We start from the raw sequence: 118,858 nt of genomic DNA, 5'->3' as shown, positions 1-118,858 counted from the left end.
CATCCTGAAACAGCCAGGCACCTGTGGGAGTGTCTCTAATCCTCCAGGTTATCCCCCCTTGCTTCCACTGCTTACAGCAGGTAGTTCTTACAGGTTATGTTTAAATAGAGACCTCGTGTTGTCTGAGTTGGGATGTTTTTCGAGGTGCTCAGCGTCAAGGTAGGAAACTTCTCTGCACTAGAATAAAGCCCTCTCGTGGTGAAACGCGGGATAACCTCATCCATCCACCTTAGTACCAGACTCCTCTCACAGGAGAACACGTCTCTGCTCAGTTGCACACAGTGGAGCTTCCTGCAGGCAGAGAACTGACAGGTGCTGCTTTCAAATGTCGGGCTCAGTGGGTTCAATTCCCTTAAAAGTGGAACTGAGGAGGTGGCTGTGCAGGCAGCAGGTCCTGTGGCTGCTTTTTACAGATTTGTGCCTTCTGCTTTATGTTTCTCTTACTCCCTTCACCCCAGGTCTTGTTCCCTCTCAGCACCCTTCATCCCATGCCTGGCTAACTGATGGCAGCACCAGCAATGGCTGAGTTAAAGCTCCCTCTGGTTTAGCTGGGCTCCTCACCATCAGAAGGACAGGGAGGTCTTGGAGCGAGTCCAGAGAAGGGCAACCAGGCTGGGGAAGGGGCTGGAGGGCAAATCCTCTGAGGAGCAGCTGAGGGAGCTGGGGGTGTTAAGCCTGGAGAAGAGGAGGCTGAGGGGAGACCTTCTCCCCACCTCCCCTGCCCTGCCAGGAGGGTGCAGAGAGGTGGGCAATGGTCTCTTCAGCCAGGGGACAGGAGATGGGACAAGGGGCAATGGGCTCAAGCTGCCCCAGGGCAGGGTCAGCTCAGCTGGGAGGGAAAAGTTCTTCCCTGGCAGAATTGTGGGGCTGTGGCACAGGCTGCCCAGGGAGGGGCTGAGTCACCTTCCCTGGGGGTGTTTAACAGAGGGGAGATGAGGTGCTCAGGGATCTGGTTTAGCTTGGGATGGGAATGGTTGGACTTGAGCATAAAGGCCTTCTCCAACCTTGTGACTCTGTAAAACTCTGCTGTAGAGGCAGGGTGTGCCAGAGCAGCGCTGTACCCCTGCGTGTGCATCTCTGTGTCCCTCTGCTGGGGACCTGACAGTTCCTCAGCCAAACTGGACTGGTGGCAGGGCCCTTTCAAAAGAATTTGGAACTCACTGGAAGTTCTTACCCTTTTCCATTTAGTTTCTCAAAATGTGAGAAGGTTGGTGAATAACTGCTCAAGAATTCCTCTTTCGAGTGCTTCCAGACAAACAGGGATAATTTGGCAAACTCTATAAATACTCAGGACATCAAAGTTACTTTGAGAAGTATCAAGAACCCATTTGATTTTCAAACCAACCAATGCAGCTGAGGTATAGTGTGTTGGCTTCAAGTTGCTGAGGAGAGCAAGCAGCACTGCTGAGCAGAATTTATCTCTGTGGCATTTAATTTTGTGGCATCTGGGCAGCACCTACACACCAAACATGCAAGATCTCACAGCTGCCACTTCTGCCCCCCCTGTACTCTTGGACTCCTGGTGCTATTCACTGAGTTTCTCACCTCCCTTGGATTGTATTTAAGCAGAAGAGCAAACTAATTTACCTCCCCCAAAAAAGTGCAGATTCATCCACTTGAGAAGCATCTGAGGTTGAGGTGGAAAGTTGGAATTTACTTTGGGGGTTAAACTGGGGTTCAGCTGTCCACGCTGGGAGCTTTCTGGCTATTCAAGTGCCTATTGAGCAAGTTCCTGGGAGGTGCAGGACGGGCTGTAATCATGGTTAAAAACAACGTTGCCCCTTTGTGTTCCTTCAGAAAAGGGGTTACTCCAGTTCTGGGGTAAAATGCTTTGTTTTCAGGAACAGGAGAGCAACAGAGAGCTGCGGATTCGCGCCTCCTCCTCGAGGCAGCTTTCATGTGCTAGAATCAAAGTCACTTTGCAGCACTGCAGAGGGCAGTAAAAGTGCATGTTTAATTACAGGCACACAAAAGGCATCTGGGAGTCGCTTTACATTCGGTGTAAATGCCAGGAATCTCATTATACTTACTGATTCTGACCTCGGGAGACACCCCTGGCTCCAACAAAACCCCTCCGAGTCTGTCATCTTTCCCTGTTCTTTCCATTTCCAGTTTCACTTGATCTTAAGCCCATTATTGCAGGGAATGGAAGATAATAGTAACTTAACAGCAGACAGAGAACAAAATGGACTTCGGGGGGGAAAGAAAAGTCCTCCTGGCAGAGTACTGGGCTCCTTGCACTCAGAATGCTTCCTCTGGATAGCAGTACGGAGCTGCAACTGCTTGATGAAGATGGGGGGTTTAATTCTGTAAAGAATAGAGAAAACTTGATTTTATTTTTCCTGAGGGCTTAAGATTCCCATGGAAAAATGAGTTTCAGGATTTTATCCTCAGTATTGACTATTTTTCAGAGTATTCCTGACTACTGGACCTGTGTTCACTGGCATCTGTTAAACTGTGCTTGTGCCTCAGACCTACCAAATTGTCAGGGGCTCTCCAAGCTTCACCGTGTGAATTCAAATTGGAGTTGGAGTGTTGGATGTGAATCGGAGCAGCAGGGCATTCCCAGCAACTGGAAAGAGGGAGAGAGTGCTAGAGACAGTAACTGAGAGCCAGTTAGTCTGATCCAGAGACTGCTTGGAGCTGCACATTGTGTGCCAGGAGGTGGCAAAGCTTGAATTAATAGATGGAGAAGAAACCAAATGACATTCTGGTGGTCCCCAGCACTTGGGTACATGTTAAAAATTTTAAAAAATATATACATGTGAAGCCATCCAGGCTTCCCTGGAAGCAGAGTCACCCCTCAGTATCCTTCCTAGAGCCTCTGGAACAACGTATGCCAGAGATCAGATCACGGAGTCACAGGGTTGGAAAAGACCTTTAAGATCATCAAGTCCAACCATTCCCATCCCAAGCTAAACCAGATCCCTGAGCACCTCATCTACCCTTTTTTAAACACACCCAGGGAAGGTGACTCAGCCCTCCAGCCCCTTCCCCAGCCTGGTTGCCCTTCTCTGGACTCGCTCCAGGACCCCAATGTCCTTCTAATGGTGAGAAGCCCAGATGGGTAACAAACCCCCCAGCACTGGCTAACACAATCTTTATGCTGGGCTGGGTATGGCATGAAGTGTAAAGCAGAGAGGTGAGGCTTTACCTGACCCAACCTATTTCTAATGGGATTCTGTAGGATACCTGTCAAGCAGCTTTCTGACTGGGTCAGTCTCTCCTCCCAGTAGTAAATACAGATGTATTATAAGGATTGAAGTATTTTAAATGTAGATATATCTCATATTTTTAAATCTGAATTGCTGATGTGCTTCCAGTGGGTGCCATTATTCCTCCAATTCATGCCATAGATTAAGCAAGACCTAATGCAGCTGCATTATTGGGATCTTAATGAAGAGTGGCTGGAAGGAATGAGAGGTTTTGCAAATCATCATTTGGGCTGGTTGAAGTAGTTGCTCTCAAGCAGGTGGTGAGCTCTTCAGGAAGGGTCTAGGGGTAGGGATGGGCTTCTCATGGTGTGGAGCATTTCTGCATACCAAACTTCTATTAAAAACCCCTAGGGTATCAGTCTGGGGAACCTGGACTTGGATCCTGGCTGTGCCTGCTGGGGAGTATTAGCTTAACAGCTGGACTTGATGATGATCTTACAGGTCTTTTCCAAACTAAATGATTCTGTGATTCTATGGAGTCTTTGTTTCTACATCAGGAAATGGACTAATTTTGGATGATGCTAAGTTGTTCTCTCCAAAAGCCTCCTGAGCAAATCTAGCATGAATTCCCAAGCTATAATTCTTAGAGGTAAAGTGGAACTGGGTAGCATGGTGCAACATACACTTTGTCTTCCAGGACCAGTCTGGTTTAAGTAGAACCACAAGTAGAATTTAGGCTCTTTGCTGGGATTCAGCATACAGGTTTATTCTGGTTGGGTTTGGGTTTGTTTTTATTAATGAATTACTCTAAAAAAGCCATGAAAACCCAAGGTAAGTGTCTAAAATGGGACTGAAGGTGTTGTAAAGATGTGTCACAAATTAAAATGGGTATTGATGGGGGGGGACCCCACATCCCTGTGGGCTGAGTATGTCTGACTACCAACAACAAAGTACCCCCCTTGTGTGAACTCTGTTGTGCACCAGCTCACAGGACACTGCAGCCCAGAGCAGCGTTTCCCTTCCAGAGCCTCCTTGCCCCGAGTGCTGCTTTCCACGAGGACGCAGATGAAGAAGGGATGATCCCTTTAAGTGCTTGATAGGTTAAGTCAGGAAATTCATATCTCACACACCAGGCAAAAATATGCTGGCAACTGCTGGGAAAAATGACAACTGCAGAGTGTGAGTGCTTGTCAAATCAATGAGGCTTTTCTCTCCTTTCGGTGAGAATTTATTTGCAGGGGTTGGGGAGCTGAGAAAATCAGATTCCTGACCTAATGGTCACCCCCATTGGCATCTCATTGTGGCAAACGCTCTCTGCTGCAGTCCATTCAAGTGATTGGCAATGACAGCCTGGATGGATATTGTCAGTTGACAGGGCTGTGCGCGCTCTCTGCCTCAGAGGCGGCGCGAGCCGTCCCTTCCCCAGCGCGCCGTGCCACAAGTGGAGTCCATCAATGGCTGGATGAATGCATGTGCTTCCCCCCTGTCATCTGCAACACAAAATATCCCACCCCCAGCCCTCAAATCGTATGCTAAGTACATTCACACACATGCATTTAACACTCGGAGGGAGCCTGGAGCCAAGCTGAGCAGGTCCCTCCAAACACCCGGGCTGTATGGGGTTTTTTGGGGGTGGTGGGGTGTGGTATTTTTTTGGTAGTCATTAGGAATTTCATGGAAAATGTAAAACTGCCCATTTGATATGGGAAATCTCCATGGAAAATGTGAAATTCCAGTGTTTCCAGCAAGGTTTTGCTGACAGCTCATGCATGGAGAATAGCCTGAAAGACATGCATGCAATTAAGGGATCCATATAGGAGAGAACAACACAGGCAGTGGGGGATGTGGCCTTTGCTAGGGCCAGCTGGTGTCTGCTCCTGGGCTCTCTGAGGGCACCAGACCATTGAGAGAAGTGGGGAGAAAGGGGGTGGGGGGAAGAAAACAGAAGCTTCAGAGAAAGAGAACCAAGTCTGTGTGGGAGAAAATCCTGAAGCTCCTAGGTAACACCTCCCCTCCCCACGTCTCCCCCTCTCTGGGCACCCTTAAGATGCAGTTTCCAGCAGGACAGAAGCGTCTTGTTTTCGCAGAGGGGATGGTAATGATGCAAATACCAAGTGTGCAGAGCTGCTGGGGAGCCCAGCCAGGGAGCCAGGTGCTGAGGATGAAGGGTTCAGGAGGGAGGGCATTTCAATTTCGCTCTGTAATCATGTCAGGCACGTCACACCACGGCTTGTTGGAGGCGCTGGTGGCTCAGGAGCTACTTGTCTCATCGCTTCTCTGCTGTATTTCAGAGTGGTTTAGCCCCAGGAGGAAAAGCCCAGCTACTGGGTTTAGTCTAGAAGAGCAATTTCTCCACATCAGCTTGAAAAACCTTCGTGTGTTACTGAACAAGGAGGGCAGAACTGAGGAGAACTGCAAAATCTCCCTGGCTCCCCTCACCCTTCGCTTCCAACGCAATCCAAGAGTAGCACTGCACATGGGGATTCCTTGCTTTGCCTGTGGCCATTCCCCTGTCCATGGATCTTGTGCTCCTCACTGGTCCTTCTAATCTGCTGCCACTTCTAACCACACCTGTTGTGTGGAGCGGCGCTGAAGAGGCGAGTCCAGCTCAACAGCTGAAGCAAGGCCTAGGGAATGCCCAGTGGAAGAGACCTCAAGGTGATCTTCCTGTCTGAGGCAGGATCAGCTTCACCCATCACATTGCCAGACCTCCTCCTAACCCCAGATGCATCACTGAGGTTCTGAAACCCCTCCAGGGAATCACTTTCAGTCCTTCAGTATCTTCATGATTAAGAAAACTTCACCTAAAGATGCTCTTCTTTCCTGTGGGGCTTTAAACTGACTATTTCCCCTTCAATCCACCATGGGCATGGTGGGAAACAATGTCAGCACCTTTCCATGTGGCTGGACCAAGAGCATCAACTCGCCCAGCAGATGCACTTTGCATGGTGAGCCTGCAGCCCGTTTATTACCTTCCTCCTGCTGCTTTGCCCTTGGAATCTCTGGGCAGAGAATGTTAAACAAGGAAATGTTTCTCTTCATTTCTTGCCAGAGCCATGGTTTAGGGTCTTACAAGTGCAGCAGTTCAGGATGTTACGGCTGGCAATGCTGCTCTGATTTAATGTCCATTTGTGATGCACCAGCCCCTTCCTGGAGGTGAGCCAGCCTTGCGCCTGGAGGAATTCCATGTGGTCTCTCTTCTCCAGCTTGTGGGAGAAGTTTTCCAGCCTGGAAGATTAGGTGCAGTTTTTGCATGGAGATGGGTGCTGCTTTGTTACTGGTGAGACATTTGGGGGCTGTTGTGTTAAGATCCTCCCCCTTGTAAAGGGGAAAACACTCCAGAGATGGATGAAGTTATGTGTGAGCAGTTCAACACTGCGTGGCTGCTGTAAGGAAGGACCTTGTTTTCTCCCCCTCTTCCTCCTCTCCTTTGATCTCCAGCCAACAACATGCTTCTGCTCCTTATTTTGTACCCTCTCTTGCTGTTGTCAGACCCTTTTGTAAGCCAAGTAACTGGTAGGTTCAGCCAGCTGATTTAGCTCAGTAAAGGTCACAAAAAGAGCCAGTCAGTACAAAAACTGAGGAGGACCAGGAAGCTGAGAGTGCACTGGAGATGCACAGAAGATCTCCAGGCTGGGTGGAGCTCTGCCCAAAGGCAAAAGTTCTGTTATGGCAAAAGCAAATTCAACAGCTTGTCATGGGGAGGGAAAATCTTGCTGTTCTTCCTTCTGCTTCCAGCTGTGCTTTCCCTTCCTCTCCCTTGGGCCAGCTCTGGCACACGTTGAAGCAACTGGTAGAGCAAGGAGAAAACCACAGGGGGAACGAAAAAAGAGTTTGCATCTCAAAGGGGTCTGAATCCACACAGCCAAGGGTCAGTGTGAGGGAGGGCTGGGGAGAAGGGGAGAGGTGGCACTCAGGCTGTGCGAGTTGAGGATGCTGCAGTATGGATAAACCCTTAAGAGTCCATCCCCAGGAGGTTGGATGAGTGATGGATGAGTATCCATCATCCCTTTCCTCTGACCAGAGATGTAAGCAGCTGGTTGAGAACATGAAGATGGCATGTAGCCATCTTTGGTGTTTCATGGCCCTTGGTGTGCCTTCCACTGGCAAAGTTACTTAATGGTGGTGTTGAACCCATGAGCATCACAGTTCCTCCAGGCAAGCCACACTCTGTCTTCTTACCCAGCCCTCTGCATCCCCAGCATCCCATTAGCTGGGGAGCTGCTTTGCAGGGGGTTGGACCTGATAAGCTCTTGAGGTCCCTTCCAACCCCTGGGATTCTGGGATTCTATTGCCATGGAATGGAGATCCTCCCCCTCTGCTCTGCCCTGGTCAGGCCCCACCTGGAGTGTTGTGTCCAGTTCTGGGCTCCTTGGTATAAAAAGGACACGGATCTCCTGGAGAGAGTCCAGAGGAGGCTACAGAGATGCTGAAGGGCCTGGAGCATCTCCCCTGTGAGGAAAGGCTGAGTGAGCTGGGGCTGTTCAGCCTGGAGAAAAGAAGACCAAGGGGGGACCTAATTAAAGTCTATAATTATCTGAAGCAGGGGATGCAGGGGAAATGGGCAGCCCCTTTTCAGTGTCTGTGGGGACAGGACAAGGGGCAATGGCTGCAAGTTGGAGCACAGGGAGTTCCACAGCAACATGGGGAAGAACTTTTTCCCAGTGAGGGTGAGGGAGCCCTGGGACAGGCTGCCCAGGGGGTGTGGAGTCTCCTTCTCTGGAGAGATTCCAGCCCCATCTGGACACCGACCTGTGTGCCCTGTCCCAGGGACCCTGCTCTGGCAGGGGGTTGGACCCCATGGGCTCTGGAGGGCCCTTCCAACCCCTACAGCTCTGTGAGTCTGTGATGGCACATCCAGCAAGGACTGTGTGCTGACTTCCCAACCGACCTGTGAAGTCTGCTGCCTCCCTCCTGCCCTGTCCTTGGCACTTTGCATGAAGGTGCTGGGCTGTCCCCAGCAGCCCAGATGTGTCCCCCCCCCTCTGCCTGCTCTCTTGCCTGTCCAGAGCCACTGGAGCAGCAGCACTTTCTGCAGTGCATCCACATCTGCTGGAGCTTGCTTGCTGAAGCAGGTCTAGCTGAAATGCCTCAAAGAATCCTCTCTAGAGCATTAAGATGGAGACAGATTGCTTCTCTCCTGCAAGAAAGGAGAGCAAAGTCTTGCTTGCACCAGCCAGAGCTGGGTTGGAGCGGGAGGCGTTTGTTTCCAGCCACGGCTCGGTCCCTGCGGGCGAGTGAGCAGCAGAGCTCTGCAGTGAGAACTCCCTGGCATGATTTGCATTGCTCTTTAACATGTGTTCAGTAAAACCAGAGCAAACCTGTCCATGGGCACTCCTCACCTTCCTTTAGTTTCTCACCAGATTAAAGGATCCCAGGAGGAGTCTGGTTTTAATGCAGCGCAGGAGTGTCCGTCCCCCCACTCGCTCCAGGGTTTGTATTAGTTTAATGAATTGGTTTAAATTAACATCGAGTTGAATGGGTGCCACTCTTTCATGTAGATGACACCTGAGGCTACTAGATAAACAAGAGATGAGGTGAGAGGACCTTTGAATTCCTCACAGCCCTACAGAAAGCTGTATGAATGAACTGAGGTCTATTTTTGTCTTCATTCTCCTGCCTTTTAAAAGAAAACCATAAGGTGGCTGGAACCGCTCTTAGCAGCAAGACAGGGCCAGGGAGTGGGTGGAGAAGAACTCCAGGAGGTTCTTCTGGGAGTACCTGGGAGTGCCTCATCCCAAAGCTGGGGGAGCTGCCAGCAAGCTGCACATGTGCAGCACATGAATGGCTGAAAAGAGGAAACGCAGGGGAAGGCTGCAGGGCTAAATCCCAATCCCATTTAAAGTCAGTGGCAAAGCTCCACTGACAAAGGTTGGCCCTTGGCCCTGAATTCATTTGTTCAGAGGCTTTGCTTGTGCAATTCTTAATCTGTGCTGATGAGCAATAATTGCTACAGGAAGGGAAAAGCACAGAGGAGGCAACAGCAGCAGCACAAGAGCCATGGAATCCATCCTGACCCTGCCTGGACTCGGCATCTCACCGCACGGTTTCATTCTGTGCGTTGCTGGAGGGGAGCATCCTCCTTGTGCCAATGCCACATCAAAGTGCAGTGTGTGGGGCATGATTTCAGCATCCCAGGGTAGCAGACAGCAGCAGCCTGAGCTGCCTGTGAAATGAGCTGGGCTGTGGGGCTGCAGCCCAACAAAGGCTCGCGTTCCTTTTGAAGGTGTTTGGGGAAAGGTAAAATCTCATCAGTCGTGCAGAGTGATTCAGGGAACTCTCCCTGAACAGCAGAAATGCAGGTGACAGCCACACATGGGCTTCACACACCGGGGCTTCCCCAAGAAGCTGGCTAACAGTGGCCCCAGTCGCAGGTGGGGAAGCTGAAGCACAGGAGTGGCTTGTGCAGCATCACACAGGGGGTCAGAGGCATGAAGGGGACGGCTTCCCTGGCTGCTCTTCTGCCTCACAGTTCATCTGTAAGACAAAAATGACCTCCTGCTTCAGGGGGCCATTCAGACCTCTAACTACTCCAGATGCTTCTTTTTAACACCATCATCTAAATAACGGATTTCAACTTGCACCACAGAGCAAGGATTGGTTTGGGGTTTTCTTTCTGCCAGGTGTAAACGGTGTCATTCTGGGGTGACTGGAGCACTGGGTTTTGTTCCTCGCTGTTCATGTTGCACTGGGGCATTTATACCGACTCTAACTCATACATCTGTTTTCATGAACCCAGTCATCTGGGAAGCATTTCAAATAACATTTCTTTGAAAGATGGTTGAAGAAACTGAAGATGAACCACCAGTTGTCTGTAGTCCTGTTAAATAACATCAGGATATAAGGGGGTTTTTTTAGAGCTCTCTTGAGCTTTAGCCAGTACTGCAACTGAAACTCTTCTTAAAAAAGGAAATCAAGCAAAGATGGTTATGAACACTCAGGGAAGGTTCATACTGTCTCATTTTGCTGCTCTCAGTGGCTCATATCCTTAATTTAAAGGAGATATAAATCTCATGTTTATAAATGAAGAGGCATCTCCCGTGGTTGAGTTCCGCTGATCCTCCGTGGTTCCTCGCCTGTGGTTCTGAAGCACCTCATGCTTGCAGCTGCTGGGGAACGATCCACGAGACAGACCCAGCACAGATCTTCAGTCTGCAAGGCAGCAACCCTGCCAAGGCATGGCAGCAGCCACGTCAGCTGAACTGGCCTGGGCAGCCTGTCCCAGGGCTCCCTTACCCTCACTGGGAAGAAGTTCTTCCCCACATTGGTGTGGAACTCCCTGTGCTCCAACTTGAGCCCATCGCCCCTTGTCCTGTCCCCACAGACCCTGAGAAGAGGCTGCCCATGTCCCCCTGTGTCCCACACTTGAGATATTTATAAACATTACTAAGATTCCCTCTTAACCTTCTTCTCTCCAGGCTGAACAGCCCCAGCTCTCTCAGCCTTTCCTCTTTCAGACCTCTGTCCTGTATGTGGAAAAGCTGGTGAACTCCCATCTTTTCTGAATGCCTGAGACCACATACCTTCCAATCTTAGGCATCTGATGCGTTTTCTTCTGCATATCTTCCCTTCCTCCCTCCAGCCAGACTTAACATCTGGAGTTGGGTTGGGAAGATTACCAAAGTTCAAGGCTTAAAATTGCTCTAAACCAGGCAAGTAAGCAGGCTGACCCTTACTGTTGCCTCTGATAAATACCCCATCTGGTCTTTGCTGCAAAGAGTAGGTAGTTACTTTTGGTCTCCAATGTGATTCCTTGTCCAGCCTGAATTTCCAAACTGGAAGGAAAACATCAGTGTTGCTTTATTTTGCACCAGTGCTCACAGAAAGCAGCAGGGTTAAGCACAGAATAAACCTGCTAGATCAAGAGATGAGGAGGAACATCCAGTGAAGGTTCAACACTTCACCTACAGGTCTCCAAGTTAAGCCCAGCTCAGGTGAGTGAAGTCTTAAAATACCAAATCCCTTCACCTCTTACTCTTTGCAGACAGGTCAATTCACAGAGCTGGGACCTGCCATTTTCACTGGCTTCCAACACAGCGTGGTGATTTCAGCCTGGGAGGAGGCCAATGGCGCTGGGCATAAAGCTCAGCTACTTGGTGCCAGTTGCAGCCTCAGGGCTGGCTGCCTTGGGGAAAAGAGCATGAGAATCACAGAACCCCAGAACAACAGGGGTTGGAAGGGGCCTCTGGAGACCATCTAGTTCAGCCCCCCTGCTAGAGCAGGATCACCTAGAGCAGGTTGCACAGGATCAGGCTGGTTTCAAGTATCACCAGAGCAGGAGACTCCACAACCTCTCTGGGCAGCCTGTCCCAGTGCCCTGTCACCCTCTCTCCTCATTGTCTGACTGCCTTTTGCTCCCACCTTCTCCTGCTTTTGAGCAACAAAACCCAAGGCACTGGCCAAACATAAGCCCTTTTCTTAGATACCTTGTTTTATATCTCATTATCCCAACCTGATGTGGGTTCTTCTTGCTCTTAAGACTGTGTAACCTAGTAAGGTTGACCCACTCTGTTACTGAGGTAATCTTTTCATTATATCCAACAGAACAATTCTGGAGCATCTTCAACAATTCTGCAGCAATTTCAACAATTCCTAGCTATAAACAAAAAAATAACCCCAACCATCCCCAAGAGCCCAGGATGCCAAGGTGTGCTTAGCTTCCATTTGTTCTCCAATGTGTTGCTTCCCTCTTTATGCACCTCTTTCAAACCTTAGCTCATTAATTCATCAAAGGGTCATCCACCTCTCTGTGCAGTCCAGTGGGCAGTGTTGTCTTCAGCCAGGTGACTCCTCCTTTTCAAGGTGATCTGCAATGGCTGGGAAATGCAAATGAAAACGTGAGGACCTGCAGCTCCTGTGGTTCTTTGCACTGAAGTCTGAGTGGGTTTGAGGCTTTTCTTCCTTTGTGTGATTTATCTTCCCTTGGTTCCAGCTGAAGGGTGAAAGCAATGCAATGCCAAACTGTATGCAAAGGAAGCTGGTGTGACTAGAGGTAGATAAGGGTTATGATCCATCTCTAGATAGATCCATACTAAGCACACAGTGCATTAGTATACTACAGAGTCTATGATTATATGATTCTAATTGCTCTATGTCATTTAGTAACAGCATTATCAAAGAATTTTTCTTTTCCATCCATCCTAGCCTGTTTTTCAGTATTTCCCTGGTGTCTTCTAACTCCCCTATTCTCATCACCTCAACAAATGGAAGAGACCAAGTCTGCTACTGTGTTTTTGATGGTTTTAGAGTCAGGGTTAAACTCACAACAGTGTTCATAGTACAAGACTTTGCCCCTTGGCAAGCCCTAGGAGGTGGAAATGTGCCTTGCCTTGGTGACATCTGTGTTGCTAAATAAAGCAGGAGCGAAGAAAGTTGGCACAGCCTGGCTAGATCATAGAGTCATAGAATCCCAGACTGGTCTGGGTTGGAAGGGACCCCAAGGATCACAGAGCTCCAACCCTCTGCCACAGGCAGGGACACCAACCTCCAGGCCTGGAGCTACACAAGGTTGCCCAGGGCCCCAGCCAACCTGGCCTTGAACACCCCCAGGGACGGGGCACCCACCCCCTCTCTGGGCAGCCTGTAGATAGAGTATAGCTGTGGCACCGTGGTCTTCTCTGGGCCCATGGGGGCCTTGTAGGCCGAAGACATCATGCTTTGAGTTTCAAAGTGTCCAGAGCAATGCATCAGCTGTGCTGTATCCCATCGAGATGGTGATTTCACAGTATGACACGGAGAGTGTGTATGTTTGGTGAGCTGACACACAGCATGAGGAGGGGCCAGACATCCTTCAGGATACGAAGTAACCTGGAGAGGGAGCCAGAGCTGACTTTGGACTGCCCATACTGCCTTTTAGGAATGCTCACTACCCCCCAAGGCCATGTCAGGCATTCCCTGGGAAGGTACTTATGGGCACAGGCCATGGCTATAGGACAAAAGGCACTGCCAGTTTAGCAGGGCATAGAGTTTCATTCATCTCTGGAATGAAATCCACCTGATTGATCTTCGTGTGTGCATATATGTATCTATCTATATATCTATCTTCACATCAGGCTCCACATGTTCATGTGTGCTGATGGAGCAGACACGTTTTGTGTTGTGGCTCCGTGTTGTTGTCATCACGTGTAGTATGTAGTACTTTTGATAGGGGCTCATGTTGCACATGGCAAAACTGCTCGTTTCAGCTAGTATGACATCTCTGTGGCCAGTGTGTGTTGACAGAGAAGTTCAGTGGTGGTGGTGGTGGGTTGCTAAATATCTCCAGCCGCTCTAAAAATTGCCAGAGTTGTGGGGAACAGCAGTTCTGCTGCCCATGTCTGAAGAAATTATTGGTAAGCATTCTGCAAGGGAAGAAAAAGGGAGGGGATGGGAAAAGTGAGATAAGGTTTGTCATTTAAACCTACACACGGAATAGCCTCACCTTATATCTTTAAATCTGCATCAATTATAATGCCTTGTTCACTTGCAAATTTCTCTTGAAGATAAAGAATCATGCCTGGTTTGTTTGCCATTCCTAGAGCCAAAGACAAGCTTCACTTACTCCCCTTTTATTTTCAATGACTAAGACTGAAAGAGCTAAATTACATTTCCTCCCTCCTATGGAAACCTGATGAACCAGTGTGAACCCGCACCTGAGAACCCCCGGGAACACGGAGGGTTTGGCCACACAGATCGGACAGTTGGATGCTTAATTGCGTTCTGGGCACAAAGCCTGCTTGAATGTGTGTCTTTTATGAAGTGTGTGGGAGGCCAGCACAAAAATTAGACCCCGTTAAGGTGCCAGAAGGAGAAGAGTGAGAGTGGTGCAAAGGCCTTGCAGTGCTTGTCTCTACTGTGCTGGAGAGCATCAAGCTGCCCGTGCCAGAAACCCTCTGAAAAATGCACCCTGAGTGTCAGCCTGGAGCTCATAAGCAAGATGTGAAGATCTGTGGGTGCTGGTAGAGACCCGAATGATCAGTTATTTATGGGGCTGACAAATAAAGTTGGTGCCAGGAGCAAATCCAGAACTGGAGGGAAAGAGAGCCTCAGAGGACGTCCATGGCCAGAGCAGCAGGAATAGCTGAGCTGTGCTGGGAGCACCTACATCCTGCAAGGGAGATGTTGCTTCACTAGAAAGGTTCAGCCAGAGATGGGGGTGAAAACAGGATTTTGGTCAAGAAAGGGAAGTGGGAAGAACAAGAACCCAGTGGCGTAATGGGATGAGTCTGGAAAGGGAGAATTTTCTTAGACATAAGGGTCATGATTTTCCAAAGTTTTACAAGATTAACTTAGCAGTGTGGCATTCACTCCAGATCTGCATTTGAATTTTCCCAGGCTTTGTCAAGTTGATGATTTGGAGCCCTTTTCTGGATGGGGGCCTCTTTGCATGAGTTGCTATGGATGATGAAATCATACTTGCTTGTAGTGGAGTAAAGCCTGGAAGGACTCCCTTGAAAGGAAAGCAGCTACTTACATAGAATGACAGAATCATAGACTGGTCTGGGTTGGAAGGGACCCCAAGGATCACAGAGCTCCAACCCCCTGCCACAGGCAGGGACACCAACCTCCAGGCCTGGAGCTACACAAGGTTGCCCAGGGCCCCAGCCAACCTGGCCTTGAACACCCCCAGGGACGGGGCACCCACCCCCTCTCTGGGCAGCCCCTTCCAGCCCCTCACCACTCCCTCAGGAAAAAAAATCCCCTTAATATCTAATTTAAACCTCTCCCCTTTAGCTTTAATCCATCCCCCTTGTCCTGCCATTGTCTACCCTGTTGAAAAGCTGATTTCCCTCATCCCCTCTCCGGCCATCTTGGTCGCTCAGTGAAGGCCGCACACAAACATGGGCGGCCTGCATCAGTCGTGACAAGGCACAGGGCCCTATGAACACAGCAGTTTAATATTTTGAGTACTGAGACATTTGCAATCACCTCCTCATTTTATTCTGTCGTTGTGACCCAACTGCAGCACAACACGCCAGCGCAGTCAGCGTCCGATACACCTTACAGGGTTCGCTTAGGGTTTGTAACTCGGGCCTGGCCTCGGCCTCTCAATCAGAACGCGAGGGAAACGCGTTGAGTGATCCCATTAATATAAATAGCACGAAAGTTAAAAGCAGGGCAGGGCGAAAGGACTTTTGATACACTGGCTGCCGCGGCCCTGGAGTCAGCAGGTGGCATTGTAGAACAATCAGAAATCACCAAACCCGCGGCGCTTCCCGCCCGCAGCCCCAGGCCCCAGCCCACGGGGGCAGGAGCATGAAACCCGCCTCTTCAGAACACATGAAAACGCACAATGAGCGGTTGCCAATTAGGGCCGGGGCTATTGTCTGCTAAAGGTCAAGTCTTGGCCTCGCTCAAATCTTTCAACGCCGGCTCCAGCGAGATTGGAGTTTGATGCATTTTGTGCAGTAAAGTTGCTTGGCCCTGCGCAGGGCAGAGCCAGCCTTTCCTCTCCCCTTCCCCCGTATTCCCCAGGCTTGGATATACGTGCTGGGAAACCTCGGGCAGGGAGGAACCTGGCCTTTTAATCTCCTACCGCCTCCCTCCCTGTAGGTATTGTGGAGGAACCGAGTTGTTGGCAGGGCAGTAGAAAAGGAGGTGGTTTGGCAACGTGGGCAAGGGGAGGGTGTATGGGACTGGGTTTGTTTTACTGTCTCCCAAGAGATTTTCTTTATGACTTTGGTGGTACATGTTTTTACAGCTTACTACTTTTAGTATCTGTCACTTGAAAAGAATAGATGGTCTAGATACAAGGGGAAAAAAAAACCCCATGCAAGCAGCAACACGTAACCAACAACGAGAAAACTTTCCCATGAAATACCCCGGTAATAGAGATGTGGCAGGGTGCTCAGTGAATTGCTGGTTAAGGAAAGGCTGAGGACCTTCTGGCCAGCTTCTGGATCCAGAGGCTGAAGATGAGAACCTTCGAGTTTCCTCGGGTCTGATGCCAGACCATCCCTCAGTCCAATGACCATGCCAAGACACTGTGCCTTCCAGCAGCCACAGCTGGCCAGGTGCTCTTCCCAGACACTGAACCAGGAATTAAGAGGTCCGTGTTTGCCTACGGCCCCAGTGCTGCAACTGCTGCTACACAGCAGAATATTGCCCAGCAGGGTTCTGGGTGATGCAAAGGTGGGGTTCTGGGTGGCACAGCGACAGGGTTCTGGGTGATGTAAGGGCTTTGACCTGCACAAAGGCAGAGATTAATTCCCCCCACACACACACACTTTTCGGTGTACGATGAGCTACTTATGTTGCTCCCTCTGCTCTTCCATGTGGGGCGGGTGTTTATTAAATTGGATGGTAACCTTTCTTCCCTGGCCACTGTCACTAGTGACTGTGGTGTCCCCAGGGTCTCTGGGCTACAGTGTCCCCTTGGGAGTGCAAGCTTAACTTTTAAACCCCTGCATAAGGAAGGGCTGACCTGTTGTTTCCACTGGCAGAACAATTGGTATGACCTCAGGGTGGCCCTGGAGAGGACCTCAACCTCCCTTTAACTGCTGGTGACAACAGCCACAGCTGGCACTGGGCACTGACCCCATACTTGTGTGGTCACCAATGCACTATGGGACTTTGTGAGGGTGTTTTCCAGTGGGCATTGGCATGGAGCTGGATCTCAGCCCAAATTCCTGGTTAAACCCACAGTTTTAGCGTGTTAATCCCCAAGTCTGAACTACCTGTGCTCTGTGTGTGTGGTCTTGAAAATTTACCAGTCTACTAAGAAAAAAAAAACCCAACAAAAATGATAATATTTGCCCATTTGTTGCCATGGTGATGAAGGAGTGTGGGACAAAAGCAAAATATTCCAGTTGCCCCAGGGCCTGTGAACAAGCAGAATTGGAAAGAGTTGGTGAGAATGTGCTGTTAATTGTAGCCAGAAACACAGTAGTCAGCCGCCACCACAGCCACCATCAAACCCTCTTTGGTGTTCAGCCATAGCAAAAGGACATCCTCTGAGAGCTGGGTGACAGCTGGACTTCCATCGTACCAGGCTGGATTTGGCCCATAAATCAAGCAAACTGAAAATCTGGCCTTGCCCCCTCGAGGTATTCCTTCTTTCCTGCTCCTAACATTATGGATAACCTGGAATGGGCAGATCTGGAAGGAAGTGTTATCTTGGTGCTGCCAGGGCTTGCAGGGGAGCTGGAGGGCAAAGGCTGTGCTGCTGACTCCCAGAGATAACAGGTGAAATGCAACAGTCCCCCAGCTTCTGTCTGCCCTGTGTGTGTCCCCCCAAATTAAACCCCTTCCCCCATGCATTTTTGGCAATAAGGAGGCACATGCTGCTTCCTGGGTATGGACTATGGGCTCAGAAATGAATTGGAATTGTTGGTTCTCATTCTGTAGGTGTACAACAGTTGGCATGAAACGCGTCTGCGTCTTCTGGAAATCCCTCTTCGGTGATGTGGAAGTGGCAGGTTTAACTTAAACCATGGCTGCTCCTAGCTAGCTTAAAAATCAAATAACATAAAAATAGAACCACCCAAATCAGTCATGGTGTCTTGGCCCTGTTTGTCACCTACACAATACAGATGGGGATGTGAGGCCCACTGGCAGAGCTACGTAGGCCGTGAGCTTTCCAGAGGCTGTCGGATCCATGTGTACCTGGCTCTTCTGAAAAAGTGTTTTCCCTGTCCCAACCTATGCTCTTCTCTTTGCAAGAACCCTTGTGACGATGATGCAACCTGCACATCGAGTCCATAATCATGAAAACCCTGGTACGTGCAGTAGGCAGCAGCAAGGGTGCCTAAGCACAGTGGTTTTTTGAGGCAGAATTATACAGCTTTTGCTACTTAAAATGGATTTTTCAAGAAGTGAAAGGGCAGCAGGTTAAAAAATGTGCCCAAATGAAATGCTGTCTTGTTGATGTAGCTTTAAATACAAAGCTGGTCAATATAAAGATCACAGGATCTGGCTTATGGTTGTCAGAGATGGAAAAATACTTATCAGATAAATCTCTGCCTAGGCAGATATAGTCCCTCCTAACAGAGGACTGGCTCTCATCTTTCATTGTTCTTTCTTCCATTAACCTGATCTTTGATCTCAGTTCCTGTTAGAAATAACTGTAAACAGTGGTGATGTTCTAGGCCATTAACCAGATGTAGAACACAGCCAGGTCCCTGCCACTAACAGCCCAGCAGAAAAGAGACACAATACAAGGGTAACACTTAATAATAATAATAATAATAATAATAATAATAATAATAATAATAATGAAAGAAGGCACAGCATTTTCATTTCCTGCAGGATCTGTCTGTCATGTCTGAAGTAAATCAGGCTGCTGGAAATGGGGTTCACAACACTGACTTCAGAATCATCCAGCCCAAGTACTCGGCCAAGCTGATGTTTTAATTTAACAAATACAGGTGTCCAGTTCACCTACATTAAGTTGGTATCCATTCCACCAGCAAGTTCTTGACAGAAAAGATACCTGAATGACAGAAATTGATCCTATGACAGGGTGTCGTGGTGATTTATACTCGATCTCTGCATGGTTTGAATCCTTAAAGCCTCCACCCCCATCCAGGTGATGTGCTGGGAAGCTCCTGGACCATGACAGGACTGCCCTCGCAGGTGGAGCTGCCCTGGAAGTCCTTCCCTGAAAAGATGAGGCTGAGCCCAGGCTGATGGTGTTCAGATAAAACCAAAAGGTGCATCTTGTCATTCGTAAAGCCTTCTGCTGGCCTGATAAATAAGCCCATAGAGCTAGTATTCTCCATACAGGAACCAACATCAGAGAAAAGCCAACGGTTTTACTTCAAGGTTTTCTATTTTAGTGATTTTGCACAGCATGACAGGCAACTGATAAAGGGAAGATGTGTGGAGCCATCAGGTTACAGACTTAAACTGCACATTTTAGCCACTCAGTATGTACAGGCTTTTGCTGAAGCATTATTTAGTCCCGTGCACAATCCCAAGTATTTATAAGTTGAATGTAAAGTCTATCACTGGGAAAATGACACAGAGAAGGAGATCTGCTTTAAATGTGTGCTTGAGTACTGCTGGAGAGCTTTTATCAAGAACAGACTGTAGCACTTCCTATTGTTTTATATTCTGTCCTTTCAGAGGCTTGAGAGTGATGTCATAACAGGGGGAAACTTGTCATGGACACACATTAAAACCTGAACACAAGGAGAAGCCCTTTGATGACAGATATTTGGATACACAGACGGGTAATTCAATAAGGGGAGAAAATGCTGAATTAAAGACATTTTTGGAGTGACTGAGATGCACGCCTCAGAAACTCTACCTCGGTTCACAGAGGCACATGCTGAACTGCAATCAAATGACTATGTCCAGCTCTGCAGTTTCAATCATTCCTCCCGTTTATAGGGGTCTTTTTGTCTTGAATTAGGCAAAACGTGAGCCCAACAGGAAATTAAGCAACCAAGCAAAATCAGGAAATTCACTCAAGTGGCTTAGCCAGTGGAATGCCACTGCTATCTTCAAACTCAGACTCCAAAGAGGAGAGGTTGAACTGCAGTCAGATTGATTTTCAAAGTGGCTAATGTGCTTTTAATTTATACAAGGTTTGGTAACGAGGAAAAATCCAGGCAGAGCCTTATATTGCTGTTGTGAAGTTGGGTTTTGATATTTTTTTCCAGAGAAAGCCTCATCTTGCAGACAGACAGACACAGAATGAGTTTTAAAATGCACCACTCGTATAAAAAACAATTGAAATGGCTATCTCTGTGTCAGAGTTCAAGATGCTCCTTATAAACAAAGAACCTGCTGGCGTTAAGACATTAAAAATGAACTGAAAGGGGAAACATACACCCAAAGATTGTACTTCTTCCTCAAAAAGCTTATTTGATGATAGCTCTCTGGGGGGAGGAAATTCTTTTAGCTGTTTACTGATGTCCCTGCATTTGGGATCTTCAGTTCTGCATGCAGAACATTTTCACTGATATTTTTGGAGAGTAAGCTACAATTTTTGATTCACAAAAAAACCACCTAACTCCTCAAAACACTTTCTTGCTTGCAGATTCCCAAAATTATTTAGAGTACCTGGATCCTGTAGAGATGGTCCAGGTCCCTGCTGAACTGGGCACTGCACCAGCACCGGGTCAGTAATAGAGTCCCTGCCTAAAGAATTGCCCCAGGGAGGATGAGGAGAGAAGGAGGCAGGAATAGGAGTTCAGGGAAAAGAGAATGTGTGTGGTGATCAGCCTGGTGAGTGGCATCTTTGGTGCACCTCTGGCAGGCTTTGACAAGCTTCTGTAGGTCACAGAGCAAAGGCAGAGCTTGTGAGGGGACATGACAGGAGATACTGAACTGGGCACTGGGGAGGCCGCACCTCGAGTGCTGGGTCCAGTTCTGGGCTCCTCACCATCAGAAGGACATGGAGGTCCTGGAGCGAGTCCAGAGAAGGGCAACCAGGCTGGGGAAGGGGCTGGAGGGCAAATCCTCTGAGGAGCAGCTGAGGGAGCTGGGGGTGTTCAGCCTGGAGAAGAGGAGGCTGAGGGGAGACCTTCTCCCCACCTCCCCTGCCCTGCCAGGAGGGTGCAGAGAGGTGGGCGATGGTCTCTGCAGCCAGGGGACAGGAGATGGGACAAGGGGCAATGGGCTCAAGCTGCCCCAGGGCAGGGTCAGCTCAGATGGGAGGGAAAAGTTCTTCCCTGGCAGAGTTGTGGGGCTGTGGCACAGGCTGCCCAGGGAGGGGCTGAGTCACCTTCCCTGGGTGTGTTTAACAGAGGGGAGATGAGGTGCTCAGGGATCTGGTTTAGTTTAGGATGGGAATGGTTGGACTTGATGATCTTAAAGGTCTTTTCCAACCTTGTGATTCTGTGATTCTGTGAATGCAATCACCTTGCAGATACCTAGAGGGAGTTTCTCTGAGGCCTGACAAGAGCCTGGCACAGATGCCCATCGGTTCCCTGGCTGATCTGTACTATGGGTTCTGGTGGCCTCACTGTGTTAGATACACCACAGTCCCGTGGGTATCTGTAACTGTGCCTGTAAATACACACTGTTGTTTACTTAGCAATGCACTGCACCTGCCACTGATTCAAACTAACCATGAGATGCTTCACTAGCTTCAGGAAGAAACCATGGAGCCTCTGTGGGTGCTAAGTCTGGGGCTGGAGGGTCTCACTGCTTCTTCCTGAACCCCACACCTGTTTCGTAGTCTTCCTGCTTGGTTCTTTCTCCCTGGGAGTACAGCTTTGTGCACGGCCTTCAAAACACTTCTGAAGGTCCCATGTCAGTATAAAAATAACAGCTATAATCAAATCTTCTGTCTTTAGCAAACAGTTTCAGTGATGAGGGAGGATCTACTGCTCCCCCACTTTGTTCTTCCCAACACAGGGACAGCTCTGTGTGTCACCTGTGCCTCTCCACGTGTATCTGTACCCACTGCAATACACTTAAAACCAGTTGGGACAACTTCAGTTGGATTTGGTAAAGGTTTAGAAGCCTTCTGGAGGTTGCACAAAATTTAGGGGAGCCAACTGAGTAGAAGACACCCTACAAGTGATCCCACTGAAAAGAAAGCTACTTCATCAGTGGTGAGGTTCTGGAACAGGCTGCCCAAAGAGGTGGTGGATGCCCCATCCTGGGGGTGTTCAAGGCCAGGTTGGATGGGGCCCTCCAGGCCTGGAGGTTGGTGGAGGGGAGTTGAAGCTCTGTGGTCATTGGGGTCCCTTCCAACCAGTCTATGATTCTATGATTCTATAATTCTGTGATCAGCTCCTGTGGTCTTAGACAACAGAGAATACGGAGAGAAAAAACTTGGGAGGCTTTGCAGCTACCCCAACTGCAGAAAAGGTTCAGTCAGGACTTGTATCTCAGTCAGTCAGCCTTGAACCATATCCAAAAGACACCAAGTTTCATTGAAATGGACTTTTAAAATTTATTAGCTCAAATATTATCTCTCCCTTCTTCAGATGTCTCCTAGCTTGAAACACAGAACAGTTTTAAGTGGGTGTTTTGAAGTGATGCGGATTCAACAGATGGACCTACTCAGTGGATGAGCAACTGGCTGGCTGGGTGGGTGCACTCCAAGAGGCATGGTCAACAGCTCACTGCCCAAGTGGACACCAGTGATGAGTGGAGCTCCTCAGGGGTCAGCACTGGGACCAGCATGTTCAGCGTCTCTGTTGGTGATATGGACAGTAGGATCAAGTGCACCCTCAGCAAGTTTGCTGAGGACAACAAGCTGTGTGGTGTGGTTGACACCCTGGAGGGAAGGGATGCCACCCAGAGGGACCTGGACAGGCTGTAGGGGAGGGCCATGGGAAGCCCTCTTTCCATAGGACTGATGGATGACTCTTGCTTCCCCGCAAGGGAACAAGAGGGGGTCAGAAGACATTGACTGGGGGTCAGAAGGACATTCCCTCCCAGTCAGGGAAGCAGGGACATGAAGATTTATTTGTCCTCTTTTTATACCCTTCCCCTACAGCCAATGGCCTGCTTGACCTCCTGGATCATTCAGGCCATCATAAAAGCCTCAGGCAACAGTGGTCACTCCTGTTTTCTGCTTGTGAAACACAGGTTAGTCTCCCGAGAACTAAAATGCTTTAGTTTAATTGAAACTGTTTGATTTAACATATGAGTAAATGTAAAGGCTGAAGCAAGCAGGGGCCACACCAGGCAGTCTTTAGTGTCTGGGGGGGTCGAGGCAGAAGCTGCCTCTGCTTTAATGAAAGGTACACAGAGGTGGAAAAGGCTCTGATGGGCTTTGGCTGGAAAGACAGGGAGGAACAAAAACAAACCCAGTGGAAAGCACAAAGGAGAAGGCTGGTGTGGCTAAAGGACGTGGCTACACAGCCATTGCAGCAGCAGCCTGAATGGATGTGAATGAGAGGAGACTGTGTTAATCAAGGAGAAAAGTGAGAGAAAATCAGAAGTTCTACTTGACTCACAATGGGCTGGATCTGTCAGGTGTCTGGGATGGGGCTTCTGAGACAGGCTGCAATTTCAGTGTGAGAGGAGTAGGCAGGTCTGGGAACGTGAGTCGCAACACGTCACTTGGATTGTCTTCTGCAGGGGAAATGATCTGTAACTGGGAGATGTAAAAGCAAAGCCTTCCCTGCAAGAACATACCCAGCAGGTAGCATGCACCAAGCTCTGCAAAGAATCCGTGTTTAACATCCTGGGCATGGATCACTCTGCTGAAAATCCATCCTTACATCCCCACGTTGAGGTGATGATTAAAAAGGCTCCTTCTTTATCTAACCAAAGTCAATTTAGAAATGTGATGAAGCGAAATACAGATATTACTGGTTTGCAATCACTCTGTTTTCCAGTAAAATTTCATGGTTTGAAAGATCTTCGTTTCCTGGAAACTGGCAGAAGATACTAGGGTCTGACATAATGCCACTGCCCATCTTCTACCACTCCTCAGCAGATTTGGAGGTAGAATAAAAGAAAATAGTATCACTGAGGGTATAAACAAGACAGTGAGGAAGTGCTTATCCAGCGTGTTTCCTCAGGAAAATGAATTTATTTCTTGCTCCCTCAGACTTCTGGATTAGTAGTAACAGAAAAGTACCGGAAAAGTGCTACTATCACCATTAAACAAAACAAGAAATAAAAACCCCAACCCAAAACAAAGCTAAACAAACCCAACTAAAAATAAAACAAAAGCCCCACAACTCATAAAAACTGAGAAGGACACGAAATGGCTTGAGCAGAATTGAGAAGGACACAGAAATTCCGTATTAAAGCTGGTGAAACCCAACAACTGATATGCTGTGCAGAGCACGCTTTAAGTACCAGTGCTTATTAATCCAATTTATTTGCTAGTGATCTGTCTTCCCCATGCCCTGTATTAGAAATCACTAGAGGAGTTTGCAAGAGCCCCTTGCAAGCCCCATCCTGGCTGAAAAAACACAAACCCCAGCAGCCCTCCTGGCTGCACTGGGATGCAGGTACCTGATGTGCCTTCACCAGCCCTGGCTTTTTTCAAGGGAAGACAAGCTGGGGAGCAGTGCTGGGCTGAGAAAAGGCTTGCTCAGGAGATGAATAAGCCATTTGGTAACGCAGGCAAGTGTAGGGAAGGTCTAGGAAGGAAGTGCTGTATACTGCAAAAAGAACAAGGAGCTTGGAAACGTACGTAGGAAGGACTAGAAACTTGAGTAGGCAGAAGATGCTTTGGCTGAACTCTTAGCAATTTAGAGTTCTCGTGAGTGGGACTGTTCCTAGGGGATGGCAGTGAAAAGCAGAACAATGCTGGAATGGCTCAGCACTTGGAGCTCGATTTGCCCCTTTCTGCCTAATTCCTACCCTGAAAAATGAAGTATATCCTGGCCAGATGGCTCAATTTAAGAAGAGGCAGGCGACTGTGTAGCTGGAATAGCAGGTAATGGAGGTGAAAGGAAACATCAGCTGCGTACAGGGGGCACGGGATGGAGTCACCCTTCCATGAAATCCAATAAAACCTGATCTGGTCATGATTAACTCAACATTTTCAAAATCCTTTTAAGAGTTCACAAAGAACATAATGTCTAGCCAACTTGCAGTGGTGTACGAGGGACCCCTGACTCTAATATCCCAGGATGTCAGCCCTCTGCTTGTTTCAGGTTTTGATGCTGAACACTGCTTTGCTTCTCAATTCCAGCTTATTTATGCAGCATGCTTAATGCTTCGCCTCATGTCAACAAGCCCTTGAACATAAGTAAAGTACACTACACAGATAACTCATCTGTTTGAGCAGTCTGAGCAAGGTTTACGCTGAAACCACTAACTGAAACATCTAATTAGTGGCAGAACTTCCTCTTGTGCCCAGGACCTGTATGCACAGCCGTGAAACTGCTAAACACAGAGAATGGAGAAGTGTGAAAAGCATCTCTGACAAGGCTCAGCCGTGTCCAACCATCCCCTCAAAACACACAGGGCATCACAGGACCCCTTGGTACCCCCCCCTCAACACCTAGGCAGCATCTCCTGTACCTGCTCTATGTCAGACTCCAAAGCCAGTCCAGTTTCTCTGTTCAGCCCCTTGCGTGGGGACTCCCAGGGCTGGGAGATGGAATGCACATTGCCCCCTGGCTCCTGAGGGCGAGTGCAAAGTGACGCTGAGGAAAATGGGATCAGTGAAGGATTTTGCTGGATCTGGAGTCTTTCTGACAGGCCTTCATAAATTTGTCTTTAAAGCAGAGGCCCCTTTTCCGCTATACCCATTTTATGGGGAAACAGGCAAATGACTAACAGTGACTGCTACAAGCAGAGAAAACACCATTATTTGGGGTGAACTTACTCTCAACAACAGCCGTTGTTCTGTAAAAATGTGACAGAGCCCTGGGACAGGCTGCCCAGGGGGTGTGGAGTCTCCTTCTCTGGAGAGATTCCAGCCCCGTCTGGACACTGACCTGTGTGCCCTGTCCCAGGGACCCTGCTCTGGCAGGGGCTTGGACCCCATGGGCTCTGGAGGGCCCTTCCAACCCCTACAGCTCTGTGAGTCTGTGATTCTCTCATCTGTCTTGCTTCTACAACTCATCCTAAGAGGCTGTTACCACTGTATGTAGTAAATACACTAACGTTTAGTCTACTAACGCTGTGCTAGGTAAAAGGTGATGAGTGTACCCAGCAAAATCCCTTTCAACCACTTTGAAGCAGCGCTGGAAACGCTCATCTGAACCCCACGAGCAGCAGTGCCTGTTATGGAGTTATGGAGTGTCTGAACTATTTTCTGCAGTTTATTTCTTGAGCTGCATCAAATAGCTGCTGGGGTCCTTACCTACCAACAGTATGGAAATAACGACAACAAAAAAAGAACTGAGTTGCAGAGTCTCTTCTGTTTCCCTTCTTCATCTTAGGTGGTAATTTGCCTAGTCTGGCAACAGCTAAATACTGACATGTGTAGCATGAAGGTCTAGCTGTTGTTTCTGCATGAGGGGCAAAGCCAGCATTCTGAATAAGAAGGGAAAACTATTCCCCTTCCTGAATAACTGGATCTCAGAGCTAGCTGTTGAGATGGGATGTAAGAGGAACTGCTAATCCTTTATGGAAAACTGGGATCAAGGTGGACCAAACTGAACATAACATCCATAGACGTAGTGGGGACTTCCATATGCTTACTCTAGCAGTTGAGGTGCAGAAAACAGCCTCCAGAAGGGTACCTTAGAGCAACCATGCCCGTTCCCCTGGGTGTAAACTTCCTCCTGAGGCTTGTCCCAGTCGCACCTACTTCAGCACGTGTGTTACTGTGAAGGCAGCTTTCTGTCTCTCTCTAGTTTGGCTTCTCTCTTTTCTCTTTCTTTCAATTTAGAAACCTGTCTACGCTGATGTCTCTGTGTTTTGGTGGAAACAGATGGCCCTTCCTGGAGACACGCAGCCGAGTGAACAGACACCGACCACTTTAACACGTGGCAGCGCGTTTGTAATTAGATATTTAGAGTGCCAGACAATTAGTATCGAGCCTTGTCAGGAGGGGAATCGAGGGCTGTGTTTACCAAGGTCTGAATTGTAAACTGGAACCCTGCCAGAGCTTTACTCTTGGGGTATGAAGTAAAGGAAGACTATGGTTGAATACTGAATGACGTTGATTAAAGCTGCCACCTGCCCTGCCTCAGATACAGTCACTCACTTCTACTGCCCATCCTCAGCCCTTAGATTTGGTGACCACTGTATGTGATGTGCCCATGTGGTAAGTTTTGGGATGCAACCAGCAGATCACAGGAGGTACTACCTCTGTGACAACACTATTTAGGGCTCGGCTTCCTACCTGGTTTTGGACTATAGGCAGGTAAAAGCAGCTCCACCCCAAAAGAAGAGAGCATCACATACTGCCACAAAGAAAACAAAAGCTGATAAATCAAGGGGAAAATCGTGGGGGAGCATTACACCAGAAAAGAAAGAAGACTTAAGAGCCATCTAATCCCTAAGATAAATTAATTACTGCAAAGTTTTCACCCTAAGTTGGACATCCCCTGCCTGTGGACGTTGAGAGCAGAAGCACTGACTGCTGGGGGCCTGTGGCTGTAGCTCCTTTCATGTGCCACCCCCACCCCATGGCTGGAAGCAAGGAGTTGCAATGGAGAGGCAGTTGAGCTTCAGAAACACAGAGTTGCCCCTGGCTTTACCTTTCCTTGCAGCAGAAATAGTGCAGGAGGGGGCAGGAAAGTTCCGTGGCTGAGGGGAGAGAAACATCACTGTTTCAGAGCTAGGAAAATGGTTGAACTTGTAGGTGAGGGAAAACTGGTTTTATGTCAAAATCTCACCCCTGAGCTGCTGAACCCTGGTGGGATACTTAAGATACAATGGTTGTGAAAGATAAAATTGTATTATGACTTCATTCAAGAAAAAAACCCCACCCACCAACAACCTAAATTCTAAGTTTGGATAAGGATTTAGCAATGAAATGCTTCAGGGATAAGTTGTTTTCAGTGGGGAATTCTGTGTACAGAACTGATTACAGGATGGAGACAAATCCCTGCCAAAGATACGGGCAGGATCGTGAAAGCAGATGAACTACAATTTCCCATGCTCTAGAATTCACAATAAGGCCAGGAGCAAAATGAGCACAACCAGAAAGCATTTCAAGAGCCAGGACTGGGCTATGGGAGAGAGCTGTGTACTTTCCTCCGCGTACCTTTAATCACTTGCAAGATCTTTCTAAAGAAAGGTAGGTGTTGCTCTTACAGAGAACCAGTAGGCTAATTTCAATATTCATTGTATCATTTGGGAAAGGTATCTTGGAAAACTATCTGAAAAGACTTCAGCTTAAGGTTTATTAAAACACAATAAGCACATAAAGTTTCCAAGAAACTGAGTACCGTGGGGGTTTTATAGGGTCTAAAAGATGAGAGGACAGTGATGAAAAGCAAACAGCACCACCTGGTACTGCTGTCTGAAGTAAAACTGGGTTGAAGTTAGTGGTCTCTACAGGTTAAAATCTGAAAGCCTGGAAAACAAGCAAGATGAAGTATGGGTGTATCAGCAACGCAGTTTTGATTTGGAACGTTCACTCAGCTGGCTGTTGCAGTCCTGACTTGTAATTCACTAAGAACCTTACAGAATGGTAAGGTAAAGTCAGCTAAAAAACTCCTGGGTCAAGGGAAAGGTGAGGGAGAAATCCCAACTCCATGTGCAAAGACAGAAGAACAGGTTGCAGGAGGCCAAAACAACAGATGCTTGTTAAAGGGAGGCAAACTGCTTGCCAATAGTTACTGTTAATAAAAAAAAATACCTGTGCCTTGGTGATGTTAGGCCTGTAGGCAACAGTAAATCAGGGTTCTGTTTCTCATGATGTTACCAATTATGCACCCACATGAAGCAGTCTCTGCCCTGACAAGCGTACAGGGTAATTGTTGTCCAAACACATCCCACTTCCCCCCCTTCGGTTGACTCATAACTACTTTAGAGTAACTCCCACAGGAGCGGTTTATCGCCGAGTAAAGCCCAGACGTTGTGTTTCTGCCCGGCCTCCATTTTGAGAGGTGAGAGAAGATGGCACCAGGCCGGGCCGAGGCGGGACCCCCGCGGGAGGCGAGGCGGAGGCGCTTCCAGCGGGCCCGCCTGGCAGCTGCCCGCCGAGGGATGCAGGCAGCAGGCAAGCAGAGGGCAGTGTAACCACGGGGAACCCGGCAAGCACCAGCTACGGCAGGAGCCCGTTAGGACAGACTACAGCGATGGTTTCTGAGGGAAGCCCTGGGCACCACCCCAGCCCCCTCTGGGACCGCCACAGGCGCCGGGACCCCCGCCCTTCTGCGGACAGGCACTGCCAGGCTGAGTGCGGCCACCGGGCTCGGACAGGCCCTGCGAGAGGTCGCCCACGACTTGACAAGCCCCAAACGCAGCAGGGCCGGCTTGACCGGCACGCTCGGGCCCCGCTCCGGGCGCGGCACAATCCCCCCCGCCGCCCCTGCCCGGCCCTGACAGCCCTCAGACCCACGGCCTGTTCCCGCCCTCCTGAGAACCCCCCCGGCGCAGCTGTGCGCATGCCCAGCGGCGCGACCCGCGCATGCGCAGCCAGCCCAGCCAAGCACCGCCGCGCTCTGCTCGCTACGCCGCACGCGCACCCACCTCCTTCTTGCGGCTCCATCCGGGGACGCGATGACGTAATGGCCCCGCCGGGCATGAAGCGCTGTTCCAAGCCCACCTAGCGCTCCCCCCCCCCGCCCGCGCGCTCCCTGGCTAGCCAATGAGAGGAGCGCACCGCGCTGCCGCAATGCCTCCTGGGGGCTGTAGTCCGGCAACGTCTTCCCCGTCCTCTCTGGCACCACAGCTGTGCTTTCCCTGCGGGAGCGGACCCGCCCCCCGCACCTTGTGGGCCGGGCCCAGCGCGTCGCGCCGCCCTGTGGCAGAGCGGGTCAAAGTTCGGCGGGCGGGCGGCTCAGCCAATGAGAGGGGGCGGTGGCCGGGAGTGGGCGGAGCCAGCTGTGTTTTGTTCAATTGCCATTGAGAAGCCCGGTCCATACGCGGAGGGGAGGCGGCCCGGGCGGGCGCAGGTACCGGTGGCCGGCGCTGCGGTGAAGGGAGAGCCGGGGCGGGGGGGCCGCGCGGTTGGCCGCGGGGCAGCGCCCGCCGGCGGAGGGCGAGCTCGGCCGGCAGGTAACAGCCGCTGCGGCGGCTTGGAGGCAGCGCCAGGCGGAGGGCAGGAGGCCGGGCCCGGATCCCTTTGCGGAGCCCGGGCGGCTGCGGGGACCGGGCGGGGGGGAGCCCCGCGGGGCGGGGGTGTCACCCCCAGGCTGCCTTTCCTGGCGGCTGCCCGGCCCCTGCCGCTCCGCGCCTGCGGGCCGCTCCTCTCTTCAGCGATGCGAAGCGGCGGATAAAGCGGTGTCGGTGTTAGCGGCGCTCGGCCCGGGGGCCGCGCTTCTCCGGCGCGGCGGCAGCTGCGGGCCCTTCGCCCCGCCGGTAGCCGCAGCCGTGGCAGCCGAAATGGGGGGGTAAACCTCCCCTCCCCACCTCGGCCCCAAAACAACCAGCCCACCCCCCAAGCCCCGAGTCATCAGCGCTAACAGCTGCCGCTCGGGAGGGGAACCGGGCTGGCCGTGCCGCCTCTCCCCCCCCCCACCACCCCCGACGCGCAGCGGGGCCGCTCCGGCCGCCCCAAGCGGGGAGGGGTCGCGGAGGTTCCCCGTCCTCCGCGGGGCTCGGCAGGGCCTTTGTGCCGCCGGCGCGCAGGACGCGCGGGCGCCGAGCCGGGCTCGGCGGCGGCTCCAGGGGAGGGTTACGTCAGGAGGTGCGTGTCTCCCGACGGCACCTTCCCTTCCCTTCCACAGCCATTCCCGGGCGAGGAGGGGGGATGGTTTGCCTCTTCCTCCTCCCGCAGCGGTGGAAAGTTGATTCCTAATTTCGGGCTCGAAGGCGTAATGAGCGGGTAAGCGAACCAGCGCTTTGTGCGGGTGGTAAGGGCAGTGGCGTGGCTTTGTCCTGCTTCCGTGGGGCTGGCAAACGTCTCCTTGCCCGCACCGGGGCTGCTGACTCGTGGGATTCTGGATGCTGTGTGAGGAAGATGGCCTGTAGCTCCTCCTGAGAGACACGCAGCCTGGCCGCTGCGGATGGACCTCTGCCTTGGCCTTGCCTCAGGTCTCCCAGCTCTCTGGTGGGGGTCTGAAAGTTGAGAGGCGCGTTCCCTGCAGGTCATGGCTGTGCCCATCCAGGATCCTGTCAGGAGGCAGCTGCTGCAGGACAGGCGCTGTGCCGTGGCACAGCAACTTCCAGGTTGCCGGGGTGAGCCTGGCCAGAGGAGGCTCTGGCTCTAAACCTGCACGCCGAATTCTAGGCCTGGGGATGAGCTGAGCCAGCTGGTCAAGTCTATTTTCTGGTTCACTGTGCTTACATTAAAATTAGCTCCTGAGAAGAGTTCTTGCAGCCTTTGCTGTTACGCTGCCTCCCGTTCAGATGCTGCTAGGAAGTATTTTCACCCGAGCCGTTCTTGGCAGGGGAGCAGCGAGGTTTGTGTGCCTTGTGGCAAGCTGAAATGCTGCTGGATGTGTCCGAGTTGGGAATAGTCCGTTTGCTTCGAGTCAGGCATGTGAAACCTGGAGCACGATGTCTGCTGGACAGCAAAAACTTTCCCAGTGTGAGTTGATCTGGCTTGAATTTGAGATGCAGGGTACACAACCGAGCCCAAAGAGCTTCTAACTTTAGTTGTGGTGCTTCTGAAAACGCCAGGAAGAGCTGTACTCAGAGGCTTGGTCAGTATGTGTAGGGAGCTAAAATGAATATCCCAAGTGATTCTACAGAAGCTGGTGGAACTCCTAACTAGCAAATGGGTTTACTACTCATTTATTTTGAATTTCTGGAAAATACTCCTCTTAATACATCTGTTATTATTCATCTCTTTTTCTGGTCAGTAACAGCATTTTCTTCATCACATGGAACTACATGCTGCCTGTTAGCTGTAAACTTAAAATACAGATCTGCAAGGTCATCACCCTGATGATAAAACCTTTCAGGGTGTCCCATGCTGTGGTAATCTGGCTGCCCTCTAGCAGCTTCTCCCTGCCAGTGTGTAACCCGTAGTTATTGTCTCTCTAACTTGAGAATTTAAGTTGATGAATTAACTTCAAAGGTCCATTTTAAACTTGGCGTGGTGAAGCTTCACTGCTTCCCCTTAAGAGCTGTTTTTCTGCAGGGCACTGTGATTCAGAAGGCTGAAAGAGGAAACATTACTGGTGTTTGCAGCCACTGTGTTAAACTTTAGGGGTTTAGTAGGTAGCAAAATACTACATTGATCAAAACGTGGTGGGCAGATAAACTGAGAGCTGACTGATACTGAGGTGGCAGAAGCTTAGTGCATGGATTGCTTTCGTTAAAAAGGATCCACAACAAACCAGGAAGGGTTTATCCTTTCCTATAGGAATTCCTTGTGAGTCTGGTAGCCATTACTGCAGCACTCTGAGCTCTTTCTCCCTTTCCTTTCCCTGTTCTTTCTCCCCCTTCCTCTGTTGCCTCCCCCCAATCTACATTCCTTTGTGTTAGCAGTGATGATGGCAGTTCTAGTCACCTCCTGTGGTTTGATAGATTATTCCCTTTGGAAACATGGTGTACTTAAAACTTTCCAAACAGGATTCTTTCCTTGTTCCTACACCTTTTTTTTTTTAATGCAGGTTTTGAGTTTTGGTCTAAGAATTTGTCCTTTCTGGTTGTGCCTAGAGTTTTCTTAAATAGTAGCATGAAGTCTTATTAAACTTTTAATGGGAAATATTAGTATTTATATGATGATTTAATGTTCTTTGTGTATTTTGAAGATCATAATATAAACAGAAGCTTTGTCTTTTGGCAACAGTGCATTTCCCTCCCTTCTGCAAGCTCCCAGGCTTTGTGCTTTTAGAGGAAACTTTGCTTGCTTTAAACTTGCCTTTTTTAGAAAATAAACTAGTTGGACTCTTTATACATTGCCCCATTTTTGAGATACTGATGTGTGAATAGGACCTTGTCTTTAAACAATTTGCATAGACCTTAAATGTTGAAATATGCATAGGGTGGGACATGGAAGAGATTCCTGTGCATTGCACAAGGAGCTGTAACTTTTATTCTGGGTATTATAAGTACATAAGCTTGGTGGGGACACACACACACAGTGAAACTATGCTCAGAAATCTGTGAAGGGCTTTATGAGCACTCCTGAAGGAAGGGTTAATGAGCAGAGGGTAGCCCTGTTCATTAATTCTGGGGAAAAAATTCCTGGCTAGGAAAACAGCTATTTGAACTGGGTGTACTGGAGTGACTGATGCTTCCTTGCTGGCTAAGTTGTTTTAATCTATTGACTGTATATACCTGAGAGGTGTAGCATTTAGGTTCTCAACCTGGTTTTGGCATGTCATGAAATTTGTGTGGTTAATGAGATCCTAGCTGACAGTGAAGGATGCCAATCCAGTGATGAAAGAGAATCTGTATTTAAAAAAACCTGGCTTTGTTGGTTTGTCTTAACTGTAAAAATACTCTGCTAGGGGTGTTGAGACAATCACATTTTCAGAAAATGCTTATTTAAAGTATTTTTTCCCCCTCAAAAGCTGTTAAAAAGGATTTATTTTAAACTTCTTTCTAGTCTGCCTTAATTTCTTTTCTGTGATGACCCAACTGGGTGTTGCAGTAGTGTTGAGGATGAGAAACCCTGAACACTGAAGGTAACTGTCAGCTCTCTAATATTGCCATTTCTGCATGGCTTTGTGATGCTGTTTTGGTTTTTCTGTGGAGACAGCTTGGGAAATAATGTCGTCATCAAGCTGGCAAGAAACTCCATCACCTGAGTTCCAGTGCTTTGTAGTGGGTAGAAGTAGCTTCTGCAGGCTGTGTTTCTGCTCATTTTTAGGCTGAGGGGAGGAAGTAGGCAGGGTTGTTACTAAATGCATTATCTGGGTTATGGCTCTCTGTTTACTGACAGCAGGGTGGGTTTGGTTTAAGCAAGCAGTTGAATATCATGCTTGAAAAAAAACCCATGTTTCAATTAGGAAACTGAGTTACAAACCCCAAACTAATAGAATTGGCTTTGCACTGTTTGAGCACACAGGCCATGGCTTTGTTTTGCTCCTTACCAGGAAGATCAAGGCTTCTGATTACCTCCTCACTGCTCTGCATTTCGTGTGACAACACTGGGTTGAGTTCCTGTGAAAACTGAACTCACAGTCTAGGTAAGGACAGGGAGGAGTGTTTTCAGTGGTACATCAAACTGCAGGGTCTCTCTGGAGAGAACTTGGGGAAATAATGTCATCAAGCTGGCAAGAAACTCTCCTCACCTGAGTTCTTAAGGTGCAGTTGCTCTTCAAGGTGTGTGAGTCTGCACAGGCAGAGCTAAGAGTGTGAAACTGAAGTGTTTCCCCTGGACCTGTCATTAGGCTCAGTCTGCAGAGCCCCACATGTCGCTGTGGGAAAGGCCTTTGGGATGGAAGGGAGCTGTGTGGGCATTTGCTGAGCTTGAAAACTGGAACCCAGCTGGTGCAGGAAAGAGTTGGAGACATAGCTGCAGCACCACTCTCAGCACCTTTGCTTGTGTGCTGTAGCCTGAGGTCTGTGGTGCTGGAGGACAGGCTCTGAATTCCCTTTTTCTTTTCCTGAGGAATACTGTTTTTTCCCTCCCCAGCATCCCCCTCACCCAGCCAGCCTTGGCAGCTGGCCTTTTGTTTTATTTGCTAATGCACTTTAGTCTTCTGGGCTCCTGAAAGATCACATTTATAAGTTGGCAGTTTCTATACTGGAGTTAAGGTGGGTTAACTTGGAAAAAACCAAGAAAAACCCTTTACTGTCCTAGAGAGACCTCATAGAACAAGGCTGTGGTTTCTCTTCACTGTCGCCTCCCCTTGAGCCATCAATGGGAATAATAGGAACTTCTGTTGGTGTTATATTAACTTTAGGTCTCTAATTTGCATCTCAAATAACACTGAGAACAGCATTAATGCCTTTGAGGGGTTTGGGAGGGTTTTTAATTTGTAGGGTAAATGTGTTTTTTAACCTAATTGGGCAGTTAAACATGCAGCAATAATAATTATCACTCTTTTGCTTGTTGATGTCAATGGCACTAAATCATTCCTTCACTCCTGTGAACATGTGTTATGCTTCACCTCTTTAATTGGTGCTTTAGGTTTTGGTGGGGTAAAGTATTCCTCCATTTCATATGGCTACTGCTGGATGTTGTGTCATGGCTTTCTCTGTTCTACCCTCCAGAGCTTGCTTATGGGGGGAAAAACCCCTCTTATTTTAGAGGGACTAAAGCTTTGCCTCCTGCTGCTTTCCCAGTACTTTGTCTTCCTCCATGGTTCCTGGTTCTCCCTTGGTTGTAGGGGATGAGAGCTCATCCCATTTAAGGATGCAAGTGACTCAAAGCTGTGTGATGTTAGGATCTGACAAACCCTGTTGCTCTATCAACTTCCAGAATCTGATGATAAAACAAAGGCTCGAGTTGGGAGCCTGAGTTAGGAACTGACACCAAGTTGTGGACATGTGCTGGAGGCTGGATGGGTCTGGATCCCTGGGCTTCTGGCTCTTGCAGCTCAGCATTTCTTAGTCAGCACATAAAGGGCCACTGAGGTGCTGGGTAGCTGTCCTATTGAGTATGAACCAACTCTTCTCATCACAGACTAATGCTCTGGAGAGTGTGATGTTTTCCTCAAGTGATGGTCTCTATCTGGCTACCTCGTATGGCTGTGAAGTTTTCTGATGAGCTGACAGAATTAAAATTCTAGTTTTTTGTTTTTTCTTTTTTTTTTCAAAAAAGAACCTTTTTGCTCAATTATCCCAGTCTCATAGTAGTGACAACTAATTATTCATGATGTCCTACTTGGAAGGAAGTGTAGTGGTGTGTAAGACTATTGCTGTGCCCCAGAGTGTAGTTTGATGTGGTGTTTAAGTGAGGAACAGAGGAGTAATGAAAATAGCATTCAATAGCTGGCTACTTGAATGGCTAAAATAAGGTATGTATTTCTGATAATGGGAAAGGGGAAAAGAGCAGGCACCTAGGAGCTCATCTTCTCACTTCTTATGGAGTGATTGAATGGGATAACAAATCTGAAACTCGATGAGTTTGAGAAGTGCACGTAACTTGAAGGCTGAAGTGAGGTGCTGTTGCCTGCTGCCAGGGGCTACCAGAGCTGAAGATGCAATAGCAGAGCTGCTGGTTAGGGGAGAGAGTGGAATATGTGTGTGGCCAAGTCTGCTTGCTTGCTTCTTGGGACATGAGGGAGTCCACTTGGGCTTGGCTGTGCATGTGCTTGTCTACCTTGTCCTCTTCCATTAGTGCTCCATCCTGACCAGGCCTGTCTGGTTCAGGATTTGGGTAAGGAATTGCTGAACTCCTAGAGGGTCAGATGGACTGTTGCTGCTCTTTTCATGTCCCACAAATCGGCAGGATGGCGTTTAAAGCACACAGGTACCTGGAGGGACACTGAATCTGTTACAAAAAGGATGGTATTTTGGCTTTGCAGCTTCATAGGTGTCCTGTTTGTCTCCAGCTCTTAGAGTTAACTGTTCCCCAGTTAAATGACTCATGATTTTGCAGTTTACATGTGAATGTCACATCTCAGGCACAGAGCTCCTCTGAGTGGCTGTAAGTCAGCTTCACCTCCCCATATGTAAAATCAGGTTATGATTTGGAGCATTTGATTTGCACCCAGTGTCTTCCATAGGCACGAAGTCCTATCCAAGCCTCGGGCTGTGGATGCAGTTAAAGGTGCATGCATATGCTTGTGGGATGGTGCTCTGTGACACCACATCAATGAAAGCCATTACATCACTCTCCTTGGTTGTTAGAAGGCTAAGCACACGTCTTTCCCAGTTAATTGCCTTCTGATTTCGATTGTTCAGGGTACAAGGGGATACTGCAGGATTGCTGAAATCTGCATACTGCCATGGGAGGTGATTTGAGTTACTTTCTTCATGCAGAAATAAATAGAGGCAGGTGTGACTTTTGCTGTGTAGGAAAATAACCTGAGCATACAAATCTTGGGGTTGGAATTTGAAAAGCCAGAGGAGTCACTTCTCATTCAAACTAAACATGGGCTGTAGGGGGATAAGCAGAGACATGACAGTGGCTTGAAACTCAGGTAGTAGGTTGGCTTTTTCTAAAAGAAAAAGCTGGAAAAGGTGTAGGCTGGTTGTGTGAGTCCCCTGCCCAAATGGCACATCTAGTGTGATTGATAAAGGGAGCTTTGGCAGCTCTGTTTTTCCCTCAGTCCAGCTCTTTACTGTGCTCAGCATTAAAACCTGTTGTGAATATGGAACTGGATGTCTTCAGTGCAGGTCGGGCTTACTGCCTGGTTCCCTGGGCAGGAGGGACAGCCATTCTTCCCCCTGTAGTAAGTAATCTTTTAAAAATATTTGAACTGTTCTTTGTTGTGTTCCTGTTTCCTTGTGCTGTGCCCTCCACCCTGCAGCCTTGTGATACTTTTGGCCTTAATATCAAACCAGTGTATTCAGCTCTTCCCAAGAGGTCATGTTTTTTCAGCTCTAATCATCCTTCTCTCAAGTTAGTTCACGTTGGTGTTTGAGAGTGGTGCTTAAAGCCCAACTTTGTAGTTCAGCTGAGGCTTTCCTACCCTGAGCTGAGTGAAAAGGCTGTTTCATGTGCCCTGGAGCTGAAATTCCCATTTATGCCTCCCCATACCTGTGACTTTCTTCCAACAGCTTAACACTTGTTTCAAGGTCAGCTTGTTGACCCAACCTAGCTCACAGCTTCTGAGGAACTCACCTTCCTGTTTGTTCAGCTAGTCCTGCCTGAGTGTGTACCCTTCAGACCTGAGTTGTGCCCTGTTTCTTTCAGAGCAGCTTTCCTGTTTGTCTGAGTTTGTGTCTTGCAGCTCATCCTGCCCTTCTCCTACCTGTAACGAGCCTCTTCTGCCAGCAACAGATGATGGGGAGTAAAAAAATCAATGACCTGAGCTGGGTTCCCACATTCCCATGTGCCCCTGATATCTCTGCCTATTGTTACTGGCCAAGTATGGCATTCCCTGCACAGCCTGTGCTTGCCAGCAGCAGAAGCCATTAAACCAAGGTGTGTGACCTCAGGAGGTTCTCCCTTGTCCCTGAACCCTGTTACTCTGATGTCAAAGGGAACATGGTGGGTGCTACTCACCTCTGTATTGCCTTTTAGTGCCCACAGAAGGTTCCCTGCCCTGGGATTCTGCTGGAATGTGAGGAAGTGGAGACTGGTCACAGGAGTCTTGATGTCTTTCTGCAGCCAGGCATGAAGGCAAGCCTAGCTTCAGAAACCCATCCCTCAAACTCTGTTAAAGTACATAGACATCAAATACATCACCTAACAGCCTGAATCTGGTACCTTGCAAATAATTCCAGGTGTTGCAGAGTGTCTCTGGAGCAATCTCTAGTTAGGGTTGTTTAAAGGTCGTCTTCTTCAAGTCACCTTCCCTGAGTGTGTTTAAAAAAGGGTAGATGAGGTACTTAGGGATCTGGTTTAGCTTGGGATGGGAATGGTTGGACTTCATGATCTTAAGGTCTTGTTCAGCCTTGTGATTCTGTGATTCATTCTTGAAATGAAGTTTCTATTGCATTGCAAGCTAATTATTGAAGTGAGTTTTTTTGTTGTCTTGGAGTGAGCTTTTTTTAGGGTACCTTACTTGGCTTTGTATTTGGAAGGCTGTTGACATCTCCATGGGTGCAACTTTCTCCCACAAGTCTCAGTTCTCATGTTTCCCCTGCTGATCTGGGTTCACACAAGGAGTCTTGCTCTCTGCAGAAGTGGGTTTCTCTGAGCCCTGTCTCTGTTGGGATTGTTTAGTGCAGTTCTGTAAACACTCTTCATTGTTGTTTCTTTCCCCATGAACTTTCAAGCTGCTTTCCAGTGATTTCCTCAGTCTGGCTCTGATCATTGCCTTGTTTATAATTCCTGCACATGTAGCAGTTTATTCTCATCACCCTGATATATTTGAGTGTTGTTAAAACGTTTGATGCAGTTGGTTATAATCTGGAGTAACTTCTAACCATTCTTTCCCCTGTGTGCTCTAAGGAGACCCACACCTATACTGTTAAAAACATGCCTCAGTCTTAAATTGAACAGACATTCAGAAATCTGATAATCTTTAAAGACACTGAATTTTTTAACTCAGACTACTTCAGTGACTACTTTTAACCCACAGTATGTTGCCAGAATAGTAAGGCAGTGAGTGTCTCCTGGTGTTGAGAAGTTAATGTGGATGATTACATGTGTTGAATGTGCTGTAGGGGTTTAATACTTGTTTGTATTTTGATACACAACAAGATGAAGCATATTTGCTTATTTTTAATGCTATGAAGAGGGGCCTCTTAGCATCACACAAATACAGGTTATGTTGTAAAACAAAATTGCTATATTTCTTTCTCAAACTATTAAGCTATAAGTAGCTTCATCCTGACATCACAAAACTTAAATTCTTGCTGTGGACCAAGTAGGACTGAGAAGAATCCCCTGTGTTACCCTTGGAGAGGTGATGGCTGGCATGGGCTGGGAGTGTGGGTGAAGTGAGGATCACTGCTGTGCTCACCTCTACAGTGAGGTGTAGCTCTAGTCCTCTCCTCAGGTTAGATGTTTGGGGTGGGACTGACTTGTTTAGCTCTTACACCTTCAGCTGAATTAACTGTTCTAAGCTCCTTGATGCTTGACAGAAACCAGGATTTTTGTTGTTAGGATGCTTTTATCAGGTGTGGTCAGATGCATGCCTGTGAGGGATGCTGCTGGGCAAACCTGGCTGTGGAAGCTGCAGCTGAGGGTGGCATGAGGGAAACAAAGTGCAGAAAGGCTCTTTCAGGGTGGGTTAATACTTGGTTGTGGGAAGTTTTTCTGTATTGTGTGATGCTCAAGTTTTAGTAATATAGTAAGTTGCAAAATACCATCTATCTTTGAGACTAAACTTTATCATCCTGTTAAACACAGAGTTTGAAACTGGTTGGTGGGAACTTTCCCTTCACCCTTTTCTCAGTGGAGCACAAAAATCTGAGATGATCAACTAAAACCTAACTTGTTTAAGTCCTGAACTTGTTATTGAACTGTTAAACTTGAGCCAACCTGAAGTGAATGTGCTTTGCACCTGCAGAAAAGCCTGTGGCTCTCAAAAGCTTGTTTGTGACTTCAGGACTTCTTGGGTCCAGGTGCTCAGCCAGTGACTTCCCCCTGCTGCAGGGGTTTGATGTTTCAGATCTTCAGCAGAAAAGATGCTGCTGCTTTATGCTGACCTTTGCATAAGTGAAGGTGCCAGGAACCTAGATGTCGTTTTGGAGGGTGGTTTTAAAGCATACTCTTTATCAGCACTGTGAGATGGTTTGCACGACTGGGAGCTCTCAGATGAAGAGGTGAAAGGAGACGCCTCTGTCTGTCTTACTGCTGACTTTATCAGATATAAATCTTTACTGTTTTGTCCTTCAACTTGGTTACCAGAAGCTGATCTTGTCAGGATGCAGTCATCTGTGAACACAGTCACCCAAGTGGGAGGACACAGATTTCCCTTCCAAGCACGCATGGTTCTGTCCTCTCTTGCTCTGTTGTTGTCTGCAGGTGTTACATGCTTGACTTGCTAGTCAAGTGACTTACCTGCCACCATGTAAAGCTGCTGAATTTCTGTCCTGATCACTGAAGATGAAAGCTAAAGGCTCTTTTCACTTCTTACCTGGCACTTTTGGGGTCAAACAAAATGGCATCGTTGTTCCTTTACCTTCAGTGTGTCCCATAATACTTGTGTACCCGTCAGTACCTTGTGTCCACCTGCTTGCTGTCCAGGAACATGGTTTCATGTTAGGGCTTCACAGCCTGTGCTCTATGATTGGACTTTGTGGAGTCCTAGTGGCTTCTGTGGATCTGCTTGGGCAAGTGAATCTCTCCAGACCTGGCTTAGAGAGGTGATGGCCCATTAAACATCTGATTGTGGGGAGTATTTTCACACACTGAAAATATGGATCAGAGGGCTGGAGCAGCTCCCCTACGGAGAGAGGCTGAGGGAGCTGGGCTGGGTCAGCCTGGAGAAGAGAAGGCTGTGGGGGGACCTCACTGCAGCCTCCCAGTCCCTGAAGGGAGCAGAGGAACAGGAGGGGAATCAGCTTGTTAAAGGGCAGAGACTGGCAGGACAAGGGGGCAATAGTTACCTTGATTTTGGAATGCTGTAGTGAACTAGAAAGGTTTTAGCTAGCTGTGTAGCTCAGCTGAACTAATGCTTGTTGAGGTACCATAAGTCTGGCAAGAGGGACATCCCAGGTGATGCTTGAAGCAAAGCATGAATCACATGCTGAAAGCACAATAGTGACCTACATACTGCTTTTCTTTGTGTTTCATTCTGCTACTTTAATGGACTTTGTTTGTGGTCTGCTCCTGCCTGGTGCATTTATGGACTGTTCCTGAGGGTTCACGTGTAGTAGGGCAGTGTTTGTGTAGTGCAGCTTTTCTTGGAGACTTCATGGAAGAAGTATTTAAGGGTCTTTCCATTTGAAAATTCATGGGATGCACAAAACAAGTTGGAAACCCACAAATGATGTTGACATGAGCTACAGTTTAGCAAAGTATGGAGCAACAGCAACAAATCCTTCAAACTAGCATTCAGTTTTGGTAGTGTAATACCTGAGACCTCTACCTCTATACAGTGAAGTGAGTTCTCACTCTTAAAACTCTGGTGTTCAGGCTTTGCTCTAAATTCCTCATGTAACTAGATGGGTGTTGCAAAACTTCAGGTCATCCAGTGTGTTGCTTTCTGAGGTGGTGTCTCCTGCCAGATGAATTCAAGTTTCTTGAGCGACAAATTGCAGATGGTCAGCCCTGATTGAGAACAAGAGAGGGAGCTTGGCTGGCTGTTAACAGGCTGTTATCTCCTATCTATTCAGTACATTTCTGGGCTCTTTCAGGATAGATAATGTAGCAGAAAGCCTCAGTGCCTGTGTGAGCCTGCATGGGACTTCACTCTTGCATAGCACTTCCTGTAACTTGCCCCTTTTCTTAGACTTTTGGGTTTTATATGAAAAATATATAAACTGTGTATTTGTCCCAAGCTGCTAAAATAAGGATCCTCACCTGCATGTGCTCATTCCCTACAGTTACACAATCATCTGGAGCGTTAGAATTTTCACAGAATCCCAGCCTGGTCTGGGTTGGAAGGGACCCCAAGGGTCACAGAGCTCCAAACCCCTGCCCCATGCAGGGACACCAACCTCCAGGCCTGGAGCTACACAAGGTTGTCCAGGCAAAGACTGGAACTTCATACCCCACTAAATTCCCTGTAGTAATCTGTCATGAGGGGGGAATATTGCTCAAAGTATGAATTAGGACAGGCTCAGGGAGAGTCTTATTTGGTGTTCCTGTGAGCACTGAGATGTATGGATATTTACAGAGCACTGTGAAGCACTTGAGTCCTAAATTTAGCAGCATCTGCAGTTCACCAGCTGTGCTACTTACTGAAAAATATTTAGACTACTACAAGCTTCTTGGGTTTGATTTCCATAGTTTTCTGCAAGTTAATGTTGGGGAGACTTCCCTGTGTGCAGGTTGTGTACCTCATCAGATCCCTGAAATGCTGCAGAGTAGCATCCAAAGGCAAGTGGCGTTCACCTGGCCTGAGGCCTCCAGTGAGACATTTCACACTTGGGACCCTACAGACCTACAGCTCAGGCTCTTGATTTTAAACAAGCCAACCAAGTGTCTCCCTGGAGCCAAATGGGAGGAGGCTTGTTAGCTCAGTGGGTTTTGGGAGCTGGATGTATGGAAGAGATTTGTATAATCCCTCTGTTGTAAGCCCACAGGGTGTAGTGATGGAACAGTACTTCAGTGCTGATAATACTCCAGTCTATCATGAGAGAGCAGCCTGTGCATGGAGCAATAGCCACTGTCACTGATGTACAAGTTAAGGCTGGCTCAGTGCTACCTGTGTTTCCAGGCCTCATTACTTTTAAAGCATCTCCATGTGCCTGTTTGACCCTTCCCATTTTTAAGGGCAAATACTAGGAGAAAACAGGTGATACTACTGTTTATTTTTTCCTTAACTCTTCTTCTCTAATTGGTGGGGTGAAGCAAATACTTTTCTAGGAGGTTCAGTTAATCTTCATTTATGTGTGTTGATTTTTCTCCAGCCTTAGAGTAAAATAAAACCTGGTGTGTCTTCAAACACTAATATTCTCTGTAAATTATTTATAATGAGTCTAAATTTTGTATCTTACTCAGTCTTTGTATACTAAACAAATACTTCTGTTAGTTTTAAACAGAATATTTATAAAAACAGCATGTGAAGGTGCAAATAACTGGTGTAGGACCTGAGTTCCAAGCTTTCAGTAATATTATAGGCTGGAAGTTATAGGAATGGTCTTCAGCAGTGATTGCCCACTAGGTTTTGATCAGACCTGCTTAAGCAGGCAGTAATTCTTAGTTTGGGGCAGCATGTTACTGAAGTAATGACTGTAGTACACTTAGTTCATAATTACAGCAGAAGCAAAGGGTTGGAGTTTGTGTATAAAAGCTTTGGCAGACCAGGCTTCTTGTTCCAAGTCCAAATCATGCTTTGTAAGGAGATGGCTGGTCAGGCACTGGTGCTGGTGGCTAATTCAAATGGAACTCCAAACATTGATGTAAATATCCTGCAGCAAAATTAATGAAACCCTTGCCTGTCATTGAAATAGGGCTAGATTATTTTAGGAACAAGAATGTAAGTAACAAAAGCATCTTGGAACAGGATCAGACTCAAGGCACAGTTAGTTTGCTTCCCTTTAAAGATGCAGGAGGACTTGTCTGGGATGTGAATGTTAAGTTTTGTCTTTCAGACCTTGGGAAGACAGGTTTAACCCTTGGCAGAGTGATGAGACTTCTTATGCACACAAACTGGTAATACTAAATGCTTTAACCTCTGGCTGGGTTTTCTCTGGTGATACGTTCCCTGCTTTAATTAGGTATGACCTGGAAAAAGTCTCTTGAGCTTGCTTGCTTCAGTGCTTCTGTTGCTTTGAGAAATATACTTCCTAAACTGTGGCAAAGGCTTCATGCCTCCTGTCTCTCCACCCTTCCTCTGCCTTTGTGGAAGGAGACTTTCTTCTTGGTTTTAAAACAAGCTACTTGTTAGTAGCCTGTAGTGAAGGGTGTTGTGCTACAGGCTACAGTTCATGTAACAGAGTAAAATCTTCCCTTTCTAATTCAACTCTTATTAAGCAATTTTAGGTCTTGATTTTCTAGGCATTTCTCAGCCAAGCTGGATGAATTCTGCATCTGAAGAGTGAGAAATCTGTGTGCCCAAGTGTTACCTCTAACCTCTCTCTTCAGCACATCATCTGGCCATGAGTCTTGCAAACTGGAAACCACCATCTTAAGCCAGGACCTTCTCTTCAGCTTCCTTCTGGTGCTTCTGCTTGCAGGCTTTCTCCACTTCAGATGCCTTTGAACCAGGTCTGGGGTTTGAGTCAGAAAGCTCAAGTGCTACTTGTTCCGTTTGTGCTCAGGGGATTTTCCAAAATGGGCTGCATTTTGTGAAGTAAACCAGCTGTGTGTGATGTGATGGTGGAGGCTGTGCTTCCTCCTCATAGGAGCTCTTGCATCTGAAGCGTGGGAGATGGAGTAGAACTGTGTGTGGGATGCAGCCCTTATTTTAGTAACAGTTTCTATTTGGTCTCAGTGACCAGTCAGTGACAGGATGATGATGTTTTAGGGTCAAAACGGCAAAATTCAGGGCTCCATAGTGATTTTCCATATCTGAGGCAAGAGGACCTAATATTTATTCTTGTTGTTTGAGTCAGTAACAACCCAAACCCTGTGTTTTCAACCTTAGAATGGTGACCTGTAGTCCTGCCTTGGATGTGAAGTGAGGTATGTTCTTCAGTTTGAGCACTTGATATTGCTTGTGCTTGCTGAGCCAGTGGAGTATCTGAGAAACTTTACTCCACTGGCTATGGATGAATATAAAGAGTGCCTTCTAGGGTATTTTTCTTGCCCCTTTCTGCACTTCTGTGCTGGACTTGAGACAACTGTAATCCAGGCTGAACACTTGATAGTACTGAGGCTTCCTTCTGTTAAAAACTGGCTTATAAAAGCAGTGTGTGGAGAAAGCTGAGAGATTCTTTAGCTCAAGAAATATCTAAAGAATCTCTGAATTGCACATCTTGGTACCAACTTTGGCTTAATTTTGAGTTCTAGCATTTAGAGAGGTCTGTCTTATTTTGTCTAACATGTGAACTCTTGATACTCAGAGGGCTGGAGCAGCTCCCCTATGGAGAGAGGCTGGGGGAGCTGGGCTGGGTCAGCCTGGAGAAGAGAAGGCTGTGGGGGGACCTCACTGCAGCCTCCCAGTCCCTGAAGGGAGCAGAGGAACAGGAGGGGAATCAGCTTGTTAAAGGGCAGAGACTGGCAGGACAAAGGGGATGGAGTGAAGCTGAAGGTGGGAAGGGTTAGATGAGATATTAGGGAGAAGCTCTTTCTAGAGAGAGTGGTGAGGGGCTGGGAGGGGCTGCCCAGAGAGGGGGTGATCCTTGGGGTCCCTTCCAACCCAGACCAGTCTATGGTTCTATGGTACTTCAGGGAAAGATGCTCCTATTTAAACAGCTTTGTAGATGGCTGTGAAACAGTTTCTACAGAATACAAACTAAGGTTATAAACTTTACTCTTTGTCCCTCTTGGTCAGAAATACATGTTCTATTATGCTATTTTAACACTTTTTTTTAGAGAATCTTAAAGGGATGCTAGTTAATTAAGAGGGGATCCCTGAAGCATAACATGTTAGAAACTGAGGTGTCCCCTTCTAGTACCTGTTCCCCAAAACACTGATGGATAATTATGTAGCTGCACAAAACTTACTAATTCAAGGTCTGAATTTTTTTAGACTTGATGTGGAATTTTGGAAGGCTGTGGAATAACCACTCTGCAGATTAATGGTAAAAAGGATAGAGTCCAAGTAATTCTCTTGTAATGCCTGTTATCCAGAACCTGGCTAGGCTAAAAGTTTATTAATAGACTTGTGTTACAAGGAATGCTTAGCCTCCCTGTGAACTTCTTAGCACTACAGTATATAACGTGTGGTTCTGGTAGCAGAAGGTTCTCTTTTTCACTTGGAAGTTGGAATTCTGCACTGTGAGAAGTTAGATGTTGCATAGCTGCTTTCAGATGGCATGAAGTATTAGTTCAATAGCATCTAAAATGTTGGTGTTCCAACTTGATTCTTGCTTGAAGCAGAACTAGGACAGGACAGACAATGATGCTCAGGTAACTTGATCAATTTTCTTTCAGTTTTGAGGTGTTTCTTGGATGCTGCAGAAAGTGCCAGGAGGCAACAACACCAAAATCTGGAGTCTAGCAGCAAAACCATCTAGATGTGGAGTTAGTACTGCTGGGGTGATTAGCTGCTTTGGCTTGCTGAAGCAGAGATAATATTTTAAAGGACCTACTTATCCCAATTGGAATTTTGACTCCAGCTAATCCTTTTCTTCTGCTGGGAGCTGGTTAAGTCGTGTCTTTATGGGATTGTTGATAATAAAGAGTTCCAAACAGTAGCAAATACTGTGAGGGAACAGCCTTCTGTGTTCTCACCAGGTAATTTTAGTCCCAGAGGCAGGAAAAAAAATGCAGTTGCAATTATCAAGCAACACCTCCACTTGTGTTAGGGGGAATCATTTAAAATCTTGTGATCTTTTCTTAATCCAAGATGGAACTTCCAGAGAGAGTGGAGAAGTTGTTAGAAGGGTTTCAAACAAATGTAAATTTTTCCCAGTGAGATGAGCTGTTGCTGGAACATTCTGTCCTGCAGGATGTAGAGGAGGAGGAGGAGTGGGTTGGAAATGAGTCTGGTTGCCTTACTCTTACAGCCAAGAAGAGATGTTGTTTTTGAATTGGCTTTATGTGCTTCATCAGGGCTCATCACTTTGAAAGTAGGTTGTCAAGCTGGATGAGCCTCTGACATCCTTTAATTGACTGGGGGGGGCTGGGTAATACATATTTTTAGTTGTCTTCCCAAAAAAAGATCAGAGTGACGTCACTGAGAAGATGGAGAATTCGTGACATGAGCACTTCTTTTCTTTCCACCCTTAATTCTTGGCAGAGACTTTACAAGTCATTACTACTTGTGGCTGAACTTTAAAGAAATAAACCCTCTTCTCTTTAGTAGTACTATAAAGATAGAATAATGAACCTCTCCTTTTGCAGACTTCAGGATGCATCGAAGAGCAGAACTTGAAATCAGAGAGAATGGGGATACTGAGTCCATCACAGCTCATTCTCTGTGAAGAGTGTTAGCTTTGGCTTGCACTTGGAGTTTGGCTTGTCTATTTCATTTACTTCCTCCTTATTAGTCTACCTTTCAGCAATAGAAATAGCTTTTCTTTCCCCCCACACCCCCACTCCCCACCTCTACCCCCCAGCTTAAGGAGATTGTAGAAAGATTAAGTCTCCTTCATAGACACTGACTAGCATCTTGTTACCTGTATTTATCTTGGATGGCTCAGCTTTCTCCCTCTCCTACCTAATTGGGCTCCATAAAGGATGGGGTGCTGAGGGAAAGATGGCCAGTCTTGTAGGGCTTGATCCAGTTTGGAGCTCCAAGAGCTGTTATCACCTCAAGGCTTGGAGGGTCTTAGTGTTTCAACTTGCACACCTAGCTCAGCTGCTGCCTGTAGAGACTTGGTGATGGCAGAGCTGTGTATCTCTGGGTTAGGCTTACAGGCTGTGAGGAGAGCAGGGCATGTACTCAGAGTGGGAGTCAGAACTTGATTGTGCCACAGTCTGTGCTGTGAGGCAGCTGAAGAAATGCATCTTCAGCAGGATGCACTGGCCCTAGCAAGGATGGTCAGATGGCTCCTATCACTGCAGACCCAGGTAGTTTGGAGTGCCAGGCAGTGTGAGAGGGGTTCAGCCTGGTAAGCATGAAGGGCATGGTAAGAGACACTAAGTTAACTGCCTCTAACCAGCTCTGGGAAGAGAGTGGCAGAAAAACTCTGTAAAATCAACTGCACAGTATCCATGTGGGTACATCAAATGCAGACCACAGCAAGAGATCTTAAAACAAACCCCCCACAAAATGTGACAATACCATGAGTTTTCTGTAGTGTAAGGAACGTCCTTCTAGGAGCTATTGAGGGCCAAAAGCTTGTAAGGCTTAAATATATACTGATGGCATTTTGAAATGAGGTGAAACTAGAATGACTCTTAGGAGTCTACTGCCTCCTCACAACCAGTATTAATCAGCAAAGATTGAGAGAAGCATCTTGTGATGGAGTATAAACAGTTCAGCCAGAGTGAACCAGGACTCTTGTTGCTTTGAGGCTGCAGGGGTGACTTTGGATCACTTCTTGCTGGTCAGTCTGACTTTTCAAAGGAGTGTGATTTGGAAAAGGAAAGTAGGAGCAGATCATGTTCAAGCCTTGCTTTTGAAGGAGACATCTAATTCCTAATTATAGAGGAGTCTGCCAGGCTCAGTGTAGGAAATACTGATGTCAGTTGGCTGCCTTGTGTGTATCTCTTACTTTTGAGGCTGTAGTGAAGATAAGCACCTTGATAACCAGCATCCCAGTGTGCTCACACAAGCATTTGTGTCCAGTTCATGGCAAACCAGTCTGGAGAACTGATCCAGCTGGAAAACAACCTTTCTCAGAAACAAAAGGAAGTGCTTTGATTTTATCCAACTATAAAAATTCCTTGATCTGGTTCTCTCTGTAGCAGCAAAAACACTTGTGCTGGCATTCTGCCATGGGCAACAAATAGCCAGGGAGGAAAATATGTTGGCAGTGGTGATGGCAGCTGAGGTACATCAAACTGCAACCTAGAATGGCTTTTGTTGGTAGGAGCATTATGATGGTAACGTTTTTTGCACTTAAACATTCATTATACCATTGGTAGCAGGAAGGGCTGCCCAGTAGGAAGAGGTTTGTAGTGTAGAACAGTACTGATGTCCACAGTGTACACCTGGCCTTGCTTTGGGCTAGCCTTAGTCCAGGGTGGTGTGCTGAGCAATTGATGGTGCCTGCACTGCACCTTCAGGCTCTGCTGGTGTGGATCACTGCTGGGTGAGAAAGGAAGGAATTCACTTTCAGTCCTGATCTGAACTAAAACTCCTTTTCTGAGGGCTTGTGGTTGGTATTGAGAAAGGGAATTTGCTGTAGAAACTGGATGCTGGTACATGAAGGCTTGTCTGGTTAACACCACTCTTTCACCCCTGTACCATTTAACCCTTAAATACAAAGCTTTAAAAAAAGCTTTCCAAGTGTAGTGTCTCATTTACAGTGTTGTTGGGAAGTGAATTCCTAAAAGGAGAAACTTTTTCTGGCCTTTCCACTTCACTTGTGTTTCAGAACTACTTGGGCTGCACGGGCAGAAGGGGCCAGAACTGGAGTTGTACTGGAGGATTCCCTTTCAGTAGGTGGTAGGATTTAAAAACGTGGATAACTGTACAGTTGGGGTTCATTCTGAAAGCATCATGCTTCTGAGATTCCCTCTGCCTCCCCGTTAGCCTTTCATGCCACTGTGTTGGTTCATTAGCTGTAGACTAATATCCTTCTGTCTCCTTCCTCTAGCTTGTATTGTGCTGACTTGAAATTTCAAGTGAAACATCTGAAGATTAGAAGAACTAAGATCAAAACCTTGTTCCTCCCCTGTCCTTGGTAGTTTGATTGGATTTGCTTTTCTCTGAGGAGGGGGGGGGAACCCCACCATGCCAATTCTTACATGGCCCTTCCAAACAGGGAAGTTACTAAGCACCTGCTGAACTTTTCAGCTGGCTCTTAGTAGGAGCTTCTTGGTTGCAGAAATCTTAATCCTTAAAATGAATCTGAAAGTCTTTGTGGGAGTTACTAAGCTTCTTGGCTTTGGTATATTCTCAGTCTGTGTATGGCCATTTTCTGACCCCCAGTCAGCCTTTCTTTTAACTTTTAGTCTGGATTTCCTGATAATAGTTTAAACTCCACCAGGTTTGAAAGGGCCCTTGCAGTGTTTGATCATGCTAATCTAAATACTGCTCTGTTTATGTACTTGCCCTTAAACTTGCAGAGCATTTCATGAACCACACTTTGCTTTGGCAGATGCTTACACTGAAAGGGGTTTATGCAACTTCTACCAGTGAATGTATGAACCTCACTATCTTTTCATATTTGATTTGGTGGAATTTCAGAACATCTTGCAGGAAAACACCCAACACTTAGTGAAAACAGACCAGTGGAATCTCCACATACCTGGGTAGCATTATTTATGCCTGAGGAACACTTAAACATCCTATCTTCCAGCAAATAAAAGTAGATATGAGAATGAGGTCAAAAGTTGGGTGGAGATGATGATGGTGGGACAGTCCTCAAGCTAAGGGAGTCATGTAGCAGACTTCTGTGAAGTTAAAATATTGTATGGTTGGCATATGAAAATCATACTTGAGGATGTACTCAAAGGTGGCAGGTTTAAAAGACTCTAACATTGGCATTAGTACTGTTACATCTTAGTTTTGCCTGGGTTTAACTTGGTTTTGTTTCTTACAATTGCTTTTATTTCTTTATACTACTGGTTATTTAAGCAGCTGGTAAGTGACAGTGAGAGAGGCAATATTCTGTGGAAACAATCTTAAATTATTGCCTGTTTGTTTTCTATGGTAAACTTTTTTAAACCTAGTAAATAGAAGTGAACTTCTGGTCCTGGCAGCATCAGGGTTCCTTCCCCAAAGCTCACGTTGCTTTGGCTGAATTTGGAAGTGCTTGTGTGTGGATCTCTTCCTCTAATTCCATAAGCAGTCATGAAACACAAACTGTAAACAAGGGTTCATGCCTGTCACTAATGGATCAGAGCAGCCCTGCTGAGAAGGGCCTGGGTGTCAGGGGGATGAGAAACTGAACATGAGCAGCAGTGGCTCTGGCAGCTGGGAAGGGCGATGGGATCCTGGGCTCCATCAGCAAAGGGGTGGCAGCAGGGACAGGGAGGGGATTGTCCCTCTCTGCTCTGCCCTGGGGAGGCCCCAGCTGGAGTCCTGTGTCCAGAGCTGGGGCCCCAGCACAAGGAAGATGTGGGGCTGTTGGAGAGGGGTCAGAGGAGCCACGGAGATGATCAGAGGGCCGGAGCAGCTCCCCTATGGAGAGAGGCTGAGGGAGCTGGGCTGGGTCAGCCTGGAGAAGAGAAGGCTGTGGGGGGACCTCACTGCAGCCTTCCAGTCCCTGAAGGGAGCAAAGGAACAGGAGGGGAATCAGCTTGTTCAAAGGGCAGAGACTGGCAGGACAAGGGGGATGGAGTGAAGCTGAAGGAAGGAAGGGTTAAATTAGAAATTAGGGGGAAGTTTTTTCCAGAGAGTGGAGAGGGGCTGGAACAGGCTGCCCAGAGAGGGGGTGGGTGCCCCATCCCTGGGGGTGTTCAAGGCCAGGTTGGCTGGGGCCCTGGGCAACCTTGTGTAGCTCCAGGCCTGGAGGTTGGTGTCCCTGCCTGTGGCAGGGGGTTGGAGCTCTGTGATCCTTGGGGTCCTTTCCACCCCATGCCATTCTATGATCATCAGCATGAGTTGAGTAAAGGTGTTTTGAACACAGGGCAAAGCTATGGGAAGGAATTCCAAGTAATGCTCAGGTAGACTTGGTTTTGAGAACTGGAAGTGAATTTGAGAACTGTGAGTCTGAGAGATTTGATAATAGAAGAAGGAGAATGAAGAAGCTGAAGTCCTGTGGATTTGCTCTGGTTTTTGAGAACTGGAAGAATGAGGCAGAGTTGAGGAAAGTGTGTGGTGCTCCGTTTGCTCTGGTGAAAATAACCAGTGAATAAGGACTTTTGGAAACCAGTGAGGAATGATATTGCAGCAATTAAGGGTTACTGATGCTGAGGGAAGAGAGGGGGAAGAGGAAATTGAGTAGAGGATCTTCAGGCTATAAAGAGGCAGCTGGTGAACCTAGTGCTTCTGATGTAGATGGCTGCTCACAGAATAGACACCTGAGCTTTAGACAATGATGCTTTTACATGTGTGGTAGTCTGTCCTGAAAGCTGAAGATCTGGTGTTTGCTGACAGGTAGCAATTAGATCCCCTTTTTAAAAGACTAAGACACAGGGAGTATGCTGAAGGTAGCTGAGGGTTTGCAAAGAGGATGTAGCACTTGAGCTCCTCAGCATTCCACCCTTCTGTTCAAAGAAGGGTTTAGTGATGAAATGAGATGGTAGAATGGCTTAAAATGGGAAGTAGTGCTAAGCGCACAGAACAGTGTGCTAAGTACCTGCCTGCTTCATGTGCTGTTCTGGTCCAGCTGGCTGAGCCTCCAGTGCTAGTTTAAAAGGAGGAAAGCTTAAATCTTTCCTTCTGCCTTGAGTAAACATCCTAGGTACAATCAGTTTAATAGTAGGAAATGGCCAAAAATACCCTGGTCTTTGCTGTATGAATCTCACCTCCCTCCTGGAGCTGTACTCAGTGAAATTCCAGGAGTAGTCTTTCACAAACAGACATGTAACCTGAAATCCAGGCACCAGCACTGGTCAGAGTCCTACTCTTGCATGAGTAACAGTCCTGTTATGACAGCACTATGATGTACACAAGAATTCTGACTCTTCCTTTTCTCTGCCCCAGTTTTCCAGGAACTCAGACATGATACACTGACAGCACTTGGAAATACACCTTGTGACACAAAGATGGAAGCATAAACCTCAAGACTTCTAAACCAAACCAGAAATGGCTCATGAGTATTGAAACAAGAGACTGAAGAGCAGCCAACGCTTCCCTGTGAGCAGCAGCAAAGGAGCAACTACCATGGTAACACTAATAACAGAGAAGCTGCAGAACCAGAGCTTGGATGATCTGGCATGTAAGACGTACAGTATCAATCTGGTAAGGACCTACCAAAGTGACCTGGAGTAAGTGTGGAATGCCTGGGAAATTAGAAGTAACTCAAACCTATGGAATGAGTTGAAGAATGTAGGTGAGCCAGAATTCACCTAGTCAAATTAGGTCTGGTTTGAGAGTTGTAAGGGGGAAAACTAAAATGCAGCGTATGGTCCTTCTTGAAATGATGCTTTCTTAATCTAATGATCTTCTAACCTTACAGATTCCTTTTAAAGAATTAGAAAAGGAACCCTTGGAAAAGTTTTGCTATCTCCATTAAAAAAACCAACAACCCACAAGTACTGGTACTGGCTGAAGTTGTTTTCATTTAGTACTGTTATCAAGCACTTGACCATATTTACTTACAAAAATCAATGACCACTGTGTAGGCAACTCAGCACTGGGCAGGGGGAGACAGGTCATCAGGTAACCACAGTTGGACTGAATGTCTGGTTACTGACTACCAGACTGCTGCTGATGCTTTATTGCTGTGTCAGGTGCCTGGTGCTCTGGTTTTTTGGTCTCTATTGGGTTATTTTCTGCAGGTTTGTTCTGTGGGTCCATGGTATGGTTCAAGCATGCTATTCAACACTAAGTAATCTGTTCTTTTCACATCTCAGTTGTGAAATGAGATTATTTTGCATTATTCATTGTGGAGTAGTCTCCCATCAATTTTCGGTGCCTTCCTGAGACCCCTGAGCCTGTATTCTCCATGTGATGCACTAGCTGTGTTTCACTGACCTTAACTGCAATGACAGTTCTGTGGGTTGAGCTTCAAGGTGCAAGTGGGACACCAGGAAAAAATTTGAGTGTTCAACTCCAGTTCTGTTGTGTTTTTTAATACTAATAATGCAAACATTGAGTCTGAATCATGTTTAGTTGTTTTAATGGTAAGATATTTCCCCTCTGTCATTTGTTCAGTAGCTGAACTGCTGCTTTATTTCACAAGCCCAAACCAGGCAAAGCATATCCTGTGTGGTGGAATTTGTACAGTTCTCATAATGTGAAGTGCTTGACCCTTCGTACAATACTTTGTCCAGTAAGGATGTTTTAACAGCAAACATCAATCAAATTATTTATTTTGAATGCTAACAGGTCTGTTTTGAATTCTTCTAATAGCTTATTTAAGATAAAGGCAGGGAAAACAGATGCTATTCTTGAAAGGCAGATACAAGTAATTGGAAGGACATTAACTCTGTTAGGAGTGACTCAGCTTGATGAAGCACTTGGGATCTGCTGTATTCTTGAACTGGTGAGCTCATCACTTGTGACAAGGATGGCCTGTCACCAGTAGCTGTGCTTGCCTCCAAACTTGTGGTTGCATTTTGCAGTTTCTAGTTTGAGACACTGAGTTTTGCATACATCTGGAAGCTGAGTGGTCCTTTCACTGGTGGCCACTGTAGGCTGCAGATCAGAGGCTTGGAAAAGCAGGGAAGGAAGCATTAGTGCTCTGGCACTGTGTAGAGATTGTACAGGAGTGTTGTCATGCTGTAGATTAGTTGGGTTTTATTCTGGTTCTCATCTGTGTGCAATAAAGCATAAAAAAAAAGACTGGATTAGAGATGCTATGTGATGTCTCATCAGTGGTTTCATCCTTAGGTGTCTCCTGTGCCTTTCCTCCTTTAATCTGTCAAGTAGTTGTTTTTATAAATGCTTTCCTGCTTGCAGGAAAGGGATTCTGAGGCCAGGAACAGGTTCTGCTTGTACACAGTGACAATGGAAATCATCAAATGAGGTGTGGAATAAGAGTGAATAAGTGTGAATAAGAGTGTGCAGCTAGGTTATCTCCACTAAAAAGGATTCATGGGGGTCAATGATGGCTTCTTGATTGAAATGGGAACCTAAGATTAAAAAGTACACTTCTTCCACTAATCAAACTATTGCTAAATTTTAATAAGGGGTCTTGAACTGCTGATGGGGGTCTTGAATAGGCTCAAGTATGTAGGACTTTTGGGCAAGAGGTTCAGCTCAATCCTGTAGTTTCTTCTAGTAGCAACAGCAATTTAGAGCAGTTGTGAAATGGTCTTGACTGCACCTTTTGCTGGGACAGAGTTCTGTGGGACTGTGTGTAGTGAATCATCTTGAGCAGATTGAGGATGAAGACTAACCTTTTCTGCCTGGGCTGATGTGAACCCTCATCAGCTTCATGATGCCTTTCACTGTGCATCTGCTAATAAATAAAATAGTTGTGGAAGGAAACTCTGTGATAAGCCTCACAAATTAGGGTTATAAAAGAAAACAGACCTCTACCAAAGCTCTTTACCATCTAGCTAGCCACACTGAGCATAAGGACAGCATGTATAGGGCATAGTATGCCTTTCTCTCTAGACTGTGTGGTGGGTTGAGCCTGGTTGGAGTCCAGGTGCACCCCAAAGCCTCCTCAACTGGGGAGAGAAAATACAGTAAAAAGCTGATGGGCTCAGATAAGGGCAAGGAAAGATCATTCACCTGTTGCCTGAGTGGGTTGTAAAATACTGGCTGGAGCTTCTTTTTCCTGCTCTGTTAAATGACATGCTGGTTTTCCAGGCTGGTGCAATTCATTTAGCCAGGGCATGATCAGTTCCATTTACAGTCTTATGCTGCACCTGCCTTCAAACAAAGCCCAAACCCCAATCTGAATGATGTAGTTCCCTGCTGTAGGAACAGGAAGGGTTGTCCCAGGGGTTTATTTCAAATGGGCACTGGAGCTCACCAAGTAGGACAGGATCCCTGGTCGGTTGACTCTACTGCACAACAGATGTTGTGTGAGTGTGTTATGGCTTTCATCAGTCAACAGCAGCATTAAGTCAAATAGTTGGTCTTTTTCCTTGAACATAAATTTATTGCATCTGAAGAGGTTTTCTGTGTGCTCTGGCAGAGGTGGTGCTGTGTTGTACTTGTGTAGAAGCTGATACTGGTTTGTGACTTGTGTGATGCAAGGCTTTGAGTTGGGTTATTAAGAAGGAAACATCAGTGTCTCCAGACAGGCATTTGTGGAATGAAGAAACTCTACTATAACCCCTTCTTCTGCACATGTGGGTCTTCATTGCTTTTATTTTTCATGAAGCTGACTCGTGCCAATACTTAGAATTGGACCAACTCCCTTGGGTGGAAAGCTGCTAGCTCAGGAGACTTGAGGGCTAAGTTGTCTTACTTCAGTTTCAGAGACAAGGTTGAATGTTTCTCCTTACTGCTTCCTATCTAGTCATGCTTGGAGGATATTTGGTAGAGATGGAGGTGTGGTATGGCCCATTCAGACAATGAAAGTCACAGCTCTGTGGTGATGGTTAAAATAGTACTTGAATAATAAACACCAGCTTTCCTGTGGCCTGGGAAGAATGCTGATAAATTAGAAGAACTCAAATACACATGGGAACTGGAGGAAGGGACTTGAAATGGAAGAAATGAATTTAAAAATTAAGATCAAGTCATTCTGAGAATAATGAAGGGGACAGCTATGAAGTTCTTAGTGGATTGGGCTGTGTGTAGAAGTAGAATTTTTTGTTACAGTTGGGTTTTTGCTAGCAAAGAACACTTTAAATTACTGATGGAAATTATAATTCATCTTCCATTTACTCAGCTCAAGACTAGGTGTGTTTTTAACTGAAGATCTTTAAGCAAGAGCAGCTGCTAAGGCTCAATAAGCCAATCAGAACTTGCAGTGCTGTCCTGAATGTCATACCACACAGTTCCTTTCCTCTGGAGCATCATCTCTTCAAAGGCACAAAAGAGCTTCTACTTTGGAAGCATTTAAATTGAAGCAAACAATTCCAATCTTGGGTGAAACTTGTAGTTTGTCTATGTCTTAAACTGTGCTTTTATTTTTCCTGGGAAGTTCCCAAGGAATTAGGTCTTGGTTTGCCTTTTTAGTGTGTATTTAAAAACAAGGTAGTTGGAAGATGGATGTACATGACCACCCCTTGAGTTTCCTCTTCAGGGAAATGACCTTGCTGATAATTTGGCCTTATTCTAAGGAAGATTTCCATCACACAGAGGGTAGCAGACTTCCCTGTCAAGGTTATTCAGCAATTGCAATCACTTCTTGAACATAATCATAAAAAGAAAGAGCTCTTGGTTAAGGAAGCTTCAGGTGGGTGATAGCACAGAGGGCATGAATGGGGGAGGATGGAGCACAGCCAACCCAGGAGAGCTGATAAACTGGTTCAGTGCCCTGGTGCACTAATATACAGTGGGACTTGTGCCATGTGCTGTATAGATAAAAAGATCTTCCCTCCTATAAAAGATTTACAGCCTGATAGTCTACTCCAGTTTGTACTTCTAGACATTGTTAAAACACACTACTTGATAGTATTTCCAAGTGGTTTTAGTTTCAGTTACACAACTTCATGTATCATAAAGGTGACTATTTGCCCTGTAGTAACCCTTATTTCAGCTTTTACTGGAGATAGTGCAGCCTTGTCTGTGTGTGTTGTCACCTGTGACACTTGGAGTGAGGGGGTTTGGTCTGAATCTCCAAAGTATTAGTACTTTCCTTTGTAACTTAACAAGATGCTGTATAAATGGGGGGTTGACCAAGCTGTAGCTGTAATATGTGATACAGAGCTGGCCACTGACTTCACTAGAGGCTGATCTCATCCCACACACATCTGTGAAGCAGCTCGGGCACTTGTGAAGAGGATGGATGGTGTTCAAGGTGCATGTGGCTGAAACTGTAAAAACCTCACTATCAATCTAAGAAATGGCACATGGGATTGTTCTTGGGGTTCTTGGGGATCAGAAGACTGGAGCACCTCTTCTGTGAAAACAGGCTGGGAGAGTTGGGCTTGTTCAGCTTGGAGAAGGCTCCAGGGAGACCTTAGAGCAGCCTTCCAGTGCCTAAAGGGGCTAGATAAATATTCAGGAAGAAATCCTTCCCTGTGAGGGTGGGGAGGCCCTGGATCCCTGGCAGGGTTCAAGGCCAGCTTGGATGGGGCTTTGGGCACCCTGGGCTAGTGGAGGGAGTCCCTGCCCACACCAAGGGTGTGGGATGGAACAGGCTTTGATGTCCCTTCCAACCCAAACTATTCTATGATTGTGTGATTCTGTTCCTTCTAAGCATCAAAGATCTTAGCCTGTGCAAATAGTCTCTTAACCATCCCTAACTGTTATGGTTAAGTCATTCTTACTGCCATTTTCCATGTGTTTCAGGATACAGTAGCTTTAAGATGTTTTGGTACAGAGTTCTGTTCCAAAAACTTGCTGTCTGATGGTGGAATAGCTTGGCATTTGCTTTCATTAGGGAAAAATAGAGAAGAATTTGCTGAAAAAAATGTGTCTAAGTCTTTAATTTGTTTTTCTCCATCAGGGACAGCTGAAATGTAACTCTTACTGTTATCTCAATGTGCTTTTGTGTTCTATATGATACTGTAGTAGCTGTTTAAATGATTGATCCTGGCTTTTTTAATGTATACACAGTGTAACTGGCAACTGCAGTTATGACAAGCTAACCAGTAAAAGTGACTGCTGCTCCTGCTGTCAAGTTGCAGACTTCAGATGGTTTGAGTAGGACTAATTAACTGCAAATCTGATGGAGATTCAAACTGGGGGTTCTGCTGTTGACTTAAAGTAGCCTTCTTTTAAAAGGAAGTTATTTTCATCTGGAGATGTATTTATGTGAAGTACAAATCTAATGGCTTGTCTCATATGCAGACACTGATAAAAAATAAGATTAAGCAGCTGATTGCTGTCCTACCCTTTCATCTGTCCCTTGATTTTCTACCTCTAGAACAATAACACCAGGGGACTGTTGCCACAGCTTAGCATCTGCATCTGATGTGTGTGGGGGCTCAAGGATGAAAAGTTGTCACTAGCACTCTGTGCTGCTGCACAGAAAGAAAGAAAAGCTTTGTGGCCCAAGGAAGTTTGTTTAAAAGTTGGCTTTGTATCTGGGAAGGAAGTGTGTGTACAATGTTATCATCTTTGGCTGTACACAAAAAGCAATGTTCACATCAAGTGCGTTGCACTCTCCTAAAGCAATCTTCCTCTCCTTCCTGAGGTGGTGATGGGGAAGTTAATAATGAACCCTGGGCTCCCATGGAGCCTCAAGCCATTTATTTATAACTCCTTCCTAGGAGGGTGGGTAGCAAGCTCTATTGTCTGAGCAATCTAGAGCCTTTAGAATGCCTCTGTAGTGATATTTCTCTAACAATAGAAAACATTCTGGATAGAAACTTCTCTTAGTGTGTAGATGCTGCTTATTGATGAAGCTTAAGCATCAGTTCTGAAGCCCTTCACACCCAAACCTTGTTTCCAAGCATGGCTTGCACACTGTTTCTGAGTAGTCTCCCCTCCCAAATAAGCTGTGATTTCAAAGACTCAGCCTGCAAACAATTCTTTCTGGATAGTAAGGATTTTGTAACAACTCCTGTACTTTTAAGAAATAAGAAAGTGTTTTGCTCCATGGTTGCTAAGAAAATGTAAAGTAACAGCATAGCCTGATTGTCACAAGTTAAGAGCTTGTATATTTAATTTAGATCAAGCTATTCCTGTCTCTTAGTTTAAGTTGAGGCCTTTTAGCCTTAATCTATTGAAAATGGAAACCCAGTTGTCAGAGTATAATTTTCTCTCTCCTGAAATGAGAAGCAGATCAAAGCTTTTTCATTAAGGGTGAGTTATTGCTCTTAATTTTGCAGCTTATTCACAGGGGCTGGTGTTGCAACTCTGGAAACAGTTTTTGGTACTTAACAATAAATTAGGAAACAAGGATTTCTTTATAACTATCAGCTGTTCAGGGGTTTCTCCAAAACCCCAGCTATCCTTTTAAAGATGTTAAATGCACTCTTAGGGAAACTGAAACCTGCACTCGGTTTCCTTGAGGTGTGTGCTGGCTCTTTCACACAGTTAAAACTTCTTTTTCTGGTTGATTTCAGTACTCATCTGAGAAGCTGAACAAAAGTGGCAGCTTGTTCCCTTTCGAAATCAACGGTAAGTTCTTCAGAAGCCTTAGCTGTGTTTTACTGAGGTAATTGGTATAGCAAGCAGCCTTTCTTTTGTAAATAAGGTGAGGGGGATGGAGCATGCTGTTGTAGAGCCTGCTGGTTTAAGCTGGTCTCTGAACAATACTGGGAATAGCTGGTTGTTAGTTTTGTACCTTGTGATCTGCTTTGCATAGTAAAAGCCCTTGTAACACCATTTTTTTAATTGGGTGGGTATCTGCCCTGGTGCACAGAAGCACAGCAGTGCTGTCTCTCATGCTAAACATCTCGGCTTCCCCAGCTAACAGATATTTTGCATCTTTACATACCCCCTTATATGCTTTTGCCACGTAGAATATCCAGCATGATGCAAAACATAAGCTGAAGTTCAGTACTTTTGCTGCCCCTCCTCCCCCTGGGTTTTACTATAGTTGAAGCTGTATCTGGGAGAAATAAAAATGCTACTTATCCCTATGTAAACTTTGTAGTGATTTAAGGGATGGACTTGAAATTTGGCATGTCCTGTCATGCCTTTAGTCAAGGAGGATTTTTTATTTGCTCACTGGGATTCCCCAGAAAATGTGGCTCTTGGTTTGTGTGAGGTTTTTGGTGTGAAATGATATTTTATCTTAAATGTCGTTACCATGTAAGCAATTAAAACACATGTGTAACTCCTGACTTTATTTTATCCCAGCAAAATTTAAGCTCCCTGCCTGGGAGAAGGCTGGTTTTTAAAAATTAGGCCAGCCCAAGCTAGCAAATTGTCCTACAGTAGATGCTTGGAGTTTCAAACATTATCTGGATCCCATTGTGTTGGCTATTTTACTTGCATTGAATTATGGATGGTCCCTGCCTTGAAGAGCTTACATGCTTAAGGCAAAGCACAGTATGTGGTTGTACCCATCTGAAAGAATGGAGGAGGAAGGACAGAGGAATTCTAATAAAACATGTTGTTTGAATAGGCCAGCTGTCTGCACAGTTAAATGATTTTGAGACAATAGGGTGTTCTTTAAATAAGATCCAAATAAACAGGATAATCCATGACATACTTTGGGCATGGAACATGTACAGCTATTTGGGTTTGCAACTTTTAAAGCCATTCAGCAAATCTTTTATCTGTTGATTGCTCTGAAACTTAGTTTAGATAGCCAACTGTAAGAATGTACAAGTACTTAATGTTTAGGCTGTATCTACATTCTGAAAATAGGCGTAGGGGGAAAACCTTAGTACTTAAAATATTCTTCCTTTAAGGCTGGGGTAAGTGAAACTTACTTGGCTAATTGGTTTAAATTAGCAAATTTCCTACCCAAGCATGAAGCACTGTGAACTGGCCAACAGTTTTGCTGCTTTTCAATTTGCAAATCCCAAGTCTGCTGTAGTTCTTATTACACTTCATTGTATAATGTGGAGGAACAGCTGTAAAATGTGCAGAATGTTCTCAAAGAAACCCTTTACAAAAGAGAGAGGGGGGCTTTGCTGGCAGACTGCTTTTAACCCAGCACTGCCACTTCAGATGAGGAGTTGTGCACTAGGGGTTACGTCTGCATTCACAGTCAAACTTGCAGGAGGTTCTTAAGGGATACTCTATGCATTGAATTCAGATATTTTTTTCCCCCTCTTAACACTGAGTTTCTGTGCTCATATTCAATCTGCAGTCTGATTTAACTTTCTACTGTTTCTAATTTCAAGTAGAGCTTTTCACACCACAGGATGTGAACGCCCATCTCTGCAAATTTTCTTTAGTAAGAGATTCTTACTAGAAAAGTGTAACATCCCAGTGAAGGACAGCAGTCTGTGAAGAGATTATCCTGCTCTTTCCCTTAGAACCCACAAGGGAATATGTGTGTTCACATTTCTTGTTAATCCATTTTGCTTGTAGCTTGTGGTGTTCAGTTACAGGTTTTGATTGTGGTATATGGTATGTGTTAAGCAGGTAAGGAAGCAGTCTCTGTTCCCCAAGAAACACAGTGCTGTAATCTTTGTGTACAGGAAGAAGCATGAACAAAGTACATACTGGAATGCTGGATTGGCTCCTGCAATACTTTGATCTCCCTGGGTTTTTTAATGTTCTACTTTAGTTAAAATGAATATAGAACTCTAGTGTGAAATCTTGATTAAGCACTAGGTATTTGTGGCTCATCTATCTAAGCTTGACTTTGGTTCATGGTTTTACATTAAGGTATGTCTCAAAGAAACTGTCTTTTTCTTTTGCATCTTTCACCTGTGTCTGTCTCTCTTTGTTTTCAGAAGACAGTCCCTGGAAAGCTTTAAATGGGGGTTGCCCAATCCAGACTGACACGACGAGGAATTCCGCTTACCACTTCCCGGTGTGCCCGTTCAGCCCCGGCACTGCCAGCAATGGCAGCCTGCAGTGGCAGCAGGACTCTTGCAGTACCTCCGTGTCAGGATGGATAAGTGAAACAAACCTGAACGAAAACTCGGGTCAACCCTTGGCACCACCCACCAAGCGCCACTGCAGGTCCCTCTCCGAGCCAGACGAGCTGGCTCGCTGTCGGTCGCCCTGGAAGCCTGGCAGCTCCAAGGTTTGGACTCCGGTGTCAAAGAGGCGGTGTAACAGCGGGGGCAGCGCTACGTTGCAACGCTGCAACAGCCACGGGAGCGCAACCTTACAGAGAAGCACAAGTATCAGCCTGCCACAAAACATACTGTCCCTAAATAACGTCTTCACTATCACCAGCTTCAACACGTCGCCAGTACCCAGACCTTCCTCTGCCAGCAGCGGGTTTGTGGACAGCAGCGAGGGCAGCACGAGCTCGAGTACCCGCTGGAATTCCGGAGGCCCTTGTGACTTTAACCCAAGGCGCCGCCTCTCCCTGTCCCAGGAGCACATCACGGAGACGGGGAACCTCTTGCCTTCAGCCAACAGCACTCCCACCTCCACACCCGAGCTCAGCCGGCGGCAGGGCCTGTTGAGGTGCCGCTCTCAGCCCTGCGTTCTGAACGAGAAGAAGAGCCGGCTGAAGCGCAGACGGGAGGAGGACGTGCGATGGAACAGGCCCTCCTTGGACTTTTTTAAAATGACACGGGTGAGATTTTACTTTCCTCAAGTGTGTGAAGGGGCAACTCTTGCAGAAAAAGGCCATTTCTAGGCTCGTAGCTGTTGGGGATTTGCTTGTGGTGTTGTACTGATGCGTTCCGTCTTCAGCAGCGTAGCAGGCTGCTTGTGCTTGCCGGTTCCATATCCTATAGCAACTCACTCTTTGCTCCCATGGCCCAGTTCATAGAGTCCCAGACTGGTCTGGGTTGGGAGGGACCCCAAGGATCACAGAGCTACAACCCTCCTGCCACAGGCAGGGACACCAACCTCCAGGCCTGGAGCTACACAAGGTTGCCCAGGGCCCCAGCCAACCTGGCCTTGAACACCCCCAGGGATGGGGCACCCACCCCCTCTCTGGGCAGCCTGTTCCAGCCCCTCACCACTCTCTCTGGAAAAGAGTTTCCTCTAATATCTAGTTTAAACCTTGCTTCCTTTAGCTTTAATCCATCCCCCTTGTCCTGCCAGTTCCTGAAATCCAGTCTACTTGTCAGAGTACAAACATCCATGAAAAGATGCTTGAAGCTGAAACCAAAGTAGAATGACTTCTAGAACGCAGGGATGTCATGGGCAAGGTGGGGTAAACAGGGTAGTGAAAAAGTTATACCACTGTGTTCCCTGAGAACAATGTGTGACTGTCTCTAAGTCATCCTGATGTCCATCTGTTGGAGCCTTCCCTTAGAGATGGAGGAATTGCATAAAGCTAGCAAGAGCACAGAAACCCCTGTATAAATTAATTCACTGAAATGGCTAATAAGCAGTTAAAAAACCAAAGTGTTATACAGCAATTTTAATACATACAATGCAGATGCTGAAGCTTGACAGAGAATGGTCTTACTCTGGCTATTAAGAATTATTCTTTCCTCCTCACATGAGGGTAAAAGGGCTGACTTTAAAAACTAGCAAACTTCAGGTTTTGCCTCTGTTTTGCATGTAATGCAAACTCATGCACATAGCTCACTTCTCAAAGCTGCTCTGTCCACAGAGGCAACTGCTATGGTTCAAAACATGAAGATTCTCACTTATTTTCTGAAGGTGTAAAATTGGGTCTTGTGTTTATGGTCAGAGAGCGTTTCATGCTTCTAAGAACATATAACCCTACTGCCTTCAGTAGGTACTGGACTTGGAGGCTTGTGTGAGTAGATCTGTTAAGAGGAGTGGGGAGGAGACAGTTTGCAGAAGTAGCAGTAAAAATGTAAGGGAAGGAAGTAGTTCTGCACCAGTGTCCCTGCATTTGATGCACTGAGCAAAAGAAACACTGAACAGGAGAGATGCTGGCTAAAATTTTCAGTATGTGGTACCAGGACACTAGTAGGCTTCACATGGGAACTGAGCTGTCTACTGTGGGATATTCACCAAGTTAACTACTTCATGTCCACTTTGCTTAGCTGAAGTCTGTATGATGTCATCTGTCCTCTTATGCCTTTGTCAGACAATGTACTTCTAGCTTAAAGGACTTTATTCTTTAAAAATACAGCTTTTTTGATGAATCCATGGGGTGGGTAATTGGGTGGCAAGCCATACAGAGCAACCTGCTTCCTGACAAGGTTGGTAACTGATGCTGTTCTAGATAGAACTCAGAACAGTGTCTAGCCCTGGTTAAGATGCAAGTTTACTAGTTAGCTAATCAGATCTTACCTGTTTCTTTGTGTTAAGCACTGCTGAGATTAGTTGGCTAATCTACTCCAGAAGTATTAGTGGATTTGGCCTTCAAGTGCCAGTGTGGTCTAACTTAGGCTTCTTAATTTGAAAGAAATGTAAAATTTAAGAGCTGCTCCTCTCTTGTCTAGACTTGCTGCTGGCATTTTTCAAGCTCTGGAGGTGAGATGCAGTATTTCAAACTAGCAGAATTACTCCTGTTGATCAAGTGTTACATCTTCTAAATCATCTGTAGAATAGTGTCTTTGGAGCAGACCTGATATAGCCAGCCCATATTTAGATTTGCCACTGAAATGAAGAGTTTGAGACTAATATTCAGCCAGTCTTGACCACTTTTTCCCTATTAGACCTATTTTGAAATGATGTTTTCTTGATAAGCAGAGTAGCTTATGTAACCAAGTTCACTTCCCAGTGTCAAGGCTGACAGTTGGGCTTCTTTCAGCTGGTTCAGTGGAATCTTCCTCTAAAGATACAACTGTGTATTTAATGAAAGGCACAAAGTATAGCTTGCAAATACATCAGCTTTCAAACATGCCAAACTCTAATGAAAACATCTGTTTAAACACTTAAGCACTGAAAACATTTGAAGAAGAAAAATTGAATGAAGTTTTCAAGAAAGGTTGGGGGTTTTGAGAGTGGCAGCTTGCTTACCCAGTCTGGTGTTGGAAGCCTTAGGTTTCTTTGTGGCCTACCTTCTCCCCATGGCCCAAATTCTGGTGGATATATATGCTTTCAAACTTGATATTGTAGTCTTAAGCATTTCTCTCTAAACTTAAACCAAGTTACTGCTGTGCAAAATATAAGCTAATCCTACAGAAGACTTGTTTTGAAGGAGGTGTGAGCCTGTGGAGTACTTATTATCTTCTTGGAACACCTGAATGTTTGATTTAGTTTTTCTTGGACTTTAAAGTCTTGGATCAGTAAAATACTTGGACAGCTTTGATCCTGAAGGGTAAATTGAGCTTAAGTTGTCTGCCTTAAGATTATTGACTTTGTTTTAGGTCACTGAGATGTAGTAGCCTTTCTGATCTATATGGCCAGGAAAGCTTCTCACAGAAGGTAGTATCTGAGTCAAAGACTTGCAAGCTCTGCCCAACAGAGGACTGGTATCACTTAAGTGTGAGGATAAGCAGAAGGACTAGTTGATAGTTGATTCCCACAGCAGTTTAAAAAAGAAACACAAGGTAGGGATGAGTGGTGGGGGTAGATATGTCTCCTGGAAGGGTGTGATGAGGAGGCAGTATTTAATGAAGGGCAGAGCACATCAAGAGTAGTGACTGAACTTACATCAGATGGCTGCTACTTTTCCTGCAGAGGCTTTTAGTAACTCCTGATCTCTCATGGAATCTTGGTTTTATTGCTCTTTGAGGTCGCTGGAATGTTCAGTATGTGGCCAGGTAAAGGAATTAGCCACACTGTGACCTCTAAGCTTAAGCACAATAAGCTCTTAAACCTTCTCCTTGATTCTCTGAGGTTTTTTCTCTAGAAGACTTCCAGGTATGCCCTGTTGAGTGTAGTTACAGTAGACTTGTTCACTCTAATTATGCTGCAACCAAGTGGATTAATGTTCCTAAGCTGCACAAGCAGTGCTGCTTTCTAAGAATGGGCACAGAAAGGACAGCATCCTACATGTGAGTAGTGAAGTAGCTGCTCCCTTGGGTTAGGATTTCTCCCAGGCTGCTGTTGCAGCATGTGTGAGACAGGTGATGTCAAGTCCCTTTCAGTGCTAGCAGGATAGCCTCTGAGTCAATCCTGGACTGCCTAAAGTAGGTTAAGCACTGGCTCATGAAGTTCATTCAGATTGTGTTCTCTGAATAGTAAGCATGTTGCTTTAAATAGTTTGAGATGCTTATGTAAAGCTTGTCTCTTATAGCCTCCTGTCAAAATGGGAACAAACAGGTTATTTGGGGTAGATGTATTTTCTGCTGGAGGGTACAGTGAAGTCAGCAAAGGCTGTCCCTGCCTGGCACACTGTACTTGGGTGCTGTGATTTGGGGAAGATATGTAGTACAATTGCAAGTCTTGATGGCTTAAACTCTTTTGGTACTCTTGCAGGAGGCTGTAATGCAGCATCTCTTTGTGTGTAGGTCTGATTCATTGATGTGCACTGCTGCTTCTCAGATAAAATAGATAGTCAATGTCCTTGTACTGTATGGGGGTATCTTCTGCAGCAGGGCATGCTGTTGGCTTCTGGAGTATGGTTTGTGGAAAATACTACACTGAGCTGTATGTAGTAAAGGATTGGACAGGGATTGATTTGGCCCAAGACAATGGTAGCAAGTCTAAATATGCAACATTAATTAGTCTATAGTTTCCCTTTTCTTAATATTAAGGACAAAAAAAAGATGTGAAAGAAGCAATTGAACCAGTTTCACTTTTTAAACTGTAATACCTATTTCTGAGGGAGCCTTTAAATTCCCATCTGAAAAACAAAGGTAATCATGACCTACCTTTGCTTTGAAGAGCAGTTCTGGGGGGCCCTTTTTCCTTCCTTCCCACGGTAGTAATTTCTTCAAGTGATCATAAACCAAGGGAGCAGAAGGTAATGATTTGTGTTTCAGAAAGCATGAAGTAATTGAAGCAGAGTGGTCAGTAGCCTTGATCAGAGGAAGCTGAGTATCAAAGCTGTCCAGCAAAGTAGTTCAGTGGTTTAAATCCACATTGTGTCACTTTAGGTATAAACTAATTTCTAGCTGAAGAGAGATAGTTAGCAATGGACTTCAAAAAATGTGCACCCATCTACAGTGCACCCACATGCAGGAGGGAAAGGACTTCTTCTGTGTTTCCAAAGTGTAAGTGTTTCTTCAAGGGCAGCCTTGGAGGATGTGTCTGAAGGGAAATGGATCCAGTGAGATACTTGTAGATTTTCTAAGACCCAGCAGAGTGAAAATAAAGTACTGCTACACCTGCATTTCACTGTTCAAAACCCTTCAATCTGCAGGAGGCTGGACAAGCTGTTCTACACTCGTTTGCAAGGAATAAATCTAAGTTAGAGGATTACTGTGGAAGACCTCTTTGGAGAGGAACTGGGATGTGGAAGGTTGGAACAGCTTCCTCTGTTCGCTCCCCTGTGGGGAGACTTTCTGAGCAGGCTCCAGTGCTGGCCAGTGGCACGGGTGGAACAGCACAGATACTCTTGGACTCTTTGCACCTGCCTCTGGAGAACAGCTGTCTGGTGAACCTCCCAAGTATTTTCGACTTGGATAGTGGGTTAAATTGCTCAGATCTGAAGAAGCCAATATGCATCTACTCTGTAGTCATTATTTTGCCTCCCATATCCACAGATGAAATGAAAAACAACCTACAGTAGTTGGAGTTGAACTTTGGGGGGGTGACTATTTACCCTTCTCTTACTACCCCTCTTGAAAAAACAGTTGTTGAAATTATGGTGAGGAAAGAGGCTTTAAGTCATCCTGTCTAACTCTGCTGATGCATGATTGCTTTCCACTAGATATATATATCTTAGAGAATTTGGTCCACTGTAGCCTTTTAAATGCCTCCAGGGATGTGGTTTCTGTAGCAGATAAAGACCCTTTTGTGGGAAGCAAAGGCAGGTTGCTTAAGCTATAAAACTCATTCAAACTCAAGATAGTGACATGTATTTTAGGATCTCTTTCCTTTGGTCCTGATAATAGATGGGATTTTTTTTTTTACAGAAATAAAACTTAAAGCTTCCTGGTCCTGTGGTTAATGAAAACATAGGAGCTTTCTTAGTCTCTATTTGGAAGGAGCTTCTGCAGGAGTGGGAGGAGGGTTAGCTGATATTTAATATGGTACCTAGAGACTTGGAGTCTGTGTCCAGCTATTCCTTTCTAGTTTGTGAAAACATTAGGAATGGTTGTGCCTTTTACCTGAATGTTTTTAAAGGGATTACCCATGAGCTGTAGCTTTTGCTCTAAGAAATCATAGTCAAGGATTCAGAGCTTTGAGGACTTGAGTAGGACCAGCTAAAGTATTCAGCTAGATCTCCTTTTCCAGTCAAACACTTAGGTTATTCTTTTCACAAATAGTTAGGTGGCTTAATAATTTAAAGCTCTTCAAAGTACTCTGGTAAAATAGGTTAATCAAAATGAATATTTTCTAGAAAGTGCTGAACCTTTTCAGTCATCTTTTCATTTGCTCTTTTCTGAAGTGTTACAGAGATGCTGCTTCCTATGTTGAAATGATATTTAAAATAAATCAGCTGCTGTTTACAAAACACAAAGTATTCTTTAACCTGTATTGCATCAGAACAGGAAGGCTGTGTTCCTGTGAGCTGCAGTGAAGATGTGCAGAGCTAAGAAAGGGACTGAACTCCCAGCACAGCAAGACCAGCCACAAACCAACACGACTTTACTCTGTTATAAATGAGTAAGGGGGAGCTTACCCAGGGAGATGACTACTTCAAATGGTGTTTTCCTTCTCAACCAACACTCCCCATGTGGAAGAACGAGCAGCAACTTGACACAGAAGGTCCAGTGCTGCTTTCTGACTGACTCTGAGCAGTCTCCTCTGCTAGCTCAGTGCTTCACTCGGGCTGTGACACGTTGTGTCTGTTGAGCTGGCAGTTGGTTCCTGTATTTGAATTCCTGAAGCACAAACATACCTGCACTCCTCAGCATTCTTCTAAATGTCTTAATTGTGTGTTAGCATCTAGTGCTTGTCTCTTGCTGTGTCCATTGCTGGAGCAGGAGCTTGTTTAAATAGCAATATTTAAACTTTCTATAGAGCATACATTTGTGGTATAACACTTGAAGTTTAGAGACAACTTTTTAACCTTGTGAGAAATCTGTGTCTTTCCACCAGGCTTGATGTTACTATGTGACAATGTTAGGATGAGATTTTGTCATTTCAGGCAGAGTTGGGTGGCTCTTCCCTACTCCTGAACCTAAATAGATGAACTGCACAGCTGTTGTGTGAAAGCCATGTAGGAAGTCTCTACGTTCCTTCTATTTCAGGAGTGACTTTGTTCCCATCAGTGGGAAGGCTGATCTGTAATGATGCAGTTCTCATGAACACTGTGGTGTTGGAAAGCCAGGGTTTGTTTTCCTGTAAGCAAGGTTACTCCAATCCCTTCACAGGTGGTTTTTAATGTTAAATGCTTGGAAAGCCTTGTGCTGTGCTCTAGTAGGGGTGTCATGGTTAATGACAATAAGCAATAGAAGGCTTCTGACTTAATGAGTTTAGACACTTTGCCAGGTGAAATCAGAATTACCCTTGTACAAAAAAAACCAAGTCCTTCACCAAAAGGTGTGTAGCAGCACTGCCTAAAGGCAGCCTGTGTGCCATGACTGATGTCAGTGTTGGGGAGCAAACGCTGCTGGGAGCTGCTACTACTGATGGGGAGATGCTGGAGGCTTAAGAGTGGGTTTTAGCTCTCAAGTGGGTTCTGAATTCTCATGAGAGTGGGGAAGGATTGGGTTCTGAAAGTGAAGGAAAATACTTATACCATTCTTCCAGGGGGAGGCCAACCTTTCCAAACCTTGGATTATAAGGAAGGCAGGACCCATTGTAACTTAATTTGACAATGAATCTTGTAAGGCTTAGGATGGCTCTATGGTGTGTAGCTGCTGAGTTGATTTGCCTGAGCTTTTCATGTAAAGCTTGGAGTCTTTATCCAAGAGCATGTAAGTAATGTGTAACTGCTCAAAATGGGGGGGGAAATGCTGTGGGTTTCATTAACTTTCCTTTTGAATGGCCTGTTTGGACCTTTGTGCTTGTGACTGGTATAGCTGATGGTGTCAGCTGTTCCTGGCTGAAGAGGTAGTTTAAAAATGCAGTTATTAAAAAAGGATGTAGGAGACTTTGTGTAGTGGTAGGCTGGGCTTGGTGAATTTGGATCCTCTTGGCTTGATGGTACATGCTGAGTCCAACAAATTAACTGGGAAGGATGTCTGGTTTTCAAGGTTTTGCAGCATTTGTGTGTTTTCCTTTTAAAAACAGGAGACTTTTCACTAAGTACAAATCTCTGATAGCAATCAATGTTTCTTACCAGCTTCCTTAACCTTACAGTTCAGGTGGCTATACAGATGCAGCTGAAAGAAGTGCATGCTTATGTAAAAATGAGATGTTGAAACTACACTACTTGTTAACTTCTTCCAAATTCTTTCATCTGGGTTAGGATTGAGATCATGGAACAGGGCAAGGAGAGGAGTCTCCAAGTGCTCATTGGGAACTTGAATTAATTTTTCCCAAAAAGTTACATAAAGAAAATCTGTTTAACAGTGTTCAGCTGTGCCTCTTCCTTGCTCTGAATTAGGAATTCATCACTTGCTTTAGTTGTCTTCTGTTTATCTGTCTTGTTTTGTAGATGTGCTAAACTCATTCTTTTCATATCCATTGTGTCATTTGAAGTGTGGATTCTCCAAACACTTGGAATTCTCAAGTAAATGCCAACATGGCAGGCACTGGTGATAACAGGTTATCTTCTCTAAAGCTGGGACTTCCTGAGATGATCCTGTAGCATGTTAGTGTGGTGCAGTTCTTCAGCCTGCTTGGAAATGAGGGGGGGTTGGTTATAGAAACCACTGCAGTATTTGTTTTTCCCCTTCCTCACTCCCCTCCCCACCCCTGTGGTTTGGGTTTTGTATGAGGAGGACTCAAAGGAAGGGAAGCTGAATTCCTCTTCCTTGTTTTCATCTCTTAAATACAATGGTGATTTGTTCATACAAACAGGCATTATATTTGGGGAATGATGTTTTGTCTCAAAGCAAGTGAGTCATCTTCTGTGATTCCAGCCACCAGGCTTCAGAATATGACACTCCTGAAGACCTTTCCATATGAGGAGACAACAACAGATTTATGGGGCTGCTAATGAATGATAATTAGTGCCCTGCTAAGCTGGGCATCTGACAGGTATTTTGCCTTTTTGTGGGGTGACTTTGGGTGATGGTTTTTTGTACCCAGTTTGTGACTGGCTCTAACCTATGAAGCCTTAAATGCCAGCTCTTTGTATCGTGGTAGGAAATATGACTTGCTGCCCCAGGGTTGCTTGTGGGGGTTGGTTTTGTTCTTAGTTTTTGTGGGTTTGTTCCAGGGCAGCAGGAGTTAAAGTTCAATCTGTTAGAAAATAACCATTGTTACAGCTTGGGAGACAAGTGATATATTTTGCTTGTATTTGTGTGCACGTGAGACTGGCTTTGTGTTTGATTTAGATGAGCAGAAGTATCCTTGGTATAGTAAAGAATACTTTCACCTTGAAGCAGAGTTAGGGTCATCTTAGTTATTTTCCAGCTAATGAGCTTCATGAAGCCTTATCTTAGTTCAGAACTATTACAAATAATCACTTTGGGCTACAAGTTTCCAGTTGGCAGTTTGAGGCTGCTTCTGAGTAGCCTGGGGTGCTTAATCATCAGGGCTCAGGCTTTCTGGGAGAGCCTTGCCTAGAGCAATTAGTGGCTCTAATGAACCTGAGTGCTGCTCAGAGTCCATGCTGTGTCAGTGCATCCGCTGTTGGTCGCATGTAGCTCTGCAGTTGGTATGAAACTAGTAAAATTCCCTGGTAGTCTTGTGTTACTGATGATGATTTCACACCAAAGCTGTTAATTTGGGTATATTTTTTCCAAGAACCAGCCCTTTTGAGACAGAAGACCCCTGAAAATTGGTGTCTTAGAGCAGGAGAGCTTTTCCTAAGAGCTCCAGGGTGCGTCTGAGGCTTGTTGCATCCTCTGGCTTATGGGAGCAAGTGTTGATATGAATGACTGATCCTTTGTGCAGGATGAGCAGATGCTGGCCCACTGTCTTCAGCCTCTGAATTTGAACTTGCTCTTCACTGTTTCTAATCCTGCTTTAAAAACCAGGGCCAGCTACCTGAGACATTTCTATGGACACACGAAAATACCTGAGGATGCATCTGCAGCTTGCCAAGTTTCTTAAGCTAATAAGTCTCAGACTTGATGCTTTTACCTCCTCCTGCCATGAGCAATCTACATAACTAAGAAAAAGCTGGGGGGTTAGGAGTGAGGGGTGTGCCATGCAGGAAATAGCAGCTCATCTGGGGCTGTATTTCAGATACCTCAGTTGGGATAATCCAGATTTTGGATAATTCCCTCCTTTCTTATGAGAAAAACCTTTGACCTAGAGCTGTAATTGCTAATTAATGAAGTCCATAACTTGTTAGAAACTGCTTTTTTAGGTTGAGCAATATTACAGGGGAACATTTTTCTCCAGTCTTGGACCTGAAACGATCTTGCTGTGGAGAACAGATTTAAGCATTCTGAACTGAAACATAACCAATAACTGCCTTCCAAACCAGAGTCGTACAGGTCATAAAGCCTGTTAAGAATTGGCCTTGTGGCTTTGTCTAACCACAGCAGAGCCTTTTCTTGATGCAGTTATTTTTCCAAGACAGATTACTGTTTTTCTTACCTTGAACATTGTTGCCTTGAAGGGTTTAGTCTGATAGCTTGACACATGGTTTGGAGAGGCTCTAGTCTTTGCTGCTGTTACTGCTGCATTTGGATGCTGTTCAGCTTGGCTGTGCTTTCTAAAAATAAGAAAAAAATGTAGGTATTGGAACTTGAAAAGCTCCTTCAGTAACAAGCCTTGAGACAGCAAATCTTCCTCTTGGCTTGTAAGGGTTTCTTCTAGGGTGAACCTTACGTGGTGCAGACCTAAAGCGTGGAGCTGCTCTACAAGTGGACGCTGTTGTCAGCTGGCAGTTCAGCAGCCTTACAAAATAGATGTCTGTGTTTATTGGGAACTGGCAAGCCAGCATGATGTCTCCTGACTAATTCCACATGGTCTTTAAAACATTTTTTTTTTTCCTCCCAAGCATTGCCAGCTTCTTTCCCTGTTACTGGAGCTGTGTGTGTGCCTGCATATGCTTATGTTTTATAAGGAAGTTATGGGCTATTTGCTGCTCTAGGCTCTCTTTCCTTTGGAGGCAGGTCAAGAGAAGGGAATGTTGGAAACAGGAGTAATTCTTACTCTATGGGATCAGGGCATGTGCTGAATTAAGTAGTTTACACAGCTTGCTACTCTTCAGGTTTTGCTTCTTGTGTATTACTGGTCTGCACGTCCCTTCTGGCTTTGCTCTGAGTTATCTCTGCCTTGCTCTGCTGCGTTCTGTTTAGGGATTTTTCAAGTTCTTTGGTCTGGTGTCAAGATCCTGTTTAGATTCCCTTTGGAGAGTAACTGTCCCAGAAAACCAGCTGTGCCTCCTGGTGTTGAGCATCCCTAAATCCTGCTTTGTATTCATCATGGCAGCAAGAAATATCCTGTACTTCCTACCAGAAGGATCCATGCAGTTGAGTTCTCTTTGACCCTCCTATGTGGTGGCAACCAACAAATGGTGTTAATCTGTAGCTCCTGTGTAAATCCACTGAGCTGGTCTTGAGCCACTGTAGAATTATGCAAATCACCAGAATGTTCCCTGACTATTTAGGCTTGGGATCTAGGGACCCTGATGCTTGCTGGATGGCTCAGCTGTAGCATGTTTGAGGGCCAGGCCTGAGAACACTGAGCATCTGTGGAGCCATGGGAACTCCCTCAACATCCCCACCCACAATTCCCTCACAGCCATTACTCCTGTATCATAGGAGTCATCTTTCCTGTATCCAGACTGGCTCAGATGTGGTCATTTATTGAAACAGAGCTTGTTATGGCTTGTGGCTGTGTCTTTTTAGGTAAACCTATTTCCACAGTGGCTCTGGTTCTGAAGCTTTAATGTTGCCACGTTAAACTGTCATCCAGTTAGTGTGGTTCTGGCTTGTTCTGTCGTGCTGCATAGTCTGGAAAATGTGAAGATCTCTGGGGGATCCACAATCTGAGCATCACAAATGAGATGCTTGGTGCAGTCAGCAACCAGATGATGGTGGCAGAAGGGTAGAAACTTCCCGAAAACTCTCTTCCCAAACAGAATGTGGGGAAATATCTCATTATTTTACCACTGTCAGCAGTATGACAATCTAGAAGTTTATGCCTTAAAGCTATGGGTTAAAACCAGCATACTTTTGTACTCCAGGAGAGATTGCTGGCATTTGAAGGGGGAAGGAAGGGATCTGCCTTCTGCAGCCCTTTTAGTTTATGCTCCAGGTCTATAAATAGCTCTCAGTACTTGTCTCTTCCATTATTATTTCCCCAAGCAGCACTGTTTGTAAAACTGAAGTTCTTGAGACAGCCTTTGGTTTTCTGTGTCTCTTTAAGCATAAATAGTGTTTCTTCTTTAGGCACAAGTGTGATGATACATGGTAGATCTTCTAGCTTGGGGGCTTCTTGTGCACCTGTGAAATAACATTGACTCAGACTCCTGTTCTCCTGAGCAGTAAAAAAGCAGTACAAAGCAAAAATCAGTGAACTACCACGTTTGCTCCAACTAGTAGTGGCAAACTGGAGGTGTTTCTCTGTCCTTGTCAGAGCACCACAGGAACTTGTGGGAGTAGCAGGAGATTTGAACTGGCACTACTACATATACAGCATGTTGTCTGCAGACCATAATGAGTGACAGGTTTGGGATGCTTTGAGTTTATCCTCTGTTTATTTTTGAAAAGGGCCTTTTTTTACTTTATCTTATGGGAAATATTGCAAGTATTACTGCTTGGCTGCTCTAACTGTTACCACACTCAGTACTTTTCCTCCTCTGTTGTGATAAAGTCCTTCCCATCTCAACAAACAGACTTCATGTGCTGCTTTCCATGGGGGATCACTTGATCTCAGTCACTTTGGAGTGCAGGTCAGGTCTAGTGTTGTGATGATGATACAGTGTGTAATGCATATTAGGAGTCTTACCTTTAAGTTACAGCAGAAACAATTCAAACCTTCAAGTTCATGCTTGGAAGGTGTGAATTCAAGGATGAAGGAGATGAAGTGGAATGGCTTTTAGTAAACAGTCATATTCATACTAATCTCTAGGCTGTAAGAGCAAACCTCATTGGAACTGTTAAACTATGGATGCTGTCATTAACTCCCTCTGCATTAGAGCTCCTTCCCTTCCTGCACATCAATTCCATATCACATTTAAATACTTGTTTCACACCACCTTGGGTTTTTTCTCCACCTGAAAAGACTCTGCATGTAGAGTAAGGCATAGGGTGACAGGGTTCTTTCCAGCAAGTAAGGTAGAGAACTTGATTACCACTAACTTGTTGAAAAGTGGTGTTTTTAAAAAAATTAGTCCATAGGGGCTCTTTTTACTTCAGTTTAAACTGAAGCCTGGAAACTGATAAGCAAGGTACTCTGGACTGTTTCTCATAGTTGAATGTATATGATTAACTACTGGTGATGCCTTCTCTCCACTTGCATTCTCTGGTTTTAATATGCATTTTGTATCCTTTAGGAACTTGTTGATCAACCAAACACACTAATTCCTACTTCATTTAACTTTTCTCCTCTGCTCTACTGTGTACAGTTGAAGAGAACTTGGGACAATTTTATCTCAAGAAATCCTGCCTAGGAGTGTCTCTAAGGCTGGTAGATGTAGGCTCCTTGTTAGTTTGCTGTATTTAAGATACAGCACTTAAAATACTTTTTGTCCTACTCTGCTTTCACTCTTCACTGAACAACTCGTGTTCAAAATGGTTTTTGTGATCTATTTAAATGTATTCTGAGATTTCTGATAAGCTTGCTCTTGTGTAACAGTCCCCACCCCAGGAGTTTCTCTTCTGCAACCTTAACCTTGGACTTAATACTGTAAAAATATCAAAAACTTCAGAAAGTAAGAGCTGTCAGATGTATAGCCAAGCTTAAGTCTGTTGAAAGAGATGAGACAGGTTTCCAGGCTTCACCTCACTGCAGAAGGCAAGGCAATAAAGCAGAAATGGATGTTTTGTTTAAGGTGAGCATGGGAGCACCAGCTAACTGGTTAAAACCAGGGCTTTACCTGAGGCTGTGTTTTGTTGTTAATAAACCAAACCCATGGTTGGATTATATTTAAGAACTGATGCAAAAAATAAGGTGCTGAGAGCAATCACTGAACTTTCTCATGGCTGATTGTATCACTTGTCCTGATGGGAGTGTGTTCTCTTGAGCTTTTCCTTTCCAATTGATCTCTCCACACACACAGAATCATTATTGCTGATTGTCCTTTTCCCTCTGCAGGTGAACGTGGCTCTGCAGCAGCCTTTCTGTGAACCTCTCCTACCTCTGACTCTCTCTTTGGTTTTGCTGTGGTCTGTAGATGAGGTAGATGAGGTCCTTAGGGATCTGGTTTAGCTTAGGATGGGAATGGTTGGACTCGATGATCTCCAAAGGTCTCTTCCAACCTTGGGATTCTGTCTCCTTTCACAGCTGTGCTGTGTTGGTGACTGGAGACACTTGTTGTTCTTGTCCTGCTCTGACCCTTCCAACTGACAGATTCCTCATGATGCAGTCTGGTGTGCCCCTGTGCTTCTCTATATGTGCCCATGACACTATTTCAATCAAGCTTTCCCTTCTCTGCCTGATGCCACTCAAGTTCATGCTGTACTCCTTTGGGGGAGGTGTGTGTGTCCCTTAACCTCTCTTCAGATGCACTCTCTGTAGACAGCCACCTCCATCTTCCTGCAGTTCTGTGCTGATTATGCCTCACTGGTGTATGAGGTTCTCTGTACTGCTGCAGTGTGTCTGGCAGAGCCACTGTGTGATGCTCTGCTTGGCCACTGAGTGTGAAAGCTGAGAGCAGCTTTGTGCACCACACTGGTACTGAAGAAGCCATAACTCTTAGAACTATCTGATCATGGTGACCACTGGATGGATGTTAAGGAGAATATTTAAGAAACAATTTTTCTATGTCCTTTTCTAGAGGAGGCAAACGAGGTTCAGTACTTAGTTTAACTCCTGTAGGAAGCCCAAGTTTGTTGCTATTAGGATTTCTAATACAGACTATATCCTGACTGTTTATGCCAGGCCCTACATCCCAGCATGCTTTTGAAGAACTAACCCTTCTCCTTCTGGGATAAGGTGTAACTTGTAAGAGCAGTTGTGTCATGCTGTTGTTATGGGCCCCCTTGGACTGAAGTCTGGTTGTTTAGCTGCCTTGCCTGTCTTGCTTGTGGGAAAGTGTTTTAATCTGCTTTAATTGTGTCAACAAGGATAAGCAAAATATGTTAAGAGTTGCAATTAATTGCTGAGTGGTGTGTGTGTGATCTCTTCAGCTCTGAGGTGCTGAAGATGTGCCAGGGCTGAGGCTTTTCTCTGGAACCCTGTTCTGCTTTAGGCCTGTTTCTTTGGACAGCAGAAATGGGCATGTGCAGAACACACTAAACCTGCTCCATGGGGGATGAGAAACTGAACATGAGCAGCAGTGGCTCTGGCAGCTGGGAAGGGCGATGGGATCCTGGGCTCCATCAGCAGAAGGGTGGCAGCAGGGACAGGGAGGGGATTGTCCCTCTCTGCTCTGCCCTGTGAGGCCCCAGCTGGAGTCCTGTGTCCAGAGCTGGGGCCCCAGGACAAGGAAGATGTGGGACTGTTGGAGAGGGGTCAGAGGAGCCACGGAGATGCTCAGAGGGCTGGAGCAGCTCCCCTATGGAGAGAGGCTGAGGGAGCTGGGCTGGGTCAGCCTGGAGAAGAGAAGGCTGTGGGGGGACCTCACTGCAGCCTCCCAGTCCCCGAAGGGAGCGGAGGAACAGGAGGGGAATCTGCTTGTTAAAGGGCAGAGACTGGCAGGACAAGGGGGATGGAGGGAAGGGTTAAATTAGATATTAGGGGGAAGTTTTATAGAGAGTGGTGAGGGGCTGGAACAGGCTGCCCAGAGAGGGGGTGGGTGCCCCATCCCTGAGGGTGTTCTCGGCCAGGTTGGCTGGGGCCCTGGGCAACCTTGTGTAGCTCCAGGGCTGGAGGTTGGTGTCCCTGCCTGTGGCAGGGGGGTTGGAGCTCTGTGATCCTTGGGGTCCCTTCCAACCCAGACCAGTCTGGGATTCTATGATTCTACTAGTAATTCAGTTATAGTTCAGAGGCTGTTTAAACTTTTTCAGGTCTCCACCCAAGAAGCTTCCTGTGAGATCAGTACTGACACAGAAAATAAGGAGGTCCTAGATTTTAGCTGGATTAGTGTAGAAAACTCATCTGTTGTGGGGGTTTTGATGTTCAGAAAGACTTTTAATTCGGGGTGGTATATAAACATATTAGAGAATAACATCCTGCAAACTTGAATCTGTGAGAATGTTGTAAGTAATTGCTGTGAATCTCTGGTGAAACAACATCAGCCTACAACAACTGTGGCCACATTTCTGATATGAAATGAGTTTTTGCTGCTAAAATTACATGGGTGAAGACATGTATGTGGGGAAGGGAGTTTCCATTTTAAAATGAGAATGGTTTAAGCTTGCAAAAAGCAAGGGGAATCTTTTTGTCAGGTTCTTAGAAGAATTACCTTTGAACAGGCAGTATCAAGAAGACTTCAAAGGCTGGGGGCTTTTTTTTCTGTGGTAGAAGGGAGGGGGTGGCAGGAATGAGACCCAACACTAGTGTGCAGACCATTGGGGAAGGTGTTGAATGTTTCTGGAATCCATGAATGGGTTTCCCAGTGATTGAGTGGTCAGATGAATGAAGTTCTTACTGTGCCTCTTAAAGCAAAGGATTAAATCACTTCTGTTAAATTAAGTAAGTTCTTTACGGCAGAAATCAGTAAGGTCACTTCTAGGGAAGTCTTGTCTGAAAGAAAATAGAGGAATTAATGAGAGTAAAAATTCTTTTCAAATCTTGCCTGTGTCTTTCTGCCTGGATGCTGGGAGTTGTCCACCTCTGTGCAAGCAGATACCAAAAAATGAGGTGCTTCAGCTTTTCTTTGGGTCGTGGAGTCTTTGGTGTTCTTGGCTATTGAATAATTCTCTAATTTTATTCTTTTTCTATGTATGTGTGGGAGAAAGAACTATCTTCAGATTGGCTACTCAGAGATCATGAGTTGGAGTGAAAAATACTGCTTGTCCTGGTCAGGCCCCACCTGGAGTGTTGTGTCCAGTGCTGGGCTCCCTGGGATAAAACAGACAGGGATCTCCTGGAGAGAGTCCAGAGGAGGGACAGAGATGCTGAAGGGCCTGGAGCATCTCCCCTGTGAGGAAAGGCTGAGTGAGCTGGGGCTGTTCAGCCTGGAGAGAAGCAGCCTGAGAGGGGATCTGATCAATGGGTATCAATAGCTGAAGGGTGGGACACAGGGGGACATGGGCAGCCTCTGCTCAGTGTCTGTGGGGACAGGACAAGGGGCGATGGGCTCAAGTTGGAGCACAGGGAGTTCCCCACCAATGTGGGGAAGAACTTCTTCCCAGTGAGGGTGAGGGAGCCCTGGGACAGGCTGCCCAGGGGGTGTGGAGTCTCCATCTCTGGAGAGATTCCAGCCCCGTCTGGACACCGACCTGTGTGCCCTGTCCCAGGGACCCTGCTCTGGCAGGGGGTTGGACCCCATGGGCTCTGGAGGTCCCTTCCAGCCCCTACAGCTCTGTGATTGCATTTGGGCAACACACCCTGAAGTTAAGGCTCCCAGGTGATGGTCTGGTACCAGGAGGTGTTGCAGCTGTTGTTTCTAGGTGACTGGCTGTTGTCATGGTTACAGCTCCTGTGCTGGGGCAGGTCTTGGAGATCACACCGTTGATCCTGAGGTTGCTTTGCCACGTGAACACCTCTGCTACATCTGCATCTGACTTGCCTGGAAATCCTTTGATCAGGCATCACCTGTCTACTTTAAATATGCAATTAAATAGTTCAAGTAAATATTTGCATTATCTAGCAAATAAGATGGTGCCTTGGAGATTAGGTCTGGTGTGATAATGAAGTGATGGAGAACAAAACACAGCTCCTAACAGGAGGTTCTCACTCTGAAGTGCAGTAGAAGGCAGTCTGAGATGGAATGTACCTTGGAGTGCAAGGAATCAACAGGATGAGTTGTAGCTGTGTCTTTCTATATTAAGCTTAAGTTATTCTCAGTATTTAAGATGGAACTGTTTCTGCTTTCTCCAACTAAGTGGCCAACACTGGGGTTCTGGGTGCTGATACCACCAGTATTAATGTGTCAGGCTTGTAAAACTCAACCAGCCTGAGTGAGTACTCAAGTGCTCAAATCCTCTATAGGAATTGATCTCAACTAAAAATTTAAATTAATAATATATTAAATGTAACTACAGAATTTTAGCCCTAATTTTCTTGCCAGTTCACTTAAGTTTTTTGATCCCAAAGCCTTTCTTCTGGGTCCTTTAAAGAGTGGTGGGGAAAGCATAAATACAGAACACTTCAGAAACTGGGGAAGGAGAGAGGGACAATTTAACTGCTTGAGCACAGTTGTTTGTCCTCAGACATTGTTTCCAGCTGCATGAACGCCAGTGAACTCATCTGAACTGGCCTTGAGTTTAATTGCATTGTGCTTAATTCAAGGTGTACAGGGCAATTTGAAGGGTATCTTCAGTCTGTCAATGTTTTCTCCTGTATGAGGGAAAGAGCCCCTGGTTTTAATTTGAAAACAGCACTAACGTTCTTCCACGTGAACTATTCTCCAGTATCACCAAAGGAGACTTGTTCTTTAAAAAATGCTTTTCCCATCATACCATCAGCTTGACAACTCAGTATCTCAAGTGGACAAGTTGTAGGAAGGCCCCCCACACAGATGAAGGAGTTGAGTCGTGCCTATGTACCAGTTACCAAGAGAAGAAGAGTGAGTTCTGAAGGACAGTGTCTGTTGTAGAATAACTGAATGCAGACACTCCTAATGATGTTTTTGTTTGGCCACTGATCAATTCTTCCTCTGTAGTTGCAAACCCTTAGTAATGCCCATTTTTAGAGAAAAATGGGGGAGCATGTCTTAATACACTGGGGATTGCAAATAAAGGGCCTCTTTGCTCTCATTCTACTGATGGGAGCATCCCTAACACAAAGGTGAGTCTGTGCTCATGATGGAAAAGGAGAAAATATTGACCTGTGGTGTGGAGGCTTGTTGAAAATTAACTTCTCTCAGTGTTTGCAGTATCCCAGTGCTCCAGGTATCTTACATCATTTGCCTTGATCAGAAATACCAGTGTTCAAACTTCATGCACAGGGTTTTTTGGTGCATAACTGCACTTACCAATGAAAAGGATTAGCATTTACTTCAGTTCCAAAGGGACTGGATGCTGCTTGCACAGGATTCCTGAGGGAGCTGGGCTGGGTCAGCCTGGAGAAGAGAAGGCTGTGGGGGGGACCTCATTGCAGCCTTCCAGTCCCTGAAGGGAGCAGAGGAACAGGAGGGGAATCAGCTTGTTAAAGGGCAAAGACTGGCAGGACAAGGGGGATGGAGTGAAGCTGGAGGAGGGAAGGGTTAAATTAGATATTAGGGGGAAGTTCTTTCCAGAGAGAGTGGTGAGGGGCTGGAACAGGCTGCCCAGAGAGGGGGTGGGTGCCCCGTCCCTGGGGGTGTTCAAGGCCAGGTTGGCTGGGGCCCTGGGCAACCTTGTGTAGCTCCAGGCCTGGAGGTTGGTGTCCCTGCCTGTGGCAGGGGGTTGGAGCTCTGTGACCCTTGGGGTCCCTTCCAACCCAGACCAGGCTGGGATTCTGTGTTTCAGTGCAGTGGAAAAAGGGTGTGCTGTGCCTGTCAGGGTGAAGGGAAAGGAGGAATGGCAGATCTTGTGCTGTGGTGGATACTCAGGCCTGTATCAGCACTGTGACTGTGTGTCCCCTCTCAGGGATGCTCTAGCATTTCACTGAAGTCACTGGTGTCTGTGGTGGGCTGTGCATGGAAAGTCTCCCTTCTTCCACTTTGTCCTTACCTGGGATGGGGGTGTGTTACAGGAGCTTCTGCTACCACACTCATTAGTGTCTGTTTCTGGCTTCTGACCTGCTAAAGAAACCTCCTTGCTCAGCCTGGGCTGGATAGTGAAAGCAGAAGGCACACAGCCTGTGTGGTCTCTCATTCTCATGCAAGAAGTAGGCTGGCTTGTCACAGCTCAGGAACTCCTATGTGTTTGCTTGGGCCACCAAATACACCTACACATTTTATGAGCACAGAATTTAATAACAGACCCTTTAAGGGCAGGGTTCAAGCACGTTAAGTGCTGCAAAGATACTGCCCTTCTGGGAAAGGGTTTTGCAGATACCAGGTAATCTTCAGGCCGGGCTGTTGATACTGTATGAAGCTGCTTTATTTTTTTTCCTCCTTGTCTAGTTATATTTTAACTCTTGTGGCTTTCAGTTCAGTTTGAAATCAATCAGCAAGCACTTTGGCTATCTTCCAGGCTAATGCATGTTAACAGTAAGAGGCAGGAGAGCCTTGCAGTATTCACAGTGCTCTTGTTCAAGTAGTACAGTGTAAAGTGTTCAGCAGGAGTAAAACTCTTCTGAGCTTCACATACAGCTGGACAACTCCACTTCAGCCTGTGGCAAACCTTGGCCTTCTCAAAAGATGCACCCTAGAAGGGTGTTTAGATTGAAATAGGGGGTTCAAGTAATTCAGTGATATAAAGTGGTGTTAGGATGTACAAGAGGTATGAAAGATCTTAAATAAGATCTTGTAGCTTGTGTGACAGGTGCCTTGTGGCTTAACTGTCACGTCCCGTTTTGTAGAGCTTCAAGGGTACGTGTGACTGTTGCACTCTGTGCCTGGTGTGGCAGGAGCTGGGTGTGCTTGAAGCACGTAGAGCTCCCCTGGAAATGCTTCCTTAGTGCACAGGGAGAAAATTGATCCAGAGCCTGAGACTCCTGATGTGCTCCAAAGCTTTAAAGTGTAAACTGAAGTGCATGGTGGTTTTTCCCCCCCTTCCCTCCCTTCCAGCTTTTAATCAGAGTTGACTTTTGCATAGCAGCTCACCCAAGCAGGTTGTTTGAGAGGTTATTTACCATACTTGCTTTGAGGATACTCGCCTGAATCAAAATCCAGACTTCAGGCTTTCATAGAATCCCAGCCTGGTCTGTGTTGGAAGGGACCCCAAGGATCACAGAGCTCCAACCCCCTGCCACAGGCAGGGACACCAACCTCCAGGCCTGGAGCTACACAAGGTTGCCCAGGGCCCCAGCCAACCTGGCCTTGAACACCCCCAGGGACGGGGCACCCACCCCCTCTCTGGGCAGCCCCTTCCAGCCCCTCACCACTCCCTCAGTAAAAAGCTTCCCCCTAATATCTAATCTAAACCTTCAGAGTGATTGTATGCTGTTGTAAGTGCTCAGTATGTAGTGTTCATGGTGTTAAGCACTTAGAAATATTATTTGGCTTGGGTAGGCCTTGTAAGTCCTGCATTTGTTACTGTAGAACAAGAAATAACCTGAAATTGAATTTCCAAGGCTTGTTAGAACTGCAAGGCCCTTGCTCTGAGCCATGCTTTTCTAATTTTGTAAAGCTCCTGTAGTTGGCACAGGAAGGTGTGTTTTCAGGGCACAAGTGTGCCCTTGGGGTGGTGAATGGCTCTTTAGCTTGTTCCATTAAGTACTGGAATGGATTAATGGGACCTAATATGATACAGAAATGCTTTGCAGTGGAGTGTGTTTAACTTCTAGACTCACTTCAAATTTATAACTAAAGAATTTATACACTGTGGTGAAAAATACTGCTATTTGTATTGTGAAATGACTGAATTCTTTCTGTCCCATCTCCTGGAGAGTTCAGAACACTGTTTGCTCTCTCTGTGACTGAACCAAGCTGTACTTTAACTGCAGCAAGTGTAGACCCTAAGTAGTTAAGTAGAGATTAATCATCTCAAGTGATGTGAATATACTGCAGAGAACTAAACCAATCCCTCTCTTTTGAGGAGCTGTTGAGGTTGAGATCCAAATATTTGGTTGCTGCCTTATCCCTGAGAGAAACCCACCACCCACCTGTTCCAAATTCAGGTTAGCTTACCTCTTCCCTGTGGTGTTTGAGCTCTGCAGGAGGAAGGGTGGGCAGCAGAGAAGTCAGGTTTAAGACACATGAGCTCCTCAAGCCAGCTGGGTACCTGGATGTCAAATGCTGCCATGGTTTTCCTACATCTTGTAGTGATGCAGCCAGACTCAAAAACAGTCTAGTTAAGCCTAAGGGTATATCTAGAGCTAGTAAGAATGTCATACTCTAGACTGTTTAAGGTGGGGTAGGAGGAATCCATATGGAAATGCATACTAGCAGTGCCTGAAGTATTCATCCTTTTAAATCTTAACAACTGGAGACTTGGAGTCTTAGCTTTGGCTTGAGTGAAGCATAACACACACCTGTTCAAAGGGCCTCCAGACCTTTGTAGTGCAATAAGCCAGCTGCTTCTGAAAGCTTAGCAGCAGCTGTAGAAAAAGCCACGTTCTCAGCTGAAGCTCTGATGCTTTTGGAGCACTGTTCAACATCAGGGGTTGAGGATAAATTTGGGCTTCTCTTGCAGGTGAGTAGCTACTCAACTGGGGCAAATGGCAACTTTCCTATTGGTTTCTGACTTTTGCCAGTAGGTGTTTTGGGGCAGCCAGAACCAGCTGTAGGTCACTTCAACATAGGCTTGCTGTGTAAAAACAGCATCTGAGAGGCTTTCTGTGTCAGCACTGTGGATCACAACTGCTTAGACCCCTTCAAAGCACTGGGGTAGGGAGGAGAGATTACCCTATGGATTAGGAAATAGAGTTTCTACAGACTCTCCTGACTGGCATCCAGCCATCTCCCAAATGGGTATGGGCTTGAAGAGTTAATCACAAAGCCCTTTCTTTGCCATGACTGATTTTTAGGGACAGATAACTGTCATCTTTCCATTGCCATCTGGTGTGTAAGGAAAGGGTGGATGGGCAGATCCTAACAAGCCTTTTCCTGGCTCTTTTTGCTGTCACTTTCTCCAGTTGCTTTTTCTGAGACCAATTAAAGTGTCCCTATAGGTCTGTCTTAATGCATAATTATACTAAATACGTCTGTGTGCTAGGGAGTAAGGTGTAAGCTTTTGGGGCCAGGAGTAAGGTGTAAGCTTTTGGGGCCAGGAGTAAGGTGTAAGCTTTTGGGGCCAGGAGTAAGGTGTAAGCTTTTGGGGCCAGGAGTAAGGTGTAAGCTTTTGGGGCCAGGAGTAAGGTGTAAGCTTTTGGGGCCAGGAGTAAGGTTACACCTCCCAGATCTGTGTAAAAGTGCATGACTGTGTAAGACAGATCCTGAGTGCAAGCAAGTGAGCATCCTTGCCCACATGGAAGTTGGGTACTACAGTCTTGCAACAAGCTGCATTGTGAAGACTTCCAGATCCTGCAATTACATTCCTGGTTAATCACCAGTATTAATTTGTTCTCATGTTGTAACATTTGCAGGTTATGCAACAGCCTTAGGGGACTGAACTACAAGTTGCAAGCAGAGTTTTTACTCCTGAATGTACTTGGCAAGAGCTCTTGAATTCGCTGTGACAGTTACTGTATATGTTGGCTTCTGGCCATGTGCTTTATATGGCCACTGAAAGCACTGCAGACTGTTCCCTCCTTTGAAGGGTTTGATGGAAGCTCTCTCAGCTGAGGCAGGCTGTCCCTTGAAATGCCCCCTCTCACAGTAGGGCAGATTTGGAGCTCTTTCCCCTGGAGAGGGACAGACCACTCAGTGCATCAGTTAGCAGTGACCACTGAGCTTTGCATGGCAGATGGGGCACAGTGGTTGCTGCTGGGGGCACAGAGGTGCTTCTCACCAGGAGCTCCAGCATCCTGGCACTGATCCTGGCCTGACTGCATCCCATAGCAAGCAGCCCTTCCATCTTACCTGGCAGTCTGGTACTTGCTGTTAGAGGTGCTGTGCCCTGTTGTTCCACTGGAAAAACAAGCTGTAAAGTGGAAGGAAGTATCCCAAGGGCCACTCTCTAAAAATCTTGTCACATGATGCCAGTGCCAAATGAATGTGTTAATGATACTGTTTGAAAGTGTGAGTCCCCAGGACTCCTCATGGAAGCCCATTGTAATGGCTGTGCACTTCTGTTTGTAGAGCTTAATTTTGACCTGTGTGCTAGAGGCTGGGATTTATTCTTGGGTTTTGCTGAATGCTGTCTGCTTCCCAGGAATGCTTGCCTTGTGCTGCAAGCCCTAGTAAACCAACCTTTACTGCTACTGCCCTTTGCAAAGGGTGAGGACTCCCTGGGCTGATGTTGTAGGGGAGTTCTCTGCCTTGCTCGAAAGTAGAACTTCATCAGACACAAGTAACAGCAATGCTTTCAAGTATTTCTGCTGCTGTTTTGGGTAAAAAGGAAACTTCTGTGGCTCAGGAGGATAAGATGAGTACATGGCTACAATCAAGTGTGTTTCTGAGAAGGTAATCACTGTGCAAGCACCTGAAGCCTTGCTTCACTTGGAATTCAAGGAGCCAGCAACCCCTTTGCTCTGTCCCTCCTGCCAGGCTGCAGAGGCCACTGGTGTCATGACCCATCCTAAAAGCAGAATATAAACATCATCTTGAAGAGGTAATTCGAGGTTTGAGGGAGCTTTTCACTGGGTGGCAGCTGCAGCTTGAAACACCTCATCTCCTGGAGGCAAGGTGCCTGCAGCAGCTGCCTGTGATTCAGGTCTCCCCCTCTACCAGCAGCCTGGCCAGGCAGAATGTCCTGGTGACAAAACATCTATGGGTTTAATGAGGGTGAAACTTGGCAACTGTTGCCCAGAAAAGCACTGCCAGGAGTGTGAACACTTTTCAGATGGCTTAATGCAGTTAATGATCAGTTGTTTCTTTCCATAGAGTAACCTCCTTTGTGTGGAACACATTGCTGCCCCTGCACGAAGGGAGTCTGTTCGGTTTTGTAACTGAAGACAACCTACACTGTTGCATTAACCCCAGACTGTCCTTAGTCAGCAATTTTGATTTCCAAAATATGATGGGAAAGATTGCTGCACAGCAAATACACTCAGTTTGAGCCTTACTTGGGCTTTGGTTTAGGCTCTGTGGATTCTTTTAACCGGGCAAGGAAGAGGGAACTGGGTAAAAGTGTGATCTTGCCTAAGCAAGGGAACAAACTGGAAAAACAGATGGTGCTAAAAATAGTTTATTACCAGGGTCTAAATATGGCTCTGATTTTTTCCCCCCCTTATAAATAATGCAGCTATAAATCCTGCTAAATATCAATAAGTATTGAATTAACTCCAAACTGCTGAGTGTTACAGAACCTTCTGGCAGCTTTCCAAGCTTGGTGTTGCCCTTCATTCATAGGATCAACATTTAATTCCTTAACAGGGGGGGGAAACCTTAAGAATTCATCCTCTTTTGAATGGGAAACATAGATGCAGGGAGCTTGAATGAGTAGCTACAGGCTCAGGCATCCCATTGCAGTGGGAGGGGAGCTGTGCTTGATGAGTTCCTGCTAGGTCACAGCTAGGATGAATCTCCTCCTTTCTTCCCTGCAACGCATGAACAATCAAAGGCTCCTTTCTTATCTATTGTTGCCATGGAGGGGTGTCCATTTAAAGTTCAGATTCCAGCAGGCTTGGGAAGAAGGCAAAGGAGATAGGAGCAGGCTGGGCTGGGAGATGATAGGCAAGCATCAAAAGTGAGCTAAAGGACAAGCCAGCACTTTGTGCTGTGACAGGACAGACCAGGCTGGGGGTACTTGGTTTTGAATGGGTGTCTGGAAGGTTTTTGGAGTGGTGAATGAAACGCTCCTGAGGTAGCAGGCACAGAGAGCATCTGGCCTCGTGCTTCCTTTGCAGCAGCAGAGCGGGTCCCAGTGTGAAAGGAGGCTCCAAATGGCACTGAATGGAGTGAGCCCTTGTGCTGGAGGTCCCTGTGCTCTGGCAGTGAGGGAGCAGAAGCCTGGAGGACAGCAAAGGCAAGGAAACCTCATTAAGGACACGATACCCCCCTCTTTTTGTGAGTGGCATTCTGTACCGAGTGTCTTAACAGTCACTGAGGCTTCTCAGAGCTGTTCAGCACTCTGTGGCTTTGTCAGACCTGAAACCAGCTCTGCCTGTTCATGGTGCTTCTCTAAGCAGTGTGCTGGGGAGGAGGCAGCTTGATAGCTGCTGCAGATCTGCTTTGCCTTTCTGGCAAGTTCCTGTATGTACAAGTAAGTATTGGTTGTTGAAAGAGCTAATGAGGACCAGAGCAGCTGGGTTTGGCATTAGGAGAAAAGGGGCCATCTCCTCACTCCTGAGCCAGGTTCCAGCCAGCTGTGGAGAGTTTCCTCTTTAATTATTGCTGAGCCTGTCATAAAACTGGGTTATGCCCAAATCATTGGTGATGCAGTTTGGAATACAATACAATACTGAGTTAAAGGCTCAGTGTTATGTACAGGGTACTTAGGCTTAGTGTGCCTAAGCTGCACCAGAGGGTTTAGAGAGGTGAGAGTGCTTTGCTCAGGTTTTACCATCTGGGTTTTGGCAGGTTGCAGGGGAGGAGGGTTTTTTTTTTTCCTTGCTCTAAATTGAAACTATTGGCTAGCAGAAGAGCTGAGTTGGGCTTAGTCATTGATATGGGAACTTTTTTCCAGATCTCTTGGCAAAAAATTGAAATCCTAAGCTTATTTTTATGGAAGTTATTAAAAGATCACACATACTTAAGATAACTTTGAGAGGGGGAATTCCCTTAGATCCTTAGTGCATCTTCATAGTATCAGACTGGAAGAAGCCTTCATTCTGAAACCAGCCCTTGATCTTTCATCCCCTGAAGGTTCTCTGCTGTGAAACATCCCTTGCTGTTTGACAGTCACTTTCTGACTGGATGCATCATCTTGTGAGAGCCCAAAACGGACCTGATTCACCTGAAGCTTCCCTCTGCAGAGGGGCTGGTGGAAACCACTTTGGAATGGCTTAACTGTCACTTTGCCTTGTCTTAGGCTGAGATGAGAGATCAGTTCCTGCTGCGTGTGTGCACCACTCCCTAGGTGTGATGAAAGCAAAACAGATGTCTCCAGCATGTGAGCATGAACTGATGTGAGTTATCTGCATCAGTTAGAGATGTGGGTTTGTCCTTCCATCAGGAGGGCAAATGCTGACTTGTTTACCTGCCCTCTTTCAAGTAGACACAAACTGAAGATGTGGGGGGGGGGGTTTAAGTTACTATTAGAAGCCACTTTTAGAGGAGAATTTGTAAGCAGATGTTTTCTGTGTAAGCAATCTGGGAGGGGATTGTTTAGGCAAGTTAGCTGCAGACAATCAAACAGCTGATCTGTTCCTGTACTGGAAAATACTGGGGTCTTTATGTGCTGATAAGGACACGTGCTTCTGAAATAAGACTTGAAGCATTACCAGAAACTGAATTTGGAGCGAGTGAGACTTGTGATGAGTTTCTTGATTTCAGTTTCCATTCCAGTAATAACCATCTGAATAAAATGTGAAAAGGCTTTTGTGCTGTGCTAGGAGTCCTGCAGGTTGTGGCAGTGCAAACAGGTCTGACTCTGAAACTGTCTGCAACAAGTGAGTGTGGCTTTTTCCAAGCAGATTCTGATTTATTATTTGATTTCTTTTACAAAACGGAAGAAAACTGAAGCTGGCCCTACAGTGGGAAGCAGGGCCCAGTCTTAGTGATGCCACTGGGGGTTGGGATTTTGAATGTTGTCTCTGAGTTATAAGCAGCTTCTGTTTCTCTTTTCACTTGGGGTGATGCAGGAGGGGATTCAACTTGTTCAAAGGGCAGAGACTGGCAGTACAAGGGGGATGGATTAAAGCTGAAGGAAGGAAGGTTTAGATTAGATATTAGGGGGAAGTTTTTTCCAGAGAGAGTGGTGAGGGGCTGGAAGGGGCTGCCCAGAGAGGGGGTGGGTGCCCTGTCCCTGGGGGTGTTCAAGGCCAGGTTGGCTGGGGCCCTGGGCAACCTTGTGTAGCTCCAGGGCTGGAGGTTGGTGTCCCTGCCTGTGGCAGGGGGTTGGAGCTCTGTGATCCTTGGGGTCCCTTCCAACCCAGACCAGTCTGGGGTTCTATGACTTTAAAGTGTGCATTGCTGTTCAGTGCAGCTGAAATAAAGGACCACATACGTGGTTTCCTGACTTAACTTCTTTCTGCAAAGTGTATTGAGCATCAGCTGCTGAGGTGCTGTCAGCTTTGGTGTTTGAACCAATAAACAAGACTTGTGGAAATCGTCTCTACCAAGCAGAAGGCTCAGCACAAGTTGACCCAGGATTTAAAAAAATAACCCCTAGCAGGCTTGTTTCTTGATGTCAGGAGCCCTTCCTGAGCCACCCAGCTTCAGAAATGTTCAGAATGGTCCAAAATCAGATATTAAAGCAGAAAAGGGCAGGGCATGTGTAGGAGACTGAAGGCAGAACAGTGCTAATGCTGTTCTTCCTAAACAAATGTGGTGTGTTCAGCTGAAGTTTCTCTCTGGAAATAATTAGTGGAGAGGGTCCCCCTCCAGTTTGGATTAATGCTCCTGCAAGAACTTACTGTTAAACTGTGGGTTGAGGGAAGGATTCCAGCCAGCCACTCGTGCTTTGTCTGCTCGTGTGTGTAGCCGTGTGTGTCTGTGTGCACTTGTGTAACAAGAGCTTGAGGCTTTGTTTTGGACAAGGATTTCTGTAGTGGAAAATTGGTCTGAGGAAGGGGGGAAACTGTTCCCGAGCTGAGGTTGTGTTTCCCTTTCTCTCCCATCCCCCTTCCCTGGCAGAAATGAACTTTATGGCCCAATTATAGAATCCCTTAAAACACCAGTTATGATGGAGTGCCAGCATAACCCAATAATATAGGTGAGGCTGACATCTGTCAGTAACTAATGAGGGTAGCCTTAGAATCAGGATTGCAAGTTTACTTCTCTAATTTCTTATAGATTTGACCCATCATATCAACTTAATGTTTGATCAGAGGGTAAAAAAAGAGAAATGAATAAGCTAGAATTGAGAGAATTTGGGACATGGGGCTGTTCTGCACAAATCAGTGCATGTGTGCTGCAGTTGTGACAGTAATTGTTTGCAGCTCAGAGTCATGAAGGAATCAGACCTTGGCTAAACTGCTCAGGAATAGAACTTCTCTATAAAAATAGATGACACACAAATGGCAGGAAATGAAGCCAATATGGTCATGTTTTGAAGCCACAAGGGTCAAATCCTGTCCTGTGTTACACTGGTGCATAATCAGTCAGCTTAGACCTTGTTACTTGAGAAGGGTAAAGTGAATTTCAGACTGTGGCTGATGATAAAGAGCTTTGTGGAGGCCAGCTACAGCTTTCCCTCCTCTCGTTTGAATGCATCTAGTTAGAGATCTAGAAACCCAGTGAAACTCCTGGGCTTGGAGGTCACTTCTGTGTGGGTGTTGTTTCAGAGGGTGGTGGTGTTCCTCTGGCAGAGGAATTGCATCAGAAGGCTTTGGCTACCCAGGGTGGTCTTTGGTTTTTGGATCCTGAATGGCCAGATACAGAGATGACACTGCAAACAGTCATAATCCTGTGGAGATGTTCTCTTGCCCTGTTGAGGGGTCTCAACTCTTTGAGCAGCTGGGAAGGGTGTTAGTAGGGGGGTGTGTGAGGGGGTCTGTGTAGCTCATGCTGTTGATGTGGGTGTGCTTCCTTATTCCCCAGTTTGAGATGCAGAAAGCCAGAGGCCTCTTCAGACATTATTTAAACTAAATCTGTACAAAACCCACTGCTTCCCACGATCAGTGAGGCTGGTGCTATGCACTTGGCTTCTGGTTCCCAGGGTTGGTGTGTTTATCTGAAAGGAAAAAGCTCTGGAGTTGGAAAGGATGGAACCACCGTGGCAAAACGTGAATCACTTGTGTAGGGAGAGAACCTGAGCTTGGTGTCCCCCCTGTGCTGTGCTGCAGAGCCAGATGTGCCACCACCCCTGTGTGCACACAGGCCGTGCAGCCGTTTGTTCATTGCTGCCCGTGGTTGATGTCAGTGTGCCAGGCAGAGGCCTCTGGGGCAAGCACAGCACAGGCCCAATTCCCCAGACTGCAGCTGCTGCTGAAGGAAGAACAGAGCTGGAACCCTTCTTCCTCCTTAGGGGGAAGCTCTTTCCAGAGAGAGTGAGAAGGGCTGGAACAGGCTGCCCAGAGAGGGGGTGGATACCCCATCCCTGGGGGGGCTGTCCAAGGCCAGGTTGGCTGGGGCCCTGGGCAGCCTTGTGTAGCTCCAGGCCTGGAGGTTGGTGTCCCTGCCTGTGGCAGGGGGTTGGAGCTCTGTGATCCTTGGGGTCCCTTCCAACCCAAGACCAGTCTGGGATTCTATGATGATTCAGCTGAACAAAGTAAATGTCATCATCATCTTCCAGTTTGTTTGATGCTCTATTGATTATCAGCCAGTTCAGAACTGTTAAATCTACTGTGTGAGCCTCTTTAGCTTTAGTTACTAGAATAACTCATGGCATCTGTGTTTATGCTGGCTGGATCAGTCCTGAGAGTTGTTGAAACTTCTGTAGTTAATTGCAGGGGTTGAAATAGGTAGGGCTGATGTCTATGGAGTGTAATTCCCCATTCTCTAACAGATTGTGTGGGTTATATGCACTGAAACAGGAGAGGTACAAGGTTTCACTGCCCAGATCCACCAAATTAGAAAATGCAGGTTGCCAACATCTTAATTAAAATTCCATAGTGTAAACTGATTTTTTCAGTGGAGTTTAATGTCAGGCTGGGTTTTCTATAGGGGGAGATTTGCCATAGTGTTCACCTCTTCATGGTAACGTTGCTGTTGATGCATCTTCCTGGCTGTGTTGTATCAAGTACTGCATTAACCTGCTTAACTTCCAATCTGAAAGAACAAGGTTAACCCCTGTGGTGGGTGGTCTTGGGCTTGTGGAAACTGCTGAGCCCCCCAGCACCTGAGTTTGTGAGCTCTGTGCTGAACTGTCTCTATCCAGCCCAAATGCAGTTTACAGAGGGCTGGATGAGAAACCACAGCAGTGTTTGGCCTGCTTCAGTTCAGAGAAGCACGTTTAGACTGACAGATTCTTCTTTAATCTGCTTGAATTCATTGGTTTGTTAGTTAATGTTAAAACTTAATCAGGCACATGCAGGCAGTAAGCATGTGGGGTGAGCTGATGGCAGCTCTGAGGGGCCTGTGGGTTTTCTCCTCCCCTCTTTAGGTGACCTTTCAAACCACTACAGGGAGAGGATGTGGAGAGGATATTTAATTTGAGTGTGACCTTTTATCTCTCTTGGAATGCCCATCGTGAATAACCCTGGTGTCTGACTTGGGGGCTGGAGGGAGGCAGGTGTGAGGGGTGAATGGAACCCGTGGGGGTGGGTGGGCAGCAATCCTTCTGCCATGCCCCTGGCTTCATGGGGGCTGTCTGCAGGGCACTGTGGTGGCAGGGAGTGGTTAATTGGGTCTGAGGACATTTCCCAGCTCCACAGGTCTGAAGACTGCAGTGTATGGGTGCCCAGCACCACCCACACTGGTACAGGTGGTGCTTAAGGCAGAGAACTGGACCCCCATTCCCCTCAGTTCTTGTTTTTCTTCATTTGTAGACCTTTAACTATTCTGGGGGCTTCTACCACTCACCTTGCTAGATGAACAGCCTCATATTCTTGCCCATGTGACTGTAATTAGACAAATTGAGCATTTCATATGAATGTTTCTATTGCATTAAGCAGTTGTATTTTGCCAACTAATAGCATGAAATACAGCCAAATGAAACCATAGGTTCTCACAGCTCATAAACAAAGCTTGTAATAAGGATACTGTGACACAGTTTAGAATATAAACATAAAAAATCTAGGCCAATAAATAGATCATCTTTCATGGTAGACTAGGCTAGAAGATGCCTCCTAAATCTAGAGCAGTCTGGCTAGTGGAAGATGAAAGTCTCTTACTCCATGGTGCTGTTTAGCAGATGCTGTGAAATGGGTTGATGTCAGGTTGCTTCCCTGCCTGGGCACCTACAGCTGAAAAATTAAAGCAGCCTTTGAAGGTAGAGCAGTGACAGAGCAGTGAACAGCTTTGCTTGCCAGTCACAGCTGGTGCTGCCTCTCCTGACTGGGCCCTGGGCTTGGCAGCCAGGCTTCTCCTTGTTTGGCTACAAGAACTGCAGCGGTTTTGTCTGATGATCAGAGGGCTGAAGCAGCTCCCCTAGGCAGAGAGGCTGAGGGAGCTGGGCTGGGTCAGCCTGGAGAAGAGAAGGCTGTGGGGGGACCTCACTGCAGCCTCCCAGTCCCTGAAGGGAGCAGAGGAACAGGAGGGGAATGGGCTTGTTAAAGGGCAGAGACTGGCAGGACAAGGGGGATGGAGTGAAGTTGAAGTTGAAGTTGGTTGTTACGTAACCACAACACTTCTCTTACTCTTCTTCACTCTGTGTGTTGGAGAAGCTGCAGGGATTAGGAATCTGTTTAAATTTATACAACCAGCTGAGATTGGTAATGGTTTATAATAAACACTGTGCGTGTCTCCAACTCAAACTGTCACTTCTAATGACATTAATGCCAGTAATTAGATGTGAGAATCCTGATTACAGGGCAGGACGCTGTTTACAGCTGTTAGTAGTAGGATGTGGTGTCAGGGGGATGGCCTGTTCAGTGAGGTGTTTAGGACTGGTCTCTTCCAGCAGCTCTTACAATTTGAGATCCTCTGTCTCTTAGCTTCATACATCAGAGAGAGGAGACCTCAGTGTAAGAGACTTGGAGCACGGCTGGACTTTGTTATGGCTGATGCTAAACTGTAGCCTCCTTGGGGATGGCTGGCTGAGGTAGAACACATCATGCTTTATGGGGAACTTCTGATCTAGAACTTGGCTGTGGCAGAAGTTACCAACAGAAACTCCTGGGTTTGGGCCGGTCTGACTAATCTATGGGAGACAAAGTCTAGGAAGTGAAATAAGGACCTGTGAAGCCCTCAAAGGGAAATGCAGCCCATCTAACTGTTCCTTCCCCATCAGCTGGCTAAGTACAGGGAAGCAACAGACAAAGCCCCGTGTTGCTCCATGCTCGACCTGCTGCTTCAGTGGCTTATACTTTGATTCCATGCTGATACTCCTCATGATGAGGACCACTGCATCACCCACATCTTTGAAACCCCTGGCAGAGCCCTTAATAATCAAGCAACCCTGTGTGCTGCTGTCTCTTAAAGCAGCATCTCTTGTGTTGTCCTGACCAGAGAGTCTCAGGATGGGACAGAAAGCAAACCAGGTAACTAGTGCAGTGTGATGCCTGTGGCTTCAGAGAGCAGCCCATCCCTCTGTGATGACAAGCTCTGAGGAGCAGCAGGATGGGCTCAGGACTTGTGGTGGTTTCAGGCTCCCTCTGCTCCCTGCCCTGTGTGGGCTGGTGCAGCTGCAGCTCCTCAGAGCAGCTGTATCCTCCCCCCCATTCAAACCCGAGGGGGGAAATGGGGGGACTTGCTGCATGATGGGGGCACGGGGAAGAAGCATGAGAACTGCTGATCCCATTATATACACCAGGTTTCCACACAGATAAATGACTTATTTTTCCCTTGACTACTGTAGCAAATGCTCTAGTTTTGTTAGCAAAACAAAACCAACCTTTTTCTTGCTGCTTATATTTGGAGAGTGATGTATTATGGGGTTCTGAACTGGAGGTTCAGTGAAGAGGACAGACATTAGCTTCCTTTCAAGCTGCTCTGGGCCTTTCTTGTTGGCTTTGTATGGCAAGGGTCTAGAGAGATTTCTTTTCTTTCCTTCCCTGCCATTGTTTTCAGTACAAAGTTGGGTTTTTTCCCCCCTTAATATTCAGACATTTTATCGCCTCACTTCTTTTAAAACTCTGCATTTCTTTTTCCCTCTTTCCCCCCCCCATCACACAAAAGAATACTTTTAGCTGATTGAGTTCTATCCATTGCCAACTGTGGCCTCTTTTGTCTTGGGAGTCCAGCATCCTTTATAAAGCCAGGACCATTGAGCAGAGTACTCGGCAGGCTCCCCACCGAGCACAATTGTGCTTGAAAGGTGTGGTACTGTACCCAGTGTAACATGTAAAGCTGCACTTCAGAGGGGCCTGAATGCATTGCAATTCCTACCTTGGGCTTTGTGAAAGAAGGGGGATTGTGCTGGGAGATAATAAATCCACCTATTCTTAGTTCAGCCCCCGTTTTGACAAGTGGAGGGAGGGGGGGGGAACAAAGAACCAGATGAATGAGCTTGCTGTTGTGTGGAAAGCAGCTAAAAGTTCCCATTCAAAGTGATTTCAGCCCAGTGCAGCTAACAGGCAATTTTCCATCTCTGTACACAAACCTTCTAGCAAGACAGCTGGGGGGCTGGATTCGTTTCTAGCAGTAAACTGAAGAAAAGATATTTTGAAGGGGGGGGGGACTCAGGAATTCCTTTCTAAAGAGCTGAAAGCACAACTTTTCCAAAGCTTTTTACTTTATTTGACCCTTTTTTTTCCCTTCCCAGTGCCTACTATAAGATTTAAAGAACTGAAAATACTGTCCCCTGCATGGAGAATCCACAACAGGAAACGTGTTCTTTTTTCAAAGCAGAGATAGAATCAGGGTTAAAATACCCTCTGGCTACTCCACAAATGTCCTGGTTTGGGGTTTAAGCAAATATGGGAGAAATTCATTCCTCTTGGTCATTAGAAAGGAGCTCTGTCCCCTCAGAGCACTGAAAAGGGGCTGCCCATGTCCCCCTGTGTCCCACCCTTCAGCTATTGATCCCCATTGATCAGATCCCCTCTCAGGCTGCTTCTCTCCAGGCTGAACAGCCCCAGCTCACTCAGCCTTTCCTCACAGGGGAGATGCTCCAGGCCCTTCAGCATCTCTGTCCCTCCTCTGGACTCTCTCCAGGAGATCCCTGTCTGTTTGATCCCAGGGAGCCCAGAACTGGACACAACACTCCAGGTGGGGCCTGACCAGGGCAGAGCAGAGGGAAAGGATCCCCTCCTGTGACCTGCTGGTCACACTCCTCCTGATGCCCCCCAGGATCCCATTGTCTCTCTCAGCCCCCAGGGCACACTGCTGGCTCATGGCCACCCTGTCACCTACCAGGACCCCCAGGTCCTTCTCCACAGAGCTCCAGCAGGTCACCCCCAGCCTGTGCTAATTCAAGCAGTTATTTCTTATTATCCCTTAGAGATCCTCCTGGCCCAGAACCTGTGGCTTGTTAACCATTGAAGTTGTATTATATGCAAGCTGTTTGGCCAAGAGATGAGAGCTCTCTGTGAAAGAAACAAACCTCTGATGAGTGGTGATGAGTGCTGCACTGAAGTGTTTCCCATGCTGCAGGCTTGGGGGTACCAGCTGTGGTGAACCACCACCCTGTCCCAGCACTGCTCTTCTCTCCTCAACCCGTGCTGGGATGGAACTCGAGCTCACGTGTTTTGCTTGATGCCTTTACCCAAACTCCCCCCTCAAGTAAATAAACTTTCTACATGGATTTGATGTAGGGATCTCCAGGGAGGGGTATGAACTCAGGCTACCACCGGGCTTATCTGTAAGATGTTCCATATGGAGCATCAACCATAAAGGGTCAGGCAGATCACCTCAGGGAGGTTTTCTCACTCTCCTCTTCATCCCGTTGTCCACAGGCAAGGCTGACCAATCCAGCCTTCTGAATTGTTAAAGTTTTGTTTAAAAACTGCCCAAAGAGACTGGTAAGCTGCTGAAGGGCTGTGGTGAAGTGGAAAGATGATCCAGGGCTCTGGGAGAGCATCTGGAGTACAGCAGAGTGGGGATGTTGCAATGTTCCTATTTCATCTCAATACATCAACAAATATCAAATGACAAATTGGAGGAGGAAGCTGAACTTGCTGTGGAAGCTGGTCCTGTTCCCTGTGGCTCTGGTTGTGGTAAAACTTCTGCTGTGGGACTGGAGTCACCCAGTAAGATACTGGAAACTAGCAGAGCTTTATTCTCCTGGTGCTACCACCTCTTGAGAGGAGCCCAGGGTACTCAGTCCTCCCCTCACTGAGTGCTGCTGAGGCAGAATCTGCTGGCTGGCTCTGGGGTTTGTACATGTTGCTTCTGTATCTTGCTCAAGCATCCCTTGGTTAACAAGGAGTTTTAGGCATTTTATTGCTTCATCTGAGGGACAGAGGCAGCACACTTACTGATGGGGTTGGTTATTTTGTCTCTGTTCATTAATACCCTTTTAATTTAAACAAAACTGGTCACCTTCCTGAGCTCTCACTCAAGTGGTGCCCAAATGAAGACAAACTAAGCTGACTCTGGAGCAAGATGCTTCCAGTGGAAGCTTGGCTTCCTCCTGTTTATCTCACTGTCTGTGAGGGGAGGCTGAGTGAGGGCTCTTTGTTTCCACCATTGGGGAACTGGGGACATTGATTGTTGGTGAGGCTGCAGTGCAGCTTTCAGACCTGAACACTGGTGTTCCCAAGTGTTCTGCTCTGGATTTGACAGGAATACTTCAAGCTGGGTGGCTGTAGTTCCTCATTGAGCTGTCTAAAGCTACAGGTTTGGATCTTTCTGCATAAAAAAGGAGCCTGGTTGTTTTTTTCTCCCTAATGGGAATCTACAGAGGGAAAATAATTGGAGTTGGACTTGATGATCCTTATGGGTCCCTTCCAACTCAGTATATTCTATGAAAAGCAGGTTGTCTGGGAAGAAAATAGCATTCTTCCTCTTCCGTTGTCCATTCTGCTGTTCCCAGGACCACTTTAAACATATGTGATGCTCTTTTGAGTAGGTGCTCTCAATCCATTCAAGAATGTAAGGAACTGGCCTGGAGGTTGGTGTCCCTGCCTGTGGCAGGGGGGGTTGGAGCTCTGTGATCCTTGGGGTCCTTTCCAACCCAGACCAGGCTGGGATTCTAGGCTGGATTCTAGGCTGGATTCTAGGCTGACTAACATCTTAATGTCCTGTTTTAATTGCAGACTTTAAAAAATTCCAAAAGCCTTTGCTCCCTCGACTATGAAGATGATGACGATGACACACAAATGAAGACGATTGTGTCATCGCCATGTGACTCAAATGACCTTATGAACATCATCACCCCTGGTTCCAGCCCAGTGAAAGAACAGCTGGATGCAGTAAGGCACCACGGGACCTGCCAGGGCAGCTTCACCACAAGGGATTACAAGGCAGCAGCAGCCGTGTGCGAGAGCGACGAGGACACCAGCGACTCCGAGAGCGCTGAAGAAGGCATCTTTCCTCTAGACTGTGGGGACTTGGACCTGGAGCAGATTGAAAACAACTGAGACACTTGAGTTGTGTGCTAGAAACAGAGTTGTTCTAAATTAAGATGATAGAGGGTTACCTTTTGCCATGCATAATCCATGTCCCTGAGTCTCTGTATCGCCCGTCTTGGGCCTGTGTTAGAAGAAACGTTTCAGGTGGGGAGAGGGGGGAAAAAAACCCCCCATGAACCAATTGTTACCTGTTTAGTCTCTTGATCAACATGTGGATGGCAACAAAACCAAACCAACTAGGGAGGTTAAATGTTATTTTGAACATTAAAGGAATAATTTTGATTAAGAATTTCCTAACAGATATTTTGCATTTTTATGGCTTTTACAGTTCTGGAGAGAAGAGGGGGGGGGAAAAGCATCTCTATTTTGAAATGAATTTTCAGCAGGGCATTCTGTAAAACTCAACCTGTCTAGGGTGATTGTGGTGTGGGGGTAAGATGTTGCTTTGGTTACAGAGCTTAATGGGAAAAGTGAATTGCTCAGTGAAATTGGGAAGTTAAACCTTCAGATAGAACTCTTTATCTGGTTGGCAACTGGTCCAAACTACTCAACTGCCATCTTCAACCCACTTCATAACATGTACAAAAGTTCTTTTCATACATTTGGGACTGTTTTGATCAAAATATGGTAGTGACCTTAAAGGTTATCATTTTTTCCATGATTTTACTACTTGAATTGTTTTCTAGCCTGAAGCAATGCTAATTTAGGTGGGGTTAAAACTGCAAGTAGCTGCCCACCTACTTGGTCATTATGTTTTCTGTGGTTCAAAAGAATGTACAACAAGAGCACTTGAACTTTTAGACAGGGACTTTGTAATGATCAATTCCCCAGGAGGTGATCCCTTCAGCAATACTAGAAGGAGAATAGTCCTTGAATTAAATAAAATGACATTTTGCTTTGCACTTGTGTCTGCTGCTGAATTTTACTGGTGGAAAATGTGGAGTCTGGGGCAGGTTCTGTGGTGTCCCTGTGTGCAGGATTGGGTGGAGGGGAAGGGCAGAGTTCTGCTCATCCAGAAATCAGTGTGAAGTTAGTCTGGGAAGCTGGGGAATTACTCAGGCTGGATCCTCAGAGGGTGTCTCCTTGCAGACTGTGGCAGCACAGACTGACTGTGAGTTCAGCTACAGGAGAGATTTTCCTGCACGAGGGGGGAATTAATCTCCAAATAGTTTTAAATTAGATGAAAATGGGAAATGTGGGATTCTGGCATCTCAGTGCATGGTGTTAGGCTGCTGAAGTGAGCCAGCTCTTCCTGTGACTTGTGCTGTAAAACCAAAGGCAGCTAATGGGAAGTGGTTGAAATGGTTAAATACCCTGGTGCCTGTGACAAAGGTTGCTGCAGGGTATGACTTGGGCTCCAGCCTTGTGATTAGGGCCTTTTATCATGAAGAGAATTAATTAGTCATTAATTATTGAACCAGCTTACATAACTCAGTACCTAGAGCACTTCACAAGTTTGGGTAGCCAGGGACACACTGTGGTTTTCTTTGTGCCTCCTCCTGTGTGTGCAGCTGCAAGGGAGGGTGATGCTGCTGTACGTGCAGGGGGAGGTGCAAGAACACTGCAAAGAGTGGTGGGTTCTTGGTATGTTTAATATATATTGAGTGGGAGAAACTGGAGCAGCTCGCTGTTGGCACAGATGATGAGGAAATAAGGGGGCTGCTGTTGGAGCAAAGACTTAAGCTCCTGGTGACAGTGGGGGGGATGTGTGTGTGTGTGTCTTGCCCCACAGATACCTGCTCTGGTGTGTAGCACAGAGTGTACAGATGGTGATAGAAGCTTAGAATCACAGACTGGTTTGGGTTGGAAGGGACCCCAAAGACCATCCAGTTCCCAACCCCCTGCCATGGGCAGGGACACCCTCACCAGCCCAGGGTGCCCAAAGCCCCATCCAGCCTGGCTTTTAACCCTGCCAGGGACCCAGGGGCTCCCACAGCCTCTCTGGACACCCTGTGCCAGGGCCTCAAACACACACAAAGCTATGTGAAATAATCTTATGCAACTGAGGATCACTCCTCTTGCTTCCACACCAAGTAACGACTCCAAGTAGTAAGTGAGGTGCAGCCAGTTCCCCTTGTGGGTAGCTGGGAAATGAGCTGTGGAGCAGTGAGCACTCACAGAGGGGCTGGACCAGCCCAGGTCTCTGCTGGGCTGGCTGCAGAGCTCTGGTCCTTCTGCATTCTTCTTAGTTGAGCAATAGAGGTAAGGAAAATCAAATCAACTTTAATGCTGGATTGTGGCAAAGGCCAACAGGGCAAGTGGGATCACTTAAAAGCTGATTTATCTACTTGGAAGCTCTAGTTAGAGGTGTAATGGCACGGAATGAGAAAGCTCATGTAGCAATCCATTTCCCTCTTCCCTCCCCCAAGGAAGGCAAGCTCCTGGAAGAAGGAAATACCTCAGACAGCACGAACAGAAGGAGGGGAGATGTGCTTTGTCAAGGAAAGCAAACACAAAAGCCCCCCCAAAAAAGATATGAAGCTTTAAGACCGTGATAAAGCAATGGCAAGAGTAGAAGACCAGATAATGTTTATTCTGGCTCTGATAAATGGTCTGGCTGTGGTCTGGTCAGAGGATTGACTCCTCTAGCCTCAAAGGCAAGGTTCTCCACTTGCCTCTTGCAGGTGTGCTGAGGCAACAACACAGCCACGTTCCTACCCAGGGGCTTGGAAGTAGCAATTGTCTAGTTGAGGTTCTTACTGGTGGGTGATGGGAAAACAGCAGCTTGGTAACACTGGCAAGTGAAATCTGCTGAAAGGAACCTGTGTGCTCTGTCTACAGGTGATAATGTGATTCCAGAGGAGAGCCAGGGCAGAAGGAATCCTGGTGTAAAACAGCCAGGGTTCTCCTGGAGAGAGTCCAGAGGAGGCTACGGAGATGCTGAAGGGCCTGGAGCATCTCCCCTGTGAGGAAAGGCTGAGTGAGCTGGGTTGTTCAGCCTGGAGAGAAGAAGCCTGAGAGAGGATCTGATCAATGGGTATCAATAGCTGAAGGGTGGGACACAGGGGGCCATGGGCAGCCTCTTCTCAGTGTCTGTGGGGACAGGACAAGGGGCGATGGGCTCAAGTTGGCGCACAGTTCCCCACCAATGTGGGGAAGAACTTTTCCCCAGTGAGGGTGAGGGAGCCCTGGGACAGGCTGCCCAGGGGATGTGGAGTCTCCTTCTCTGGAGAGATTCCAGCCCCATCTGGACACCGACCTGTGTGCCCTGTCCCAGGGACCCTGCTTTGGCAGGGGGTTGGACCCCATGGGCTCTGGAGATCCCTTCCAACCCCCCTACAGCTCTGTGACTCTCTGAATCACTGGCTAGAACCTGCTCCAGACCAGGCAGGCTTTGCCATTGCATCACACACATCCAAGTCCTACTCCAAAAGCAAGTCACAGACGAGGAGCTGGGCAGCTTTGCCCTTGATTATGGGATCAAATCCATAGGGGAGGTGGGGCAAACCCAGGAGAGGGTTTGCAGAGAGGAGAACCCTGGTTTCAGGGTTTGGGTTTTGTTTGGTAGTGGGCTGAGCGAGGCTGTAAGCAGCTCCACTCTGGGAGTGGCTTCCTTTGCTCTTGCACCCCGGCTCAGAACAGAAGGCTGTACTGTGTGGGGCTGTGGGAGTTGCTCTGGGCCATTTATCTTTCATTTTTATTAGCAACCTGGATAACAAAGTAGTGTGCATGTTAAACTTGCAGTCAACAGGAAGCTGGACAGATGTAAAAGATAAGATAGCATTAGAATTCAGAAAAAGCCCTGGCAGTGTCTAGAAATAGCTCTGGCAGAGGAGGTGGTGAGGAAAGAGAAGATCCTTCTCACTAAGGCACTAAGTTTAGGTGGGGTTAAACTACTGCACCAATTCAGAGCTGGGCTGGTGGGCTAGCAGCATTTCAGATGAGGGAGCTGGCAGTTTGTCCTGCTGCTGGAGGAGCAGCAAGCTGCAGGCTGGGGTTCACAAAAGGCCATGAATTTGCTGAGGCTTAAGGCAACCCTGGGCTTCACAGGATCACCTCTTCAATATACAACTCGACATGCTGCACGTAGTGCTAGGGAGTGCAGTGGAGAGTGGCGTGACTTACAGCTTGAAAACAGAGCAAAACCTCTGTGTGAGATTGCTCTGAAGAAACTGAGCTTCAAATCCTACTGGAGACTGGCCTTAGACTGCAGCTGGGATGAGTGAGAGCTTCACCTAAGAGGACACAGAGTAAAGGGATCACTGAACAGACGTGTGGGGGGAGATGGTGGCTCTTCCACAACTGGGAGTCTGTTAGGAGCAAGTGTCTGCCCAGAGCAACAGCTCTGTCTCTGCGTCCTTTGGGGCAGGGGGAGCAGCCAACTCACTCCCCACAGGCCTTTCCCATCTGTGTGACTGGCACATCCAAGCAGGATGGAGAGTTACGTGGTGAGTAACTGCTGGAGAACCAGGAGTTGGGAATGACACGGCAAGGGAAGAGCTGGGGAGCAGAGGCAGGAGGTCCCTGCGCAGGGTCCAACTGTCAATCCTGTCACCAAGCAGAGGGGTGGCAGCAGGGACAGGGAGGGGATTGTCCCTCTCTGCTCTGCCCGGGGAGGCCCCAGCTGGAGTCCTGTGTCCAGAGCTGGGGCCCCAGGACAAGGAAGATGTGGGACTGTTGGAGAGGGGTCAGAGGAGCCACGGGGATGCTCAGAGGGCTGGAGCAGCTCCCCTACGGAGAGAGGCTGAGGGAGCTGGGCTGGGTCAGCCTGGAGAAGAGAAGGCTGTGGGGGGACCTCATTGCAGCCTTCCAGTCCCTGAAGGGAGCAAAGGAACAGGAGGGGAATCAGCTTGTTAAAGGGCAGAGACTGGCAGGACAAGGGGGATGGATTAAAGATAAAGGAAGGAAGGGTTAAATTAGATATTAGAGGGAAGTTTTTTCCAGAGAGAGTGGTGAGGGGCTGGAACAGGCTGCCCAGAGAGGGGGTGGGTGCCCCGTCCCTGGGGGTGTTCAAGGCCAGGTTGGCTGGGGCCCTGGGCAACCTTGTGTAGCTCCAGGCCTGGAGGTTGGTGTCCCTGCCTGTGGCAGGGGGGTTGGAGCTCTGTGATCTTTGGGGTCCCTCCCAACCCATGCCAGTCTATGATTCTGTCTGGAGCTGCCATTTGTCTGTACCCCTGTGCTTTCAAGCTTGGGCTGCACCATGTTTCTGAGAAACAGGTCTGTATCTGACTCCACACAAGGCCACGCTGGCAGGGTGGTGCCTGGTGAATTTACACTCACTTTCAAAGTGTGGGTAAAGCTGCTGATGGCAGATCCACAGATGGTTGGGAGTTGGAAGGGATCTCTGGTGACCAGCTAGTCCAACCTCTCTGCTGGAGCAGGATCACCTAGAGCAGGTTGATGATCTAGGAGTGTAGAGCTAATCTCTCCAGAACCTCTGAAAGCACAGAGGTTTGTTGGAAGGTCCTTGGTGGTTGGCAGATGCCAGAGTAATTCCCCTCAGTCTGTTGCTGTGTGCATTGTGCAAACCATGTGGTGTTGGTTTCTAAGAGCACTGGAGTAGGGATGAGTGTGCTTGCACAGGGGGTTTCACAGCAGGGCTCATCCTCTCATTAGAGATCATCCAGTGCAGGTCAGCAGATCGCCTGGGAAACTTCCTGCCAGGCTTCTGCCTTGTCCTGCAAAGAGCTGAGCTGGCTGCATTGGTGGCACGTGTGGTGGGAGCTCCTCCTGCAAAGGCCCTGGTGCAGAAGTGTGCAGGTTGCCCCTTTCACCACATCTCTGCCTTTTCCTCAGCATTATAAAGGGACCAGCACTGAAGAGCTGGGAGCTGGGACCCTGCTGCTGGGGCTGCTTGTCCTCAGACCCCTTGGTGGGGCTTGTTGGTTGTTTGAGAGGAGAGGTGCTACCAGATGCCTCCCAGCCCATTCGGGTGTGTTTGCAGAGTGAGTTTTGACATCAGTTGGTTTGCAGTTTGTGTGTAATGAACATCATCCAAGTTACTGCTCCCACCACCATCTGGTCAGCACAGGAGCCACTGGGATGCCTAAAGCTGGTAACTACTAGGGGAAAAGGAAGGTGTTTCACTGCTTGCAGCTGGAATTGCTGGAGAAGGGCTGAGCTGGGAGCACCTCGGGTGCCACTGCAGCTCCCCAGCACGGGAGATGCCCGGTTTAGGGGGAAACACTTGAATGTGCACGTGGAGAGAGCCAGACCTGGGGACAAAAGGGTGATCCAATCCATTTTGGGAATGGCCAGCTGTCCGGCTGCGGGGCTGCCCGCTCCCCCCACGGATGCTCATGCAAATGGAAGGGGGGGGGTTGTAGGGAGGCAGCTGGGCCTCCAGCAAGCAGTGAGCTGGGCTTTGTGACAGGGGATTGCTCCTTAGCACAGCCCTTGCTTGTACCCCCAGTGCTTGGGAGGGAGTTTGCCCTTCACCAGCCAAAACTTCCCCTTCTGCCCCACAATGGGGATGCACAAAAGCTCTAGGTTATTTAAGGGGTGGGTGTCTCTGTGTGTGTGTTTTGGATCCCCAAACTCAGCCTGAGTGGCCTTTGTAAGGGAATGTGAGTTACTCCCCCTGTCCACAGCCCTGTTCCTCCTGCCCCCATCTCTTTAGTGCAGTGAGGAAGGTTCTGTCTGAAACTGGGCACGGAGGTATAAAACACTGTGATGTCTGAACAAGGCTCCAGCACAGCATGCTGACTAGTACCATCTTGTTGCCCCCTGATGATGTGCCAGGGTCTGTGGGCAGTGTACCCACCTGCCCTTTTTGCCCTGGTGCCAGGTTTGTTCTGCAACAGGGTAGAAAACTCCAGGTTCACCCCTTGTTTGGCAGAGAGGTGGGTGGATTACAATGCACATGATGGATGACTTCAGCCCACCTCCCATAGGGGTTTCCAGCATGAGGCAGCTGGAGGACTATGAAATGCAGTCTCAGGTTTGGAGACACATTTTGGGGAGCAAGGGCTGGGTGGTCCCAGCCTGGAAGAGAGGCAGCTCTGGGCATCAAGCACCTTAGTGTGGATGGAATGGGACAGCAGCAGAAGTTACCTGGAGCTGCACAGGCACCTCTCATTTCACTGTCACACCTGTGTGGTTGTGAAATACATGGTTCCTGTTCCTGGAAAGCACACCATGCATCTCCACTGCCATCAACCCCCCCCCCCCCTCCCCCGTGGGCAACGTTACAGGTGCCCCAAGGGCAGGAGGCAGATACTGCAACAGTCACATGGATTCCCTGCATCCTTCTTTTGGGCAGAGGTGGGAGCAGGGCTGGAAAAATATGAATGGCAACTCATTTGGCTGAAGGCTGAGCACTTCAGGGGCTGGGACTCCAGGCAGGGTTGAAATCCACCCCTGCAAACTTTGAACTGCAATTAGTCATGTAAATTGTCAGGCTCTTGAATGTTTAACTGCATTGTTCGGAGTGGGGGAGTCAGGAGGGACTGACAGGCAGTGGGGGCTCATGGGCGAGCTGGGGAGAAGCTGCTCTTTTTTTTGGGGGGGGGTTTATCTCCCTTGTAAGGGCAATGGGAGGTCTGACTAGTGGAGAAACCCCATACTCCTCTGGTCAGGTCAAGTGACTAGGTGCAGGGAATTCATGATGACCATAACACGTCCTGGCCAAGACACTCTGTGCAACCTCCTGTGCTTTCCAGGCTGGCCCCTGACATCCTTTTTTGCAGCTGGGGTAGAAATATCCTTATTTTATTGACAACAGGACCACCAGAATGATTCTGGGCTGTGGAAGCTCTGCTCTCCTAATTACACCTGCTCAGACACTACAATACCAACACACACACTTTCCACTGCTTTCTTGTGTGCTCTGGAGTTTGTGCTCAAGTCCTGTGCTCTAATTGTTGGGGCTATACCTTGAAATGAAGAGAGGCTGAGGGAGCTGGACTGGTTCAGCCTGGAGAAGAGAAGGCTGCGGGGGGACCTCACTGCAGCCTTCCAGTCCCTGAAGGGAGCAGAGGAACAGGAGGGGAATCAGCTTGTTAAAGGGCAGAGACTGGCAGGACAAGGGGGATGGAGTGAAGCTGAAGGAGGGAAGGGTTAGATGAGATATTAGGGGGAAGTTCTTTCCAGAGAGAGTGGTGAGGGGCTGGAACAGGCTGCCCAGAGAGGGGGTGGGTGCCCCGTCCCTGGGGGTGTTCAAGGCCAGGTTGGCTGGGGCCCTGGGCACCCTTGTGTAGCTCCAGGCCTGGAGGTTGGTGTCCCTGCCTGTGGCAGGGGGTTGGAGCTCTGTGATCCTTGTGGTCCCTTCTAACCCAGACCAGTCTGGGATTCTATGAACCAGACCCCTGAAGCTGTGTCAGAGCTGGGGATGGACCCAAAGGATGCTTCCTGCGGTCTCCCTCCCACGTTTCCCCTCTGCTGTATGGTGCTGGTCCTCTGGGCTTTTAACATCAGGCATGTTCTCTCGCTTGGTTTCCCCAGCATGACCCTAAAGCAGCCTCTGCATCCTGCTTAGAGTTCCTTTCTGTAACTGGAACACAATCAGCCCCAAACAGATTTTCTGCATCGTTCTGTAGCCTGGTTAATGCCTTTAAAACCTCCCTGCCTGGGCCGGAGGCTGGCGAGGCCTGTCTGCCGCCGTTGGGCCTGCTCAGCCTCAGCCCGGCCCGGCTTTCGGTTGGGGCGGTTTAACGAACGTCAGCGCTGCCCTCATTGTGCCGCATTGTTTCTGTGGGTGTCTGCACCTTTCAAGCCAGCCCCAATTAGAAGCGGGAAGGGAGGGGGTGTGTGTGTGGTGTGGGGGAGAAGAGAGGGAAAGAAAGGAAGTAAATAGAGGCAAAATGATTCAGCTTTCAGCAAATCCGCAGCCTGTTGATCAGACAGATGGAGGCAGGCAGTGGATGGCTTTGCTGCAGCCTGGCCCCTGAGCAGGTGGGCATTTTGGAAACGATGAGCAGTTTGCCCCTCTAATTCGTGGCCCTGCAGCTTACACCGGACATATGTTGATTACAACTTGACTCGGCTCCTGCTGTTGCAGGAATCGGAACGTGTCCACCCCCATCTCACACCCCCCCCCCCGCCCCCCCCCCCCCCCCCCACACACACTGGCTTTAAAAAGAAATTGCTGGAATAAAAACAAAGAGGAAAAGTTACAGACACTTGTTGCATTGGAGTGGGAAGGACAATTGAGGGTTCAGAACCACCCAGGCATGATTTCACTTAAGTACTAATTGCTGAGTGCCTTTCATTAAGAGACCATCGAGGTTGTCCCAGCAGCGTTTTGAACGTATATGCAGATGGGCAGATGGCCCTTTGCTGTAGTACAGGCAGACACATCTAGTGTTACAGATGGATTATTATGTTGATTCATGGCTAAAAGAAAAACTTATTTCACAATAGGGCATTCGTTTGAGCACAGTTCCGTCTTGAGCTTATGTTTCTCCTCAGTATTGCCAGCTTTCACTCCATGAAACAGTTTTCAATCAGCAAGGCTAGTGTTTCCCCTTCTGTGCTGCAAAAAAGAGAAAGAAAAAAGTTTAAGGGCCTGTCTGAGAGTAAAGCAGTCCTTTTGGGAACCCAGAACATGCTTTATAACTTCAACTGCTGCTGGGCACGGAGTGCAGCTTTGTCTTTTTAACCCATGCTGATCGTCACTAGGTCAAGTCCTCCAACATCACTGGGTTAGGAGAAAGATCTGGGATAGACACATTGTGTTTTGTCCTCATGGAAGAAGCATCAGTTTGGAGCTCAAGGTAACTTGCCTGGAAGACATTTTAGCCTCAAACACCAGCACAGCTATTGAATTGGCAGATAGGGGTTAAAATTCATGCTCCACCCTTTAGGTGGGATGAACATGGTACTTCCACAATGAATACTGAGGTGTGTCTGTAACAATTTCATGGTACCTTGTCTAGTTATTTCACAGGATACCTTGTGCAATGTGGGGGCAGAGGCAATGTGAGTCCTGCCCTATCCCATGTCCAAGAGGAACAAGATAAAGAAGCAAGTGGACGGTCGGATTGTGGCAGATCATGGCTCTTCTCGGGCTGGTGCCAAAACCAGCTTCTGGCTACCCTCATGGTGATCTTTCTGGGCTGCACATTTTGTCAGAGTCTTGTCAAGGGTAGTTCTTTTTCCCAGGACATACCCTGTGGGACACAAGCTGTGGAGGGAGGAGAGTGAAGTAGCAGCCTCCAGAGTCACTTGTCACCAGCTTCCTTGCAGTTGTGACAAGAATAGCACTCTTATTTCACTCTGTTTCCAAAAAAAAAAAAAAAAAAAAAAAAGGAGAGAGGAAAAAGAAATCTCATTTTCTGCTTGACCCTGGTATCTTGATGCTGAACTTGTATCCATTACAGAGCTCATCTCCTGCTGCTTATCTACCCAGCCTCTGTAACTTGGTGTTGTCATCCTGAGTAGAGCTCTACCAGAGGTTTGGCCAACAAGAGAAAAGCAAACAGAAGATGAACTCAGAGATATGAAATCTGGAGCTGCATCTGCTGGAAACAACGTTATTCTAAAGCTGGCCAGCACTGCAAGCTTTCATAAGCAGCAGCAGCTCTAACAACAAGAGCAGAAATTGCTGCCCAGCTGAGATACGTGCCACTGCAGTTGTGTCACTCTGACAACAGTCTGTCCTGAGATCACACCTTTCCTCTCGCTCTTTACAAGGTGTGGTTTGCACACCCACAACCCACGGGAGGTCCAGGGAGTTAATAATCCTCTGATGAGTGATGCTTCTCCAAATAAAGGGGGAAGTCGTGAGCCAAATGCTGAAAGTGAACCTCAAGTTATGGCTTAGGTTTGCTGGTTGGTACCTGGGCAGACATGCCTCTTCCACTCAGGCTCCATGCAGGATCTCTGGGTCTCAGATGTGTCTGGACAGTCATTAAATGTCAGAGTGTCTGGTTCACAGCCCACCCCAGTGGTACCTGCTGGATGTTTGGGTTCAAATGGTGCCCACCAGTACCTGTGCATGTGGGATGGGAGCTGCTGGGGACTCCAGCATGTGACAAAAGCCTGTAGATAAGGGAGATCTCCAGTGAGTGCACGGAACGCTTACCTGTGGTTGCAGGACAGACAACCATGGAAGTCAGCAGAATTTAGGATAGACACACTGGAAATACTGGGAAAAAATGATTGCATAAGATGAAGCAACGTTACGTAACACTGGGAATGGGATATAGTGCTTAGAACAGAAAATGACCTTTTAGTTTTAGTTTCTGAATGACACTGAGTGGCATTATGCAACAGTTGCCCTGTCTGTAAAACAGGGGAGTTGCTATTTACCTTCCTGCCCAGGATGTGAGTCGTCAATTAATATTTGCAAGGCAGTTGGAGGACTTTGGATGAGTGGCCCTGCAGGTAGAGAGAGAGGTGCTGTGGTGTCCTCCCCGTCGGGCCCCGCAGCAGCCAGTGCCTCCACGTGCCCGCACACAGCCACGCGTGCCCACAAGCGCCTTTCCTTCAGGAATGCTGTGGTTTCCCATGGGCAAGGAAACACAGTGGGTTGTTACTTGGTTAACCTAGCCCTGAAACACCTCAGGCCTGGATTCTGTGGTCGTGCTGGGGGTGTATTTGTCATGTATCAAAGAACAAAATGGTTTCTGTAGTGGCTGTGTGAGGCTGGGCTGGGTGGCTGCGGTGGATCTTCTCCTTGGTGTCAGTGAGTCTGTGCACCCTGTCAGAGCGTGGAGATGTATGTGCTGCAATATGCCAGTTATAGCTCACAGCACTGACTTCAGTGGTCCCCACCTCCTCCAGCTGTCTGATGCTTACCAGTGTGACGTTATTTCCCAGGCTCTGTGGGAGGCTGTAAAGAGGAGTGATTCTCTAGACAAGGGAAAAGAAGCTGTTTGGGGCAAGCTTTGGTAGAAAGTCTTTGCCTTTCAGCAGCTCCTGCTGTGACTTTTATGACCTGATTTTTCAAGAAGCCTCTAAGTTCTGTGGAAAAACCAGGCCATTTATGTGTCTAAACGGGATTTGAACTAATCTTTGAAAATCTGGCCCAAATATTTCTTCTATAATTAAAAAAATAAAGGAAAAATTTTGTTCTTAGATTTGTCAAAGAAATTCTAGTGTCTTTGTTAACTGAGGCACAGCCCTTGAGACTTCTCACGTCTATATTTTGCTGAGAGGCAGTATCTTCCCATATGGCTCAGGAAGACAAGGCAGTCAAAGCAAAGACTGGGGAATCATAGGACAGCAGCGATAACATCTTCTGCAGGGTTTATAGTGATCTCATTGCTTTGCACTGTGATTTAGTTGACTGTTTCTTGAAAAAGAGTGAATAAATCAGGAGGGGATGGAGGGTGGGGGGGAGGAACAGGCAGCCCATCAGTCTGAGGAAGAAGCCAGCTCTTGCTAGGAGCTTGTTCAATGCTTTCTCTGCAGGACAGAGACCCCCAGCTTTCTGCAAAGAACAGGCTTGAGCTGGCAACAAGCTGGGAGGTCTCTGAAGGTGGGAGAGAACACCAGCACTGGGGCTCTGCTGCCTTTGAAAGCACCTTTGTGTGAGCAGGAACAGGAGCTTTCCTGCAAAAAAAAAAAAGGTAGGTCGGTGTTTCACAGAGAGAGCTGATGAGAGCAAGTGGTTTGCATCTAAACTAGGAGATGAGTAGGTGTCTAAATTGCCTTGTATGTATCCAGGTCAGGATGAGAAAAGGGGAGATGTTTTCTCCTCTGCTTCCTGTCAGATCCAGAAGCAGCATCTGCAAAGCAGAGGTCGTGTGCATGTTTGGTTGGGTCCCATCCACCCTGGCTGAGGTTTCTTTTTCTATAGGTGATTAAAGCTGAAGGAAGGAAGGGTTAAATTAGATATTAGGGGGGAGTTTTTTCCAGAGAGAGCAGTGAGGGGCTGGAACAGGCTGCCCAGAGAGGGGGTGGGTGCCCCGTCCCTGGGGGTGTTCAAGGCCAGGTTGGCTGGGGCCCTGGGCAACCTTGTGTAGCTCCAGGCCTGGAGGTTGGTGTCCCTGCCTGTGGCAGGGGGTTGGAGCTCTGTGACCCTTGGGGTCCCTCCCAGCCCAGACCAGGCTGGGATTCTATGATTCTATAATTCACTTCATCTGTAGCCTTCATCCTGCCTTCCTCCTTGCAGAATCCCAGTCTGCAAGCTGTCGGCCTCACGGCATAAAGGAAGATGCTGGCTCAGTGTGTTAAGACCATGCTGAACATTTATAGTATAGAATAAAAAATAAAGTAAAGGTGAAATGTGCAGCCCAGGGCTCCTGGTTCTTTCTTGTGTGCTCCTGGGAATGGAATTTTTGCCCATTGGACTGGGAGCAGTTCTAAAAAGCCCAGAACAAAAGCTGATCTTAAAAGTGATCCGCAAAGGAATAAATGGCAGGCTCGCTCTTTGTTATTCATGTGTGGTGCTCAAAGAGCTCTTGAAATGGTCGGGATTTTCCGCAGACATTTTCTTTCTTTAATGCTGCTTGGGGTTTGGGGGGTTTGGCTATTTGTTTTAGCAGTGGCCCAGGCATATGTCCCTCCTGAAAAACATTATGGCTGGCTTGGAAACCCACACATGAATGACGTCAGGAGACACATGTGAGTGAAACGGGCAGAAGTGGGACAAGCTGAGTGGGTTGGGGGGGGTGTGATACTCTCCAAGAGGCAGCCTGGCCTTTGTCTCTTACTTAATTTTATTCCTGCCTGCCCTGTGCTCTCTGTCACACGGTTTATGCACTGAATCATGTTCAGCAGCCGTATTCACAAGCTGGCATAAATTTATTTTCATCTGCTGGCCAATTACACCAACTGCCTCAACTGTTGTTTATTTTCTTCTGTTGCATCCTCTTGAGTTACTGTTAACAGTGTCCCTTTTGAGGAGAGATGGGCTTTTTGGCACAGGGGCCTGTCGGCCTGCCAAACTAATGGACCATATCTGTTATCTAACTAGTTGTAAAGGCTCCAGTTTCAGGACAGCTTGCAGTTGCTGTGGCCACCTGTAGTGCGTTGGCAGGGGTGGAGACTGCTGCCCGTGTGGGACGTGTCACCCCATCTCCAGAGTGTCCTTTGGCACCAACTTGCTCTCAGGGGGGGAACTCTTACGAGTCTTGCCTTGGAAAACAACTGCCCTTCTTGTGGCTTAGAGTCTCACCTCCTCGGGGTGGGTGGCATGAGTCTGGCTGTGCATGAAGAACCAGGAGGTCCCCTGCATACAGCTGCTCCGGAGGCTGCTCCTCTGCCCAGAGAGGGACCTGACCATGGGGAGGCTCCCTGGACTCCCAGGACTGGGGGAGCAGTTAAATGAAATGAGGAATTAAGCAGCCTGAAAAGCAGAGTAAGGTAAGGATGTCTTTCATGCAATGCAGCTGGGACTCTGTCCCATTTTGAGTAGCACCTTGAGTAGTGGTGCCAGCAAGGATGGAGTCCTAGCTTTGAAGGATGCTTTGGGCACTCAGCGCTTGTTCCCTGAAGGATCTCCTCCAATTCCTTCTCTTAGCTTTGTAGGATATGCTGGGTTTTGGCCAACAAAGGCTATTTGTGCCTTGCCTACATGCAAACCAGGGGCCAACTCCACTCAAATCACCCCTGACTTGCAAAACACTCCAGCCATCTGAAAATGACTCTGTCACCTTCCTGTCTCTCTGGCCCCATTTGCTCTGTTTGCTGTCAGTTGTTTACTGTCTGCCTTGGAGACCTATCTGGGAATTGGAAAGCTGAGCCATCTCCTTTCTTTCCCGACAGGCAGGGTGTCCCTATGCCAAGGAGATGTAACAGGGTGCCAGAGGACTACAGCCTTCCTGAGTCACGGCTACAGCAAAGGGGCACTGCACTGAGACCCTGTGCTGACGCTGGACTTGGGAGGGGGCTTTCAGACCACAGTCTCCATTTGCAGGGCTGGCATTTGGGAGGAAAATGTTGTCTTGCTGGTCTTGAGTGTCTTTGAGCTGTACTTGCTCACACATACACTCCTATGGCATTCTCTGTGCTGAACAAAGCAGGCCCATGTTCCCTGAAGGGCTTCATTGTGCCAGGGGAGGAGGGGAGGGCCGGGAGATGCCACAGGCAGATGATTTGGTTAACACACAAATCACCTTGAACAATCACCATATCCCTGCACATGCTCCAAAGACTCCATTTGTGCTCATAAACCAAGCCGTCACACACAGGTTTACCTCTTTTGAGGGCAGAGAGGCTCTTGTGTTTGCAAACCAAGGTTTGGCTCCCATTAAAAAAAGGTCTGAATCCAGGGATCTCCACACACCTCTTTACTGCAGGAACAAGGGCTCTGCAAGTGCCGCAGTGATGCAAGCTGGACCAGGGAAAGTCTGCCCATGACTACTTGGCAGCACACCCAAGGTTTGGAGGCTGAAAGCATTTGCAGGTGAGCACAAGAAGCAAACTCAGCAGCCCTGAAGTGAGAGAGCTTTCTTCCCTTTGAATCCCATTTGCAAGAAACCCTGTGCAATCCCATGGCAAAAAAAGAGCCTCATTTCTAGGTGTGCTGTTGACTCCAGGACATTAATGACTCCACCTTCACCTTCTTAGGTCTCATGGTTTGGGTGTGCATTTGCCTTCGCTTCGAGGGCTGTGACAAACAGCAGCACTCTGCAGGCCTCACAGAATCACACAGTCACAAGGTTGGAAAAGACCTTTAAGATCAAGTCCAACCATGCCCGTCCTAAACTAAACTATGTCCCTAGGTACCTCATCTAACCTTTTTTTAAGCACACCCAGGGAAGGTGACTCAGCCCCTCCCTGGGCAGCCTGTGCCACAGCCCCACAACTCTGCCAGGGAAGAACTCTTCCCTCACATCTGATCTGACCCTGCCCTGGGGCAGCTTGAGCCCATTGCCCCTCGTCCACTCTCCTGTTACTCAGTTGAAGAGACCATCATCTTTACACCCTCCTGTCAGGTAGTTGTAGGCAGTGAGAAGGTCTCCCCTCAGCCTCCTCTTCTCCAGGCTCAACACCCCCAGCTCCCTCAGCTGCTCCTCAGAGGATTTGCCCTCCAGCCCCTTCCCCAGCCTGGTTGCCCTTCTCTGGACACACTCCAGGACCTCCATGTCCTTCTGATGGTGATGAGCCCAGACTGGACCCAGCACTCATCCGAAAGGCTTTGTTTTCTTCTCTCCAGCGAGTGGCAGGACATGCAAGCAAAGCCAGGCCTCACTTTGCTGGCTCTGGAACCACCGCCTCCTCCCAAGCGCTGGAGGCTGTCTGGAGCAGAGGTTGCTCTCCAGGCTCTGCTGTAGCCCTCAGCAAACTTCCCATAAACAGGAAAAGAGCCCCAGGGAGGACGACAGCAAGACAGAAATGAGTCCTGCTCTGATCTTTTGTTCTCCCCCTCTCCTTTTGTCTTAAAAGGAACAATGCGTCGCTTGATGTGTCGCACTGAGAGCTGCCAGATGGAAGGAAAACTCCTTCCCTCAGGAGCGCGGGCCCCAGCAAGGCCCGCGGCAGGCAGGGCGGCCATGGCCGGGCCCTGCCTGCGGCTGAGGGAATGCCACCTGCCGGACCCGCGCCCTGACTGCAGCTGAGGCGCTTGCAACGTTGCTCCGTGACAGAAGAGATAACCCCGGCCGCTGCCTGTGAGAGGGCTCCTCCAGCCCTCCCGGGGTACACAAGGCCTCACCTCAGCGAGCTATGCGGAAATTCATTTAATATAGGAAGTTTCACTTAAATATGAGGAGGAGCTTCTTTGCTGTGAGGTGGCAGAGCCCTGGGACAGGCTGCCCAGAGAGGCTGTGGAGTCTCCCATCTCTGGAGACATTCAAACCCTGTCTGGATGTGATCCTGTGCAGTCTACTCTAGGTGATCCTGCCCTGGATGTGATCCTGTGCAGTCTACTCTAGGTGATCCTGCCCTAGATGTGATCCTGTGCAGTCTACTCTAGGTGATCCTGCCCTGGATGTGATCCTGTGCAGTCTACTCTAGATGATCCTGCCCTGGATGTGATCCTGTGCAGTCTACTCTAGGTGATCCTGCCCTGGATGTGATCCTGTGCAGTCTACTCTAGGTGATCCTGCCCTGGCAATGGGTTGGACTAGATGATTTCCAGAGGTCCCTTCCAACCCGTATCATTCTGTGATTCTGTGACAAGGGGTGAGATGACCAAGAGGTGCTAGGAAGTGACAAGGACCTTGGCTCTCTGTCTGGGGCATGTTCTCTTTCCCAGGCTTTCCAACCTGGAAGAGCACAGGGAACCCTACCTGAGGCTTAGACAGCATGCAGGGCAGTGTTTCAGCCTGGCATCACGTTTTGTTTTGCTTCCTTCTGTAATGTCTTCACTGCTGTGAAGGGAGGAAAACCTTATTTAATCAAATGTTTTCTCCAGCTTTTCACCATAGACCCCCTCCATGCTTGCTGGCAGCCTCCCTGAGAGCCAGAAGGCAGTGGAGAAATCCTCCCTTGTGCTAACGAGGTTTGTCCTGCTCTGAGAAGGCAATAGGCCAGGGCCTACATGGCAGCAAATAGCTCTGTCAAAGCTGATCCCTTAAAAAATCACAGAAAAGGGCCATTCTACGTGATCTATTCCTGGCCCTTCAAGGCCACAGAAAATGTGGACAGGTGAGGAAATGAGTGGTGCGGTGCAGTGTTTGTCCTGGCCATAGGAAACATAATCTAAAGATAAAGATACTGAACTGGAACAAGAAGTAGGAGTCAGACCTCTGCTGAATGCCTGAATTCCTAAGTCTTATTTCTATCTCCCTGGCATCTTTCTGGCCCCATGAGTCTTTCCTGTGTTGGCCCTTCCTGTTGGGCCAACTTCAAGTGGACATGCCTTGATTCAGTAGTGCCAGTACCCCTGTGTATATCACACCTTCCTGCAACATGGGGATTTAAATCTTTTCCAGGTGGAGGAGAAATCTGGTTTGTCATGTCCTGGGTGAGCTCCTGCCAGTGACTGTACCACACAATGCAGCTTGAGGCCACATTTTCAGACAGTAATACCTCGGCTGACTTTCTGTAACTCACCTCCATCACTTGAGGCTGCACCCACAGATGATTCTGACTCCTCTTTTGCAGATCAAGTACCATTGAAACCATCATGGGAGTTTTCTTCCAAGTCTCCTTCCTTCCACTCCTCCCAGAATCCCAAAAGGGTTTGTGAGGTTTTAGATCCTTTAGTGTCTGGAAGGTGCTTGGCTGAAGACAGCCACATCATGAGGCTCTTACACATTGTGTGCACCTCAGGGGGGTGAGGTGGTTAATGACTAACGTGTAAAACTGCTCAGTGCACGAGTGAACTGAGTAGGTGTTCTCAGAAACAGCTGTGCCAGTTTCCCCTGTCAGGATGGGTTTGGGTGCTGGCCAACTTTCCTGTCACACTCCGTTTGCAAAGCTTTGTGGGGTTGAGTTTTGGTTTCTGCAACCTGCAAGGCACAACTGGGTTAGGGTTGGGCACAACTGAAACTCAAAAGTGGGATTGATCTACACCAGCCCTTTATTATTCTGTAAGATGCTGAAGTTGAAGTACGACCATCAAGAAGCTCCAATCTGTGACTTAACGCATTGATTATACCATGAAGAGAAGCTCAGATCCATTTGGATGGTGCTCATCACACCAAGATTTCAAGAGTCTATACATATTGTTTGCAAAGTGGGACTTGGGTATGGGTGGGAGTTACTAACCTGACTGTTTTGGCATCCTAGCTTTTGATGTCCTACATCATAAATGTATGAAAGTCTTCCTGGAGAGGACTGTCCACTAAATATGAATTTATTCAGCTGCTACTAAAACATCTGACAGTTATAACAACACGTGGCCAAGATTTGGAGAAAGGTCTTTTTTCATCTAAGAGGCAGACTGTTTTTCTCTCACTGGACTGGACTGGAACACAGACTTTGTCCTCCAGGCTGTTGAACCCACCACTTCCCCTCATCATGATGTTTCTGGAGACAGAGGAGACTTCTGGAGTGATTTTTTCCTTTTTCCCTTACGAAACTGGAAACAGGAGTTCCTGTTCACTGATAATATTCATAAGTAAACAGTCAGTGGATTAAACTGGAACCCCTGCTGTTCCTGATGCCACTGAAAGACTCTTTGGTTGTTCCAGTCCCATCACGAGGCCTGTGGGTGTGAAAGATGCCACTTGTTTGGGACAGTTCTTCGTTTATTCCTATCACACCCAGGCACCTGTGACTCAGAGGTCTATCTCTGGCTTTCTTTCCTCTCATTCTGCATCTACAGACTGAAATGAGGGTGTTTCTGGTAGACTTTGTCACATGATGAAGGGCCTGGAGCATCTCCCCTGAGAGGAAAGGCTGAGTGAGCTGGGGCTGTTCAGTCTGGAGAGAAGAAGACTAAGGGGGGAACCTTATTAATGTTTATCGATATCTGAAGGATGGGATGCAGGGGAAATGGGCAGCCCCTTTTCAGTGTCTGTGGGGACAGGACAAGGGGTGATGGGCTCAAGTTGGAGCACAGGGAGTTCCCCACCAACATGGGGAAGAACTTCCTGGTGTGGGTGAGGGAGCCTTGGGACAGGCTGCCCAGGGGGTGTGGAGTCTCCTTCTCTGGAGAGATTCCAGCCCTGTCTGGACATCGACCTGTGTGCCCTGTCCTAGGGACCCTGTTTTGGCAGGGGGTTGGACTGATGGGCCCTGGAGGTCCCTTCCAACCCCTGTGACTCTGATTCTGTGATATATATAATTTGGTCATCTCAGAAGGAAATACCTACCTGGCCTCAGGCTGCTAATTGCCCTGTCCTCTGCACACATCATGGGTGGCATCTGGGTGCACTGGTGTGCAATGGAAATAGTCCTGCTTTCTGCAAGGAACCTAGGCCAGGGCTGGGGGGGAATGCAGCCTACAGATGGAGCAGCTGGTTGCTGGGGCCCTTACATCTGAGGACGTGTTCCTCCATCAGCTCTTTTCAAGCTGAAGACCTGATGCAGTCACCTGGCATACAGATCACACTGCAGTTCTCTCACCAGTGTTGCCCTCCTTTTATAGCTTTGCTAGTGGGAAACACTGACCCAGGGCTGCCTGAAATTTCCAAAATTTGAAGGTGTGCAATAGGGTTTTTTTATTTTGTTCTCTGCCCTTTTCTGACAATTCCTGTCAACTTTCAAAGCTGCCAAGCTGGAATTTTTAGCCACTTATCCACAATTGCTTCAGTCCTTTTTCTATCTATGGCTGGGAGGATTTCTCCCACATACATAAATCTGTGCTTATTGACCCTGAGTTTTAACTGTGGTTTCATTGCCTGGTTACTCAGTGTCACGAGATCCCCCCACAATTCCTCACATTCAGACTGAGATCTGAAAATCCTGGGTAACTTTTAGCACTTGATCATTGGCCGTTTTATCTTTCCATTCCCTTTCCAGATCACTGTGATTGCACTAAACAGCTGAAATCCCAGCCCCAGTTACAAGGTGTTGAGGGATTTTCCAGAAACATTTCTATTACAAATGTCAGCATGCATACAAAAATACACA

At 47.1% G+C, this 118,858-nt stretch overlaps 1 protein-coding gene across 2 annotated transcripts; it reads left to right on the top strand.

Moving 5' to 3' along the window:
- Positions 1-29,499: 29,499 nt before the first annotated feature.
- Positions 29,500-99,449, top strand: FAM53A (family with sequence similarity 53 member A). 2 transcript variants are annotated; one of them, XM_084263521.1, is made up of 5 exons: positions 29,500-29,524; positions 51,953-52,210; positions 59,053-59,107; positions 61,348-62,144; positions 98,252-99,449. In XM_084263521.1, the coding sequence occupies exons 2-5, from the start codon at positions 52,133-52,135 to the stop codon at positions 98,573-98,575; spliced, it is 1,254 nt and encodes a 417-aa protein (XP_084119647.1). In that variant the 5' UTR covers positions 29,500-29,524; positions 51,953-52,132; the 3' UTR covers positions 98,576-99,449. The 2 variants fall into 2 exon arrangements, with proteins under 2 accessions (XP_084119647.1, XP_084119646.1); XM_084263520.1 differs by having other exon boundaries at positions 61,345-62,144.
- Positions 99,450-118,858: the final 19,409 nt, after the last annotated feature.

This window comes from Gallinula chloropus (assembly GCF_964237585.1).
Source record: "Gallinula chloropus genome assembly, chromosome: 4".
NCBI lineage: Eukaryota > Metazoa > Chordata > Aves > Gruiformes > Rallidae > Gallinula > Gallinula chloropus.
This window is presented reverse-complemented; position numbering and strand designations above follow the sequence as displayed.

Coding starts and splice junctions, on each gene's coding strand:
- FAM53A (XM_084263520.1), top strand. CDS start 52,133: ATGGTAACACTAATAACAGAGAAGCTGCAGAACCAGAGCTTGGATGAT. Junction 52,211..59,052: donor AGACGTACAGTATCAATCTG/GTAAGGACCTAC, acceptor GGTTGATTTCAG/TACTCATCTGAGAAGCTGAA. Junction 59,108..61,344: donor GTTCCCTTTCGAAATCAACG/GTAAGTTCTTCA, acceptor CTTTGTTTTCAG/AAGACAGTCCCTGGAAAGCT.